The sequence below is a fragment of the Haemaphysalis longicornis genome, unplaced genomic scaffold, assembly GCF_048455015.1.
Source record: "Haemaphysalis longicornis isolate Haplotype H1 unplaced genomic scaffold, Haemaphysalis longicornis Haplotype H1 scaffold_12, whole genome shotgun sequence".
Taxonomy (NCBI): domain Eukaryota; kingdom Metazoa; phylum Arthropoda; class Arachnida; order Ixodida; family Ixodidae; genus Haemaphysalis; species Haemaphysalis longicornis.
In genome coordinates, this window is record NW_027526225.1 from 105,116,919 (window position 1) to 105,261,097 (window position 144,179).

At 47.0% G+C, this 144,179-nt stretch overlaps 2 protein-coding genes across 3 annotated transcripts; both read left to right on the plus strand.

The window, feature by feature from the left end:
* The first annotated feature begins 10,125 nt into the window (after nucleotides 1–10,125).
* LOC144163188 (vitellogenin-6-like) lies at nucleotides 10,126–46,782 on the plus strand. Its single transcript, XM_077694019.1, has 27 exons — nucleotides 10,126–10,253; nucleotides 11,556–11,576; nucleotides 12,923–13,065; nucleotides 13,884–14,018; nucleotides 15,154–15,342; nucleotides 17,954–18,139; nucleotides 18,645–18,787; nucleotides 20,680–20,863; nucleotides 22,442–22,626; nucleotides 23,321–23,489; nucleotides 24,851–25,021; nucleotides 25,991–26,191; nucleotides 26,964–27,184; nucleotides 27,671–27,777; nucleotides 28,864–29,153; nucleotides 30,497–30,617; nucleotides 31,793–32,039; nucleotides 33,651–33,939; nucleotides 35,310–35,522; nucleotides 36,000–36,284; nucleotides 37,223–37,360; nucleotides 38,601–38,828; nucleotides 39,466–39,757; nucleotides 40,774–40,931; nucleotides 42,685–42,939; nucleotides 44,213–44,396; nucleotides 46,229–46,782. Exons 1-27 carry the CDS (start codon nucleotides 10,211–10,213, stop codon nucleotides 46,510–46,512), a joined length of 5,082 nt encoding a protein of 1,693 aa, XP_077550145.1. The 5' UTR covers nucleotides 10,126–10,210; the 3' UTR covers nucleotides 46,513–46,782.
* A 15,252-nt stretch (nucleotides 46,783–62,034) lies between these two features.
* LOC144163189 (vitellogenin-6-like) lies at nucleotides 62,035–119,755 on the plus strand. 2 transcript variants are annotated; one of them, XM_077694021.1, is made up of 25 exons: nucleotides 62,035–62,340; nucleotides 65,572–65,714; nucleotides 67,045–67,179; nucleotides 67,546–67,683; nucleotides 69,271–69,435; nucleotides 71,069–71,208; nucleotides 73,586–73,766; nucleotides 74,422–74,621; nucleotides 77,192–77,360; nucleotides 78,089–78,253; nucleotides 79,389–79,589; nucleotides 84,005–84,222; nucleotides 86,087–86,193; nucleotides 87,657–87,931; nucleotides 89,585–89,705; nucleotides 92,710–92,929; nucleotides 94,309–94,597; nucleotides 96,745–96,954; nucleotides 100,049–100,318; nucleotides 101,943–102,080; nucleotides 104,184–104,420; nucleotides 105,960–106,236; nucleotides 108,210–108,367; nucleotides 116,686–116,916; nucleotides 119,454–119,755. In XM_077694021.1, the coding sequence occupies exons 1-25, from the start codon at nucleotides 62,286–62,288 to the stop codon at nucleotides 119,616–119,618; spliced, it is 4,608 nt and encodes a 1,535-aa protein (XP_077550147.1). In that variant the 5' UTR covers nucleotides 62,035–62,285; the 3' UTR covers nucleotides 119,619–119,755. The 2 variants fall into 2 exon arrangements, with proteins under 2 accessions (XP_077550147.1, XP_077550146.1); XM_077694020.1 differs by having other exon boundaries at nucleotides 62,037–62,340; nucleotides 105,939–106,236.
* Nucleotides 119,756–144,179: the final 24,424 nt, after the last annotated feature.

Here is a 144,179-nt window from a genome sequence, read left to right on the forward strand (position 1 = left end):
GGTGTGACGAAGCACTAGCAGGGCGGGGAATCAGTTTCTGCTTACGTCATTGGTCAAGGGCCTCGCAAGTGCATTCACGTCAAGACTGAAACGGACGCCAATTTGGCGTCCGTTTGAAACGAACAAAGTCATTTTTGAAACGAACAGTGTCAAGATTTCTCCCGAGGACTCGTTTTAAAGCCACGTATCAGCTTTTCAGCACGTGCTCGGGCCTTATGCAATCTCTGCTCGCTGTGTCTTTCGCAAACGCTTCGATCAGGTGACTGTCGCTATTAACCGCCGTGTGTGCTTCAAAGTAACTCTTCGAGTAGCTCCTCTAGAGCCCGCCCTTCACCGTTCGCTGTCACCACCCGAATGCAACTGCAAAAATAGAGATATTTCGACACCAGATACATATACAGTGGAGCGTGGGTAGGTGAAGACGGAAGAAAACAAAATGACAAATGTCCCCCAAGTGAATATTCAGGGACGCCTCAAGCTCGCCGCACAGAGATAGCGGTCGCGTTGTTCTTATCGCACTGGACACTCCAAATATTTATGAGACGACTCCGGCAGCCGGGGATGGCTCTCGAGGTAGACGTGAAGCACTGTCCACTTGACTACAAGTCTCCTGCCGGTGTACACGCTCTGGTGGACGCTCCGGACGCGTGCCCTCAGTGTCTGGTGTTGCTTCGACGGTGTCATACTTTGTGTGTGTTTCTATTGCCCCAGTTTGCTATAGGGCATCAAACGAATGGAAAGCTACATGCTCAAAGTGATATATATATATATATATATATATATATATATATATATATATATATAGATATATATATATATATATATATATATATATATATAGGTCAAAACTTGGGTGCAGACACTTGTAAAATACTGAACAAGGGTTTTATTGTTCCCAACAGTTTCGAAAGGAGAACCTTTCTTCTTCAGGGGTTATTTTAGAATCCTAAATTTTAGAATCCAGAATTTTAGAATCCAGGGGTTATTTTAGAATATTCTAAAATAACCCCTGAAGAAGAAAGGTTCACCTTTCGAAACTGTTGGGAACAATAAAACCCTTGTTCAGTGTTTTCCATTTTGACCTATTGCTACGGTAGTCCAGAACTTCTTACCTGCTATATATATATATATATATATATATATATATATATATATATATATATATATATATATATATATATATATATATATATATATATCAGAATAGGAAATGAGGGGCTCGTTGAAAATAAGACAGAAATAAAGTATGGCAGTCAGGAAAACCTCGGAAAGGAAAGGGGAGGATATGGTAGGTCATTGAAGCAGATAACGAATTTGGAAAGAAAGAAAGTGGAAAAAAAATGCCCGCCAGGTGGGATCCGAACCCACGACCTCCAGCATACCGGTCTGGTGCGATAACCACTACGCTACCGGCGGGGCTATTTTTTCCCTCCACTTTCTGGGGTATTTATGCCATGGCTTCTTTAAATGGGCTTGCCTTTAGGTTCCCCTAGCAAGACCGTAATGCCATGCCAAGCAACCTCAAGCTGCCTGCACGTCAGACTTCGGGTACCTGCTAGCGTGTTAGACCTCACAGCGGAACGTTACTCCCAATGTCAGGAAAAACACACACACACAAAGAGTTGCCCTATTCGTCTCCGTGGTTCTGTGGTTTCTGCGGGTCCGTGACACTGGGGGAGCTTTTGCTCGCATTCTGTTACCAACTCATAGCGTACACCTTTGCGGTAAAAAAAAAAGCATTAGACTCCCCTTTCTACCGGAAGATGGTTTAAACGCGAAGATTTTGTAGCGCTGCACCACGCTACGCTTCCAGACGCCCGGCGAAGACGCGTTCAGGTTTTCGGCGATCCCTTGCTGCCTCGTCTTGCGCACCCCACTTCTCTCTTCGGGTAGACACGTGGCTACGTACTCCACGTCGCGACTCTTCTCCAACATGAGCTGCTCGAGTATGAACCAGGACGCCTACTGTGAGAACATCTCAAGCTAAGGCTGAAAGGTGGGCTAGTTGGTGTTGACTTAGAACCATTTTACCAGCGAAAAACAGACAGGGACCTAAAAAGAAGTAGACGGGACACTATCGACTGTCCCGTCTACTTCTTTCTAGATCCCTGTCCGTTTTTTGCTGGTAAAATGGTTCTAAAACATCTCAAGCGCATTGAGCACGTTCGTGCCAAGGACCCGCAGCATCTGCTCGCAGTTCATGTCCAAGTTCTCGGCGACTACAGCAGCGACCGCGTTGTGCATATTGCATGTACTGCGGTCGGCGTTGGTCCCGCCCATGTTGGAATCCAGTACGGAGAGATCCACAGAGTGGACGGGTTTAATCCCTTGTCCTTCTTGTTTGAACCATCTTTGACTTCACCCACAATCATCATCGTCATCGGAGAAAGTTGGCTTTTCCAGGATTGATTCCGACTACCACTTCTTCCACTATCTACCATAGAAGAACTGCTGGTGGAAAAGGAAACCATCCGTCACGCCACGCGTGCTTTACTTCCACCGCGTGGAACTGACCTCACCAGCGGGCTCGCTGGTTTGGAGGAGGTCGCGCTGCGGAGGATTCGGGTTGGGGTAGCGTTTCCTCAGCAGTTAGCCACGCTTCACCTGCCCGTTACCACGTACCGTTTGCGGACACTTGCCCCTTCTGTGTGCTTCCTGCGTCAGAAGGGGACGCGACCCGCCGCGGTGGCTCACTGGCTAAGGCGTTGCGCTGCATAGCACCAGGTCGCGGGTTCGATTTCCGGCCGCGGCGGCCGCTTTTCTGATGGTGGCGACAAGCTAAAACGGCCGTCTGTACGAGATTTCGGCGGACGTTACAGATCCCCAGGTGTTCAAAATTAATCCGGAGCCCTCCACTACGGCGCGCCTCATCGTATGCGTTGCGTCGGCGCGTTAAAACCTACAAACAATCAACCAGAAGCTGACGTTGAACACTTGCTGTGGACTTGCCCAGGTCTTAGAGACTCCCAAACGCAACACTTCCGAGGCACAGGGCTCCATCCTGGGAGACCCCCAGATCTGAAGCGCTGGGAATGGGGGCCCCAGCAGCGGTCTCTTCTTGGATTTTTGCGCGTTACGGGTGAAGTGTTGTCCATATGAAAACTTTTTCTTATGCCATAGGGCAATATCTAGCAAAAAAAAAATAAACAAAAAAAAACACCACGGCAAACATTCTAAAGGGAAGCTCTAGTTCCCTCATTGTTGCCGTTGTACGCCAATACGCCCTGCAGGAAATCCAACTTCCTCTGACTATAATGATTAATGATCAAGGGTGAAGTGAAAGAAAAATAGTTTGCTTCGGGTTGCCGGGATCGAACTTGTACCTCTCGCTAAGGGTCCCTCTCGTTAATGAGGCGGCGTCTATGTGATTGCTCCATTTCGATATGGTCGAAGCGAACGCCAAGCAGCAGGTACCTATTCGCCCCATACAGTTCAAACTCAAACGTTAGGCCTATGGAGTGCACACCTGAGAGTTGCTGGGGGTATTCTAGAAGTGTGTGCCTACCTCCAGAGTAGCACATACTTGCAGCGTAGGATAGGCCAACCAAAATATCCTCCACGAGAAAGCTTCGCGTTCGACAATCGTCGCCGTTAGAGAGAGGGGTGCAGATTTTTAATGCGGAGCATTTCTTAGGCTCGCGATGTCACTCGTCGATGTTGTCGGCGCCGTCCACACGCTCACTGCGCATGCGCCTCGCGTCGAGGCGCAGGTGCGCGTCTCTCCCCCGTACTCTCCTCGCTCTCAACAGGTGCGGCGGTGCGGGAGGAGCGCGTGTACCCCGTGCGCTTCGTCGCTCTCAACAACAGCTGCGGCGGTGCGGGGGGAGCGCGTCTGTGCGCGCATGCGTCGTAGCTACCCGTGCGCTGCGTCGCGCTCAACAGTAACGGCGGCAGGGCGTGTACACGTGGTAACGGCGTGGTGGGTGCGTGGAAAGTTCGCGCGCTTGTGTACGGAAGTGTGCGCATGCGCGTCTCTCCCCCGTACTCCTCTCCCTCGAACGCGGGCGGTGTGTATATAAGCGGTGGAGCGCGCGTTCGGAATTCAGTCAAGGGCGTCTTTGCTTGGCTTTCGCTTGACTTGACGCTTTGCTTGACGGCACCAAGCAATAAAGACAGACTTTAACTTTACACTCCTTGCCTTCGCTTCTCCTTCATTCAATAAATAAGAATAATAAGGACGAAATAACAATTAAGCATTCCCAAACCATACCCAATTACGCTACATTCACGCGATACCCCCACCTCTCTGCGACGCATTTACTCGAGTTCCCCCGTGGGAAGATGCGGGCGGGTTTTTTTTTCTTGAGGCGCTTGATGTGACCTTGACGTGCTTGATGTGATGTGACTTTTGACTTTAAAAACTTGCTTGGGACGGGAGAAAGCTTCGCGTTTTCAACCATATTTAAATTCACCCACAATCACTATCATCGTCGGAGAAAGTTGGCGTTCCTTCAGTGCGTCCAGGGGCAACATCGTCACCATTAGGAATCGACAGCTTCGCTTTAAACATATTTCATGAATCTTCATGCAGTATGTGTTGAGTAGAATTCCAACCGATAACACAGCGTCCCAAGTTCCATATTGTTTAGTGAGAACTTTCTACTCCATGTTTAATGTGAAAAACCAACCGTCCGATGGTCATTCTACTCCTCGGGGTTGCTGTGGATTATTTTCCGCCCCCTTCAGTCCTAAACCGTCTCTCCGCGCTTGTTCTACTCCTTCCGGCCTGGAGCCTCACGCGGAAGGGGAACGTAGTGACAGAGGCCACATATAAGAATACTTTTTTCTTAGAGGAGGAGAGGGCTATGTGTAGGCGGTTTCGGTGGAAGTTAGTCAGCGGAAGTCTCACCAACCTGCAGAACACCACTGCGACTGCGCTACGACACAACTCATTGTCCATGTGAAGGCTCGCGCCTAAGGACTCAACGCGAGCTTTTGTACTTTTGTTTTAGTAAAAAGTGTCGTCCAAGGATTCCACCCTTCCATAGTTAGCGGCTCCGATACGTTGCTGGCGACAAAACAAGGGCGAGAAAGATATGCTTTTATAATCAGGTATCCTACATCCTTTCTTACCCAGAGAGGCACTGTGGTTCTACCGAGACATCTGAAAACAGCTTATCGCCGACGGACAAGTGTTATGCAACCTGTACTCGTGCCCTAGATGGGCTTCGGCTCCATACGCGCAAGAGTGTTTGCGAAGGAAGCTGTTTTTCCTGTTACGAAAGACTCCTCCAACTCAATTATAGTCAAGAAGAAAGAGTGGATTGAACACGGGCCACTCGCCGCATGTGCTACGAAAAGTTTTCCAAATGGTATAAACGTATAAAATAAGTAAGGGTGGCCTGACAGAAAGTGCAAGGGAGGCTAGCCAAACTATTCATTAGAAGACATTTGACTGGGTTTTGAAGCTTGTGTTTAAAATAAAAAATAATAAATTGTTACCAAATCATTATGTCATTTCGATTGTGGGGGAAAAACTTCGGTATTTAAAGCCAACAGACCCGCTGGTGACCAAGGTTCTGTGACTTGGTCACCAGCCTTGGTGACCAAGGCTGGTGACCAAGGCTGGCCTCAAGGCTGGCCACAAGGCTGCCCACTCCGTGATGGGCGTCAGAACATCGCACGAGTTTCAAGAGCATCGGCACACCGCTGTCGTGCTCATTTCGTGTCGTCGCCTTTAGTTCACCTGTGCAAAGAACAATGCTAGGCTGTAATCACGGCTTTTCCGCTTCTTCAATGGAAGGCTCGCGTTTTTCACGCATTTTTTAATTGTGAAATATATCCTTGAACAAGGGCGAGTTCAGTATCACTGATGCCTAGCATATTGGTTTCGTTTCTGCTTCATTCCCGTGAGCTTTAACTCGAAACCTGCATGCGACAAAAACCTGGACGCAACAAAAAAAAAAAAAAAAGAAGCTAATTCTTGTCAACTTCGTTATATGCAGGTGTAACTGTACATCTCTATGCACCAGAGGCGGACTAAGAGAGGGGGCTACTGTGAGTTGCTACAAAGAGGTTGAATCGGCAATGAATACAGCGAAAGTAAAGCACGGCGTAATAATTGGAGACTTTACGCAAGAGCACGGGAAAAGCAAGAAGGCAAACAATAAGTGGGAAATTTTGAAATAGACTTTGGGAATAGCCGAAAACATGCACTGGTTCGAGCTGTGAAAAGAAATATCCTGAAGATAATGAATGCATTCTTCCGCACGCGAAGGAAAAGGAAATGGACACAGAAAAGCCTCAACAGGGAAAGGGAAAAGGACATAGACTTTATTTCAAGTGCCAATTAAGGCACTGTGGAGAATGTTACTATTCAGTAAGTTTATATTCAGGATATCAGAATTTCTACCCAAAGCAGCCAAACACCCCTCCTCTTCCGCTGTCAATTAAAAAAAACTGGTATATAAACGATGCGTTCTTCCGGTAATGACGTATGGGGCATAAACTTGGGGTTTCACTAAGCTATTTGAAAGGAAACTTACATCAGCCCACCCAGCTATGGAAAGAAGGCTGCTGGGAGTTACGCTTAGAGATAAGAAAACAGCTGCGTGTATTAGGGAACGGACCCGTGTGGAAGACATTGTAGCTCAAATTACGCGAAAAAAATGGACATGGGCGGGTCATGCCATGCGCACGAGATACCACCCTTTTAACTGAGTACACCAATACACCGCAAACACGATAGAGGTCGGAAAAGAGACTCAATGAAGGGTTCAACTATGGAAATTCAGTGACAAAAGGTGGCCTCATCTAGCATTCGATAAACGGGCTGGAGATCTTTGGGAGAGGCCTTCGTCCTGCAGTGGAGACAACCAGGAATATGAAGTTGTTGTTGTTGCTGTGTTTGTTCTTGTTGTTTTTGTTGTTGTTGTTGTTGTTGATGATGATGATGATAATGATGATGATAGTGATGGTGATGACAGGATGGTAAGGCCCCAGGCAAGACCAAAGGCTGTGATCCCAGATTGGTAAGGAGTAGAGTAGGGCTAGATCTGGAAAGGGAAAGGATGAAACTTCTCACATAAAGGATCACGGCGAATTTCGCTTGGTATTAAAGGAGCCATGAAGACAAAATACAAGTAGGGTGTATTAGAAAAACTGCTTAGTCCTGATAACAATGATACCAATATCATCGCAATCTTCGAAAACATAACGGATATATTAAAGAAAACATGTGAAGCAGTCGCGACGCGCTAGCCAATTTCCCGCTGCTTTTCTATGACATCACGGAACCTTGTTTGTGCGATTGGCGGCCACCTAACTGACCTGTCGTGACGACACATGACTGGACGTCTGTAATGGGGCCTCTAGTTCCATTTTACCGCATGACTTGAAGGCTAACGGGCAGTTAACGCACTCAAAATTATGTTTTATTGTTGGCCCGTATGACGTCATTCTTGCTCATAACACGTCACTGTGACGCAAAATTTGAAAGTTTTTAAATACTTCTTGCTTTTTTTTGTTAAAAAACATCTTTTGGGGCTGTAATGGAGCTGAGTGAGGTATTGAATCCTAGTTCTTTGAAATTAAACTAAGTTGTATTTTCTCTTCATGGCTCCTTTAGGGCGGGAAAATGGGTGACGAGTGGATTGGACTAGGCGTCAGCTAGCTCCCTTTGTTGCCATAAACGAATGAAAGCGAATCTGAAGTATAAGAGACAGAGCACACGAGTTTAGAATTACTCTTCAGAGCAAAGTTGCGGTTGTGAGCAGGGAGAGTCATGTGTCACTGAGATACATTCTGAATGACCACCTAACGACGATAATCACAAAGTCGGCAGCAGGTGTTGGGGAAAGACAACCCAGAGAAGAAAGTGGACAACCCAAAGAAAAAACAAAATAAGTGCGATGTGAAACTCTAAAACGGATTAGCAAATAGAATTAGCGGAGCTGCCTAAATTAAATACCAGTAAGGTTGGGGCAACTAGTATCTCCAACAGGGCACAGATTACCGAAACCTTAACAATATTTACCATCCATTTGAAAAGAAAGTTGACAGAAGCGCGGAAGCTAAAAGTGTGTGAAATCGATCTTCAAACTTCCAAACACCTAACTCTCGAACGAAGAACGAACGCATGTAATGATTTTTCGCGAACTAAGTTGAACGCATCTACGAGCGACATCTATCTCATAAACCAATACGTGGTTTATGAGATAACGGTATACTATTGCACCCCTTCTTCACGATTGGTTCGTGTATTGCCTTATCTATAATCGTTTCTGTTTCGCTTTTATTTTGAAGTAACCGTTCTGACACGACGGAAGCCCCGTTTCACGCACGCGTCGTGTGTCCAGAGATCTTATCAGAGATTTACGGTCTACCAGCCAGTCTATGGGGAAATGCAGTAGATTGTTTAACACGACGCCATCGGTCCCACTGATAAAGCTTTCGCTTTAAAAGGAGGTAGCGTAAACTCACATAACAAACGGCTTGGTTATTAGCAAAAAAGGAATGCATGGAAACATGGATGACGTAATGAAAGTAGCAGAAAGGTGCTGTGCTGAAGTCCCTGAGTTGTATGCTACCATTGTTAGGCCAGCAGATGGTACCAAAAGAACTATAGCGTTGTTTTTGTTCGTGATGTTGCAATAGTAACTAAAGAAGGGTTTCAAAACGTCCTAGTTTTGATCAGACGAAATAATGGTTGATTACAAAAAAAGAGGGAACATTGTGCTACAAGGGCTTGCGAAATTATTTTCAGAATGTCTCAGCAAGTTTGAAGGTACATTTATCCATGAAATATGTCAACATGCACGTAATATCACACCGAAGGTGATCTCAATGAGCTTAAGAATTATAGACCCCCCTGCATACGCTTTGTTGTATACAGGTTGTTTACCCAGGTAGTAGCAAACACATACGCGACACCCGAGATTTCCGACTCCCGAAAGAACAGGCTGGATTTTAGAGAGGCTGGACGACAACTGATACTTTCGTATCATTGATCTGGGAATAAGGAAATCCGCGGAGTGCAATAAGCTTTTTACGTGACCTTCATAGATTGCGAAGAGCCTATGATTCCGTAGACACCCCGGCAGTACTGGGAGCATTAAAAGACTGCGGAATACAGGAAACTCTTTGGGAGCCGGGAGGGGGGGGGGGGGGGAACCCAAGCATTGCACGAGCGGGATAATCCTTAGTCCTTAGCCACTTCTAGGTCAGGAATGAAATAAAACAAGAGAACACTACCTCTCAAAAAATGCCTTACAGCCTGTTTGGTGCGAGCATTGAGGGACCTTGAGTCAAGAAAGCCATGAATACAATTACATGGAGAATACTTGATCCACTTGAGATATGCGGATGACATTGCCTTCTTCATTGAGTCTGACGAACACGTAAAAAAATATGCTTCAGGAACTCGACACGCAAATCTTTGGCTCACGGTTAAAGATGAGTATGTTGAAATCGAAAATGATGTAAGACAGACGCACAGCAAGCCTCACATTGGGCCTACGCAGGGAAATGCTTGATAAGGTGGGCGAATATATAAGCATTCTCCCACATATAGGGTTCGCTCACACCCTTTGCCTAACTCCTTTATAACCCATTCCTCCGCCCGGGCTGTCGTCGGACCTGTGTGTTTGAACACTTGACCGTCTTACTAACAGTGTAAGCCTGAACCGCCTGTACCGCCTGAGTTATACGCCGGCCTTCTTCTTAGCTTCGCAACAGCGAAAGCCCGACAAACTGGCCGAGTCACGCAGGTTGCACGCAAGTGTTTCCGGGACTCTCAAGGCTGGCCGCCCGGACGACTACAAGCTCCGTTCCAAAGTGTAGCAGCTATCGCGGCATAGGGTCCGGTGGTTCGATGACCCCTTTAACATCCAGAAGAGCTCCGCCTTTGAATAGCAAATACTGTAAGCGCCGACAGGCTGCATGCGAACAAGAAACATGCCCTTCTTGAGTGGTTCTATCGTACGTGAAACGAGCTGTGTGTCCTTTCCTCCTCCTGCGCTCTCATGAAAGCGACTCTTCAGGAGACAGCCTGGGAGGGGGGTCCCGATAGTTATCGAACCGTCAAAAGTGGGTCCGATACACAAGCAGCCGTTGATACAACTTTATCGCTCGCGCTACCTGCCCGAGTGGCTTCGCGAACACGATTGGCGGGCCGAAATCACGTGGACACCGAAGCGGCTGGTATAAAAAACGCGGGCGGACAGTAAGCGGTTAGCACGGAGTTTGCGCTCCGTACTGAACCCGCCAAATCATGCGGTTACTTCTGGGGCTAGCAGCCCTCGCGGCTGTCGCCGGTGAGTACCCCGTCGAGTTCGTTCAGTTGGATTCTACCACTGTGCTTGGCTATGCTTGGTTGGGGCTACAACCCCGTCCAGAGCGAATGACATTTTTCGGGATGTCCACCTTGTTAGCTTGGAATCAATCGTTTAGCGTGACACTTGGCGGCGCGCTTAACCCTAATTCTCATCGCAGTGTAAGCCGTCGCTAGGATTTCCGCAAAAGAAATCGAACCCAGTCTTCGTGCCTGCGTTTATTTACTGTGACAGTCACTTTTCAAGCTTGCTGTGCTCAGGTGAAAGGTGCACAGTTCGGATTCGGCTCACTGAAGGCAAAGCAAAGCGAAACGCTGGCCTGTGCTAAGACGTCCACATCAAAGTGGACGAAAATATTTTAGATTTAAAGATAATAAAATTATCAAATTAATCTACGAAATATTCTTTGTATCTAATTTGTAAGACAGCCGATGTTTGCGTTGAAATGGGTTAAAGGAGCCATGAAGGGGAAATACAACTTCGTTTAATTTGAAAGAACTAGGATTCAGTATCTCACTCAGCTCCATATACAGCCACAAAAGATATTTTTTAACGAAAAAAAAAAGCAAGAAGTATTTAAAAACTTTCAAATTTTGCGCCACAGTGACGTGTTATGAGCAAGAATGACGTCATACGGGCGCACAATAAAACATAATTTTGAGTGCGTTAACTGCACGTTAGCATTCAAGTGATGCGGTAAAATAGAACTAGAGGCCCCATTACAGACGTCCAGTCATGTGCCGTCGCGACAGGTCAGTTAGGCGGCCGCCAATCGCACAAACAAGGTTCCGTGACGTCATGGAAAAGTTGCGGGAAATTGGCTAGGGGGTCGCGACTGCTTCACACGTTTTCTTTAATATCTCCGTTATTAGTTCGAAGATTGCGATGATATTGGTATCATTGTTATTGGGACTAAGGAGTCTTTCTAATAAACCAAACTTGTATTTTGTCTTCATGGCTCCTTTAAACATACCAAGTAAACTTGTTTCATAGCCCAATCTACTTTGGACCAAACATCAGTACCATCCACTCAATTTTCTGAAGGTCCATGGTACTTAAAATATTAACATGTTCAGAAAATGCGTCCATCACTGGGATCAAAAAAGCGACTTCATAATTTATTAGTATTTTGGACTCTCGAAAGTGATATCGCGAAGTAAGCGCATATTTAAGTGGCCTGGGAGAGCATCCAGGACTCGTTGAGTTGATTCCGCACGCCGTAAAAGTATATCTGGCGTTAACCACCTCATTAACACGCTGCTTTTATGTTCTTCTTATTTCCAGTTTCCTTCACACTCGGAAATGGTGAGCAACCTCTTTTTTACGCTTCTTCGGTGCCTCTAGGATAGGATGCCTCTTCTTCGCGGAGTAACCCGTGGACGTTTACGTTCTAGCATCTGAACGGGAGCTCTAGGCGCGGCTAAAAAAGCCGATCGAAATCATTTTTAATAGAGGACAGTGTATATGAGTTGAAGCATCTAACCAACAAAGCGATACAAATAAGACACTGTGATGTGTGCGCGCAACAAATTCGTTAACCCTGGAGTAAGTCAGCCCGGAGTACATAAATATATCCTGTCATACGGAGGTTAAAAAAAATGTTGCAACAGCGTTTCGATTTGGCGGTACTCCCGCGAAAGTAGCATTGACACAATGCAGGTTTTTAAATAGCTGGGTAATCGCTTGCCGCATAGCACGCGTTTGCGGCTCTAGGTTGCCGCATCACTTTCGGTTGCTGCGTGAAGTCTTTGCCGCGCGAATTTTACGTGATCTGCAATTCAGTAAATGTGAATATTCAAGAACGCATGGATGCAGGAACGTAGGGATGCATGCACGAGTTATATCAATGTTTAAAAAAAAGCGGAGGTGCCTCACGCTTGCAACTATAATGCATTGTTTTTGTTTTAGAACGCTTATTCATCAACGCGACACATTTTTTTGTTGGTTAATATATATCAGTGTTTTCGTGTCGGAACCAGCTCTAAGCTTTACCACATACTACTTAACCTGTGCAAAGAAGCCAACATTTCGACTTCTACGCAAGGGCGCGAGGAATTGAGGCTGTTTGTTGCAGGTGGCGTAGTACACATCTTGAACGGAGTCGTTCATAAAACAGTTATAGGCCACAGCCTGATGATTAATCAACCTAATGGTTGAAAGTAAAGCCACTGAACTGAAGTGGCTGCGCATTGGAACAGCAACGTTCATGCCGAGACACAGCATAATAGAACACATTCTGAAACACGCACTAGAATCATACAAAACTTTGCATTAACAAGTTTTAGCCACCTGGGAGTAAGCTGTCGTAGTTATCAGCACTAGTGTTTAACTAACAGTTGCGCCTCCGCTTCACTTGGTTTGGAGTTGAGTAGTTGAGTTGGACTACTTAAGACGTGTAAACAAAGTTGTTACCCCAAAGTTTCGATGTTTTTCGCCGTGGTACCTGGGTGTGCCGCCATGGCTCAGTGGCACTGTCTGCACATGTTGCCGCGACATCTGCCATCACGTAACTTTACTAACATGCCTCTTATGCACGTGGCGTAGCGTATTACGCAACTTGCGTCCATACCCACAATCATCTTCAATGCTGTGCCTTCTTTAAAATTTCGCGCCAACTGGAGTTTTACCACAAAGTGGCGTGGTTCCCGCAGGCTACGAGATCGGTCGCGAGTACGTCTACACCTACTACGGACACATGCACACCGTAATGCCCGGCATGGACCAGCAGGTGGCCGGAGTCGTCCTCAAGAGCAAGATAGTGGTTCAGGCGAAAAGGGACTACCTCATGTTCAAGGTGAGCTTCGAGTGCGCTGACCAACTTGTGTCATATTGATGCCGCTCTCTTTTCTACGCTTAGACGTCTGGAATCCCATTCACAGATCTTTTTTTCTGCTAAATATTCTATGCTGGAAGGCACTTCACGGCTCGACGTATCAAAAACCACCTTGTGTATTCTGCCAATGAGCCTCACCTGAAAGGACTCGCCTATACCGCCACTGAAAGCCTGGCCACGCTTAGATCAAACGCTAAAAGTCTGTGAGAGTCTCTCGTAACTAAGGTGGAAAAATAATTGATATTAAGAAATATTGATGTCTCCCCCATCTTAAAATAAACTCGCTGTGGCGTTTTTCGTTGGCGTATTCTTTTTGCCGACCTAATCGGGAGCTACGATCACTTACATCAATTTTTATTTTAAGCGAAATTGTTTACAAATAATTTGGCACCAACTTCTCGTTTTTTTTGTTTAGTCTCATAATGAGAAACCTTATTTACCTCGTTCTCAAGTAACCTAGTTGATGTTGCGAGATGGAGCTCCAACAAGACATGAGAACGCATTTAGTAGCGTTATTGCAGAGTAAATTAAAAAAAGGGGCGTTCCGGGAAAAACGAATATTTTTGTTGATTAGGTGAAATAGACAAGCTGTGGTACAAAAACTCCATATCTGCACCGCTAGCCAAAACTGTAGGAAATGCGGCATGCGTTCAAGCTTAGAACCACGGGAAAAAAAATTGTCGGCTGTTTTTTTTCTGTGATTAAAACGCACTAGTGCGGGTGTTCGGGTTGTTTGAAACTCATCCGTTTGTATTATTTTTCTATTTTCTTGTGCCCAGGTGATAGACATGACGTTCGACAAGGTTCACAAGGACGTAGAAAACTTCTACGACCATTCGTTCAACTACAGGACGGTTCACGAGCTCAGCCATTTCATGGACAAGCCGTTCACCGCTCGCTACGACCACGGAAAGGCGAGCATAACTAACTTTGTATACCGCTAGGGTAAGGCAGATAGAAGAATACGTCTAAAACTCATAAAACTAAAACCTTGTGAGCATTGGAATTAAAAGGACGAAGTAGGCAATGGACAACTCACTTTGAATTCTTAATGCTAGGGCAAGGCAGATAGAAAAATGCAGCTAGAACCTACAAAACTAAAACCTAGTGGTCATTGCAACCGAATGGGTGAAGTATATAGAACATGGATGTGGCCTAGTATACGATTTGATTTGAAAAATGTTGCCACGCTGTGACATTCATCTTTTGATGATTGATTCATCTGCTCCCCCTGACGCCACAACGCGATCATGTTAGTGCGTCAACTTACGTGTCATGCGTCTTTTTTGCCATGTCCACTCACTTCCACGTGGAATATTGGGGCGCACTGGGGCAAAGAATCCCCATAACTCCCACCAGAAGACGAAGAAAGGAAAAACGGGATACAGACGAAACACGATGTAGCAGTAAATACGTATTTTATAAGTATCGCCCGCGGAAGACATTATATTTTCGCCTTCAGAGCAAGTCATCATCAACATCATCATCAGCCTATCTACGACCACTGCAGGGCAAAGGCCTCTCACATTAATCTCCAATTATCCCGGCCTTGTGCTAACTGCGACTAATTTATCACTGCAAACTTCTTGATCTCATCTGTCCATCTAACTTTCTGCCGCCCCCTGCAACACTTGTCTTCTCTAGGGATCCACTTTGTTACCCTTAATGACCAACGGTAATCTTGCCTTAGCATTACATGCCCTGCCCACGTCCGTTTCTACTTCTCAATTTCTACTAATATGTCCTTAATGCGCGCTTGTTCCCTGATCCACCTCGCTCTCTTCTCGTCCCTTAATTATGCACCTATCATCTTCTGTTCCATTGCCCGCTGAATCACCCTCAGTTGAAGTTGAACCCTCTTAGTGAGCCTCCAAGTTTCTGCCCCGTACGTGAGTGCCGCTAAGATGCAGCTGTCATACACTTTCTTATTCAGGGAAGACGTCAGCAGACTTAAGGGCTCCAAGAAATTTCAAAGATGCAGAAGCGCCTTTTTTATTTGTTCGGCGTTACAGTAAGTTCTTACGCGTTGGGGCATCGCCTTTACCGCAGGTCCTGAACATCCAAGTGACGCGCGGTGAGCCGCTGTGGTCGATCAACCTGAAGAAGGCCATCGTGAGCATGTTCAACTTGGACTTGGAAGGCAACAACGCCATCCTACCAAGGGATGAGGCCTTCTACGCCGACGTCACACCGAGCGTGCGCTCAACGGAACTGCCCGGCGTGTACCGTATTTACGAGGTTCGATTCTTTAAGCTCTTTCAGTGCTCTTTCAGTTTCATGTGCAGCTTTCCCGCTCATGGCAGTCCTTTCAACAGTGATTACTCTGCAATTTTTTGGCGAAATGAAAAGTTGTTTTGCACAGCTAATATTTGGGGTGAATACTTGCTTTCTTGCTTTGTGCACAGTTTCAAGTCGCGCACTTTGCGCGACTGGGTTCCTGAGCCATGGGAACTATCCCATAGAAATGCATGGGGAGTTAGATTTGACAGCGAATTACACAAACAAATAGTCCGAAACCTGAAATATTCTTTTCGCATTTTAATCTTCACGTTAGCTTCTAGCTTTATGCCAAATATCATTTTCCTACAGTGGTTTTGCTAGGTTCCCGAGAGGTTGTAATTTTGAGCGAGAAAGCTGGGTATGGATCAGGCAAGTGGGGAGGCAGAGAAGGAGGTTATGTAGCACCTAGTGCAAAAAAAAAAAGGCGAATACATTAAAACTCATAACGAATTCCTCTGGACAAGAAATTGAATTTGTTATAAGCGATGCTTCGTAAAAAGCGGAGATGGTTTTCTCTCCGTGAACGGCAGTGGGCACGATGAAACAATTCGAATAAAGTGGTATTTTGGATTTTGGATAAAACTGCTTTGTTGTACCGAGGGCTTACTGAACTTTGCGCTTATCGGGGAGGGGGTCACGGCGGGCTGCTCGTACGGCGGCGCAATAGTTGCTGGAAGGCGCGCGAACAGGAAGCATTCGAGCGCTAATTCGCTGAACAATGGTGGGTATTATTTTTATCTTTCCCGGGAGTTTTGAACGTATCATTTTACTCGATGATGCGCGTACCAATGTTAGGTGTAAAAACCAGTTCTTATGTCAACCTCGGCCGCTGGTTCTCTTTTGTAGACCTCTCTAGAGTCCACCAGTGAGACTACATACATGGACGTTCTTTACAGGATTGTGTGCGTGTAGCCCGGCCTGCGCTAGCTTCAGGTTTTTTCACACCGCTGCTAGAAATTTCTTTAAATGCAGCCTTTTTCACTCTCAATGCAGTCTACTTCACCTTATCCTGCTTCTATCAAGGTTGAAACTTTGGAAACATGAACTCTTCATGGTCTAAAAGCGGAGCACTTAGATAGTACCCATACGGTGTTCGGTTTTGTTGAATGTTACTTCCCACTGGCCTGGATTGAAACCGTAAAGGTTTGGAATTTTCGATGGCGAAGAATTCGCTACCGCGAAACCGGAACGGTAACTAAGAAAGCAAAGCTTGATATGGTTAGGCGAAAGCGGTCCTGTGTACGCCAAAAACTCTTTGCAACGCGATCGGCATGCGTGGAAAACCACGTTGGAGAGAGGTCAAAAGTAAGGGGAGAGAGTGGGGCTGCGTTTGTCTCGCTCGGAGCAGAGCGCGCGCGCAGGGAGCTACTGCTTGACGCAGAGATAACGGCGGGAAGGTGCGGGTCGCGTGTTGCTTCGAAATGGGTAGGCCACTCGTCAGACGTACTTCCGAGGCGATGGCCATAGAGTTTCTTAGTAAGTATACTAGAGAGGAAACTCCGCTTGGTTATCCATGTTGTCGTAGGGGTTTATGGGGGTTTGGCTTGGGCTTCGCATGACAATTGGATTATTAAGCGGTTTTGGGGATTTGCTTTCTTCACTATGCATTCACACGTCTACGAGCTACGAGGACGCCGGAATCCTCCCTGTTCTGTGGTAGCCGTGTTTGGTGAAAGAGAAGGCAGTGCGTGATCGCACCTGACGTTGGCCATGCCGCAGTCGAAGGACCTATGACTGAGAGGGTAATGTGCCCGCGAAATTTGTAGCCGACGAAAAAAAGAAACAAAACATGCTTCGACGATACGACAGATACGGGCGCCTGTATGCGGCCTATGTTGTCATCGTCCACGACTTTTTAGCGCCACGTTTTCTTTTTTCTTGTTAAACTGTAGCTGACGGTCGGTGCACCGGTTCACCACGAAGGCGGCGTTTTCATAGGCACGCTCAAAACACTTTCCCTACTCTTAAAACAACTGATTTTTTTTAAATAATGGCAATATATAATAAAATAAGAGTCTCTAATGAGTTTCCCCGAAATATGTACATTGTTCGTAACTACCACCTTAGCCTGCAGAATAGCAGGCACAACTGTTTCGGAAAAAAATACGTTTTACTTCCTTTTTTCTTAGTTTTAAAAGAGCCTGTTATATTTTCAAATTACATAATTGCACTCCATTCTTCACGTTTTTGTGGCACTTTGTTAAAATTTGCGGTCACTAAAACTTTTCAGTCCAAGTCAATGATGAAACTAAGGCGAGCGCATGATGTAATGGCGGTCCATGACGACACAGACGGCCTTGATGTGAGCCACATCGACGCTAGCGCCAGATTCTTCTCTAGTGTATATTGTAAGAAACTCTATGGCGCGGGCAGCTTACGATCGCGACTCCGCGAGCACGAACGAAAACTAAATAATATACCGCGAAAACGCAAAGAATGATGAAAAAATACTTTAATGAACCATAAGGAGTAGCACACACGTGAACACCGACAGCTGGTTAGAGCTTCGCTGTTTAACCACCTATGAGGAGTACGTGGACGCATTTTTTGTGTGTTGTCTCCTCCTCAGGATGGCATCTACGGCGAATGCGAGACCCTGTACGACATCCAGAAGACCGTGTTCCCGGAAAACCCTTTCGCCAACGTCCTCAACGTCACCAAGATCAAGAACTACAAGAACTGCCGCAACACACCTCACATCTTCTTCGGCGTCAGGCACGGATCCCAGTGCGTCAAATGTGACGGTGACAAGACAGTAAGCATCTTTCAACTCTGCGCGCATTTTCTTCTAAAGTCTAGGGTTAGGTAACCCGACCGCACGTGAACTTGGGTCTTTACCCCATAGGAAACAAGTCCGCAGAGGCTAAGAAATTATAAGCATTCAAAGCATTCAGAAACATGCGTGTTTGCAGCATGTTACTGGTACCTCTGTGACAAGAGCAGATAGCATGCTCTTTGGGAAGCAGAGCATCCATAGAAAGTATCAATGCACGAGTAAACGGAAACTCATTTCTCCTGATTTAATTTATCACGGCTTGGTCGTACACTAGCTGCTCTCTGAGCAAATAAACCGCCATACGTTTTACATGTACTCAGACAAGCTGGCATTGTTGATGGCGAGCGTTTCACATCGTTCGAATAACGAAATCCGCAAGAGTCGTCTTGAAAATACTAATGAAATAACAAAAAATGAGCGAAGTAATTGAAGGTATGCTTAACCCTTGGAGTTTATGCGGTCGTTTCTGCGCCCCGTCTCGTAGCACCCACTGACCTCCAACGCCGCCTACCACTACGACATCCGTGGAACCAGACACAACTTCATCATCGAACGTGCCATTGCCGACGGCGAGATCATGTACAGCCCCTACACACCAGACGGAAACGTGATCAGGATTCTTCTCAAGTACGTTACCTCTTTGGTTCAAGTTGAACTGCCTTCGATACTCGCGGTGGTGGCTCAGCGGCTAAGACGTTGTGCTGCTGAGCCGGGTTGGATCCCGTCCGAAGCTGCCACTTATCGAATAGAGACGAAAAGCAATAACACCCGTGTGCGGAGATTTTGGTGCGTGTTAAACATCCCCAGGTGGTTGAAATTAATCCGGAGCTTTTCCCTACGGCGCGCCTCATAGTACAGGTGCGGTATTCTCGTGTTTGTCTGATTTGAAAGCGTCCGTTTTGCGTCCGCTTTATTGTGATGTACTTCCAGTTGCAGGTGGGCTTTGGGTTGAATTTTCCGTAACTGCTCTTGTAAACACATTTTAAACGACTAAGCCTATTTTAAGCCATTCTTTATGGGTTTATTGTTCCGCCAGCGAACCAATAACAAGGTGACGAAAAATCGTCTGCTCCAAATCGTTCCGCTCCAAGAAGGCGCGGCTCATAGCTCAGCCGTGTTTTCATGGCGTCACATCCGGGTGTTCGCTTTTAGCCAATCAGGGCTTGCTCAAAACTGACATTTTTGAAACGGGCCAAAAACGGACAAAACACGAGAGTACCGTGAAGGTGTAGCGTCGGCGCTTTAACCCCCTCCCTCTGAAAGGAAAAACAAAAAAAAAAGCGAAATACTTGCGATAATCCTGAAAGCTGTCTCCACTCACCTGATTCACTTTGATCTCAGGACCATTTGACAATCAGTGATATTGTTATTAGTACCGGGGTGCGCATGTCACCAGTTCGAGTTGCATGTATGTATGGGTGACCATGTGTTGACCGCATTGGTAGATAACAGGATGGAATCACCGTGAAACAGAAATGCGATTAAAATGAAAATGTATGCAGGGATCACTACATTGTAGGTCACGTCAAAGTGGTAAACTTGCCATTAGAACGTGTCCGATTGAACTATCTTTATTTTTACTTTATGGGCGTCTGACTAAATCTTTTTTTTTACTTTACGTGCTTCACGAGCTTGCCTAACACGGCAAGAAATATTTTTAGGAGTAATGTTGATTCACACGTGAAGGTACATAGAGGTAGACATCACTTACCAGTACAACACGGTTGTAAGTGACAGGTTCTACCAATGCGCACACGAAATTGAGGTTTCGATTACAGTCCCGTCAGTAAGCACGTTTCGCGCCAGAAAAGCGCCCCCTGACAAATTGCAAACATTTCATCGGTGAACGCGTGTGTACATCCCCCTGGTATTTGGCAAGAACGGACAACAGCTTTCTAACTTCTTCAGCCATCCTATCATTGAGATGTGGTAACCCTGATACAAATGGCGCAGTGGACAGGTTGATTAAACAGCGCATGCGCACCACGTCCTAAACATGCCCAGATATAATGCATGTTGAAAGGGACTCTGCAATACTTCCGAAAAGCACGTTCACTCTTTCCTTCGTGTCTGGACGGAATGCGAAAGCTACAGTTATTGCGAGAATGGAGCGGCACTGTGTGATTTGCTCGTCGCCGGAGATATACGCCTTCCGTCGCTGCTTTGCTTTTGTGGCTTTCTTTTTACAGTGGCTATTAAACGCGTTTATTGCTGCAACTGAAGGAAATCCGACCAATAGCCGTGACGCCGCTGCAATGATGCAATTCCAGCGGTCGAAGAACGCCGAGACCGGGGTATAGAGAGAATTTTTTGAGCAAATTTCTAAGTTATCTGATGGGTAAGAGCAGTAATTTCTGAATGAGGTACTTTGCGACTTCCTAATCTAAGTACTGGTTGTGTTGGTTGATTACTTTTTGAAAGCATTTAAGATTTCGAGGAAAAGTTGAAAAAGAGTGTTGCAGGGTCCCTTTAAAAGACGAAGGCGCCTATAACGTGGCTGCCCTCTACGCATGATGCAGCCGCACTTTGGAGCTGGTCGAGACCCGCGACGGCGTAACTGACCCCGTCATCAACGAGGACCTGGTGACCTACACCAAGCTGGCCTTCCTCTTCTCAGAGGACCACGGAACCAAGCGAGTCGTGGACCTGAAGAGCGCCCACCAGCTTGTCGCCACGTACGGACTGCGGGGAGACGTCGACGAGGTCAGCGTCCTATAAAACGTCTACCTTCAATTAAGAGAGAGAGAGAGAGAGAGAGAGAGAGAGAGAGAGAGAGAGAGAGAGAGAGAGAGAGAGAGAGAGAAATCAAGCACCCCTCTGCCAAACGACAACGGTGGTTGAACGCGAAGGTTTCTCGCGACAAATTCTTTGGTTGTCGTCTGAGTTTTCCAAACCGCTTCGATGATGTCAAAATGGAGCAATGGGACAGACGCCATCTTCATAACGCGAGAGACCCAGGTATTATTTGGCCGAGAGAAGCATATATTTCTTTAATTTCGCGTTACAGACGCTGTCAGTGAGAACACAGAAGCTTCGCTTTAAAAGTAATAAACTTTATTTCTCCCATCCGCTGTAGGAAACCTGCAACAAAACAGTCTATTGTGCGAACGCTAACGAACAGAATGGTAAGAGCTTTATTTGTAGAAAGTCCGTAAGTGCAACGTTCAATTTTTGAACATTTTTGAAAGACATTTTTTTTTCTCTCGCGCAACAAAACTAATGAAGGTGAAAAGAACCAAGGGTTGAACCTCCACGGAATCGTAGGCCAGGATGCTGCATTGACCACTGAATTAGACCAGAAATAAAGCTTTGAAGCATGCCTATTACTAAGATTATGTATCCGTGACGCTACTCATGATTTTATGTCTGCAACAAAAATCCTTGATCTATCAGGTCAACCTTCGTTTCTGTGTTGTTCTTAATTAGAAGCTACATAGTTCCTTTTAGGCTGAGGAAGTTTAGCTCGAGCCAACATTCTTTTCTCAAAAATCGCTCAACTTCAGTAGAACATCGTTCTGAAACCCTTGGAGTTACGAGTGGCTTTTTAGAACCCTCCGCATCGCCAAGTGAACGCGGCGACGTCACGTCTAAGCCACAAAACAAGAATATCGTAGAATCAGGCGTGATTTTTACAGGGGCAAGCGAAATCTACCGGAACCAGAAAACACGCTCGGGGTAGCGCTACCGAAAAAATGAAACTGCGTCATAACTTCTAGCTTTGGCTACGCGGAAATAGGCCTTACATCATTTAACGCAGTCCAGAAAATACCGAAACGAGGTCTATAGAGAAACAAGCTCGCGACGGGGACCTTTGGCACGCTTTGATGCACCGAACGCTGTTTTTAGCACATTCGGCATGCCCAGGCATATTTTCACTCCAGTTTTCTACTGGACGTTACATTTTTCTAGGTAGGTTGCTCTATCACATCTACATTGGGATGACACGCCTCCATACCGAGTTTTAGTGTGTCAAAATCACGTCGTCACTGCAGGGTTTGAACACGCACGATGATCGCACAGTTACAAGGACGGCACGAACAATAAGACGAATTCGTACACACACGATGAACAACAGGAATAAATATTATCGTACATATTTCACTTTTGTAAGTATACAAAGAGAAGAAAGCCGCAGTGACAACATGGTAGTAGGGATGTGAAAATTGCTATTTCTGATCACAGATAAGGTTGTTTTTATGCTACGACGGAGGCAGGACACCAACTACTACCTAAAAGGCGCTGAATGCATTCAGAAGGCAAGCTCCTATTTTGTGGGTGCAGGTTGGCCGTCTCTTCAAGAACATCGTAGAGTGGGACTTCAGCGAGGAAGAACTCAAGGAGGCTATCAAGAAGGACACTCTGCCCATCAAGTTCATGGAGGTTATGTACTCCTTCGTCCTGCTAGACTACAACCAGATCGACGACTTCTACCACCGCTTCGTCGAGTCCGGCAGTGATGACCACAAGTAAGGACGGTCTGCGAGTCGTCTTTGTCTTCGTTGTCATTGCGTCTCTTTCAAATGACCGCAACAAAAAAAAATTATCGAAAAGGAGAAGGTGAACATGGGAACCAAATTACTGGAAGCGTGGCTGGTGCGGTTGTAGTCGTCACTAAAAGTTACCGCCGAGAATTAAACGCAAACACGGAAATCTACAAGTCGCGTAAAAAAACGCTTATCTTAACACCTCGGCCAAGGGTGTCTTCGACCCAGACAGAAGTATACATACTCCCAGTAAATGTGCTGAGAGAAAGAGAAAAATCTGATCTTCAAAGAGGGCCAACATCTTGTTGTTTGTAGTAATATGAACAATAACTTTTCATTGCTTCATGCACGGAGGCTGTGCAACCGCACGCGTCATACTAAAAGGCTCTGAAATTCCCTGAAGCCCCACGTTTGTGACTTAACGGTGCTGAGACATATTTCCTAACTTAAAATCTAACCCCGCTAGCTTTAAGCCTTATGTGCCCGCCGCAAAGGCCCGGGGTATAACCGTTGCTTAGACTTTCGGCTGCAACGACTGTCCTTTTGATGAAGGCTCGTGTGCGAGATTTCGCTGCGCCTTAAGGTCAACATTGCACTGGTCAAGTGCTACTCGCAATGCGGGTGCACCTTCGACCGTGGTGTTCACATGTGAACATTTTCTTCTCGCCTCCCGCAGAGAGATCTTCTTGGATGTGCTGACCATGGCCGGGACGAACCCGTCGTTCATGTACGCCAAACACCTGATCCAGAGCAAGAAGATGACGGAGGAAGAGGCCTCCGAAGTGCTCATCAACATGCCCCTGCACCTACGCGAGCCCACCGAGATCCTCTTCGACGAGTTCTACGTGAGTCGGCTGGAGCACGTGTACAGGTCTCGTGTACATTGACGGAGTCCCATAGAGATCTAAATCGGGCTATGGGAAACTTTACGAAGGATATTATACTATGTGTATCTAGAACGCATCACTCGTTCGAGCTCATCACCAATAGCTGAAGCCAAGCTCAAAGCAGTCTCATGAGGCACTTTTCTCTATTGATGGGAAAATATCGAGGGAGCAGAAGTACAGCCACGATAAAAAGTTTACAGACCAGAGAAATGGCAATTTTAGATCATTTCTCTTCCTATAGCAGCGCGACAAACTGTCGAATGCATGCGAGATGTAGTATAAGTACTGAACTAATGATGAAAACTAACGCACATAGTACTCCGGGCTGCCATGGGGCGGAGAAAGAATTCAAAATTGCTGCTTTGGTGGTCCATAAACTTCTGCTCGTGGGTGTAAGTCAAGGTTTTTGTGGCAGATAGACCCCCCCCCCCTCCCCCCTCTCCTCCTGAACTACGTAAGAACACACAAAAAATAGACGGTGGTTAGGTATCCTGATAGACTGCGAAATTATGACAAAGGCTGTGCCTGCCAATCACAGAAACTCGCTTTTTCTCTTTGCCTTACTATTTCACACCGGCAATTGCTAACCCGCGTGCTATGGGTTATATGGAGACGAGATAGGACGCTTAAACATGACCTTAGCTGCGCCTTCGACTTTTAATAGTGATATCATTGAGGATTGTTCGCGCAGAAATCACGGAGTCATCTCCATGTCTTCCCCACCCTACTGTAGTCGCCCTTGTGCCTCGTGTTTACATTGGCATAATCAAGTGACCTCATTCAGATTTCCATTAATTCACCTTGCAAAGATGATTGTGTTTTTAAAAATTGTATTTGAGCCGCTCTTGGTGACTGTTAAATCAAACAGTTTCCCAACATTGTTTGCGCTTACGCCAACATGCGTGAAAAACGTCTAGGACATTGTACAGCCAGATGGCAAAACTACCCGCATGATAAAACATTCCAGAAAAATCGTGCACCCCTGGGCCCTTTTAAAAACGAGAAGCCCAGGTTTGATTCCGGCCTCGGAAGGCGTTTTTTTCTTTCACTTAGACGTTTTCGCGTTACAAACGCCATCAGTGAGAACTTCACAACTTCGCTTCAAAATATCTTAACCTTATTTAGGACAACTAATACGAAGCTTTCAAAAATGCACCAGGAAGGCGCAGCCCTCACACGCTTGGTCCGCGTTCTTATGTCCAAGTGTGCTCGCATGCTGACGCGTGAATTAGAAGCACCTAGCGGGCTTCACTTTGCGCGCTTTTAACATGGCGAACGAGTTCATTTAAATGGTGATTTGACGTTCCTGACCGCCGCAGCGCCTGTGCGAGATAAGCTACGTGAAGGACACGCCTTCCCTCCGTGGGGCGTGTCTCAAGGCCCTGAGCAGCCTGGTGTACGAGACGTGCATCGTCAACTACCACAACACGTGGAACGACGCGAGGGAGGACGTCGTCTGCACCCCTGATGTCGCCACCAAGTACTTCAACGTAAGTGCCCTGTGGGTTACCGCGTCTGTGGGGCGGAAGAGACTATGGAACATGCGCTGTGTCGCTGCCCCGAATACTGTTAGGAGAGGGGCGTGCTTTCCATCGCGCTCAGACGATTGTACAATCGATCAGTTGCAGTAGAGACTATCCTAGGTCATCGGTCTCCACCATCGACTTCACAGTTGGCGACGAAAGCCCTTCTACATTTCCTGAGCGAAACGAATGTGCATGAAAGACTGCAGTGCCCGAAACGGGAGTAGAGAGTGCGCCTCCCCACTCCTATCTCTTCCTCTTCTCCCGCACTTTTATTCCCTGAGCCCCATTCCTCCAGTGCAGGGTAGCAAATCGGGCTCTACACCTGGTTAACCTCCCGGCCTTTCCGTCCTTTCTTTCTCCTCCTTCCTAAACACGGAAGGCGCGCCGAAAAGCCAGTTAGCTGACGCTCAAGGTGTAAAAAGAACTAAAAACAAGAACAAATCAGTGCTGTCTTGTTTGTTTGCACGAAAACAAGTTGGCATGCACCGCGAAGGTGTGTGGCTCACATTTTACGGTGCGCAATAGTCGTAGCAATCTGCGGATCTTCAGGGATCTCACCTGGAATGCGTAATTCATTGGGGACCCCTTGGGGGTCGCAAGGGGACCGCATTGGGTGTCGCAAAGTTGAGCGGATCTTGTCACGTCGCGTAATGTCTCCTAAATCGCCCATGCGCACCTAATGTGCACGCCAATTGTGTGTCTGGCTTCTCCGTAAAGCTGCTGTGTCGTGCAAGAAAGCATACAATCGCTCCGTCGTTTTTTGTTTTATTGTTTCGCCTCTGCGTTTTCTTCCTCTATTCGCTTTTATTTTAACATTAACCCATTTATTTTAACATTTCTACCCACACACCACGCAGTCATTCAAGTCGTTTTCATGGCATCGTACGAGGCGTTCAGTGAACAATGCACCTACTGTTCCAATCTACTTTGCAGTACCTCGTGCCCGCCTACGACCGCGACACCAACATGATGGACAAGATCACCAACATCAAGGTTGCCGGCAACTTCGCCGTCAAGGAGACGCTGCCCTACCTGGCACAATTCGCCAGGGACAAGGTCAACAAGTACCCGGCCTACCTGCGCATGGTTGCCATCTGGTCTATGACCAACTCCGCCTTCCTCTACCCTGAGAAGGTACGTCACTGCCGATCGACGAGCATCTTTCCCAATCGGCGCAAACTCAGCTTGTCCCGACTTCATTAGCGGCAAAGCTACGACATACACTGCTTGGTATATGGTTAATGTGATACTCGCAGGCAGGGGTTTATCCAGAATTTCCATCATGGGAGGGTGTCGAAATCCTCCTAGGGGGGTGTTGGGGGTGGGGGGGGGGTGTACAAATCTCTGGGCAGGGTGCTTACGGTTGTGGAAGCTTTTTAAGGTGTCAAAATCCTTTGGGGGTGTAAGGAGATGTTGGGGGGTGTATAAATCCCTGTTCGAAGGCCTTACAAACAGATTTGGCCTAGTTTGTTCTGGTTGGCTGTTACAATAGATGTAACCAAGAGACAGGGACAAATGACAGATGCGGGGTCTCCTGTCTCTTCGTATATGTTTGTGCTCCAAGTTGTAACGTCTTGGTTCGTCCTTATAGCGTGAAACCAGCGGGAAGAAATTGTATCCATTAGTTAAAACGCTTTGTACATTCCAGGACATTTTCTATGCTTTGGGTTGTCTGCACTGAGCCATATTGTCTTAACTGCAACGGCAGGGCAACGATCCCATATCTTGCTAGAGCAGTGGCAATGGCAGGATTGCAACATTACAGTAGGAGAGGCATCACGCTGGATTTGCTTTTTTAGATCCCGTTAAAAGACATTTAGAAAAGTTGTAGCGCTCATACAAGCGTTGACATTGACCTGTTGTGTCTGAGAGGTTGCTTAGCATATCGTGCGTCTCGCCTTGGCAGGTTCGCGAGATCTTGCTGCCCATCTACCGCAACTGGACGGAGACCCACGAGATCCGTCTGGCCGCCTTCTCGGTTGTCATGAGGACGAACCCAGGGCTGTACTTGCTCAAGTCTATCGCCGCCGACATCGTCAACAACGAGCCCAACACGCAGGTCATCACCTTCGTTTACACGATGTTCCAGAGCTTCGCCAAGTCGGAGTACCCGTGCCACTTCGAACTGTGAGTTGAATTGCGCGCAGTTTTTTTGCAATAGCGGGCTCCCGCGAAGACGGATTTGGGTTGCAGGATTGATAGGATGTAGCGAACAAGCTCTTTTACTTAAGCGAGATTGACTCAATCCAAAAGAACGACCACTTCAAAGTAACTTTGATAAGATGAATAGATACTTTCAGTTCTCTGGAGTTCGCGAGGGTTTCGCTCCATGGTTCTTTCCTATCGTCATAGAGGTGTTTACTCGCTAATTAATAACTTCGTTAATTATTAACTATAATGTTTAACGTTTCAGTTCCCCCACGGATTCTTGGTCTGAATCCCGGTCATAATCCTAGCCATTTATTTTTGAAATTACATTTTAAATAGAGGGGATTTCTTACAACCTTGGCGTCAAACATATAGTTACCCGGGAGAAAGCGGTGTAGCTACATCTGTTTCTGTTTTCGTACTTTCTCCGCTAATGCTCGCATTTTTTCTCCTCACATAACAAAGTTCACAGCACCTCCGTTATGTGATCCCCATCATTGAAGAGAGTGACAAGGTCAAGGACATCAACGAATGGACGTATTCGAGGATTCTCTTGGACAGCGGCTATGAACGTGAGTATAATCGCTCCTTCTCATGCTATACGAAGGCTTCGGAATAAGTCAAATGTTATTGTAGTAATCGTTGCCCAGAACAACAGCGATGTCAGATATGTCAATAACAAAAATCAGACAGCACCTAAGCGCTTCTTTTTAAATGTGAATGCGAAATCGCAAAGGTCCACTTGAACTCCCCTGCATGCGTCTTGGGGTTTTGCGCTCCGAACGCAGTTTTCGAGTTTTCAGGCAGGCTTTGTTCTTACTTTTGATGTTTAAATTGGGTAGGGTTATGTATGGGAGCTTCTACATTAGCGTGTTGGCTGTAGGAAGAAGTCCTTTGGATGGTATAGCTTAAAATTCTACTGCCGCGCCGAGTGCGTGCCTCGCTTGTGACTATTGCGCCGCTGGTCTCGGCCAATGCAGTCATGCGGGATGTGTTGCTGCCGCCGGACGCCAAATGGTAGCAGTAGCTTCTCACTTCGCTGTTGTAGCGAAAGCTACACTACGCTACCTCGGAAGCCGCGGGGTGAACAGTTTTGACCTTGAGAGCTAGAGGTCAAACCACACCCTCTTCAGCAAGCGCCCGGCACGGAGCAGAGGCCCGATAACTGGGAGAGAGAGGCGGCAGGGGAGAGATAGGTGAGAGGGAACGGAGACGTGCTTGGGACCCCTGTCGCCACCTGGCGGAGCGCCCGGCACGGAGCAGCGGCCCGATGGCGGGGAGAGATAGGCGTGGAGAGAACGGAGACGTGCGCAGGACCCGTGTAGTCACCTGGCGGAGGAAGGCGAGGGGGCCGCGGAAAAATTATTTTGGCCTTTATATTGTTGCTTGTGACATCACTGAGTTTAATTTATACCGCCTTCAGGACAGGCGAGAAGATGCGGTGTAGCATGTCACATCTTGATGCTTGATTTTCATTGTTGCAAGTTTTTAAGGCAATCTGTGTTGTTCTCCTTTCATAAGTGCTTTTATAAAATAATAAAAGGGTAATACCACCTACCTTACACAAAGAAACTCGTAACACTTATAGCAGTGGTAGTGATAGAAAATAAATTATGTATAGTCCTAAATTTCTTCGTCTTTTTCTCCCTTTTCTGTAGCCGAGTACGACTACGGCGGCTTCACGGTGTTGTCGTACATCATGGCCAACGACAGCTACCTTCCGCGCACGTTGATGCTGAAGATGAACGACTACAAGAACAACTTCAACTACGACACCTTCTCCCTGACCTTCGACAGCTGGGGTCTGGACCACGTGCTGGACAAGGTGTACGGACCCCACGTGACCGGCGACGTCAGCCCCGACACCAGCCTGTGGAACTTCTTCGGCCGCAAGAGGGCCATCCGGGACATCTCAGTCAACAAGGAGGTCAAGGAGATCGACCAGAACGTAAGTAAAGACTTCGTGTAGCGAGAAAAAAAAAACGGACAAAAACAGCGGTACGGCTACCAACTAGCCCAAACCCAAACTCTGCCAAACAGAACGTAGGTACCGCATGACAACGAGGAATCCGGGAGAACGGTAAACTTCGACTTTTACCGATTGCAGCTACGATGCGAAGGTCGATAGTTTCATTAGGAGGACACACGCACGAACAAGTTCAAAAACCCACGATTCCATTTTTTGAAAGTGATAGTACCAAGGGTTCATCATCAAATATTACTTCAGTGTTGAGCTACGGGTCAATATCTTATCAAGCTGGGAAAGGAGGAGCTTTGCAATAGGAAGGGGATGTTAGAGGCCTATTTGGAAAGATGTAGGGGTGGAAATATGGCTCCGTGGGGGTATGAAGGAACAGGGTGGTATGGGTCTCCTAAAATGACGCGCGCTGGCATGTTTTTGCAGAAGTCAATCTGAGATAGACGCTGTTCAAAGGGAGTGGTTCTCTGCACAGAGCATGGGCTGGTGTGGGGAGCAGTCTCGCGTCTCTACTAGACTGCTCGTGAAAGACGGCTGTTCATCGAAGATAAGACTGTGTGCGAGCTAGAGCAACTCAGAGCTTATACAAGTAATATCCGCGAAACTCCCACAGCACCTTCTGCCCCAGGGAGCTGCTGCATTCTTAAGACAAATTCACCCAAACTCACCCACCCTCCAAACCACTCGGCAGACCTGGTTAATCACCTCTAAGCGTCCGAAAGGGGGCTTACTGATGGGGAAGAACTTAGATGCAATACACCGACTGCTGCTTGAGATATTGTATAACAGACAAAAATAAAACATGCCTATTTGAAATTCAGAGTCATGTCACCGGCCCGGTCGTAAGGAGAGATAAACAAGCCAATTGGTATTAAGTGTATTGAGAGAAATATCGACTGCACAACAAAGCATGAAAGAAACCCTTATGCAAAGGCTGAATCCGTGTGTATGGAATGCTCACGAAAAACGTTTGTCTCAATGGTGCCGTTTAAGGGGCGAAACACCTTAGGGCCTCGCTTTGTCCGTGGCTTGTCCGTTGGCGTCCGTGTACACTGTATTGCGCACGAGCGAGAAGCACTGAATCGGATTAGATTTGGATTTGGATTGGATTAGATCGGATTAAGTTGAATTGTATGGATTTGGATTTCAATGGAATTGTATATACTGTATACACACGCGTTGTCACTCATTTACATGCGCGAGTGGGCAATGCCACTGGTGATTTACGGTAAGAACGATCCCCAGTGCTTCGCCCACTCGTCATGATTCACTTCGTGGAGATGCGTTAATTTTTTCTCTCTATTTTTCAACAGCTTCACATCGTGACTCGGGACTACGAAGAGGCCTACGTTTCCGTGCGCGCAACGATGTTCAACAACGAAATCTCCAGCTTCACCTTCAACCACAGCATGCTCGCCCCACTCTTCAATGAAGGTGAGAAGGACTCTTGTTTGTTCTGGGTAATATTAGGGATGGGGAGCGAACCTGAAACCGATCCAATGTGATGACATAGCAGCTTTAGTCACGCTAGTTTCAAGTTACCGGAAAGCACCGCATCCCACACTGGTAAAAACTGGCGGAAGTTCCAGTTTGCCGGATAATTCCTTGAAAGGAACGACTTACTTCCTGCTATGTAACTAGCACAAGCGAAGAAATCACGATAACAGATAAAGAAAAATTCTCTCAACCTCTCTGTAGAGGGGCAAACATTCAGGCACCTAACTCTAAAAACAAACAAAAAATTGTCGATCTAAGTTAACGTCAGGAATTGATTATTAACACGAATGACTGCCTAGTTGATCACACTTGAAACTGAAACGTCACACCGAGGATTATTTCTGAAAACAAGCAACAAACTGTGTGGAGTTGTTACAGTTGTACTTGTGTCGACATGATGCGAACAGAACAGGGCAATCCCCATGTTGTTTGAATTTTCACTGTTCATTGCCCACGTGATCTACCTTGGGCGGCCCCCATTAAGGTAAAAAAATGAACGCTAAAGCACGCAGCTTATGATCCAGCAGCAAACGTCGTTTTCCTACCGTGCTTTGTGAACCAGATATTGCGAATCCTCCAGTCGTGAACCTTGAGTTAACACGGAGGGTCGTAATTGTGTTGAGACGAAGTAGCGGCGACCGACTTCCTGTCCCCAAGATGGTGGACAACAACAGAGGGAAGCCGCGTGTACGGCCGTGTTCGCCGTGCTTATTTATTTATTTATTTATTTATTTATTTATTTATTTATTTATTTATTTATTTATTTATTTATTTATTTATTTATTTATTTATTTATTTATTTATTTATTTATTAGATTGAAAACGGGCCGGTGTTTCCAAAAGAAAACCCAAACTGGCTAACTCACTGTACAAGAAAAGCTGCATACATTTCTACAGGCATACAAATTTGTACAGGTGTAATTTCGGGAGTAATACACAAACGCAAATAGGTATCACGGGGAAGAAATTTTGTTCGCACGAAACAAAAAAATATTCAAGTATCACTACACAATGCAGAGTGAAACAAACAGATATCATTTTAGTCTGCACAAAGCAGCTCGCCTTTGTGCCTCCGCTTCACCTGATGGCAGTTCCTTTCAAATAACACGCAGGCGGCGACCCGTTTTCGATGATTCAAAACTTCGCGGGCGAAGTGAAGGACCTGAAGGTCCGCACCTACATGATGGGCGAAGACATGTCGATGTTCCTGCCTACCGAACTCGGCCTGCCTTTCTACCTGGAACAGAAGCAGCCCATCTTTGCCCACTTCAAGAACAAGGAGCTCAAGTTCGACGTCAAGGTCGCCGCTGACGGAAAATACATCGAGGAAGTCGGTGCCAAGTTTCTGGGACACCTGCTGTAAGCTGGCTTCCCCTCTTTACGCGTGCGCCTCTGCCACTTAGCAAAAAATAAAAAGGATCAAGGGGTGCCTCATATATTAGAATAAGATAAACTGTAGTCGTATGTCCGCACTCATTATTGGTTCGTGTGGGATCAGAAACCTGGCTTTAAAAAAAGCGTACTGGGAGTAGGCGATCTTTTTAGAGATCGGCACATCATGTCTTTATAGAGCGCTAGAAATCTGAATTGGAAGTTTATCGTAGTTGGGCGTAAAACAATATGTGAACGTTGACCTTAATTGGAAGTCCAATTTTATTAGTCGTTGATTCATTACGTGGACGTGGAGGTTGATCAAATAGGATCTTGGTGGCTTGAAAATTTATGAAACGCCCACCGAGGGGTTAAGACAGAGGTACTCGATATAGACCAGTTGCGTAACTCACCATAGACTCCACGTATCAAAAGCTGATCCACCGTTGGTCCCCCTAAGCTAGGACGGACAGGGGGGCAAGCAAGGGACGAGTTGACGAGCCTGTTGACAGTAATCCAGCGGTTTCGGCTGCTTCCGTAAGTGATAAAAAGAAAAACCAAAGAAATATAAATCAATATTACACAAGTTATGTTCTTTAATTCAGAATTTCTTTTATTAATTTGTCTAATTAAGTAAAGTCAAGAAAAGTCCAGTTTTTGTCCCACAGGTGTTGAGCCGGTTGACTTGTTCCTCAACTTGGACGAAGCAGGAGAGCTCGCGGCGCCCGTATTTAGAAGCGGAGTTTTGCAGTACTGTATATTGAAGAACTATGGTTTTAAATGGGGTTAATAATCCTTTTAAAATTGGGAGCAGCGCGCAGCAAAATGACAAGGACAGAAGCGGAACGCAGCCCAGGGGCTTTATTATGATGAAAGCAGGATTCCATTAGATACGTGCGAAAGAATTTCCTTCATTTCTCTCCTGCAGTCTTCATCAAGCACTTTCACGCTTTCACAACTGCTCCAAGCACAGTTCGACGCTTCAGTGCCACTTGCGTTGCTTAGAGGCAAAAGAGAAATATAATTTCTGGGTTAACCATACAGTGCGGACGTGCGGTTGCAGGCACGCCGCACTTATGTTTTTGCTCCCTCACTCTGTCATACGTTATCATACACGGAAAGCAATAATGTGTCCTGTTATAGCAAGGTTGTTCGGCAGGATCGAACGAGCGGCACTCTATTACGTTTCCTACACTGCTGGTATGACGAACTCATGCTGCATTTAGGGAAGTCAACTTACTTTCGCCTCTGCTATCCCAAAGCAGAGAATTTTGCCTTGGTCTATCGCAAATCCAGCATTGGAGATGAACCATCACTTTAAGTTTAATATAACCACCCGAAGAGAGTTCCGCTTACTTCCAAGGCCACGGAAGGGGTCCGGAATGGCTGGGGAGCAACGCCATGCAGTTGAATACATAAAAGTCGCAGGGAGTCTTACACAGTTCTCTCCCCAAGAATTTAGGATAAAAGTACGCTAAATGTGATTCATCAGCTTCACGAAAAAATAACCTCACAATCTTCCTCTATAAGGCACAAAATGACTGGAATGGCTGAGATACGGTTGTCGTGACGTTCCCTTTTTTTTCTCTTTGACTTCAGGTACGATGCACACATGATCGAAACGGCCAGCATCCTTCTTCCCTTCGAGAAAGTCAGCGTAGGCGTTGGCTACGACAGCCGCAGCGCCCTCTCAGTGCCGTTCAATTTCGAGGCCGGGTTGAGCTTTGTCGACCGCAAGTTCGAGCTCAGCTCGCGACCGCAGACGCCACACGAGGTGTTCCACTACGAGTTCAAGCCTTTCAGCTTCGTCGAAAGCTTCGAGAACGCGCTGCCCGTCGTACACGAAGAGACGCGGGTCGACGTGTTCCGGCCAGAAGACCTCCACAAGGTAGGTGCATATATCATTTATACGGAGCATCGTTCCACCGACTTCCCTCTAACGTCTATTCGCTGATTGGCTGGTTTCGTGCAGCTGAAGGGTCGCGCATGTAGAGCGTCATATAGGACAGGAATATATCACGCGCATATAGCACGTCAAATGAACAAGGGCTCTTTCAATGTTTCCCCAATTGAAGCGGAGTATTTAGGCATCCACTTTGTCGGCTGTCACTGGAGCAGTCCCTAGCTCCCTCGGTAACGCTATCTCGGGCGAGGAGAAAACCTACAGTGGTCCAGAGGTTCTGAAGTGTTCAGAAAACGCAATTTTACGTTAATGAAAAGTGAGGTTCAAACGTAACATGATGTTTACATCTATACAAATACAACAATGTTCGCATTGAAATCTGATGTGCTGACGTAGATATAAGAGCGGAAACGGTACAATAGAGGACGTTATCTATTTATCAAACGCGCGCATCCATTCGTGTATGCCGATTGTGTGTGCTTCGACATGCAGATGAACCTACATGTTCGCCTAGAAAGTAACCCATTTATCCGCTTATTATCGTACGTCGAATACTGGCGGCTTTAATCTCTAAACAACCCTTTAAGTGCTCGGCAATTGGGTTCTGGATGGGCCATTTAGCGTTTAAAGTGCCAACGAGGGTAGATGGAATGCTAGCAAAGGCAAGTTAGCTATTGAAAACTGTTTTTTTTTTGTACTGCTAAGTCATCAATCGGAGGTGATGGCTTCAGCGAAAAATGGTGGCACTAAAAAGAAACACAGTGGTTAAGCATTATTACAAATCGCAAGAATAACGAAAACCCAACACTGCTCAACTAGAAACTAGGCTTGAAGAGAGCGTGGTTGCCACTTGAAGACTTCATTTTGGCTTGCTGTCAGTGCGATGAAGATTAAAAAAACTAAACCCAGTACCTCGAAGTGTGAAATAAGCTGCTGAAAGTGGGGAGCTCTGGTTCTGTTGTGTTGGCTCGAACGAAAACAGGTGCCGCGAAAATTCTGCAGTTCGCGCAAAGAAATCGTCAGTGGCGGGAGGATCCCCCTCTTATCCCTCCACTAGCGGTAGGGATAGGAACAAGCCCCTGCAAGACCACTGCGTCCTCTATCGGTTGGTCTGGGAACCGCTGGTAAGGCGGTTCTCACTTCCATCGATAGAGGTCACCGGTGGGTCTGGGAATCTTCTCCTACCCCCGCGTGACGCACCACCCACAGCAGACGGACAAAACCTATAACAGGTCCGCTGTTAAAAATATACTGACGCTTTTTTATGAGAACCACGTGGTACCAGAGCTTCCCGACAGGCGGAACTACCATCGCGAAATTCCGCCATTCACTCGCCGAACCTGTCTTGTGCGCAGTTCGAGAAGGAATACCTCCACGACATGCTGGGCATGGGCCTGAAGGTGGAGGGTCACTACTTGGAGACCTACGATTTCTGGGGGTCCTGGATGGACTTCTGGTACTTCGGCGACCTCCGTCAGAAGTACTACTACCTCACCGAGAACCCCATGTGGCACCCGAGGAAGTTCAACGTCATGCTTACGCCCGCCAACCGCGACATCACCAACGAGGTGAGAGGAGGGCCAAATATTCCGAGCAACATTTATTGCCGAAAAGGGACTCGAAGCTTCGATTTTGTTTTAAAAAGCATTCCACAACAGTAAAAACCCTGTTCAATGCTTTCGGATCCTGCTGAAAGCCGTTTTGCCTAGTGCTAGAACGAGGTAGGAGGAAGTAGATCTAAACACTTAACAGGTATTCTTTGAAGCTTAGCAATGAAGTTAACCGAATCAATATGTTTCTTTAGAACAGGGCTGTCTTGTTGCTATGCTATGAAAAAAGTTAACTGGCAGGGACAAACGAAATCAAGATATTCGCTTAAATTTTCGCAATGGACGGATACCGTACTTTGATACGTAGCGGGTGGACTAAATGCCTACTTGATACCCGAATGCATAATGAAAGGAATAATAAGGACTGCTCTAACTCGTGACCCCACCCGTTTCTTTTTTGTTGAGCCTAACTCGCTCTTTCTCATACTAATTCAGATCGAGATCAGGTTCGACTGGAACTTCCTGACCCCGGAAACGCGCGGAAACCAACTCTTCACGTCCAAGTACGCCTCTGAGATCGGTGACCCAGCCTTCTCGGTGCGGGACGAGGCGCGCTCGTACACGACAGTCATCAACGGCGAGCTCGTGCTGAGCGGACAGCGCGAGCGCAAGATCGTCACCGAGATGGTCTACACCAGGAGCAGGGACCTACTGCTGCACAACATGAACTTCATCTACGTCCGCACGCCGTTCACCGTTGGCGAGACCGATCCCATGAAGGTGCGTAAGCTCAAGGTCACGCGCCTGTCAAGGTCATAGACATGCCTAGCTTAGAACAAGGACCACGCATGCGTAGGAATTGGATTGGTCACTACATCAGCTACGCTTAAGTGTACCGCCACTTGGTGCACCCGGAAGCGTTTGGGGGCCATTTTGTTTATGGCTTGCAGTGTTGCCATCTCTCCCAACGAAACCGCCGCCGGCTGTGACGGGCAGAGTGTGACCGGCCGCTCTAGCGTCCGCGCAGCAAAGAGAGAGAGAGAGAGAGAGAGAGAGAGAGAGAGAGAGAGAGAGAGAGACGCCCAAAAACAAAATGGCTGCGCCCATATGTAAACGAGTAACACGTGGTGCCGACCGACCAATAAAAATCCTTGCGGCACATAACAATGAGAGAAAATAGTGCCGGTACTCTAAAAGCCTTTATTTAGTGACGCCACTTGGGACTGAACCGATTTTTTGATTCAGCCAGTAATTTGAAAAATAAGTGTAGAAATTGGGACGGTTTATTTCTCATTAGCTGTGCAACTGAGTAGCAAGGCCTATACCAGTTTTATACAATCGACTGTGCCACGTAGTGGCATACGTGGACCACATGGGCCACATGGGCCACATGGTGGTGACATAATGATAAGTGACAATATAGGCCTCTTAATAGGCCATCGGAGCTCTGCCATCACCGAAATAGGTATAGCCATTTTCAAGGGTTCATGCGTATTTAGACTACGGGAAAGCAAAGTCCCTTTATGAAGCTGGTGTCCGTAGGAGCAGTCACACAGCTAACCAGTGCCACGAGTTTGAGATGAACTCACGACGGGGACGTTGCTGGCAACGTCACAAGGTGGATAAGTTGGTCAGGGTGAGAGTATTAGCGCTGCATCAAATGTGGCCGTTGAAGCTCTTTTGACCGACATTCTCGGGTTCTTTGTGGTTTTTGGCAGGTCTGCTTCCACGCTGGCATGAAGTTCCCGGCGCCGGACTATCTGAAGATTGCCAACCTGGACCTCGTGTCTGACGACAACGCCATTAGCACCAACTTCAAGATTAACTTCGGAAAGGACTGCAAGACGGATCAGAAGGTAATGTGTGGGCCACCCTGATAAAAAACAAGTCGCTCAGTATAGGAGTGCGATACACAGCTATAACTGGTAGACACAGGACCAGAGTGTGACAGTAAAACAATGCAGGCTAAAGCGCAGGTACTTCGTGTCCGTATACAGACCACCCTGGTCCAACAAATTGTGCTTCATTCCGAAAGCAGGACATCTGGACGCGGAAAGAAAAGCACGCCCAGAGAAGCAGTGCCCGTTAACCAACTCGTGCCACACCGTACCAGTCAGTTGGAATTTAGAATTTAGCACGCATTGCTACTGTCATTACTGTACCAAGCATTTGCACGCGACAGTTCTATTTGTGCTCGCATCTCAGTTCATAACACTATGGCCACTATATTTACTCCGCCATTGTTTTAAGTGCAGAACACTTCGGGGCCTCGCCTTGTCGTCGTAGCTCGGTCGCTGTACCCGAGTCGAGCCACACGGCGTTCCGCCGTCCTGGCGTATCCCCGAGGCTTCGAAAGTCAAGCGGTTTATATATTCGTAAACGTCAAAACTCGTGAACCACTGGCGCTTGTCATACATCTCCACTTCGTTTAGCGCATAGAAAACTGCGGGTACATTTGAGGCAAAATATACGTAATTAACCGGCAGCGCCCGCTTTTATTTAGTTATGAACGCTCATAGGGTTGGTTTTTACGATAGCAAGCGAAAAAAAAAAAAAGCGGCAGTGCAACGCCGGTAATTGCGGGAGAAAAAGCAAGCACAAAAAGAACAGAACTCCCGCTGGCGCAGTTTTAGGCAAGGGGCCCGCGAGCACTGCGAAAGCGGGAAATTGGAATTGCGTTGGGCGGTAGCAGTGAGCGGATAACGGCGCTACAGCCCATTATGGCGAATCATTGTTCGGCACGTCCGACAGCTTTCAGATTGAGTTGAAGGGGTTTAATTTTTGAACAGGCGCCACCCTCGCATAACACGTTACACTATCCCAATGGCCGCGCCTATTACCGCCTCATAATGGCTTGGAATCCCTTTAAAAACTACGTCAAATCAATGCGCAACAAGAAAACTCGATACGCCACCATTTGAGGCTGAATGATTCCAAGCATGACGGACAACCAAATTTTAGGCTTAGCGGTCCTCGATGCTTGGTTTAGGAATCGATGAGACCGATGAAAGTACGACTCGTTCAAGGATCATTTTAGGCAGACGGGTTTGGCGCTCTCACTTACTTGTTCACGTCAAGCGGGCGGTTTGCTTACAGATCACGATGCGTGCGATCTGGGAGCACTCGGAAGAGCAGAAGCATCTGTTCCAAACCCGCGACCTCGAGGAACCCTCTGGAAAGTTCCTGAAGAACCCGTACAGCGAACTGTGGAAGGACTGCGCATACCACAAGAGCAACGGTATCCTCTGGAGCCACACGTGCGACGAATTGTACTTTGACGCCAGTCTACTGAAGCGGCTCACGGCCGACATCGAATACGAAAACGTGAGTACTGACTTGGCTCCGCTCAGCACACGCCCGCTACTTTGCTCGAACATACTCAAGGCGTGGCAACGAAGCGTATAGTACAGCGCATGCGCCGAAACAAACAGGCGCGTGTTTCTGTCAGTGCAGAACAGCCAGTACTTTTTGACACCAGAAGTAGCCCAAAACCAGCGATTTCTTCAGTCAGGATTCTTCTGCATTCCTTTGCGCTACTTTTATTAACCGTCCACCGTTTTGGACCAGTGGCAAACGTGTTGTGCTGCTGAGCCCAAAGACATGGGTTCAATCCTGGTCGCTGTGGCCGCTTTTCAGAGAGAGGCGAAAAGCGAAAATGCTCATGTGTCGAGGTTGCGGCGCACGTTAGAGATCCCCATTAAGCCTAAATTAATCCAGAACCATACGGCGCGCCTCGTAGCCCATGGGTTTGGCTTCGGAGCGTTAAACACCCAAATTGGAATTTTTCTTAAGGGTACTAGTACAAATAAGCTCAAACTTCAGTTCTCAACATTTTCATAGGGCCTCAGGTACCCTCACAAGGTGTTACGGTAGCAGAAACAAAAGTATAGAAAATAAAACGGCTGAATTTTACGCGCTTCGCTCATGTGTTTCCCTTCCGGATTCCCCCTTGTCTTCGCAGCTGTCGAAGAACTTCGTCCGCTACATGCACGAGATCCGGCGCCACGTGCGCTACAGCTACTTCCCCTGGCTGTACCAGCTGGAGGACTTCGACGTGACCAACCCCGAGGGCAAGGCGAGGATAGTGGCCAACGTGAGCACGTACGACGACATCTGGGACGTGCACGTGGTGCTGCCCAAGGAGGACATCAAGTACAAGCAGGCTCCCGTACCCTGGTGGTTCATCACGCCGCGATTCTACGCCCTCTTCGAGTACACCAACCTTGAGCAGTACAATTCCATGTACAGGCACCGTGAGTACATCAAGTTTGCCTTCTGTTTCGGCAAAGACGTGTCCCCACTCCGCGACGTGAGGATAGCGAGAAGCCGATGCGTAATTCCAGTCTTCACGCGAAGCGGTTGCGGATGGGTAGACGTTATAAGCATGGTCCTTGTTAAGGAGAGGGAGCTCAATATCTTCCTCATAAATAATTTCTGTCTCGTGAGGTGATATGACGAGTAGAGCCCCAGTGCACCTTGTCTAGGGATACAACGGCGTGCAGTCTGCTCCTTCGGTTCCTGAAGACAGGTTGAAGAAGGCATGGGAATGCGGTCGTGTGTATCACTACGCCTATCAGCTGCCATCACACTCTATGTTCTTACCGAATGCTTGGAGGCATAAATTAACCTTGGGTTTATACTTTGCTCGCCTTTTGCTGTGCCGTTAAACCCCGATTGAATTCCAATCTAAACTGCGAAGAAGGCGACCTTTTGCAGTCTACACTGACATCGCAAAAAATGTGGGTGACTCAACGCGGGAGCTGTTCCCTTTACGAATTTCTGGACCTTTTTTAGCTCACTGGTGTATAACGCTACGCGGTGGTGGCGGTTTTGCGTAGACGCTGTTAGTAAATAGCTGACGCTAATAGTTAGTTGGTACTGCAGGTAGGCCACTCGACTGTTTATACTATCACTTCGGCGGTTGAAACTTTGGCGTACCTTTCCAGTATCGGGTTCGTCGCTGTGGTGAGCACGACAACAAGCTGGTTCCTGCTTCGCCACTAAGCCTCGTCAACTGTCAAGCGTGTATGGCTTACTATAAGCTCACATTCCCGTTACGGGGTTTGTGCTAGGTGTCGCAACGGAATCTATTGGTACGGATGCATTGTCCACGCTTGTGAAAATTAGACAGCTTACAGCGGTGTATCTGCATATCTGCAGATAGTAAGTATTCAGCAAATAGTAAGACCTAAAAGTTTGACCGCGGATTGTATTCTTGTCAGCGAGGAGAATGCTGAGTAACCTTTTGCTGTGACGTGTTTATCCCCAGGCATATGCGATGCCCAAGGCGCGTGGATCAGGACCTTCGATGAAGTCACTTACGAGCTGCCCGACACCGACTGCTACAAAGTCCTCGCGAAGGACTGTTCCGAAAACCAACACTTCCTCATCCTTGGAACCAAAACCAAGAACCCCAAGTACGCTAAGGTAAAGAACCCTTGTTCATTATTCATGAACTCCAAAGATGAGTTAGAAAATACTGTGCAAATGGTCAGCACTAATTTTCTACTGGCTGCGTTTGGTATAGCCACATAGGATGGAATAATGCGGTTTGTTGATCATTAGAGAAGATGCGAAGAGTTTGCAGGGTACGTTCAGCAGGCGAAAAGCAAACAACGCCCGTGTGTACGACATTTCAGCGCACGTTAAAGATCCCCAGGTGGTCAAAACTAATCCGGAGCCATCCACTACGGCGTGCCTCATCACCTGCGTTGTGTCGGCGCGTTAAACCCTACAATCAATCAATCAATCAATCAATCAATCAATCAATCAATCAATCAATCAATCAATCAATCAATCAATCAATCAATCAATCAATCAATCAATCAATCAATCAATCAATCAATCAATCAATCAATCAATCAATCAATCGATCGATCAATCAATCAATCAATCAATCAATTAATCAATCAATTAATCAATCAATCAACCAACCAACCAATCAATCAATCAATCAATCAATCAATCAATCAATCAATCAATCAATCAATCAATCAATCAATCAATCAATCTCTGCATTCAGCACAAAATTGCGCCTAAAGGCTTGCAAAGGTTAGTAGTTTATTCAGGATGAATAGGAAGTATAGCGCCACAGTTTTATCCGAGTAAAATGGTATATAATCCGCCAACGAATTCATTGAAACAAAACAGCACGTGATGAGGTAGTATCTGGCTACTTGCATTTATTTTGCATGACTGTGAATTGTGGACTTCCTATCATGTTGAGGAAAGGAGCTCGTGGGGTAAGTTATTCCACAGTGCCTAAATTGTACACTTTAACGCTTGTAACTGCAGCGCGGTCATGTAAACGTCCTGTCAGAGTAATTGGACAAATAACTACTTGTCTTATTCCATAGAAATTTCTTGTGCCAATTTTTCATGTTGTTCAAAGCAGGCCAGCTGCAACAAGCCAGCTTGGATAGTGATCGCAGTGCTCAGGTCCAGAGTTTTGTTACAGAACGAGCGCCTGTCACTTACTGGATTCTCGTTTCGGCCCATGCTTTAACTAGCGTGCATGAAGCCGCAGTATACTCCTGAATGCCTGGGCAGGAGGGTGTTGTAGGTACAGAACACAGTAAACATTCGTTATAAGAAGACAGAAGACATCCGGACAGTAAACTGGCTTTGATATAAGTAACACTATGTTAAAAGCGCATATAACCAGCATTGTACGCTGGCGCGCGTGCTATGCACGGAACACAGTCACCACTAGCTATACCGAATAATCGTAACAGTGACCTGGCTTCGTTATAAGCTATATTCGTTAAAAGCATATGTAACTATCTTTCCACCTAGGAGCGCGTGGTATGCACGGAACACTGTAACCACTCGTTATAACGAATCATCGCAACAGTAAACTGGCTTGGTTAGAAGCGACATTTCGCAAAAAGCGGATGTTACTAAGTTTCTGCGTAGGCTAGCATAGTATGCACGGAGTTCAATAAACCAATAAACTCTCGTTACAACAAAATGATCGGAACCATAAAGTCACTTCGGTGAAAGCGATACTTCGTTAAAAGTGGATGTAACCTGCTTTCTACGCATTGCAGTGTGGACGACGAAGGGGTTAGAATAAAAAGGGTATTTCGAATAAAGTGATTTCGTTATAACGGGTGTTCACTGTATGTGCTTCCTGCGCCGAGAACGGCTGTAAATGGTTGCGCTCGCTCCGGGACCGCAGGCCGTGAAGATGTTCCTGCACACGTTCAAGATCGAGCTTCTGCCGGTGTCCGAAGACACCGTGGCCATCGCCCGAGTGAATGGCAAGAAGGTGCCGGTGACACCCGACGAGCCCTTCCGCCAGTTCATCAACACGGGAGTCCGGGACGTCGAGCTCTTCCGCATCGTCACGTACAACCAGCAGCCCATCTATAGGGTGCACTCGGAGCTCTTCGGCGTCCGCGTGTCTTACGACGGACAAGGAATCTACATACAGGTGGGATACCAACTGGGGGAGTCCGAACAATGACCATTTTTCGCGCTGCGGTGGCTCAGTGGCTAAGTCACTGCGCTGCTGAGCCAAAGGACCTTGACTGCTGTATTCCCGGCCGCTTTTCTGGTGGAGGCGAAAAGCGAAAACGCCCGTGTGTTCGAGATTTTGGCGCGCGGTAAAGACCCCCAGGTGGTCAAAATTAATCCGGAGACCTCCACTACAGCGCGCCTCATCGCCTGCGTTGCGTCGGCGTGTTAAACCTCATTGTCAATCCCCATTTACGGGAAACGCGAATCTCCATCCGGCTTCTTCGCTATCGTAGCAAGGAGTCAGGAACAGAGGTACCGATTGTGTGCATTGAACTAAGAACCACTTGTCTAGCGTTACGACATGGTAGCATTACGACTATTTCGCTCTGAACTTTTAACCGACTCCGAATCATCCATCGCAACGCACATTGTTCTACGTGAATGTAGTGAGCATCCCCTTGCTGTAATAATTATAATATGATTGTGTTATTACCAATACCAATGTCCCTCAGGAGGGTCTGCGTAAAGGGTACACGCTTTCTGTTATCTCAGTGAAGGGATCGTTCACGGCAAGTTTTCTTTTGAAATTCCCGGGGAAAATAGTGTGTTTCCGTATCAGGAGTTTATGCTCGAAGATAGTTTTAATCTCCGTTTCTCCTACGTGAGGCCCGCTCATATTATTTGCAGTGATATTAAATTAAGAACAAACACGCTTGACTCGACCAAGAAATGTATACTAGTTCGAGGTGCACCTAAAAAATTGTAATTCCTGCTTAACGAAAGCTCAAAGAAGCTCAAAAGCTAGAAGTGCGTCCAATATTCGCTGAAAGTGCGGCCAATCGACCGTCAAACCTCCAAAGACCCCAATCGAAAGGAAAAACGAACGCATGAGACGATTTTTCCCGCATTAATTAAACGCACCTAATAACGATCTAAATGTACAGCGATACGCGGTTTAAGATATAAAAGCATACTATCGTTCTCCTTCTTCATAATCTATGCGTGCACTGTCTTACCTAGAACCGGTCCTTTCTCGCGATTATCAAGTCACCATTCTTACACAAGCAGGGAAGCCCGGTTTCACCCACGCGCCGTGTGTCGAGAGATCTTATCAGAGCTTCTCGGTCGACCGACCGGTCTATTGGTAAATGCATTAGCGTTTTGACAAAACGCCACAGGTGCCACTTAGAAAGCTTTCGCCTTAAAGTAATTGCATTATCCGTTTTTTTTTTTTTCTGCAACGCCAGCTGGCTCCGTTCTACCGCGGCAAGGTGTGCGGCCTGTGCGGTGACTACAACTTCAACCAGTTCCGCGAGTTCATCGGGCCCGACAAGTGCCTGCACCACAACTCGACCACGTTCGGCAACAGCTACGTCATCCCCTCAGACAACTGCAGGGCTCCCGAGTACCGGAACCCGTGCGCCTACAACGGTGAGTGGGAAGAGCGGCATCACTATGCTTTGCCATTCATAGTGCATGTTAAAATTGTGCGGGAGTTGCTGCTCCGTTTATAGTAGTAATAGCTACGCAATGACAGGTGTGTTTTGTTTATACAAAGTAAGGAGGAAGGCCAACAAAAGCGAGTAATTGGGCGAGTTGGTCGGTGCTGATGAATGAACTCATACTTCTAGCGAACTAAAGCACAGGACGAAGAAGTGTTTCGTCTTTTCTTTCTTTCTTCGTCCTGTGCTTTAGTTCGCCAGAAGTATGAGTTCATTTGTAAGGAGGAAGGCGTAGAGGAGGAGGAGGAAGGGTGGGGAATGAGCATAAACAACAATAGTTCTAGCAAAAGTTGTGTTTGATCCCTCTTTCATAGGAGCCGGTAAAACACGAAAGTGAAAGGTGCCTTCACAAGAGCAATTGAATGTTAAAGGAACCTCCTCCATGTGCGAAGGCTTCGCGAGCGTGACCACGCCAGACGAAATGACTCCGACACGCAAGAAACAAAAAATAACCGGTTCATTCTGGGACAACAAAACCAAAAATGACGTGCACGAAAAGAGCAGCTTGAAACTCATAGCGGTCATGTGAACAACGCGAAGCCGTGGGTGCGTCAATTTAGGAGCGTCCCCCTTACCCGAAGGCGCTGGCATCGAGGCGCCAACTGTCGGCGCTCATTAGCGTCATGATGCGCTACTTCGCTTCGCCTCTCCTAGACGGCAGCGCGAACTGAATGAGTCATAGGGAAGGACATACGGCGCGTTCGTGGAGCTGTTTACGTCTCTGTTCATAGTGCAGTTGGCAGAGCGCCTCGCACCTCCCGTTGCGGCGAGAGGCGAGAAAAATCGTGGGCTCGAATCCGGGTGACACCGCGCCAGTGGCCCTTTTTCTGGTGACGTCACTTCCGTGACGGATATGACGTCAGTGAGATCTTGGTGTACCCGGGCATAAAACACTTTCGTGTCACAATAACAGAGAAAAAAATGTTTTTTGGATTAAATTGAGAAACCTACCCGAGAAAGGATTTCCACTTGCATGCAAGGCAAATTTGTTAGCGAGGACAAACAAACCAGTGAAGCAATGTACTCTAACTAGTTGCAGGGCTAAAGTTCTGCTCTGACTATACTGGCTGAGCAGCAAACTTGAAGCGTTTCTGAGACGACTCAGACGTGAAAAACAAAAGGCACTCAGAAGGAAAAAAAAGGAGTGGCCGTGTTGCGAAGACACGACACGGCAGACGCGCTTTCGTCCGCATATCTCCGGGCTCTCATCGAAGGACTTTGAGGCATTAACAATTGGCGTAGGCTCTGTAAAATATAGTTCCAACATGGGTGGTCGCCACTTGAATTGGCTTCTTTAATCATCCTACCAAAGTGCTCAATATTTTATAAAAATGAGATTCCTTGTCCTTCTATTAGTCAAATAAGTTTCCCTTACAAAAACGTTTCTTAATATAGAAAAAAATGCAATGCGGTTATAAAGTTCGCTCTTGCTAAGCCCGACGGCCAGCGTCGTTCACAGAAAAAAAAAAAAAAAAAAACGTCATTTCGCGGTTCCTTTCGGGAGTGCGACAAAAATTAAAACTGACAACGACCATGCAAGTTTATAAAACAAAGACGTTTTGGCTCCCGTACGGGAGCCTTGTTCACCATGAAATAAGGCTAAAAGTAATGCGATCTATGTTGGCGACAAGATGTAACGTGGTCGGTGTGAGTTTTAACTTTGTCATATGTGCTGCCGACCACACGGGCTTCCGCCCAACTCTTGATTTCTTTTGTGAGTGTATTGCAACAGTTTCGTGACTCCTTTCTGTCCACACGCAGCCGGCGAAGGCTGCACCGTGATGCGCACCGTGACCCGTGACCGCGGCGAGGGCAAGCAGAGGGAGGTGTGCTTCTCGCTCACGCCCCTGCCAAAGTGCTCCGACTCGTGCGTCGAGACACGCCTCATGAGCGTCGACATGGGCTTCCACTGCCTGCCGGCCAACGACGCCACCACCAAGCACCTTCTCCAGCAGGCCACCATACGGCCTCTCACGGAGTTCCGCCGAAAGCGGCAGTACATGAAGGCCACCATCTACTTCCCGGAGAGCTGCTACAGGCCTTGAGAAACCCGTCGTAGGCGGCCGACCGGCCGATTCACCGTAGACCCCATTAGAACAAAGAGTTCGACGATGATCACGTAGTTTATTCTTTTTTTAAATTTCGCGCGATCTTGCGACGAGAGTCGTGAGGCCTTACGTGTTCTCCACCGTGTGTTCACTCCACCGAGCTTCCCCTGCCCTTAGCGGGAAGTCATGAAGGAATCATTGATAGTGTCTCATCTGTGCTATGCTTAGGAGCTGGGAATTTTATGAAATAAAGGTATTGCGATTTTATACAGTGCTGTCAGTGGTTGTCTCAGTTTTTATGTCGGCAACCACGCAGACATTATGGCAGCCCTGCTGAGAGTCTTATGTGTTCTTCATGACCTGTCGGCTGCATCAAACTTCACTCTCTTGTGACAACAAGCAAGACGAAAGCATTAACATGCGCTCTTCTTCTGTTTGCGCAGTAGCTGAACGTCCGACAAAATAAAGGTATAGCAATACCCTACACGGTATTCGCATGTCACCATTTCACCACGGCGTACGTATAGAAAGCATGACAGGCTTGCTGTTAGGGGTACAAACAACTTTATACTAACATGTACTGTAGGGAAGGGCATCGGCTGTGGCACCTAATGCGCTAAGTTAGTGCGAACGGTGTCTCGGAGTATTTTACGTCTCAGTTTTATTTTTTGCAAACCGGAGAAAGTCCGACGTGTGGTGTGCGTTCCTCCTTCTGTTTGTTTTATCGTTTGTGGAAATGATTTCTAAATACGTCAGAAGAACTAGAACCACCTGATTGTTTAAGCGAACCATAGAGGAAAGAAATTACATAGTTATATAGTACAACCATAGTACCTTAATTACATGGTACCACCATACAAAGTACCACCATAGTATCACCATAGTACCATAATTACATTGTACCACCATACATAGTATCACCATATTGTCACCGTAGTACCTTAATTACATGGTACCACCATACATAGCGCCACCATACTATCCCAATAGTACCTTAATTACATTGTGCCACCATACATAGTACCACCATAGTATCACCATAGTACCTTAATCACATGGTACCACTATACATAGTTCCACAATAGTATCTCCATAGCACCTTAATTACATTGTACCACCATACATAGTACCACCATAGTATCACCATAGTAACTTAATTACATGGCACCATCATGCATAGTACCACCATAGTATCACCGTAGTACCTTAATTACATTGTACCACCATACATAGTACCACCATAGTATCACCGTAGTGCCTTAATCACATGGTACTACCATACATAGTTCCACCATAGTATCACAATAGCACCTTAATTACATTGTACCACCATACATAGTACCACCATAGTATCACCATACTACCTTAAAAAATGGCATCATCATGCATAGTACCACCATAGTATCACCATAGTACCTAAATTACACTGTACAACCAGTGCAACTAGTAAGACCATGCTTGGCATTATATCTAACGTTTCCATCCCCGCCATAATACCCACTGTGTTGTGGTACACCTTCACAGGCGAGTCAGTGATAAATGCCTGGGTGCGAGGCTTAACAGACTCATATCCAGCCAGGCAAAAGTGGGCGAAATAGCCAATCATGAATAAAAGCATTAATTATCTACGACGAGGTAAAGATGCAGTAGACAATTCATAGTAGAATTATTACGCAGTGGCCAAACATGCTTTCGAATTGTTCAGATATTTCCAAACTTACACTAAGACAAATCGCTAGGGAGACAGGACGCATACGACGTATTTATAAACACTTTTAACAATGAAGTTAATAGTCAGGAAATAAGAAAAAAAAAACTCTACAGCGTACCCTGCCCTCGAAGGGTGCAATTCAGGTGCAGATAATTTCTTCGAAAACAAAACAAAAAGAATATTTTATTCAATAGGCTATCTTTATTTTTTTTAATTGGGTTACGCTTGTTGTACTCAGTGCAGCTGGCAGAGGTGTGTTGATGCTCGCGCCCACGCTCGCGCCTCATTATATTCAAAGCACTAACGCCCACTTCCTTGCTTTGGACAATAAATTTGCTGCACGTGCACTGTGTCGCCGCTCGGACGCGTTTCTTAAACTTAACTAAATGCAACGAAGTTTCTTCTCAATCTTAAACTATCACTGGGGCATTTCTAGCGGCAGTTAGTTTCACGCTGTGTGGTCATTGTCCGAAGCATTGGCACGCCCATGCATGATGTTCGGGCCGCCATTCGTACGAAAGCTTCTAGGACGCCTGCTTTTACATCCTAAGAACGTGTTACAAATGTTGCCAGCAGATGAGCAGAGCTACCTAAATGCCAGCGCCGTTGCCATGAGCGCTTGCTGTTTGCGTTCGCTTCAAGCGCAATTCAAGAGTTCAGATTTAAGTATTCTTTGAAAGAAATTTGTTCGAACACGCAAATGGGTGACTGTCATAATTTCCTTTCTTTCTGCAATGAGTGTACTAGCTGCAATACCAGAACGCGTGAGAAACTTGAAGTAGTGAAAGAGCTTAACATTAGTCTGTTGTGCGTTTTGGCCAGCGGCGCAAAGCCGCCGCGAAAGGTATACCGAGCGGAAAAAACTGGTATAGCGATTTTGTGACAGAAGTAAGGACCTATTTTCGCTTGCTCCCAGGCATGCATCCCATTAATGGATAAAGCTACAGTAAATCGTCATTATAATGAAGTACTTGGGGGAGCACTGACTTCGTCAAAAATGGTATTTCGTTAAACTAGAAGATAGCTTGCTTCCCTTGCACTGCAGTTGGCACCGCGAAAAAGTGCAAAGAAGGCGGAATTACGTATAAAGGGAATTTATTATAACGAGGGTTCTCTGAACTGCCCTGTGCGGCGTTGTAGATAAAACGGACTGTTTTTGCGTAAATGATGAAATCTAGAACCTTAAGTTATTAGTAAAAACGAACACACCCTAAAAGTCGACCCTTAGACACAAGAGTCGTGGAGTGCACAGAACACGGAAATGAAAGGAGTGTTCCCGCTGGAACCAGCGCCAAACCGAGGAAGCCAGCAGACAAGGAAACAAGCCAGTATTCACAAGCCAATTCCCTACGCAAGTTCGTGCCAAATAGATGTTTGAGTGCTTCAGGCTAACGGCAGACGTAAATGTCGACGAGCATTACTGTAATACTACTTAGTAGTATAAGCAATTGATTAATTGGAATGAGAATGCCCTTCCCTGCACACGTCCCCAAATCAACTTTAAGCCACTCTGTCTGAAAGAAACAGAAAACAGTCTGATCTTGTCACAAAAGCTTGATGTGGGCGAGTTGGTACATTATGCTAAAAAATTACTAGGCGCTTAAACAGGGACGAAGAAGAAACACGTAACACACAACACAGTGCAGAACTTCCAACTAGATTTTATTGATGAAAGACGCTGCTTATCTACACAAAAACTAAAATACTGAAAGCATTGCAACGTCAAAGTGCATCACGTTTCTAAAAAAGGCTACTTCTTTATCTGAAAGCGATATGAATGAAGTACTAACACAGCTATCCCCTGCCTGTCTGATAAAATGAGCTTGAAGAATATCGCGCTCAAGCTTTCCTCTTGCTCTCCTCAAAAAACTTTGTTCTATTTTGCAGGGGGCTACACTTGCATCTTTTCGAGTGCTCAGAAAGGTGTCCACCAGCATTATTTGCAACTGTCCAGGGAGCACAGTTGCAAATAATGTTGGTGGCCGAGTAATTTTTTTAGCATGATTTCGTCATTAACCTCGCTTTGCGGCGGGCACGTGATCATCACAAATCGAAGTTTTCACACTATCCTACGAACGGAAGTCGCAAGGAAAGCTCAGGAAAACACTTCACGGAAACAGGGGGAAAACCAAGGGGAAGCTTGGAGGTAAAGATTAGGAGATATCTCGTTGTTCTTACAAGAAACACACGTGTGTGATTGTGCTATCTTTTTTCTCGTGTGCTACTTCTTGTGTGTGCGCTCCTCTAAGCTCTCCACGAACGATGTCCTCGGAGAGGTCACTGCAAGTTACACAACAACCACGACCGGCGGAAGGGCGGCCTTGTTTGGACTCAACGACCTCCCGATGTCTATTCTGCCGGAGAAGAACGGCGAAGAGCAGGTCGAGATTTTCCCAACCTCTCAATCTTATCCCACCGCCGTTCGCAGCGTACATATCAGTGGGACATTGAACTTAGACGCTATCGAAGCCTGGCAGCCAGGAAAGACGCTCCGCAAATAGAGCGGCCGGGAGTCGTTTACCGTAGGAGTATCCACGTGGAAGCTTCCTGGCCTTCAGCGGCCACTCTACCCCACATTGTGATGATCTTACCATTACCTATCCATGGGAATGACCCTAATGGATTCTTAAAGGAGCCATGAAGACAGGACTTGCTTTCACCAAAGGTTATTGCTTGTATTCACTGGCGAGGCGCGCATGCAGGCAACCATGTGAGTGTGCTGTCACGGGTTGCGTTGGGCTCCGCGGGATGGCGGTACTTGTCCGTGCTAAGCGCATGATTTGTGTTGGACGTTCCAATCTCTACCCCACAGAACGCAAAGCAATGCCTCGAGTCCAATGTTAGTGCGATTAATACCATCTCTGTTGACACCACCGTTGAGAATCGGGTTTAAACGAGCAGACGACGCACGCCGGTGTTTTTTTCTTCTTCGGTGTGCGGGCGCCGTGGCACAAGCCGTGCCATGTCCGTGGCGCATCGGCCATGTCCGTGGCCGTTTTCAGTGTTGCCAAGCGAAGGAATGGGCAGGTAAACTTTTCAATGAATACCGCCTATACCCCTGTCTCACGGCAGATCTAATGACATCTAGTGCCAATATTATTTGCTCTAAATGCCATTAATTTGGCGCTACACGAGAATACCGAATGACACTTGAGGCGAAGGACATTTAGCGGCTAAATGGGGTCCCGGACCCAAGTCAGCAGCCAAATGAGTAGCCTCGACAGAAGTGGCGCGTCACTCGACAAGAATATTCTGTAATAAACCAAAGAATACTGTTTCTAAAAACTGTCAGTAAACTTACATTTTCCTTTTCGTGTTGTTGTTCAAACAAAGAAAGACAAACAAGTACTAACAAAAAAGAAAATCTCGTCCCTAGTGCGCGCGGTACCCTAATATGGATTTTTCGCGAACTTCTCTCGGCTTGTGATGTCTACTGATGTCACCTAAACCGGTGATTTTCTTATTGTTATTTAAAAAGTATGCTTGTGTTATGCTTTTAAAAAACATTCTAGTGAAAACATTCTAGATGCGCTTGAAATATAATTTTGCGCTTTTGCAAGCTCACTAATCGTCCTCGCTATCCCAATTAAATTACATTTGTTTCACCGTGTAGACCTACGCGGCCGATCATAATGACAATAACAGCTAATGTCATTCACTTTGAATTACATTGCATTTGCCGTGTAACAAGTGCATTACTCCTTCACTATCAACATGGCTGACATCCCGGCTTGTGACGTGTGTGCGACTGACGAAACAGTAGAACAGCTCTTTTGTCACTGTGCCCCGTTTGCAACGCAGAGACTGCACCTGTCAACCGCACTCCGGAAACTCGACAACCAGCCATTAACTGCGCAGACTGTTTTGCGTCACACGCGTTGGCCGTCACAGCCACAAAAGGCCCCAAAGCATTACTGTACTTCGGTTTTTAAAGGGCACAGGCTTGTCTGAACGATTGTAGAGACACCATGTACCATTGTTCATTCGTCGTATGGTTAGTTTATATGTGCAGTATAGGCTTTCAGTATAGGCCCATTGTTTTGTTTTTGTAGTTACCTTTAATTTTTTTGCTCCTTAAGCTCTATTCCGTCTTTTCAATACGCTTTCTTTCTCCTTAAATCCCGCCTTTCCCACTTTCCATGCGTAGATTAGCCAACCAGACTGTAACCTGACTAACCTCCCTGCCTCTCATGCACTGTATTATCCTTCCTTCTCTGCTTCCACGAATGCAAAAAAAAAAACTTTGTTTAATTTGAAATAACTAGCCTTTAGCAGCTGACTGATCTACATTCTAGCCACAAAATACGTTTTATAACCCCCCAAGAAACGCAAGGAATATTTTAAAAGTTTAAGATCTAAACTACAGCGTCATATTATGGGCAGCAGTGACCTCATACGGGTACTACAAAAAACACAACTGTTTCTAGTAGAGTTTGATTGTCAGTGATTTACCTATTGTCAGTGTGGCCTATTGTCGCTGCCCAATTGTCAGTGGCTCTCTGACAGTGGCCCATTGCGGTGGCAACTTTGTCAGTGTACTAACCGCAGGCTAGCATCCAAGTGGAACGATCAAATACATACCTAGGAAAAACTGGGCGCCACTTACTCACACTCACAAAGAAAAAGATATTTATACTCGCGCACCCACTCGCGCTCACGCTCACCGCTCGCCGTCACCACTCACATCACTCACGCTCACAATTCGCCGTCACCACTCGCACTCGCTTTCCCCACTCGTCGTCTCCCATTGCAGGCGAGTGTGTGCAGCAGACCCTCCGGGACTCATGAAACCGAATAGTATTAGTGCATTAAGGCGTCAGAAAGCCATCAAAATCATAATGCTAAATCAAAGCGCCACGAAATCTATTTTTCCGGGGTGCCCCATGGCAGGAAATCAGTGATGACATATTTACGAAGCCATAAGAAATCCCGCCATTAACATCCATCACAGCGAGCGGCTCCTGCGACGAATAGCCAACATCGAGTACAAGCGCAATAGTGGCGCTCACTGCAGTGCGCCCCGCAAATGGCGCCAGTAGCGCGAGTGCACTCGCGAGTGGTGAGCGGGGCTCCCCGCGAGTTGCTTTCGCACTCCCGAGTGGTGAGTGGGGGTCGCCTCGAGTGGCGCTCGCACTCGCGAGTGGTGAGCGAGGTTCACTGCTCGTGGGACTCGCACTCACTCGAACTCACACTCGCCACTCCAAAACGATGGCGAGGCTCACTCACCACAGACTCATGAATGGCTTGAGTTGTGTGTGAGTGCACTCGTGAGTGAGCCTACCGATCTATGCTAACTAGAACTGAAGGCCCCACTACCATCTCCCAGGCATGTTTCTTGGCCGTGCCTTTGGTCGGTGGCCGCCAATCGCACAAAGAAGATTCTGTTACGTCACACAGAAGTTGCCGGAAAGGGGTTGTGGATTCTCCAGTGTTTGATATGTTTCCTTTAATACCTTGCAAATTTGTTTGAAGTGTGCGATAATATTGGTATCATTGTTATCGGGACAAAGGAGTCCTTCTGATGAGTCAAACTTGCCTTTTGTCTTCATGGCCCCGTTAAGAGGGGCAGCAAACTCATTCTGAACTTCGGTCCCTGTATTCCTGCTCTTTGTCCTTGGGAAGAGGCGTTCCCTCACCCTAGAGACATACGTTCCAAGGGCTCTATTTTAAATGCGCAAGCATTGTATCGTGACTCAATGACGACTCCCGTCTGCCGCCTGTAACGCTTTCGTAGCATACGGAAACAGGATTTATGGAAGGCACTAGAACCGCTTTACTTTTATAAGTGCTTCTTATACTGCCTGCAAGAATATACTATCAACAATACAAGCGCGTAAAGTAATCAAGCCGACCTAAAGAGGGCTCAGTCAATAGCGCTTGATTGGGATACGTGCGGTCGTATGAAGGTGTTTAGTAAAGGTCCCTAGACCCTTTATATTTTACCTATTACCGCCTATATTAGTATAGAAAACGGCTTCCCAGCAATGTGTTTGTGTATAAACTGATGTTGACTTTACAAAGCCTTGGAATATAGTGTATTGTGTAGATACATGGTGTCATATGACAGTATTTTTAAAAGGTCCTAGGGCATTTATATTTTGATGCGTCTGCTTAAATTGCCCTCTAAAAATGTCTTACCAGCAAAGTATGCAGCGGCCCGTTAGAGTGTTCTGTGCATGTCGCTTTATATGAATACATTTGTGTTACACAGGTATTTACAAGGCCGTTTACCTTGCCCGACTGCGCTCACGGCGTCGTTCCGAGCAAAACTCTTGTGCAAAGTAATGGAGCCAAGTTTAAAAAGGCTCGGCACGCAGCGTTTCCTGGCTCGGATTCGTGGGGTGTTATAGAGGTATTCAACAAAAGTCACAACGGGCTCATAGATTTGGTGTCATGCTGCTTATATGACGTCCATACAAATGTCTTTCTTGACAATGCATTTGTGTATGGGAGAGAAGCCGACTTTGGAGCGGATTACACTTTTTCTGACTATTCTTACATCAAGTTTCTGTAAATCTTTAGAAGGAAAGCTATATTACTCCAGGCGCAAATCTAGAAACGGCTCGCTCCTCGTAGCGTTAATCTGACCTTCAACTTAAGTCTAGGTCAAGTCAGCGACTCGTCAGGTTACGTAGTGAAAGCGTCAAATCAATCGTTCATTCCAAGGGAGGGGAGTGGGAGGGGGATATCGGCAAAGAGTTAGAGAGCATACCATCAAGGAGGCGCTGTATGTTTGTTCACTGCGTAACGCCGGCGCGAAAATTTAACCACCGCTCTACGAACGTGGTTTTCCGTTAAACAACGGCGCATTTTTTTCACCCATGTTCCTCCTGGTATGTAAGTTGCAGCAATCTCCAACTCTCCCCCTAGCGCCAATACTACCCATGAGTGACGGGTGGAGCTGTTGACACACTCTGTACTCTCAGACCAGCGACGACTGGGAGAGAAGGCATGGCTGGCCAGCAAAATCCGAGGTATCCTGAACTGAGGACGCCGCCCAACCAGACGGATGCCCGAATGCCGCACCTCGAGTCAAATCATTGGAGTTCAGCCATCATTATATTCATCATCTCTTCCTCCCTCGTAACGATTGTGTGCGTGATTGCGTGTATGTTGTAGGTGTCAAATGAAGGATTAAATAATATTATTGCCCGTAGAAAAAAGGTAGAGAACAACATGCGTCCAGAGTGGGGACCGAACCCACACCTTCCGATTACATGTCGGATGTTTTATGGATTCGATCTGTTCCCTTCTACTTTCTCGTGTATTTATATTTAGCCCGACTGTATTTGACCACTGACTGTGGTCCACTTATATATATATATAGCGTGTGTGTGTGTGCGTGCGTGCGTGCGTTGACAAACGATGCGGGGAGAGAGAGAGAGAGAGATGAAACGTTTATTAGCAGGAAAAAAGGAGGTGGCGCGATTGTCTTAGGGGTGGTGCCCTCCTTCCAGGGCCCCAGACTCTTCTGCTCCTCTCCGGGCTCGAAGAATTAAGTCCTTCTGAATCCCGAAGTCGGAGCTGGCCAGAGCTGCCTCCCATAGCGCGACCGTATTTGTGGGGTTCTTTCCTGAAGGCCAGATGATAGGGCACGCCCATGTTGCGTGAAATAAGTTGGAAGGGTTTCCGCATTTATTGCATGCGTCTGTGTGTGTTTGAGGGAACATTTTGGCGGAATTTGTTAGGATAAGTGTTCGTCTGGATTTGCCTCAACGTTTGAGCTTCTGCGCCAGAGAGGTTCTTGTCCGGGTTGGGGAAAAGGGCTCGTTCACCTCTTCGGACAGTGAGGCGTTCGCCGATGCGGGGAAAAACACATTAAATTGGAGGACGAGGATAAAAGGAGAATTCGAGCGCACAAATTATCTCTTATTCTGGCTTGAATCCTGACCCGAGGCGTGAATTCCGCAGCGGGTAAAACCCGCTCAACGCCTCTTCGCTCCGTCCTTAAACTTGGCCTTCAAGAGAGCGAAAGAGAAAACGCCGCTGGGTACTGCAGACGGAAAGCCTTATCGCCAGCTGGAGACAAGGGCCTCCGCATCCAGGCCCAACGTTCTTTTCGCTTTCGTTAATCCGCGGAATACAGAGAAGGGCAGGGTTTATCAGTAAACTGGTGGTCGGGCCGCCTCCGTATCACATTCCCCGTACGGGATACATGGCCCGTGTAACTTAAGCACCGGCTTCCAGGCGACACGTGGCCACGGTTTCCGCCGACGAAGCATATGTGATGTGCGAAGTCGGCGGAAAACGGGACATGCGGATGCAACGCAAGGCGGCCCACTAGGCTAGAAATTTGCCACTCCTTCCTAACGACAGTTTAGAGGAGCGCCAAAGCTAAAAGAGCGTCGAATCGACCGTCCATCCTTCAAGGACACAAATCGCAAACGAAGAAGGAACCCAAGTGACGATTTTTCGCGCACTAAGTGAACGCATCTACGAACTATCTAGATGTATACCAATACGTAGTTCCTTAAATAAATGCATACTATTGTACTCTTTCTTCATGATCTATCCATTTATTATCTTATCTTGAACCGCTCCTTTTTTTGAGATATTTATGTAACCGTTTTGACACAATAGAGGCCTGGTTGCACGCACGCCTTTGTGTATCAAGAGGTCTTATCAGAGCATTTCGGCCGACCTACCGGTCAATGGGGAAAGGCAGCAGTTTTTAGGTGCGAAGCACCTTAGGACCTCGCAATATCAGTAATCCTTGCGTTGTCCGGCGTGCACGTGCGTGCTGCGCATGCGCGATAACCACTGGATTGAATTGGATTTGGATTGGATTGAATGTGATTGAAATGGATTGGATTGGATTGGAAATCGTTTTCGCAGCAGTAAGCCCTCTCACGGGTGATTTACGGTAAGAACGACACCCAGTGCTTCGCCTACTCATCATGATTCACTTCGTACACATACGTGAATTTTTTACGTAACGTCATGACTACCGCAAAGAAAGCTTTGGCTTCATAAACCTGCTTTCTTTTTTCCGTGCTGCAAAACTGGCCCTTGCGGAAGGGGTTCCGCTGGTTCTCCGGGAGGGAATCCGGACTTTCTCCTTCTAACCAGTTTTTTTGGGGAGCACGGCACCCTACGCATGTCGTCCGTATTTCCGAACGGGGAAAGGAAAAACAGAGCTGAGTGGGAGTGGGCCCTTAATGCAGAGATGTTGCGGAAAGTATACGAAGGGAGCTTCAGGTGCTCGCACTTTTGCACAGAGGGAATAGGAGCCGTCGGTCTGCTCAAACCTAATTCGATAAAATAGGCCTAATATTTTGAACTGAGGCAACTCCGAAGGTTGGGCTTGGAAAGTTTGGTTGGAAAGGTTGGAAAGTTGGAAAGTTGGTATCTATTGGACGATTAAAAAAATTAACGAAATCCTTTCCTCCAGGAGCAGGGGTGGGGTGCATGCGACGCTCGAACGGAGTGAATACGAAAACGGCCAAAATGTAAACGCAATGACAGCAAAACGAAAACCAAAACACGTCTGTGGAAATCAAAAGGCTATGACCGAAATGAAAACCCAAAACCACTGATTTACCAAAGCGAAACCCCTTTTATTTCGCTGAGCTTTACACGAACGCGAATGTTTGTTATGCGTTACTGTAGATCGCCCTTCTGCGATTACCATGAACATTTACATTTTTGAATTACGGCCGTCCCGCACTGAGTCGCTCTGTTATAACTATTTTATTGCGGTTTGACTCCATGTGAGGGTCCCTTTCAATTTTGCATTGTTGTTGTGGTGGTGGTGGTGGTTGTTGTGTGGGATCAGGCGGGGTTAGTCTGGCTGGATATGGCGGTAACTGATCCTCCCAAGCTCCTCCTAATTAGTAAATGATTCGATAAGTGGCCTGAATGGGGAGTTGTATGCGCTAGGCTCTTGATGTCAGAAGGGGCGCTATAAATGTTGCACCTGAGGCTGTACGACGTGATTGGTGGCCCTGGAGCACACGTAATCAGTATGAGTATTCCAACGCAGGTAGGGCGAAAACCATATCCCAAGATATCTAGTTTTGTAGTCTAGTATCGCTAATCTGGAAGTTGTATTCTAGATGTTATTTCTTCGTAGTTATAGAGATAAGAACTTTTTCTGCGTTTAAATTTATTTACCATTCTTTGCACTCATCCTTTATCTTTTAAGGTTGTATTTTAAGTTAAGTTGATCATGGTCAGTCTAGATTGCACTATAAAGGACCCAGTCGTCGGCAAACAACCTTATCGAAATCGTGACGCAACTTCGTAGATCATTTATAAATATAGTGGACTGGCGATAATTCAAACTCAGAGGGACCCTAGAATTTTGTTTGAATTATCAGAAGTTTCAATGATGAGAAGTTCCTTGATTGTCTGATTACGAGATTAAACGCGCCGACGCTACACAGAAGATGAAGCGCGCCGTCGTAGATCTTTAACGTGCGGCTGAATCTTGAACACACGGGCATTTTAGGGAAAAGTCCATCAGGAGCTGGGACTGCTGGCGTCTCCTGTCGTCGTCGTTGTCGTCGTAATCGTCACCGTAATCGTCGTTTTATGTAGTCACGGTACTAAAACATCGGGAACCTCGTTTACGCCTCGCACTAGAATGTAACCCTTACTTAAAAAAAAAAAAAATAACACCGGAACACTCGCTTCCGCCTCACGCTGGAGTGCTTCGTAACGCGTTCTAAAAAAACACCGGGACACTCGTTTACGCCTCGCGAAAGAGAGCTTCATGCTTCAAAGACAATAGACTTTTACAGCAAAGCTGTATACCTCTACCTCCCAACGGTTTCATCTCCGTTGGCACAAACGCCAAGGCTTATACACTGCACACTTATACACTGCATGCTTCGCCTCTCCCCAAATTTCTCGTTAGGGGAGATGGCCCGGGAGTTCTTCGCCTTGAGCACGGTCGACAAAGGAACAGTTCCCAAGTAGCATATAAAGCACAGAATGTTGCTCTCCTATAGCAAAAGGTTGCTTCAACGGGAGCACGCAAGCGGACGCGAGAAGTGCAGCCGGCTCAGCTGACACCACAGGCCAAGCACCTCCTTGAAAACGAGTGGAAATGTGTTGTTATATTTTCGCAAACTAAATGATTTTTTTCTTTTCGAATCCATCAGAAAAGCGGCCGCCACGGGATGGAATCGAACCAGCGTCTTTGGGCACAGCAGCACAACGTCTCAGCCACTGCGCCATCGCGGCGGGCTAGAAGTTCTCACAAATATGACTCGGGGCAACATACAGAGTTGTGTTGTAATGAAATATTCATATATATTTATTAATACAACACTCAGCATGCACTCAGCACAAATAATACAGCACGCACGCACGCACACACAGACAGACAGACAGGCAGACACACACGCACGCACGCACGCACGCACGCACGCACACACACTCACACACACACATACACACACGCGCACGCACAGACGCACACACACACACACGCACGCGCACACGCACGCGCACACACTGAACAAATGTAACAATTGGGTGACTTTCTATGCCAGTAAGGGCAGCCAGATTAGTTCGAGAGTTTTCCGCACCGGTCAATAACTTGCGGATCCCAGCAACAGGCCGTGTGCAGCTGCCCCGGGAGTTTCTTCAGATGCAAATGTCCAGCTAGAAGCGGCAAATGCAGCTGATATTTCGCAGCAAGGACAAGCAAAAAGCAAGACTTAGCGGAATTTACGCAACGGAGCAGTTTGGATTTATTAATCGGATTTAAGAGAAGAGAGAGAAAAGGTGTAGGAAAGGCAGGAATGCTAACCAGGCTACGGCGTAGTATGCTATCCGACACTTGGGAAAGGGAAACACAATGCATTGAAAACATAGCGGGCCAACCAAACTTTGCAAGTTCGCTTTAATTCACCGACAGTATCAATTATTCTATTCTGAATTATTCTATTCTGAATTGTCGTGAGCCCACAGCAATAAAAATTAACACCTTTCACATTCCATTAACTTACCAAAAATGTTGGGAGAAATCAGAATCCGGAAGGCCGGTTCGCGCTTCCAGTGGACTCATAGGTCTGGTCTAACTCCGCGATGAATGGTCGTTTAATGGGCAGGTTGTTAACGTTTTTACGGGGGAAGACTCCGTAATCGCGGGAGGTGGACGTTGATCGCGGGCGGCCGAATTTCGGCTTGAGCAGTGCCGTTAGCTCTGACTCCTGATGAGTTATCTTATTTCCTATTGCGTAAATATGTCCAGCGACCTCTCCTACAAGCCGCAGCTTACAGAACTTAATTGTTGGGACGTGTCTGCTGCAGCTATACCGGTAGGCATGCAACCACAACTGAAGTGGCGTTGTTGGCGAAGTCATTTCGAATGACTTCGCAAAAGACGCAACTTGTGAACAAGACACAACTTACCACTCACACTGCTTCAATCAAGCGTCCTCGTGTGAATGGAGCATTGTGGACGGCGAAAAATAAATTCAACCTTTGCGGAAAGACTTCATCGTCATCGTCCTGTTTGTGTTCATTGCAGGAGGAAGAACTTTCCCGAAGCTTTCCAGGCACTTTATTAAGAGTTTGCCGAGTCTATCATTTGCCCCCCAGATTTCGTTCGTCAATCTCTTCATCGAGTCCTTGGTCTGTCCGTATTTTGTTTGTGTTCTTTTAGTAGCAATTCCGTTAAAAGGATGGTCCACCTGTTCTCAGTAATCCGTGAACACCTTCAGTGTGGCGACAAACACAAGGACGAAAGCAAGGCATCCAGGACGAATGATACGTTCGTCCTGTATGTCTTTTTATCGTCCCTGTGTGTTTTTGCAGATTACCAAACTCGCCCAAACCTTGCACTACCAATCCGCATTACATTACCTGCCCAATCACACTTCTATCACTGAACGTGAACAAGTATGCCTTCCTTCTGGGTTTCTTTCCTAATCCGCGCTGCTGTTGACTTATCTCTAAGCGTTAACCACAACATTCGTGTTTCTATGCATCGTTGTGACGACGTAAGTATTGTTTCAAGGTGCGTAGTGGAACCGTAAGTAAACCGCCCTTACAAGGTAGTTAACAAAGTTTTAAGACACGTAGATGATCATAACTCATAGAAATCATGAGAGGAAGAGAATGAGGATTAACTTCATTTTACGCTGGTTAAGAAAGGGTGCATGTAGTTTGTAAGATAAGTGCCCCTGTAGCTCTCTAGCTCTTGCTGCTCTGGCTGCACTCGTGGGCCGTATTACCATCTGTCGCTGATCATCCGGGTCAGAGCTGTGCAACCCAGTTGTGTACTGCTCAAGAGTTGGGTTTGGTATTCAGGGAATGTTCGGATTGTCGGGGCAGACCCGGGCAATGAGGTAAAGGGAGGCATACTCAATTGTGGAGGAAGGGCGTTTGTTTGAACAGAGAAGTGAGGCGGACGAGATTGAGAGGCCCGTACGGGTAGAAAAGGGTGACAGCTGATTGGTCTACTTATACACAAACAAACCCAGACACGTTCGTCTGGACTCTGTTCCTGGTGTTAGTGAGACCATGATAATGAATCTTACGATGGGAACTGCATGACGAACGTATGGTTGATATCTTGTTTGGGTCCTGACGTACGTCATGTCCGGTGATAACAGAGATGAGCGCGCAATTGAGGCGGTGCACATCAAAGGAAAATTTTTAGCGTACCAGACAAAACAAATCCGACGAAAAGGGCGGGAGATACAGACGGAGTCACGAGCACAGACGCTGACGCATTTGGAAGATAGTTGACACCCAAAACAAGCGACGCTAGCTTTCAGCATCCCCAGAAATATTGCGCGAAGAAGCGTCACCCCCGGCGAGAGATTTCCAGGGGCTCCGTGGAGATGGTGGCCTCTCAAGGTTCGGATGGCGCCGGAATACGGGAGCACCACGGGACTGACTCGGGGAATTACGACACGACCGCTTCCGAGGCGACGACACACCACTGGCCTGAGGAGTGTCCGCTCCTATCAGGATCGTCGTCCCATTCGTTCTCCCAGGGCGCGCAGCAGCATTAGCCGAGGCTACTTAAGGCGCCACAGACAGTTGGACGCCGCTTGTTGCGTGGTGCTAGTGGATTAGACGAGTGTACGGCCGGCCCGCCATGAAGCTGGTCGTTGCCGTAGGAGCGCTCCTGCTGAGCGCGTGGACTGTCACAGGTGAGTACCGACACCGCAACTATCAGCTTCACTAATCAGCGCTAACCGGCCTCGTATTGCCATAGCGATTTTCAGTGATAGCGGTTGATGTCTGGCTCACGCGCGAAGATGCGACCTCCCCCGTATCTCCTGTGAGCGATAAGGTTTCTTGTCGCGGGTCTGTACAGGGTTGAATAATATCCGCAAACCTGTAGCAATTTCCGCTATGAAAATTAGGATTTGAGGGTTTAACGTACCGAAGCTACGCCAGGGGCTACGAGCCGCGCTGTAGTGGTTGGATCCGAAAATTATTTCGACCAAGAGAGGATCTTTAAGGTTCAAGAAGATGTCGATGCACGGGCGTTTCTTTTTTGCCTCCGTCCGATGGATTGTCCCCGCTGCCGAAATCGAACCCGCGTTCCTGGGGTCAGGAGCTCGAGAGGCCGTGCGAATAGGCGGTATTTGGACCACCGCAGTGGCAACTAAATATACACAGAGTGTGTAAGTGAATATGTAATGGGCAGACTAATGGGATTGCCTTGGCGTGCCAACGTGGAAGGATCTTTACTCAGATGGCACAGCAAAGTTTGTCGCCAGGGCGTAGGTATTTATGCGACCAAAAAAATCTTCAGAGAGAGAGAGAGAGGGAAAGAGAAGGGAAAGAACTTTTATTAGAAAAGGATGACCACTGGTCACATCTTAAACGAAGAACGAACGCATGAGAAAATTTTTCGCGCACCAAGTAAAGGCATCTACGTACGATCTAAATGTATACGTGGTTTATGAGATAAGGGTATACTAGTACACCTTCTTCATGATCGATGTGTGCACTGTCTTGTCTGACGCCCTTCTTCGCGATTTTCAAGTGACCGCTTTGACACAATGTAAGCCAGGTTTCACTCCCGCGCCGGGAGTCTGGATATTGTCAGACCTTTCGGTGGACCAACCGGTCTATCGGGAAATGATTCAGTGTTTTGACAGGAAGCCATCGTTTCCACAAGGAAAGCTTTCGCTTTATTAAATCAACCATGAGAAAAGAAGGCAGCTGAGAACAGGTCTATACTACGCCCGTCTGAGAGGGAGACAGACAGAGAGAGAGGGAGAGGGAAATAAATTCAATAAAAAATGGCGATGTTAGTCGAGGCGTGGCTCTGGCTTGCTACGCCAGATAATGAGGGATAAAAAAAGCAATTAAAATAGAAAAAAATTATAAAAAAAAATGTCGCATTATGCGCGCAAAATTCTCAGTTCGCGACTACATGTAGGGCAGTGGAACTAGGAAATGGTCGGTCGGCGGCAGGAGGTGTGGTGTGCTCCACCACCTACATAGGCAAAAATTCGGGCGCCACGGCTAATGATCTTCGTTACGTTTGTTTCGTATTCTCTTTCCGACCCCTCTTTCCGCAAGTATTTGTAATCCTGACACGTCGAGCTCTTCGGCTCCGAAAAGTTTCACACCATTCCCTTCCATCCGCAATACGTAAAATGATCGGAACAATGAGCCTTCGGTAAATGGAGGGGGGGGGGGGGGGATTGCCGGAGGCTCTCTCAGGCTTTTGCGAGGTTAAGGACTACACATCGTTTCCTGGTATACTTCGTGCGGTGTTTCATCATTCAAAATTTTGGTGAATGCCGCCAGGTATTTGAAGTTCAGTGTTCAAGTGCTTCGTTGTCTTTCTTTTTTTGGCACCGCTTTTCTTGCGGCGCTTTATTTTAAGCCGACTAGATTGTTTCGCAGCGCTCCTGGAAGAACATTTCCTGCCAATTACCTGAGTATACTGCCCACAGAGTCTCTTGCTAGCGACATGGCGTAAACTGCTCAGACATTTCAATAGCGTTTAGCGCAGAGAAGGCATCACACATTTCGTGGCAAAGAACGGGTGTATAAAATGGGTTTGAAGTGTTTTTTTATTAAGAGGACACGTTGAACTCCAAAGACCCTGTTTTATTAGAACCGTTGACTACTGACCCCTCTGCATTGGTCTTTGGCCTTATCCCACGCTTATCAAATGGATCTTTGGAGTTTTTTTTTAAACTTTAACTGCAACCATGCTTGAAACTATTCTGGGAAGTATCATAATACCCGCAGCTAAACGTTCATTTGGTGCACCATGTAGTAAAGGCGACAACTTGCAGATTAAAAATTATTTTTTATCCTAGTGAATAGCAACGTTGTCCGGACATGGTACTAGAGAACCCGGGGGTGCCACAGAAAATATACTATGCTTGTTGTACAACTCGAACACACGGGGCGGCGGAAACCAAATTAGAGGCCTCTGATGATGGTTCAATGTTTATAGCATACATAGTATCACGTTACGAAAGGTACTGCTCTTCGGGAAAGTTTAAACCTCGCGCGAAATTGTTGAGGTGTACAGTTCACGGTACGGTGAATGTAATGGGGTAAAATTCAATTACTCTCTTGCCCCTAGAGAATTCGTTCGAAATCTCTGTTTTGCATTAAACAAGGCTGCGATTTTCGTACAATGTGTTCGGAGGATTGCAGAGAAACGCCGCAGGTATTGTTACATCACAGCATCAATCACAAGTCACGTGACCACCCGGATGGTTCTTCTGGAAGTAGCGGGAAAATCTAAACGCTGCAAGAAAAGTATTAATCCTAAATCTTTAGAGCTTTCATCAACAGCGAGGTTTCAACTTTACCAACGTGACGCGGGGAGAAGCCTATTCGTTGTGACCGGCACCGCCACAAAATCGCTTTAAGATAGCCAACAGCCCGCCCCCGGTGCCCGGTTAAAATAGCAAGGTTTTACTTTACAAATGTCGCTTAACGTGAGAAAAACACCAGGCGAAACGCGAAAACCGATGGGAGAACCCTACATCTAAAGCGTTGGATATAGCGGCCCCAGCACCGGCTGGGTTTTTTAGAGAGACGGATGCAATGTTGCAACTTTTAAAACCTTCTCTTATGCCGTAGAGCAATCTCTCGCAAAAAAAAAGGAAACATGCGGTGACGGATAGCATATCAACCGCGGCCGCCTGCCATATCAACTGTGGTGTGAGAGTTCATGAATGTAGATATTGCCTACGCTATGTGACATTCTTGGTTCTGCTCCAAATTTCTTCAAGTATAATCCGACGGAATGAAGACGTGGACATACAACCTTAAATTCCGAATAAGTATCCTCGTGGAGGTGCAAGTGTCCAAAAATAAGAGAAATCGGACTTTTCTTGGAGTTTTGAAACTTTTATGAAGGACACCTGATGATTTTGATAACTATCATCACATAGGCTTCGACAATGGAAAGGAATACGTGTACAGCTACGAGGGAAGGATACAGACGATCAACCCCGAACAGCCGCTGCATTCCAATGGCTTTGCCTTCCGCAGTAAGCTAGCCATGCAACCAAAGGGGGACCTGACATTCTTCAAGGTAAGGGCTCTTTTCTCAGGTGATCTGAATATTTCTTTAAAATAAAATGGCCCTTTAAAAACTGCCTCAAAAGTTCTTTTTCCAAATGTTGAGATAACCTAAGATTCACAGCAAAAAACTTCTGCCGCAGCAAACACCTCCCGCGTGGAATGTTCTTTTAAATTAAATGCTGCTTATTTGCCGGAGGAGTTTGCGGGGATACATTGGCCACAGTTAGCACAGGACCGGGATAACTGGAGATCTATGGGAGAGACCTTTGGCCTGCTGTGGGCGCATGCATAATGATGATGCTGATGATGCTGATGCTGATGATGACGATGATGATTATTATCATTATGATGATGATGATGACGATTGTTTGCCGGATGGTATATCGAGCAGGATCAAATGGGGTGCGGGCTTTGGGAACACACAAGTACGGACAAATCTTCTCTGTAACCGCGTATTTATCTCATCTTGTGGAGAAGCATTCTCCGAGAAAAGTACTGTTAGAAGCACTGGTGTAATTTAACGCGAAGTGTTATTTTAGTGCCTGTAGCAAAACAGCGTTATATCACTTGGAAAAGTTTGAAAGCTCGGTTGGTTCACGGAAGCTGACAATGTTGTATTTCATCAGAAGTAATTAGCCGTGTTATAGAGGCATACGACTCTCTTAAAAATGTTTTTATTCAGTTTAAGAAGCCGTTCTTCTTGTCAGCATGCAGTTATGAAATCTAGGTAGTGCTATTCCAAGAGCATCACTCTTGATGAATGAGCTAATTAATCAGCTAGCCTGAGGCAAGGTGGGAACGAAGTAAACGACGGAAGGAATGGAGGAATGGGGTGTTAGTAAAATATTGTTGAGAAGCCTGCTACGTCTGGGGAAGCAACGGAAGCGAGTACTCGTCATAGGGCCGGATGCTCCACCCGACTACGAGAAATAAGATGGGCAACTGTTCCCGACAGTTTTAAAGCGCTGAGAAGAGAGGATGAAAGATAATAAACAGTGAGAGCAGCGGAGTGTGAACGAGAGTCATAGTGAAGACAGACAGACAGACAGACAGACAGACAGACAGACAGACAGACAGACAGACAGACAGACAGACAGACAGCAAAATTTTTACGTTTAGGTAGCCCGATAAGGACGATCGTTACTAAACATTTTGGTCAAGGACTAGATTCCGATGAGGCAGCCTCGGGCCCGTTGGAGTAGCTAAAGGGCTTCGTCCTTAATTGAATATCACCAGGCTGATGATAATAGGCATAACAACTTACCATGAAGACAATACCCGCAATGGCTCCAAGTAGTCAGAAATAACTCGTGCTTTGTTGTTTCTCATCATTCCATTAGATATCAGATTTGGAAGTGGACATGTTTCACGGTCAAACCATTGACCTGAAGACGCACACCTTCAACTTTCGCCCACATGAGGAGCTTTCCAACCAGCTCGAACGCCCCTTCGCCGGCGAATACAAGGAAGGCAAGGTACGTTCGGCGGGAGAAGGCACTTTACGTCTTTCTTTCTTTCTTTCTTTCTTTATTTTCCCCTCTACTCCTCCTTCTCTATCTATCTATCTATCTATCTATCTATCTATCTATCTATCTATCTATCTATCTATCTATCTATCTATCTATCTATCTATCTATCTATCTATCTATCTATCTATCTATCTATCTATCTATTCTGTGTGTCTGTGTGTCTGTCTGTCTGTCTGTCTGTCTGTCTGTCCAACGTAGTCTAATCCAAGTGAATACGAATGTTTGTAACCCGATTTACTTTTATGGACGTTCTATATTAATGGAAAGCGGGTGGTTCTCCAATCGCTCGCTTTGATTCCCATCTCACTGCAGTTCGAGCACGCCGAGTTGGGCAAGGGTGAGCCCATGTGGTCGCATAACATCAAGAGGGCCATCCTCAGCCTCTTCCAGCTGGATTTATCCAAGAGGAGCCAAATCAATCCACAAGGCAGCGAGTTCAGCGTGGCCGAGGTACGTTCGGGACAAGCATCAACGTTCACTTTTTACTTAATTACAGCGACAGCTGTAAGTGGGCGAGAATGTGGGTTTTGTGCCGTCCGGCGTGCGTGCTGAAAACGAAAAAACGCTTGAGGGATCCCCTAGCGGTGTTTCTGAGCATTCATTTGCCCCAGCGAGCTACTGTTCGCCGTCGCTGGTATAAAATAGCACCTTTCAGGATCGAATGCTTTGCCTTTTCCGGTCGAACTTAAACGCAGTGTCTAGAGTGCCGTCCGACGGCACTCTAGCTGATCGTTGCAGGCATGGCTAGTGTGCCGTCCGACGACATTCTAATATTTAACACTAAGCTAGCACCAACCGAATAGTGTGTCGTTGTCGTGTAGAGGATCCGTCTTAGCTTATTGATCCCTGAGTCGGTGGTTCGACACCGGCTCTTGCCTCGGTTTTTTTATTATTTATTTTAAGCGTAATTTTTGTGCCTTAGGTTAGTTTTGGTGTCTTAAATGATTTCTTTGTGTGCGTTAGGTTAGCTTATGATATGTTTAGGTTAGGTTGCCTAGCTTTATGTTATCTAGAGCGATGTACTGCCAAACGCGGCAATTTTGTCATAAAACGCCGGTGGACGTCGGTATAGCGGAGTGCTTATAAAACCGTCGGATGGCACTCTAGACACAGCCTTTTTTTTGTGGCTTCTTGGCGTATGTATTTCAGGCGAGCTGAACTCTTCTGAGCGTTTGTTTCCGACGAGGATTGGATTCGGTTAGGAAAGAACCTAAAAAGTTCCTGTTCTCTATTCAGCCATACTGTTACTACTTCTTCCCAAGGAATCATCCGCAGACGAATTATTGCGGATAAAAATAGCTCCCCTTCTAAAAACACAACCTATTTAGTGGGTGGCATGTTGAACCACATACCAGGTTTTGGCGCTATTCGCGCTTCGTTACACTGTTGCACGCTTACCTCCCAAAGTGGGCCCGCTTCGTTAAAATACTGCAATAGTGACAACTGCGCAACAATAGTTGGTCGGTTGAAGGTCTACTTGCTGGTATTCTGTAGTTGAAAAGGACAGTGCTTTATCGACATGTTAACCAGAATAAAAAAAATAAAACTACGATTCCCACCTTTCTCAGCAAGTAATATTTTATTTGTTGCTGACGAATTCCTCTTTTCCTATTATTTAGTTAGGTTATCATAAACACACTGTATATGCATGCCTTTGATGCCACGCCCACCTCTCTGCTACTCAGTGTTGCCAAGCGAAGAAATCACCCGCTAAACTTTTCTGTGTATGCCAGGTACTCACAGAAATGTTCACAGATTTTCGGTTCACGGATTCACAGACTCACATATTCTCGGTGATGGCATCAAATATTATATTATTCATCGCCGGTATTCACAGAGAAGTTGAGCGGGCGAATTCTTCGCTAGGAAACACTGCTGCTACTTCTTGGCCGTGTGTACGACCAAGATGCCATTCTAAGAGTATGCACTTGATTTTTCGCAACTGAGCGTTCTAAAAGTGGTTTGCTCTACAACGGGTAAAAAGTGAGCATGTCTTCCGTAATTGTTCATTGACTGCTGATAAACGAAACCAAACAGGACGGTATCCACGGCTTCTGTGAGACGACGTACGTGGTGACAGAGCATGAGGACCGGCTGGAAGTGACCAAGATGAAGAACCTAGAGAAGTGCGACAACCAGCCCTTCCACGTCACGGGTACGCTCAAGGGAAGACCGTGCGTCGGATGCAAGTCTCAGCGATGGGTGAGCACATAAACAAAGTGCCGCACTAACCCCACCCTACGGTGGCTTGAGCCGAACTGCGAATTTTCGCCTCAACTGTATAATTGTAAGGTTGATCCCGAATGACCGCGGCGTCGACGCGAAGAATGCCAAAGCCCAAGTAAACCAAGGAAGGCCAGAAGTGTGCCGAAGCATGCCAGCCGTGTAAGGGAAAGTTAATTTATGATTACTAAGGTTATTAATGATAGAATATGGATTTATAGTAACCATTAGTAAGGCGGTACTAAGGTAGAATAGGGTTGATTAGTGTGGACTAAGTTAAATTAGGATGAATTAAGGGGAATCACAGTGAATTTGGATGGAATAATGATTGAATAATTTTTGATAGTAAGGATTAATAAAGCAGGATTAAAGTGGAATATTGTGATATAATTTTGAATAAGATAAATTAGGACAGAATAAGGTGGACCAAGGTGTATTAAGATGAATTCAGGTATATTAGGGTAGGAATCGAGGTGCATTAATATAGAACAAAGTGGATTGGGTAAATTTATGTGTATTAAGGTTTATTAGGGCAGATGGGACTAAGGTGGATCAAAATTAAGATTAAGATAGGTTCAGACGGTATAAGGTGGATTTAAATAGATCGAGGTTGATTATGATAAATTAATGTGGAGGACGGTAAAATCGCGTGGCTGCGGTCTCAACGTGTACATCAAAGAGGACGTGTTTTGAAAAAGGTACCGGTCGCAATAGTACAGCAGGCGGTTGCCTTCAAACATGTTGAGGCAACATAAGAGCTTAAAGGCCATCGGCGCTGGAATTTTCCTCAATGTAAAAATAATGTGATCCAATAGTACACACAAAAAGATAAAAAATACAAAAGATAAAATATAGTACACATAACAAGCAGGGTCGCGGGCAACGCAAACGGCTCCCGACGATCGATGTTTTCGGAACATAAACTGAAAAAAGGCGGCCATTACCGGCAGCCGGATGTGACCGGATGTGACACTCTGACAGAGAGCTCCAGTATGAACGCTACTCCATTACGTCTCCGTCACGGTTTTTTGACGTGACGGTGCCGTGACGGAGAAGGTGACGGCAGTGTGTATGAGGGCTCAGAGTACAGGGTTATCTGACTAGTGATCAGTTTAGCCTAGAATTGAGCGTGCTTAATCTGAAAAGTAACGAAAATGACTTAGATTTTTACGTGTGCTCACTTTTCGCTAAATTTAGCCGTAAAAATTTGTTTTATGATTGGCTGGTTTACCGCGGAACGTGGTCTGGTCGTGTTGACGGAACAGAAACGTAGAGCTCCGCTTCGCGTCTCCGTCGCACCGTTTTCGGTGAGAAATCGCCCGAGAAACCGTCGCCCATGACGGAAGACGGTGACGTGACGGTGACGTGACGGGGTGAAAAACGGCTGTGTGAACGAGGGCTTAAACGATCTCCCTGTCTCAGCCGTTAGCCCGGATTTCTTGTATCCTTTCAGTGGCTTTGACCATCCAGACTGCTGTGAGGTGTGACTCCAGTTTGGAGCAGAGCATAACAGTACCCTATTGTCCCACGCAAGTTTTTCGCAAGCGGTGTCAATGAACTTCGTTAACACTTTAACCAACTCCTTATCACCTCGCGTAACAATTCTACGCAGGTCCCGCTTACAATGACGTCGGAGGTTAAGTACAAGCTGAAAGGAAACCGGCAGAATTACGTCATAAGCTGCGCCTGTGGAACATCCGACCAATTGTTTGCCCCGTACGGAGATGGCAAAGTTTTCAACGTACAGATCAAGTAAGTCTTGGGCCCCTTTTCCTTCACGGGAACGTACACGATAAGCAATGGCTTATGAGCAGAATTGTTGTATAGACAAAGGAATAATATCAAGATACATGGCAATGAGAAGGAAAAAAAGATAAGCGTTATCATTAAAGGAGGAGGAGGAGAAAAACGAACGGAAAGACGGAGAGGTTATCCAGGCTTAGAGCCAGGATTGCTACTCGACACTGGGGAAGGGGTGTTCAGAGGATGAAAGAGAGGGCGGGCGAAAAAGAGGGGATAGGAGCGGGGATTCCCCAGATTCTTGCCAGGTAGCTGGTTACTATGGCAACTCTCCCAAATTGTCGCTGCTGAGTTCCCCGGTGCACATATCGCACAAGCCTTGCGTTAAATTTGTGGTCACGTCTACAGGGGCAAGTGCGTTACAAACTCGTGACATTTTTGTGCGCAGAGTCAATCACGTGAAGCCCCATAGTAATTCGGTCTTGAAGGACCCCGTGCGGCGATTGCACGCATGTGCCCTAATTGTCAATATCTGACACTGCAACAGCTTCCCGTTCAAAGAAGAGAAAACATTCAGATATGCTTGCACTCACGCCTAAGACTTCAAGGGCGCAGCTATTGTAGGTGAGCGTTTCCGGACACACAGTGAAGTTTCAGTATCAGTGTTTATTTGCAGGGTTGCGGTGCTAGTGATCGTCGTCATATGCATCGAAAAGGTCATCGTCTTCTTCACGGCGGGTGGTGGATGCAAAGCCTTTCTCAGCATTGTTAACGTCCGCCAGCTCAACTGGCGAAGCTTGTACTAAGTCGCGCAAGGCTTGAACCATGGCAAAGCTGCAGGATTTCTTTATACCTTAGCACTGAAGGACACATCACCACGCATTTGTACAACTTTGGAATTGTTTATTTACATGCGCCGTCGTTGCTTTGCACTTAGCTAGTGGTAGGCATCGTCATACACTCTTTAAAAAAATCGTGGCACTTGCTAACACAACACTAACCAGTTAGTTGCCACAGTATCCACTAGATACTTATTGCTTTTACTAACTGGTCATAGATAACCTAGTAAAAAGCTATGCGTGACAGTGTGGATCGGCTGAGCGCGCAGCACGACGCAGCCCCCTAAACACGCACATATCTCGCTTAGACAACAAAGAAATTCAGCAAGAAAACCAGCGGGATGCACGAGGAGAGCGAGTATAACTTGGTTACCTTAGAAACACATCTGCTCTTCCTGCTTGTATAACCAGCAGCGGAAAGCCCTCTGATAGAGTCAGTGGGTTTGTCACAAATATCCGTTATCTTAGCGATAATTTTAGAATTATGCATTTTAATGTGTGCACATACAAGTCCGCAAGTGGACCTGCAAAAATTTTCTAATCGTGATTTGGAGGGGGAAAAGTGTTGCACTGATTATCTTCAATAATTGCTAGAGTTTTGTTACTATCAGTGAATGTTAGTGTCAAACAAGCAGCAGTTGCTAAGTGAACAGTCTAGACTAGTAACGATAGCATTTAGGTTCAATACTTAGTGGCAGTACTTACGTACATTCATGGGGCGTAGTAAAGTTCGGAAGGAGTTAGTAAATATGCCCCATTACAACCTGTTCTATACTCGGTTACAACTCAAGAACGGCACCACCTCATGTAGTGTATCACGCCGCCAAAGCGCCGGACCCGTGACGTCAGTGCGCGCGCGTTTTGAAAGGGGTTTGCTATGAATGCGTGATATCGTCTGCCTTGTCTCACGCAGTTTGTTTGTCGTCACTGGAGTCGTTTATAAGCATAGTAAGTCCAAAAAATAACCGGAACGGCTCACTCCATGTTTGAAATATTCCCAATAACGCCCTACTTGCACCGCGCGTGGAAACATACGGCTATGGTGATAAGGTGCTTAAGTTGTCACCGAGTATAGTATTTTTTTAAGAGTGCATGAATGGATATCGTCGCGTTCTTCATGCCAAGCATTACATGCACGCTAGCGCTCGACGACAGCGCTGATTGTTTTTTTTTTTTTTTTTTTTTTTGCTAAAGCGACTGCGCGAGCCGAGGACTCCGCGGTCACCGGGAGGACGCGCTCAAGAGCGCTCCGCATTTGCTTGGCATTTTTTCCTGCAATGGCGAACTTATGGCTTGTACAACAGCTGCGCTGTTAAAAATAAAGCACGGGTCGAGAAAGAAGTTTGTATCCAGCTTCGCTACAACGCCGGGCTCGAATACATCTCTGCCCTTAATAAAATATCACCCATTACAACGCTCAAGGGGCAGCTACTCCAGTAACGGGCACAACACCTAGCGCAGCAGAATAGTTAGCGAATGCAGGAATGTGACCACGCAGGCAGTTGCGGCCAGCAAAAAGCGACCCCCAAATTTATTTTTTTCCTTCGCAGCCAAACCGCGACACTCCTGGAGACGCATGACAGCGGCGCGGAAATAACGCTTCCAGATTCAGACAGCTACCGAAGATTGGCGCACAAGTTTCCCGAAACCGACGGCCCCGTGACGGGCCAAGACCTGCACGGCAGCAACAACTACGTGCACGAGTTCGGCCTCACAGGAAGCACAGAAACAGTAAGGTTTGCTTTTGTGACTGTACTTGAAGGCCTGCATACGAGGCCGTCAAAGTAAAAAAATGGTGGATCCCACGCAGACGTGGGAATGGACGTAACGCGAAGCATTCATCGTGACATACTTGGGTTGAAATGAACTGGCGTGTGGCATCAAGTGTTATTGGGCTTGGCGTAGTCGCCGATCATCCAGAACGGTGAGCAGTGGTGAGTGCGCTGAGAAAGACAACACTTCAGGAAAAAACGTTCAATGTCTCATCTCTCCGGCGAAGAAGCCAGCAGCTCCAAGCTCAGAGAAAGTGATACATGCGGAAACTAGAGCTTCCCAGGTTCCCCCATCAAACGCTGCCCCAGCCAAACCTTCGGTAGCGGTCCGTGGAAGTGAGCATTAGCTCCTCAGCCTCCAGCCCCCTCGAGTAACTTACTTAGCCCGCGAGGCGGTAAGCTGAGGCCAGCTAGCGTCGTCGGTTGTAAGATAAAACGCATCGGGGCACGATGCCAGAAAGCTGCAGCAGCCCCTCACAAACCTGCCTGAAGAGCCGCAGAGAGCTTCCCTTTAAAAAAGAGAGAATTGGGTCTGCTGTCATCTTGTTAGATTACATTAGCTTAGTATATGAGTACAGCGCTAGTATACCTGTGCTTTTTGTCCCCTGCAACAGTTCATCGAAGGGCTGAAGCGGCTGGCCGGCATCGAGTACAGCGACGAGGACTTTAAGAACATGCGCGACAAGCTGCCGAGCCCGAGCATGCTGTTTCTGCAGCTTTTCTCCAACATGCTGACCTTCACGTACGGCGAGATCTCGGAAATCTACAACCAGCACGTGCTCAACGCACCCAACGGCGCCAAGCAGCACATCAGGTGCGACACGGCGGCACGCGTAACAAGCTACAGGGAACTCTACTAACAAAATCACTTTATTCCACATGTCGCTTTATTCGGGGTATTTCGCGGTCCCAACTTGGGTGCAAAGAGAGCAAATGCAAATCATCTCCGCTGTTAACGAAACACACCGCTGATAACAAAGTCAGCTTCCTGTTAAGCTTAGCAGGACTCTGGTGCGGGTTAGTTGGTTCATGATCATAAAAAAACGCAACAGCGCGAACGAAATAGGACCGAGGAATAGAAACACGTAGAACACAAACGGTCGCTGACTACCAACTGTTTTTTTTTAGCGTACAAGCAAATTTACACAAGAAAACAGAACACGTTTCTAAGATAAGGAGATAGTGGATAGCAAAAGAAAAACATGCTCAACAAGTTTTTGATTACAAGAACCCGTCTAAGAATTGGATCTCTTTATCAAACAGTGAGAACGATGGTGTGCATATGCATTTGTCATTCGCTTTTTTGATGTAATAATCTTCTATTATCTCTCTCCCGGTTTTATCTGAAGCTCTCTTAATTAACGGACCTTGTTTCTCAGAGTAGTGGCTGACATCCGCATCTTTTACAATGGTCACTCATGTGACCGCCTGAATTGCTGCGTACTTGAGCCACAGCGCAAATAACAAGACGACAGGACGACAGCAAGAGGAAAATCGAGTGCACACAAGTAGGTACTCTTGCTAATGAACTCATACGTCTAGCGAACTTTAACACTGGACTGAGAACGAAAAGACGGAACACACGCTCGTCAGTAACCAAATCGCCCAACTCTCCGCTTTAATTACCCTCTCACTGTCGTCCTGTCGTCTGTTGTTTGCGCTATGGTTCAACATTCATCCCCAACTCGCCCAAACTTTCACGTTGCTCAGCTTCCACTTTTGGGGGCTTCCGATAACGAGGATTTGCTGCATCTTTATTTTTTACCTAGCGCCTGGGCGAACAAGTAGATAGTGAAGAAGCAGTGACCTCCCGCTCCTACCCATTTATTTATTTATTTATTTTTTCAACGTACCCCTAAATGCTCTCACGCAGGAGGGTATTACACAAGGGGTGGTCAATGCAGCAAAAAACAAACATACGGTCAAAGATATGCACTGGGTACATATAACTTCAAAAGAACCGCGCATGCGTGAACACCACTATGACAAAGTACTATTAGCTCGAAATAACGCGTAAAAATAAACACAGAAGACGCAACAACAAACACATCTCTGTATAGTCATACAATAAAAACCGATAGTATTGTTTTCAATTCACAACTGCCGTTAGTATTAGTTGATTAAATTTAACAGCGTGTTGCCAATGTGTGATGGCAATGCGTTCCAGTCAACGATTCTACGCGGAACGAATGAACGTCAATATTCAAAGTATTGCATGCTAAACGCTTCACTTTGAAAGTATGGTCGTGTCTATGAAGAATGGAAGCTGGTGAAGAAAAGGAGTCGTCATGAAGCAATGGGTGATCATAAGGTTTATGAAAAAGTGATAGCCTTGAAGCTGTGCGTCGTTGCGACAAGTCGAGCAGTCCTGCACGAATTTTCAAGACTGTGAAGTGGTGCGGCTTGTGAAGTAGTGCGGTTAATCTATACAGCGGGCGCCATTTCCGCGGTTGTGACCACACCCCTAAACCTCCCGACCCTCGCCCATGCCCGCCTCCCTTTCGACAAAGTCCGTATGGATCCGCATACTGCAAACACATTGGAGTGATAAGTCTTAATGATCTCATGTTTGCAGGGATTGCCGTATATAACGTTGAAATGCTTCGTTATGTACCATTCAATCTGATTAGAAATGCAAGTATGCCTATACCAGAGGTATTGCAAACGTTTGTGTCGATACTGGGACTTGAGCTTTCAGTGCTCGTTTCACAACAAAAATCAAGGCAGTTACTATCGCAAAAAGGCCGACCGGAAAGTCTGGACGGGAAACCATGTAGCAATTTCGGCAGCAGGTTACCACATGAACGTAGTAGCGCCCAAGCAGACCGCGAGCATCAGTCAATATAAATGTTTGTTAAGGAGCCGGACGTTACACACAAAAAAACTCTGGTTGATTTCTCTGTCATAGGAATCAGCAAAACACTAAAGTGAAGTGTGCAGTGAAATCTGCAGCTGAGCATGATTTGCGGTTCGGCGGCTGTCTTGTGGGCGTGCTTGGCAAGCGACGTCCTTCTGGCGGGTCGCTTCGGCAAAGGTGTACTGGCGTCCTTTTCGTGACGGATATGACGTCAGTGAAATCTTGGTCTTTTGCGGGATAAAACACATTCGTGTTAAAATATAACACCCGAAAACGTACAGCCCGAAGTATAACGTAGTTTTTAGTCCTAAAGGTTGCTTCCCCGCAAGGAAGACCTTGTGTGCAGGGGTGCACCCTTTACAGGCCGCTTATTTTGTTGTACTGGCGTCACTTCGTGTCTGATATGACGTAAGAGAAATCTTCGTTAATCCCGGTATAAAACACTTCCGTGTTAAAAACACTCAACAACTTCGACTGACTGTGCTGGGAGCCTGATGACAAGCGCGGATATTTGACTTCCCCCACAGGAACGCGTTCTTAGACCTGCTGGCGGCAGCGGGAAACAACCCACACGTCGCCTTCGCACTACAGCTCATCAAGGCCGGGCAACTGAGTACAGATGAAGCTGACCGGCTTTTGCTCAAGCTTCCTGGAAACCTCAAGGAGCACAGCGTTGGCGTTGTTACCGAACTCGCGGTAAGGTCTTCATCTTGAAGTGCGCGCAGTTTTGCGGGTTCGCAGACTATTAAGAGCGTTTCAAAAGCCATAACGGCATGTTTTTATCGTCCTCCGTCATGTAAAACGAGTCCCAGTGGAAGGGGCTCCGTCAATAGTAGCTACTGGAGGAAATTAGGCCTCTCTTACGGATAAGTGGTATTGGGGAGAACGGAACCATTTCCGTAAAAATCGCCTTTATGCTCGGGCACAACTTATAAGAACGGCAACGGAAGTTGCTCCTTACTGCGATTATTTTGAACGTGACACGAGTTATTTCCGTGATTCGTCGCACTAAATATGCCTATAAATCCCTGCAGCGACTGCAATAAAACTATGTGAAAACCAAGATGTCGCACATTAAGCACAACCTCGTTTCAACACGCGCGCCCGCGTTGACATCCGGGTCCGTCGCTACGACTGAGTGATGCACTACATCAACTATTGCCGTTCTTAACTTGCACCCCAGTACAGAGGCGATTCGGCCTATCTTCCGTATAACCGGTATTGGAGAGAACCTAACCCTATCTGTTAAAATTCGTTTCTGTCGCACGGAGAAAGAAGAAAGTAGGCCTAAGCAATAGCCGGGCCGAAGTGACCCCGACCGGGTGGTTGTGCCTTTATAGCAACCACATAAATTAATCGGTCGATGTTCCAGCAATGTTTTTCTGTCACTTAGGAAATTCATTTCCCGGACGATATCTTTCCAGAGCGTGTGCCACTCGGAGTTCGTGACTGCCAACGAGCCGCTGCGCTCGACGTGCATGCTGACGCTCAGCGGCCTGGTGGGCGGGGCGAAGTGCAAGCGTTCGACGAATCTACTCGAGGCTGACTCGGGACTCTGCTCCCCGCACATCGTCGAGCTCTTCTTCAACGTAAGCACTATATTTTGTATTAAAGGGACGCAGCAACCCTTCTTCAACTTGTTTTAAAATCTTTCATGCTTGTATAACGTAGTCCCCCAACACACGTAGTACTTAGATTAGGCGGTTGCAAAGTACCTCAGCCAAAGATTACTGCTCTATCCCAATCAGATCACCTGTAAACTCTCTACAAAGATTTTTCTTTCTTTCCAAGTCTTGATATTATTCGACTGCTCGAATTACGTCACTAAGGCCCTGTAGCAACTGTTGGCCGGTTTTCATTCAGTTGCAGCAATGAACGCTTTTCGATAGCAACTTTGAAAATAAAGCCACAGAAACAAAGCAGAAATGGAAGGCGGATCTGCTGCGACGAGCAAATCACGCAGTGCCGCTCCGTGCTGGCGATAACTGTTGCTTTCGCAGTGGTTCCAGACGCGAAGGCAAGAATGAAAGCGCTTATCGAAAGTGTTGCATGGTCCCTTTAAGACTTTCGATAGCGTCGTATCATGTTCCACCACCGAGTAAAGAGACAACCCGCCTTTCAAGTACGACAGAGTTTGAATAGGAAGACCATTTCTGCCACGACGAACCGGGGACTTAACGAGACGACTACGCAGGGGTGAGAGTGGTAAAGCCACACGAGTGTCAACAGGAATTACGGACAGACTGAGTTTAATTGAATTTACCTCTTTAATTAGTCTTTTTGTCAGCCCATCGCAAAATCTTATTTGTGAGTAATACCTACCTCACGCCACGACTAAACAAAGATGCTGTGAGGCTGGTGTTGATAGCGACTGCGCTAATTGAGCGAAAGGCAAAAAAAAAAAAGAACTGAAACACAAGCACGCACTATAAACATAACCTAGCGAAGAAACGCGCAAAGAAAGAACAGATATGACGACACACACATTACGGTAGTTGACCACAACTTCAAATGCGGCACCTTATCAACTGTTTGGATTCTGGAGACGTATGTCCACAGTTTGTCCAATTTGATTGCAGACATAAAACAGGTTTAATACACCTAACTTACGTCGATAAACCTACCTAACACGAAGCATGTCCCAAGACCTAGTAGTAGTAACTCGTCAAGACAAGGTGTAAAACGGTTTCTGAAACGGTCCACTTTGTTGGTGTTGTCGCCCAGTACTCGGTGACGCCCGCGGACGTGAAGGGCAAGGCGGAGCAGCGGGTCGTGTACTACATCAACGTGGCCGGCAACCTGGCGACGGCCGGTGCGGTGCGCTACCTGCAGCGCTTCGTCGACCCCCAGCAGCACCAGTCGACGCGCCGCAGAGCCGCCGCCTTCTGGGCCCTCACGCAGGCCGCGCCGAGAAACCCCAGCCTCGTGAGTACCGCTCTCTGGCTTCTCCAGCCCCGAAAGATGGCTGCCTAAACCGGAAAATGTCTGTCACTCGATTCAACCACCCAACAAAAGAAAAAAAAAAAAAAAGAAATGCGCGAAAGAGCGCTTGAACATGAAGTATTTAAATATTAGCAGGACTCCACCGGACTGAAACACTGCCGCCATGGCTCATACACTTGCACACTATTCCGCGTATAGGAGACCTAAGCCATATTCGAAGCAAAATATAGACCAGTCTACAAACAGGACTAACCGATTAACCGCGTACTGTTAATCAGGAATCCACGTTGAATGAGCAAAAATACTACGCGCTGAAAAACGGCGTCAAAGAGAAGCAAGATAAAAGCAAACAATAAAACAAAACATGCCGACTCGAGCTGATCCGAGCACAACAGAAACACAAGATGCCAGCAGATGGCGCCCCAGTGATGTGAACACTAGGGTGCCTCGATGCCAGCGCCGCCGTACAGGGTGGAGACACCCTTTGAACTGTCCCGTGCCGCCGCTATTGGGTCAAAGGGCTCAGCGTGCCGTTGCTTTCGTTTCCCACGAGACCCAGAGACGCGAAACAGATAAGATGATTCATTCTTCGCCTGTAAACTGCGCTGCGGCGATAATTTTACCGCGGTTTTGCTACAATGGCGGCGGCGAGCGAGTGACACAAAATGCCGGCGCCAACGAATACCTGTATCCACCCTGTACGGCGGGCGCGTGAATCGAGGCAGCCTGCCTAGTGAACACGGCAAGCTTGGTTTTAAGTGAGCAAACCTCTATTGCATTAATTGTGAGCGGAGTGGAACGGGAACCACATGAGGTGTGGAAGTGGGAGATAGGGGAGGTAGGGATGGCAGAAGATTGTCGTCTTTGAACGACATTTGCATCGAGGTGGGCACATACGCTTCCAATTTATGCTCACGAGCTTTATTAGCTCTCTTAGACCACGACCCGAAACGTCTGAGACCGCAGATGTAAAGCCCCCACTCTTGTGGTTTCGCGTCGCCGTCGGCCTCGCTGTAACCACGCGAACGAAGGGTGCACCGAAGATGACGAGATAGAGCAAGCAGAAAAGCCGAAGAGGAAAGTATGGCAAAATTGTGAGGGGGAGGGCGGTATGCAGAAGTGGCGCGAGATATGCCGCCCGGCGGGTGCACGCTCTACGAGTAGTAGTAGTAGAGCCACTTTATTTTGCATAGGGTTCAGGGTAGGCGGGTGGCGGAGGCCCAAAGGGCCCCCGCGACGTCCAGGGCTCTGTCCGTAACGGCTTCTTGCGTTGCGAGGTTAGAGCTCCGAAGAGCCTGCTCCCAGAGAACGCCAGAGTGTAGCACGCGCCGTCTTGTGCGTTCACTGATGAGGCGATCACTTCCTGAGACGCTTAAGGCATGCGCCGTCAGCGAGAAGACTTCGGTTCGCGCAGCGCTCAAATTTCGCATTAGGGAGTATCGTAATTGCCAGTCAATTTTTTACACGCGAAAACATCAAGAGCCAGACTCAAGAATTCTGAGCCGCGAGCTGACGCAGGAGCTCTAGTACTAGCGGGGATTAGACAGGTACAGAGAGGGCTGACTAACCCCGGTATTACCACCGCGTTCCGGTGTGACTAGAATCACATCGCTAAACAGTACTTCGCACTACATTGCAAACTTTGATGGAGAATCGAGGTACTGCATCGAATAGGTTTCCTTTCTCTTCCTTATCTGGCTATTGTCGTGGCTTACTATGTTGACCTTGGCCGCATCATTTTAAATCGGACACTAACATTAGTTATAATGATACTCTATATTCACGTCGACTTCGGGGCTTACGTTGCTAAGCAGAAAGCGCTTTACGTCTACCCTAACATGTCTTGGCCGAACATCGTCTCAACTGCGGTGTGCACGCTCTGGAAAGTGTCCTGGAGATATTAAGAAAATTCTGAAATCGTCGCATACTCGGATGCTGCAGTCGGGGCCCCCGTTAAGTAATCCGCACCATTTAACTTGTTTTTGTTTAAAGGAGTATAGACGCGAAGGTTTCGAGTTACGTTTTTTCCGCTGCTATGGGTGCCTATTAGCCCACTAATCATAGAATGGCACATTAGACGGTTGATCGCAGAGTGAACAATCATTTACGGCGTCGCTTATTCGTGTCAGTTTTGGTTTCGACAAAACGAACGCCGAGCGGCCGCCATGACAGGAGGTAGCACCTGACGTCACCATTCTTGTTGCACCGCTGCCGGTCTGGACGCTCGCGCGAGTGAGCGCACGCGCTCGCCCAGGCCGGCCGAGGTCCTCACCATCCCCGCGCGCCCGGGCAGAATAATGTCAGTCCTAAAATCGTGACATGTACACAAGGTAGAGCAGCGCGCGCCAACCGCAGCCAGCGGGTCGGGCACGTCACGGGAGCCCCGACGTCGCCAATTTGGGGCAAGTAGCAGATGATATCATGCTGGCCGGCTCTGGGCTTTTTCGTGTGGGAAGAGATTAAAATGCGTTTAAAATATGTTATACTTAACGGCTACTGTTGAAACTTGCTGGGAGATATCTCGTGATAAAAAGAAAGCATTTTACATAGTTATCTCAGCTTTAAAATTTCGTTTCACTACTCTTTTAAAACACCACAGCGAATACCTCGCTATACAGTCAAACCCAGTTATAGCGAACTGCAATATGCCTCATGATTAGTTGGATATATCCAGTAGTTCGAAATAACCGAACCCGCCAATAACGAGTTTTTGTTACCAGCTCGCAGTACGCATGACCCCCCTACCACCACCCCCCTCCTCCTGCCATCCCCGCAGGCAGAAACGAACATAATAAAGTAGCCCATTGCCATACAGAAAACTATCTTTATTGCAAGCAATAAAGCTATTTTCCGCTGTAACTACCTACTTTCCCAAAAAGCGGTGATTCTTGTTTTCACTTTCGCTTTGTCGGCGTCAACTAGCAGAGCATTCTCTACATGAGACATCATTTGCATCAGTTGCAGTCTGTGTCCTTCAATATTTAAGCAATATTGGTGGAGCACATTGACTGACGAAAGCGCTTCATTAAGCATCGGACGGCTTCCGCTCGCGACATCCCCCGCATCCCCCGTGGTTCCAGCAGCGTTAGCAGCCATGACATCGGCGACGGTGTCGGCGTCCGAGGGGCTCACAGTGAGGGCAACGTCGTCGTCGACACTCAGGCAATCCTCGAAGGGCACTGCTTTAAGCACAACATCGGGAACGTTGGCGGGCTCTACCCACAGTTCGCCGATGCTTCCATCTTGGTCCGGACTCGCTGACTTGGAGGGTTTAATCGTGAGTCAGTCCCGTCGTTAACATTAACGGAAAGTGCCGGGAGTCACGTCGCTCCATGGGAGGCTCAAAATCTCCATCTCAGCCAATGAACATCTCGATCGCCGCTCTGAGACCTTGTCTTTTGGAGGCAATTCTAGGCGTGCCGAGTTCGATCTATCAGATGTGAACTTCGTTATAAGGAATATGTTTCGCGTGTATTTTCATAACCTATCTTTCTTTGTTCGATATATAGCATAATTCGCTCGATCCGGGTTCGTTATAATCGGGTTTGACTGTATACGCATCGCAGCCTTCCTACAGTGGTGTAAATTGTCAACAACATTGCGCATAAATCACACTTTCACAGCCATTAAAATCCACCTGATGTAACCGCGACTATAGATGCAGATTGCCTTTATTCGATTCCGTCGAATGATGTAGTTCATCCGGTACCAGGCCTCCACTTTGCCTGTCATTCACAATACCCGGTTACGCTAGAGTTGTCACTCCAAATCCCGATCACAGTAAACAATTTCGTTTTCTCGAAATGACTGCTTCCTCCCAACGTCGAAAGTATTCGCCTGACCCTACGTGTGTTACCGCAGGGCTGCCTAAATTGTGGGGCGATTACAGGCGGCGTTAGCGTTCGGCAGAACAAAAAAAAAAAAAAACACTGACGATTACTGTACTCCCTATTACGAAATTTGTGCGCAGCGCGAACTGCAGTCTTCTCGGTCACGGTGCATAGCTGCTGCGACTCAGAAAGTGATCGCGTGATCAGCGAACGCACGGCGGCGCGCGCTGCTCCACCGTTATTTCGCAGTGCGTCGCCGCCGCCGAGCATGTTGTTGTAAATCTGGTTTGAACCTCCCGTGCAAATATCACGTCGTTCGAATGAGCCACAAACGAAGGCGGAGCTTCTGGCGCAAGTGTGAGGGGAGGTAGTGAGAGAGATGACGCCATAGCCGCGCGTGCCGCCCTCCCCCTCACACTTCCGCCGCGTCCTCCACTGTTTTCTTTCTGCCTGTGTCTCTCGTTCGCTCGCTCGGTTACGCGGACATCGCCCTCACCGCCGCGAAGGCCGTGTGCCGGGCCCCAAAGTACTGCGCAGTAAGAAGACAACGGCTGTACATTACCGCAGGTGCGCTCTATCGTGCTGCCCATCTACGAGAACACGAGCGAGCCGCTCATCGTGAGAATCGGGGCGTTCGTCAACATACTGCTGAGCGACCCGGACTTGTTCGTCCTGAGACACATCGCCCGAAGCCTCATCGACGAGCCCAGCGACCAGCTCGTCTCCTACGTCAGCAGCTTCTTCCGAGGAATCCTCAGCTCGGACTTCCCCTGCGACCGGGAACTGTGAGAACATTCGCTTTTTAACATCGAAGCTGCTCAGCAATTTATTGATTCCGGAATTTCACAAAACCCAGTATAACAGTATAAAAAAAATTCCCCCGCATTTCCCCGAGGGGGAGAATGTGAAAGTGCGAATGCACGGTTGTCGGCCCGCTTGCGGCGCTTGCGCTCGGCCCCCGCAGCCCACCGACTCGCCGCCTTCTCTTCCATCTCTTCCATCGGGTTTGTAGTATCACGTGTACACCACGCAGTTATCAAGCCGCTATAACGCCGCTGAGTCGCCAACGCACGCCGCTGACGACGTAGTTTGAATGCGTTAAAGATATAAGGCGCGTCTAACACTGATATCACCGTCGCGTCTGTGGCTTGGTCGGTAGCGCGTCGCGCTGCGGCCCGCAAAGTCCTCGGATCGAAACCTGGCGCCGGATGCTGTTTTTTCTTTAAAGAGCACTGCGGACGCCGCCGCCGCCGCCGACGCCGGCGGTGGATGGTTTGGGGTCGCTTATAAAGAGCATTCGCTCTTAAAATAATAAATCGGCGGCACCGGCAGCATTACAACGTGTGTCTGGTAGATCAACGGAGTTTGAGATAATCGTCTTACCCACTCGGCTACGAGCATGAGTTAGCATCTGAGAGTCAAGCCGCTTACTCACTCGGCTGTGACTGTGGGCAGAGGAATCACACCCCCTGCTCGACACAGAACACGTGATGGGGCACACGTTGCACTTGCGGGCGCCTAGTTTAAGTGTGCGCGTTCAGTTCGTTCGTTCTGCTGCTTCGGTTTGCGTCTTTTTTGGCGTTATAACAACAAATATATAGTAAAGGTCGTCGCGGCAGCAAAGAAGAAGCAAATCCACCACAATCGTGGACCTAAACTATCGGGATGATCGTGAAGGTTGCGTACAGCTTCGCGACCTTCAAGTCTTACGCTTCCTTCATTTCTTTTTAGCTTCCTTCATTTCGTTTTAGCTAGAGCATGGGGGATGTACGGAAACGGTCGGGCGAGCTCGCATGTGTCATCTATAGCAGTGCCCTCCATCAGAGTAATGTAGTGATGATAATGATAATGATAAATAACGTGCATAAAATCTACGAGGAATTGCGAAGTAGAGCGTTTAATACGTGAATGATATGTGAAATTTACCGAATACGAATTCTGGCTTTTGGTTACGACGTGCTGTCGTCCCACATTTAGATGCGAACGGAGCACGTGGCTCTCGAATGCGTGCTCTGTGACCTCCTGGGCACTGAAAAATAACAAAACTGCCGAGCACGAAAGGCTGCTTTGAAAGCATGCGCCTATACTCCCAAGTTCCTGAACCATCTGAGGTTGCCATGTTTCGTCAGAATAACGCTGAAAACAGCAATTTTTAGAAACCAAACGTATGTTGCCCGTGCTACACCAAGTTAGCCGGGTCCCCCTGTTCGCATTGAAATTAGGCGCGATAGCACGTAACAAAAGAACAGTGGCAATTATTGCATTAGACGTGTCCCGGAGTCACTAACTGTGTTTCAAAACTTAAGCAAAGAAGCCCTTGTAAAAGCTGTGATCTATCACGGCGAAATTGCAACATACGTATCAGCGAAGACGGTATTTATGGCCATGCGCAACCGGCATCACATGCTGTTCGAAGGACGGTTGGATGAAAATCGTCGCTCCAAATTTGCGGACATTTTGCGAATAAAACAGAGTGGGTACCTAAAGGCGGATCTAGAAGAAGGGGAAGGCCAATTACTCGATGGAAAACTCGGGGGCAGACGATGGACTCGAGCAGCGCATGACAGGAGCGGTTGGAGGTCAATGGGGGAGGACTGAGTAGGGTGATGATGATGACAACGATGATGATGATGATTGTGCATTTTGTAGGGCGGAGAAGCTTCGCTACGTCGTACCTTTGTGGGAGAACCGGGTTCGGCTGTCGAGACCAGCGGACATCACACAGTCAGCTGTGTACATGTCTTCGGTGTATACTCGTAAGTTTATTCACGTGTGATTTTTTTTGCTCGTCGAGCTTGAGAGTTTGTCAGTCAAGATATTGCCCAGTGGTGCAAGAAACAGCTTTCGCTGCACCATTCAAAATGCCCCAAAATGATTTATGCAAGCATGCCGCCGGATAGCGCTGAAAAGTTTGTATTTAAATTGGAGAAAGTAAAGGCGTAGAACTTTTTGGAAGTCGTAATTTAGGAAGAATAAGCAGTCCGAAATTGAAGCCGGTATGACATCGAGTGCCTTACGGTTTGGAAACAAACGAGAGTTTCCCACTACTCGACATCTTTCTCAAAGCATTTTGAAGACTGAAATTGGAATTCATAATAAAAAGTAAAAAGCTCCAAATTTGTGTATTCTAGCTGAATCGTAGTGGAGGGCTAGGAAATAATTTGTACGACTGGGCATGTGTGAGATGCCCCAAGTTTCGCAAAAGAGGACGTGTCTTGTTTCTCCTACTCCTTCTCCTCCTTCTCCTCTCCAAAAAAATGGGGAACCAAATTGTGACCCCGCACTCAGGGACAGCGCGTCATAACTGGTGAGCCTTCACAAGGTTACCGAGCGCAGTGGTTGTATCTGTAATGCAGACGAAATGTATTAACATTGGCGTGCCGGGATTTCAACGCCTGTCAAAGGACCCCGATTAATCCGTAACTCTCCACTACGGTGGGCCTCACGGCCAAATTCCGTAAATAGAACTTTACTGGCTCATGCTGAGGAAAGAAACACGCGAGGTGCTGGCATAAAGACATTGTGGGCGAAAACCTCATTTGACATCTGTCCTCTGTTTACATATGCGCACTGTATAGCTCTTTATATACATGTGCAAGTGCATTTCTTTGCTGTGGTGTTTTGTCGCAGCCAAAGCGATTACCGGTTACTGACAGTGGCCAAGTACTGATAAGTTCCAGAACTCTTTTAAGCATTGGCACATCAAGACAAAGATACCAAAGATTTATGTAGGTATTTCGGTTACCGCGTGGTCATTGCTCGAGCACGCAGAACCCAGGATTCTGACCCAAAGTTTCTTCTGGTCGTATTTCCTAAATCAGCCATTATATTTCAGTACTGGATAAATTTTATTGCTTCAGCAGGCTCGCTGTATTTAAATCTTGGCAACACTGCAAAAAAAAATGAGGAGGGGGGATAAACAAAAGAACAAGACGACCGCTTTAGCCAAGATGTCAAAGTACCAACTGGACCAGCTTACTACACTCTTACCTTATGTAATATACTGGCGCCATGTCATTTTCTTGAAGATAGCATTTTCTTCAAAGTTTCAACCCCTCTATTCCTTTTTCTTCATCGTGACCTCTCAATAAGAAGTTATACCATTATACCACATACCACCTTACCCCTATACTACAATACCACTACACCATACTACCATACTACAGTATTGGTCTATACTGATGCTGCTTAAAAAGCTGTGATCTGGACCATATCGCAGCCAAGTTCGACGCGGGAAGCCAGACCTTCGTGTCCGTCGTCCGTTCCGAAGACAGCTTTCTGCCCAATGCCGTCTACATCAGCAACCACGCATACGGCGCCGGCAACGTGTACAACGTGTTCGCCCTCGCCTTCGAAGGATGGGGTCTCGATCGGCTCGTCAACGCCTTCCTAGGCCCACAGCCGGGTTCCACGAGGAACCTTTGGAACGTACTCGGCAGACGTCGCTTCACCCGGGACGCCTCGGAGACGAACCGAAAACACATCGAACAGGCGGTGAGCGACTGTGGGGCGGGAAAAAGAAATTGCGACCCTGTTAGTACACGCTCACGCTAACAAGATTCCTATTTCCGCTAACTGAGGCCTACGTGCAGCGCTGTCGAAGCTGCCAGGCGTACACAAAAATTAGCAGTGGCTTAACTCGGCCATGCCAGGATATACGAAGCGTGAGTTAAGGTTCAGCTGGTTATTCTTAGCTTTCCTGGTTGTCTAAGATTAGCTGATTATCATGCTTACTGCTACTAAAACGATTTCCAATTCAATCCAGTCCCGTTGAGTCCAGTCACTGCTCCTCGCGCATGCGCAGCACGGCTCTCCAGGAGCCACGCGAAACAGCTATCAAGCGTCTCCGGCGCACCATCAAACTTGGCTACTGCGCAAGAAGGCGCACAGCTGGGCACCCGTCAGCGCCAGTGCGTCTGCTGCGGCTATGACGTCACTCCTCTGGAATGTGCAGACCGGCGGATGTGGAGACCCAATTCTCTACACCCCCGTACTCCAATTGGATTGGATTTCCAATCCAATCCAATACAATCCATTTTAATCCAATCAAAATCCAATCCAAGCCAATGCAATGCTCCTCGCGCTTGCGCAGCACGGCCCTTCAAGGTCCACGCGAAACTGCTCAACCTCGGCCAGTGTGGCTTACCCTACAAAAGCTAGACATTGCGCGGAGAAAACTAATCCCACGGTCAGTCGAGTGCTTCCTCCTTATAGCCGCAGCAGACAACGCGTGTGCAGTGGGGGAACGTGACGTGTCATAGGTAAGAACTAAAAAGACAGCGCGGAAGAAAGTAGTCCTAAGCTCATAGTTCGTTTCCTTCTTCTGGGAGCTGGCAACGCCGACGTGCACGCCTCGGAGGAACATGGTGTACCGACCGAAGCGCCCAAATGCCCTATTGGATTGTCGTGCCCCGTCCACTATCTCCTCATTGGCACATACGACACGCAGCTTTCGTGAAACGGACAGTACGAGCATTGGCTGAGTGTTTGGCATCTTGAAGTGTGACACAGTGGCTTGCTGTGAGCCACATATGGGCGACGAAAACAAAGTCTAAGGTCAAGAAAACGGCAGTAAACGTGCACCTTAGTGGTACAGCAAAAGGTTCTAAACTCGAAAGAACGCTGGCATATAGCCCATAGGCGCACAAACACTGTTTCGTCTGATACGGAATTGAGAACATGATGCAGTGCAGCTACTATTCTAGGCTGTGGCACGGCATGCCAAAATGTGCCGACTTAACTTGCGTGCGTAAAATATAGAAAGCAAATTTTTGACGTTTACACCACCCCCTCATCTGTACTTAACAGTACAACTTCAGCACATTTTGATATCAATGCAATTTTGTGGAATACAGTTTGGATCACTTCTTTTTTTATGTTTCCATTCCCCTTTTTTTATGTGTGAGGAGAAACTTAGTCTCGGAAGCTGCGCTTAGACTTATACCACAGACTTTAAATTGGAAGTTTCCGCGGATGTACAGAATTTTTCTTGCAATTATTGCAAGAAAAAATGCTGTACATGCTCCGAAACAGCATTTTTTTGCAACAATTGCGAGAAAAAATGCCGTAAAAGAGCAAAAACTTCGAAGTGGAGAAATTACAAGGGGTGGCTGCTGTTGATGCGTATGTATTCAAAATCCTTTGCAGCTACCTATCGCCGACCGGGAATACGAGCCGCTCTACGGACGACTGTCATTTTGGCTGTTTGGGAATTCGGTCAAGCTACTGCAGTTCGACGAGTCCCTGCTCGCAGGAATTCAATCTGATGGTAAGGACTAGGTTTCCCTGCATGCATCGCGCCCACACAACATGTATCCAATATTGGATACACTACATGTAGCCAACATGTAGCCAATAGCCAATATGTAGCCAATAGCCAACTCGATTTACCTTGGCGTCTCATGTGCAAAACTTGATACGCTAAGAATAAAGATGGACGATTATTCATTTGTAGCAACATGCTGTCGCAGGAAAGCTGGCATTCTAAAACAACTAGCATCGGAGGTTCCACCTGCGGTTCGCAAACCTTGGGACCTCCTTCTGTAAATTTCCCCCAATGTTAATACACTCGCATACTTTTCTGAATAAATTTGAATTTGTATTTGAATTTGAATTTCCATGGAGTGATACCCAATGCGTTTACAGCGCTTCAACTGCGTCGCGTGGCAAATCATCAGCCTTTGAAAGCGTGAAAACCTGTATCCCTCATTCCCGGTTACAAATATGACAGTGGGTAATTGCAGTGTGTTTTGAAGGACCTAAATTCTCGTAAATTGCCGCCGGTATTTGACTTTTTGAAAAATCTGTGTTGGCACACTGTAGCACTAGAACGTATTTGCCTCACTTCTTTTAGGTTGTAATGTTTCGCCCTACATTTCAATAAGAACGCGCTCTAAGTGTGCGTAAAATTAGATTGGTTGCACCTATAGTTCCTAACTTATTCTTGTGTACCAGTCACATCTTCGCCTGGTCTTGTTCAGAATGTGCTTTCGTTTGGCACTGCTGAACGACCCCATGCTTTGCAGCAGCTACTTCCTTTTTGGGCTTACGATTCGCAGCTCTGTATACTGCCTATTGGCGCGAGAATAATACTTTAGGTCGATGTAAAAATCTGTTCTTGCTGCCTTTCTTCTATTCATTCAAACTACTATCCTTAGCCAGAAAATAATGACTATAGTCACGTATAGCCTTATGCCTGCTACGAAAGCAGGTACCCCGCTTCTCAAACTTGGCCTACCACGCATAAAACAGAAAGAAAATAAATTCCTTCTGTTTCTTCAAATTACAGACATCGTTTAAAGCTCTTCAACTAAAAAAGGCCGCATGGCGCTTCTAATGTCAATTTCGCCGCAAATTACCTTTACTGAGCAACACAGAAGTCAAACTAGGTGAGATCTAGCTAGTTTAGAACGCTGCAAACAGACTTTTTTTCAGAAACTCTCCAAATAGGAATTGTCTAACCCAACCCGCCATAAACCCTTTAAAGTCCTCTTCATTGCTGTACACATGTGTGTTGCTACGAAGGAATTAGTGGCAATATAGGTACGCAGCCTGATATCAAAGTGGGAAGGCACCCGACGATCCCACGTGCCTTTCATGAAATACCTTCCAAGAACACCGTGCGTCCCTATGAAATGATACACAAAGCGCCCCTTTAATGTCGTCTTCGCTATAACACACCGCTACATTGCTACTAAGGCAATTTTACGGACAATTCAAGCATTTTTATATGAAAATATGGAAGCCCAGGAGCCCTTATCAATAGAGTTTTAGTATGGGGAGAATGTTTCGCGCATCAAGGAATAAAGATGGACTTTCATTGAGTGCATAAGGAATTATTAACTTTGATGCCCAGTGTTGCTCAGGACAAACAACTCAAACTACTTTTTTTCCCGCACTCTCCGTTTTTTTTTTTTTTTTTCCGCGATTGAACTCCATCTATCGACAGACAAAGGGTCCCGGACCTTCAAACATTAAAGGAGAGAGGGCAGCACGTACTTCCGAGTGCTAAAAAAATAATTGTTTACGCGTGTCAACTCTCATCGATCCCGGGTGTCTCAACGGGCTAGCGACAGGTAACCGAAATTGTGCAATTTCATTGCTATTAGAAATAATAGCAACACAAACTTTACTCTATTGTATTCAATTGAACTATAAATCATGGTGATCGAGGTAGCCCTCTTGTTCAAGTGGTATATGGGCAATCAGTGCCCAGTATTTCCCCGTGCCTAGTGCATCCTAGTGCCCGTCCTAATCAACCAATTTTTAGATGCAGAGCATCTGATTCACTCGCCTTGTCCCTCCGGCGTCGTCGTCGTTGTCGTCGGCGTTGTCCACCCCTCCCCCATTCTCCTCGCCGCGCCAGCTGCGCTCTCCGCCGCTCACCCCCTCTCCTCTCCGATAGCGAACGCTCTCTCGCGAGGGGCATTGGATTGGATTGGATTGGATTGGATTGGCTTGGCTTGGCTTGGATTAGATTGGATTTGGATTGGATTGGATTAAAGTGGATTGTGTTGGATTGTGTTGCGTCATAGCCGCGGCACGTTGCGTCATAGCCGCGGCAGACGCGCTGGGGCCGGCGCATGTGCAGTACTTTCTCTTCCGCGGTTTCCTCTCCTTCGGGCGCGCTGCGCATATAACCGGTGTGCCGTTCTCCGGCGAAGCAACATCCACGCTTGGCTCAAACACCTAGAGTCCACGCCGCTTTACAAGTACGCCAACGTCGCCATCGACTGGGACCGGCTTACGCAGTCCTCTCAACGTTATGCGCGCTATAAAACGCGGTCCCTTCGCCGCTCCGTCTATGCGTCGCATCTACACAGGGGTTCCCGCGAGGGGAGGTGGGAGTTTTTGTTCTGAATTCCTATTGTGATGTCGGAAGTCCTGTTAGATAATATAAAAAACTTCTCGCACGCTTAAGTAAAAAACAATTCACGCATCTCCACAAAATGAATCATGACGAGTGGGCGAAACACTAGGGGTAGTTCTTACCGTAAATCACCCGTAGAATTGCCCACTCACGCATGTAAATGAGTGACAACGCGTGTTTACAGTAAAAACAATTCCAAACCAATCCAATCCAATCCAATCCGATTCAATTTAATCCAATCCAATTCAATACAATACAATGCTCCTCGAGCATGCGCAACACTGTGTACACGAACGCCATGCCCCGGACAAAGCGAGGTCCTAAGGTGCTTCGCCCCTAAAATAAAGTTTTGGGCATCAGAGGGTTAAAACTTTTAATAAAGCGCTATCATCTGGCCTTGCAGCGCCCCCGGCGGCCGCGTTTCTTCAAGCACTCGGAGAAGAGGTGCACTCTAAGCAATTCCGTCTCAGCGAGGACCTGATCGTGCTCGTGCCGACAGAACTCGGCTTCCCCACTTACTTCGACGTCAAGACGGCGGAATTCACGTACGGAAACAGGCCCAGGCTGGACTTTGACCACACCGAGGACGGCAAGTTTGTGGTCGACTTCAAGCGCCACTACGTGTAAGAAGTCCCCGTACATTCTAATCTCGCGACCATCGGTCGGATAAGCGCGACACCCTCCTGTAGCTACCTATTACTAGCTGTAGACGCTGTAGTAAAGGCCCGGAAATTGATCAGACGGTCTGGTTCCCCTCCAAGCGGCCGGAGTGCTGCTGGCTACCACCTCCAGAGCGTGGAATAGACGCACATTCACATAAATGCACCAGAAAGTGGTGAACACAGCCTCCTTGTTAGATGAATTGTTAAAGCAGCAGACACGCAATCCGGGTTGCCATGTTCGATGCATGGGGCACGCAACCTGAACGCGCGAAGCATCGGATACGTACGCATTGCAATGCTATTGACATTCCTGGGCTCTTGACCCAGTTTGTTAGTTCTTCCGTATATGTGTACCAATTGGACATTCAATTTGACATTCAATTTGACATCAATTTGACATTCAAAGAAAGGAGGTGAAGGGGGTGGGTGAGGGAGATAGCGGTGGACGGGAAAGTGTGTTACTGAAGAGGCGATGGCAATGACGAATACAGGAGAGGGTTAGAGCAGGAAACACGCAGTTTAAGTTTGCTCATCAATCCGAGGAATGTGGAAGGACGGACAGGATGAATGAAAGGGGAAGGGGCAGTCGCTCCTTCAAACTTAGGAGTGTTTGGTCGCCCGGATCCGTCTAACCATCTCCTGCGGTACGACATCGTTTTGGCCATCAAACCTTGAAGGGTGGAGGGAATGGAGGGGTGGTGGAAGGAACCAGAGGGAGGCGAAGAGGAAGGAAAGGAGGAAGGGCACTTTCATCTTCACAGAAAGAGGGGGAAAGGGATGCAGAAAATGGCGGACGAAGGAGGCAGTTCATCAACAAAAATCTGTCGAAGTAATGCTAACGGCATCGCAGTGAGTCGATGACAGGAATCGGCGATTGGTTGTTCAGAATTTTTTAGGGGCGAAGCCCCGTGGGGGTTTAGGCTGTCGGCGTCTTATGTCGTCGCCCCACGTCGTCGTCGTCGTCTCATGCCGTCGTAATATCATGCAGTCACGGTGGTAAAACCTCGGAACACTCGTTTTCCAACGCCTCGCGCTAGAGCTATTCGTGCTTCAAAGACACGAGTCGTACAGCAAAGCTGAGTACCTCTACACCCCCCCCCCTCCCCCCAACGGTTTCATCTCCGGTGGCAAAAAGGCTAGTGCACCAAAAAAAAACACTTATATACTGCATGCTACGCGCTCCCCAGGTTTTACGTTAGTGGAGATGCCCCGGGATTTTTCAATAAATTGGCTTCAGTGGTTTTACTTCAAACGTCTTTTCTCCCGTGTCGGCGAATTAGCTCTCCCCCAAAATGGAGTTGACAAACCCTACAAACTTGTGTTGTACGACGTCGGTGCAGGCACGAGTCCCGATCGTACAAGATGCTGGGTCTCGCGCTGACGTTCGACCGCACGGGACTGGGCACGGGCTACGACTCGCGGCAACTGACCTCGGTGCCGCTCGAGCTGACGCTGACGCTGGACCCGGCGCGGCGGAAACTCAGCGTCAGACGGCCGCTGTCGCTTCCCATCGACCTCTTCAGCTACCACTTCGTCCCCTACAGCTTCCAGCTGCCGTACGACCGGAGCTCGATTGAGCCTCCTAAGCTCCCTGGCTACCCCCTCTATGGCAACGAAGAACTCTACCACGTGAGTGTGCGCACTGCTGGACTCTCACAGAACGGGGTCTTGTTTTCTGCTATGTATGAGCAGGGAATTCATCAGGCACGGGAAAATGCAGAATGCAGATACAGCAAACTCCCTTTATAAAGAAGTCATCGGGACAATAAACTGACATTATTATAAGCGATACTTTGTGAAAAGCACGAATGATTTGATCTGCCTTCACTCTAGTAGGGACAGTGGAAAACTTCGAAATAAGTGAAAATTCGAATAAAGCGATATCGTTATAACGAGAATTTACTAGTATTCATAAAGTTTTGTTGATTAGAATACGCATTCAAAATTTGAAGAAATTTAAGCAGAGGAAAGAAAGATTTTGACCCATATTTACAGTTAAAGTGGTGGTCTGTATATACTGTTTTTGCCCTGGGGCATGCAGTGGCCAGGAAAAAGTCGGCGCTGAGAGAAAAAAAAAGAAATTTTGGTAAACAAAAGTGTGTCATCCCACAAGAAATGCTATTTTACAAGCAAAGAAAATGTAAAATCGCATGTGTGTTGAAACATTCTTGAGGTGTTTCGAAATCGCCAGCGTGGGAAGGCATTAAAAATACTCCACAGATATTTTCAGGGGCATGCGGTTACCTGTGGACTCATAATTTATGCCAACAATGCCACGAGTACCCCTCTAAAGGAGCGAGTTTATCCTCGTGCTGGCAATAACACTACTAGGCATGAATCTTGCTCGTACCAATGCACCTTAAAAGTGCGCGATTGTGGCGGTCATTATGATTATTGTTATTAATAGCAGTAGCAGTAGTAGTTGTGGTAGTATCAGTGCATTACGGTTCTGTCCCCCACTTCAAAAATATAGTACGCACAGTCACCCAATGAGAACAAACATTTGGGGATAACGCTTTCACATTGAGAACACTACCATCGGTATGGCCGGGAATTCAATCGTTCCACCCGTGGTATGATCTATTGCAGAAAACTCCGCGTCTGGATGGGGTGAAGAGAACTTGTGTCCAAGTATCAACGTTTCAAAGGGGGCTGCCGAGTGGAATTGGTGGTCCACTCGGCGTAGAAAACGATTCCATCGACTCCACAGGTCCCCACTGGCGAGGGAGTGGCCGTGTGATACGACGCTTTAGCCACCAGTAGGGAAGAGAACGAAACAAAGCTTTCACTCCTAGGACAAACAGGGAGAGAAGGTTATGTTTCAAAAGGCGGAGTATTTTGCAAGCAGCAGAACATGAACATTAAATGTGAGAGGTAGCCAAAAGTAGGACGAATTAGAGTGAAGTGAAGGTTACAGAAATAGCACAAGCAATAAGAGTTTACAAAACACGTATTACGAAGCAGAAAAAAAATTAAGAAGTAGAAAAAGGTTCACCTTACTCGCCAGCCACCTACTGATGACTCAGAGGCACGCCTGAAACCACAATGTTTTAGAGGCCTCTAGGAGAATAGAACGGAATGCCGGAATAAATCGAGCGACTGTACAAAAATAATAGGACGCTGTACGCGTTAGTTTGTGACAGGAACTCTCCTCAGCCTTTTATAGAGAACTAGCCCCGAATAGTCCCACGATTCTTTTTTGTTTCATTCTTTATTTCAAGATGCAGTACAAAGCAAAGGCCCTGCGCTTCCCGTAAGCAACACTCATGATTCTTCCGTAATGCCCGACTCACAGAACGGGCTCAAATTTGTCACTTCTTGCTTTCACGTTGGCTAAATTCGAACCACAGCTTCGATATCACCCTCCGCAGCAGAAACAGGATTTGTGTGGCATTGGAACAACCAGTCAGAAAATACATAACTGGGTGGCTATGAAAGTGCCACTTGAAATTTTGTAATCAAAGAAAGGAACCTGAGCATACCACAGCTGTGGCTGAGCCTTTGCTTTAAAACTCGTTGAGACGTCGAGGCGAGTATTGATTGATTGTAGGGTTTAACGCGCCGACACAACGCAGGCGAGGAGGTGCCGTAGTGGAGGGCTCCAGATTAATTTTGACCACCTGGGGATCTTTAACGCGTCGAGGCGAGTAACATGCAAAATACATTTTATGCGGTTGTCAAAGTCCGCGTCCCCAATCCTACGGCATCGTAACACTGCCACTAAAATGAACTGCAGGCGGCGATTCATAACGGACACGGTTCTGTTTCTTCTTCAGTTTGACAGGACGTATTTCAACGACACTCTGGGGTTCGGACTCAACTTTCAAGGACACGTACTCAAGAGGGATCTTGAGGCCAACCTACACGAGTTTTTGCACGAGATGAGCTTCAACGAGCAGCTGCAGTACCTCATCATCAACCCGCGTTGGAGTCCACGCAGCTTCCGCATGCAAGCGCTCCCGGCCCACCACGATGCCACAAATGTTGTGAGTAAACATGTTGTTAATGATTGACGGGTCCAGATGGCACGCGGGCCCTTTGTATGATTAGAGCACTTTTAAAGGCGAAATGAAATGCAGTACGGATTAAGCAATAGTTCATTATTAGGTGCGAAGCACCTTAGGACCTCGCTTTGTCCGTGCCCTGGCGTCGATGTACACAGTGTTATAAACCGAATATGTAAATGTCAACCCACCTAAAAGGTTGCAGAATTGGATTGAATTGAATTTGGATTGGAATGGATTGGATTGGATCGGATCGGATCGGATAGGATAGGATAGGATAGGATAGGATAGGATAGGATTGGATTGAAATGGATTGGATTAGATTTGGATGGGATTGGACTAAATTGAATTGTATCGGATTGGATTGGATTGGAGTTGTAAATACTGTACACACGCGCTCTCACTCAATTACATGCGCGAGTGGGCCATGGGTGATTTACGGTAACCACGGGTGATTTACGGTAAGACCGATCACCAGTGCTTCGCCCACTCGTCATGATTCACTTCGTGGAGATGCGTGAATTTTTGTCTGTAGTCAGCCAGACTTCCAGAAAACAGTCAAAGCAAGTCTTGAATACGAAATCTAAGCTAAACTTTGAGAGGCTTGAAGGATTTGTAAGTGCGAGCTAAGAGGACCTGTAGGCAAGAAGGACCCAGAGAGAAAAAAACCACCGCGAATTTCACGAAAGTGAGCCGATAAGAAGCAAGATAAATATCTAATTGCGAATTAGTTGGAGTATTTGTACAAAACTGGCGACTAGTAAACTAGGCAAACTTAGCAACACTAATTACAAGATGATTTCGTGCAAACCATTTTTTTACTCCTGCGTTTGTTGTGGAATTGATATCACCTCACAATTTTATAAGGGCTGAATCTTCTCCAGGTGCCATATCAGAAAAGCGTTCAGCATTGAAAAGAAAAGTAACTTCATCTGGTTATAGCGAAAATTTCAGAATCAGCGCGGCAACATTGAACCTGAAAATGTTTAATGAAATATAGAAAACAAACTGTTTAAAACAAATATCGCGATGGAAATATATCTAATGACCTCTGAAATAATACACCAAAGCCTCGAAATAGTGCGTTTTTTTTTCGTTTTCACTCGTTACTATACGAACATGGTTTAAAATTATGCGGTTCGAATTTTCCTTGCCCTTTTGTGAGTCCGTAAACAGGTTCCTAATCAGAAGGCTGGTTTAGAAGATAAGTGTGTACATAAATTTCAATGTTAACCACTCAACCAACGCAAAGTACCGTTTGACGGCTCTATGTACAGATGGTTACGCCAACGCATTACTTCAGAATATTACATATAGAGAGCGGTATGAACCTGCCAGAAACAAAATGCGCATGCTGGACAGGGAAAATTAAGGTAAAATTTATACCTCACCGTCTTATTCATAATTGTGAACTATATTTTCCCGCAACATTATAGTCGTGGCATTGAGTTCATGGCTGCAATGTCTTTACTTTTTTCTTTTACTGCAGGCCCAAATTTTACCATGTTAATAAAGCTCAGTAAGGTTTCGGACATCGTCAGCATAATGTACTGAATCAAAAACAAATTCATTCCTGGATAAATTATGACAAGTACCACGAGGTGGTTCAACGAATCCACACTGTGTGCTAGGAACGATTCTGTTAGCGACACGCGTTCCTATGCAGTTACAAGTCTGCCACGTACAGCGCAATGCAGAACGCTAATTAAACGTAGTGAAAGGTGGCCCCCCGTACATACGTCAACCTAAAAGATACCAAATCACTGTTATTAGCGAAAAAATTGCGCACACTTGATCCGAGAAAACATTTGTGCAGTAAAAAGTCACGACGCTTGGTAAAATGTTCAGAATTGCTTGGTCTTAAACCTCAACCGTTACAGTTAGAACTCGCACTTTAAACCGAGACTTCCTTCAGTGATCGCTCATAAGAATAGCGGCAGTATTTGAAACGACCCAATAGATGGTGCAACATGTATACAAGAAGTGGCGGGCGTGCACTGACTTGGGATCGGAATGTCGCATCTAGGTACAGTCAGGATTCTGCTGCTGGGGAACTATCTCTGCCTTTTGCAGCAACCATCAGCTTACAAGCGATGCTGTGTGCCCTGTTGTACGGACTACTAACACCCCTCTGCTGTGACGGTTCTTTCGGCGAGCTTAAATACGATACCCGAAATGTTTGTCGATAGGATGAACATCCTTGACAGCGACAGATGAGACAGGCGCTTTACGCTAAGCTTCCCATTATATACAGGGTGGTGTGACGATAACTGGAACACTTCAAATTTTTTACCTGAAGAAACCGCAGCTCTGTTCGCGCTTAAACTTCACCAAAAGGTCGCATTTTATGGTCTATTTTGTTTGACACAGGGAACAACCACGGTACTTACATGTTTATTCTGAAATAAATAAAACCGAGTTTTGCCTATAGGAAAATGGCGGCTGATTTGGGCGTGCAAGCCAGCGTAAGTTGATCTTGGAACGACGATGCCACCTGGGGTATGCAGAGCGAAACGCACGTTTGAGATTCACGGTAGGAAGGGACCAAATGGTGTAGCAGACGATCAGAAAATGTGAAATCGGGTTTTCTGATCGTCTGCTAGCTCATTTGGCTCCTTCCTAGGTGCATGTTTTGATCGTCTGCTGAATCTCAAACGTGCGTTTCACTCTGCATACCCCAGGTGGGGCCGTCGTTCCAAGATCAACTTGCGCTGGCTCGCACGTCCAAATCAGCCGCCATTTGCGCATAGGCGGAAATCTTTTTTATTTATTTACAGAAAGAATAAACAGGTAAGTACCGCCATTGTTCCCGGTGTCAAACAAAATAGACCACAAAATGCGACCTTCATGTGAAGTTTGAGCGCGAACTGAGCTGCGGTTCGCTCAGGAAACATTTTAAAGTGTTGCAATTACCGTCGCACCACCCTGTATGCACCAGCTCGCTCAACAACAAACATGTTTTAAGGATAAACATCGGATGGTCACCATCTGTTCAAAAGCCTGCCGAGACTGAAACCGATGTGCCACTTCGCCTGTTTATGGTCCTGCTCTAACCCCTCATCTGCTTCTTTTGCAGGTGGAATTGGACCTTTCGCACCACTTGTACAAGCCGGAAGACGAGAACAGGGAGACACAATTCGCTTTGGAAGATGCTCCTACGGAAGGGTCCCAGCGGCCGTACACGCATGCTGTTCTGTTCAACTTCGCTTACAAAGGCGACAACTCCCGCGAGAGGAAGATATCGGGCGAGCTGCGCTACTCTTTCAGCAAGGATCTCTTGCGCCACAAGCTACTGTTCTTCTACGACAGAGCACCCTTCTCCGCCTCAGAGCAGAACCACACCAAGGTACGCCCGTGGTTTTGCGGGCATTACGCCATCTTTACCTGTTCAGTCGACTGAGAAGTGTTTCGCAACAATAGGTTGCTTAGATTTAGCTTTTAATTTTGAACTTTTTATGCCTCACTGATTGTGATATTACGCAAAAACGCACTACAGGAAAGCTAACTTTACACAATTGGGGACGCATGATGATGATGACGATGGTGAAACGCGAGCTTTCTCTGATAGTAATGATAAGTTCACAATCTAATCAGCCGAAATCCAAATCATCGACAACGCTGAGCTAACCGAATCAGCATATTCAGATAACCCAATCACAAAATAATAGAAAATGAGGCTATTCTCCGGTACAAGTTAAGAACGGCAACGGAAGTTGCCGCTGTGCCTGATCACCGCAGCCGGATGTTACTCCGCGCGGTACAAGTTGTGCGTTACTGGGAATATTTTGAACATGGTACGAGCCGTTTCCGTGATTTTTTGGACTTAATGTGCTTATAAACGACCGCAGCGACGACAAACAACGCGATGAAACCCAGACGAAATAGCACGTTCACAGCAATCTCCTTTCAAAACGCGCGCTCCCGTTGACATCCGGGTCCGTCGCTTAGGCGGAGTGATACCCTACGTGAGCTATTGCCGTTCTTACCTTGTTCCGGAGTATTATACCACATTCGCTTTGCTCGGCGTTGCTGTGTATTTGGGCTTTAGCTGATTGGGTTATAGACTTACATTTGTATCAGAGAAAGTTTCGCGTTTCGACCACCTTTCTTCCAGGAAGGGGCGTTAGGTATTTATAGCACTAGGTACTCGCAGGCTTCCAAGTACGCCGGACGTCTGCAGGTTTAAGACGATGAAGCCACCGATAGATGTACTGGCGTCACAGGGGCGCTAGCAATGGGTGCCTGTCGCTCTCAACTAGCACTCGCATCAAAGGCGGTGATACCGCCTCTTCGAAAGTTGCGTGCGGCATTGAAAGTTATTGCTAGTAGTGACATGTACATCTTCATTTATACAGGCATTTCACAACTTTTGCGGAACGAAGAGCTTAGTATAAACCTTTTCAACCATTAATCTTTAATAAGATCAGGATATGTGCTGGGCTGCATTGCGCATGCGCAGTTACATTTTCCTATCGACTGTGCCAATCATAGAGCCGCTAGCACAGCGAATTGATAAAATGGCAGTTCCCAGGAGGAATAAGTTAAAAATGTGTATAAGATTGTTCGCGGTTTAGTGGTGATGCTCAAAATTACCATACAGGAGCGAATGCACTAACGGGAAGCTGTCTATGTTACAAGCGGTACTTCGTTAAATAAAATCGGTGGCGATTTGCTCCCTCTTATCTGCAGTCGCCGTAAAGAAGTTCAAATAAAGTGAGACTTGGAATAAAGCAACTTCGTCGTAACGAGGGTTGATAAGCACTAACCTCCAGCGTTTGTTCACCGCGGTGGCATTCTTCAGCTGCAGACTTTTTTCCTGCAGAAGTGACGCGGTAGTGCTCCCGAGTCCCTGCTGTATTCCGTGGCATGGTGAACACTGTCTTCAATAAATGGAATGACAACTACCGGTGCCGTAAATTGAATCGCAACCTTTGCCCCGGCTTAGCTGTGCTCTATTATTTGGTTTGCAGATATGCCTCGAAGCGTCTTCCAAGTTCCCCAAGCCGGATCCTTCGAAGCTGGCTCAAGTGGCGACGATGCACCGCGGAAAAGAAGTTCAGGCATTTATGAAGCTTTACTACGGGAGCAACTGCCACGACGACTCTGTGGTGAGACTTCAAAATTCCGCAGAAAATAAGAATACAATCTAGTCACCCGGTCTTCAAGAAACATTAATGTACAGTGGAACCTCGTTATAACGAAATAGTACAAGGAAAGCAAATTAGTTCGTTATAGCCGATATTTGTTATAACAGTAAGGTGAAAATCGGCTATAACAAATCGACAATCTGGCTTCCCCAAAAATACTTGATATAAAAGCGCATTTTTTGAGGCTTCGAACTCACTATACACAAGGTAACCCTTATCTTTCTTCTTGTTGAATTTCGAGCTCAATGAATCGGAACATGCGTACGTGAAATAACAACAGAACAGAGTTCACTTGACAAAGCAGGACTGCGTGCTTATTTATTTGTGATCTTCGTCTGGTGGCTATTCATAGCATCGAGCAGGATGAAGTTATCCACAGTGTCTACGAACAAAAGGGCTTTCATATTTCTGCAGATTAGGACTACGGGAGGTTTTCCCAAGTAGCTTCACAGCCTCCGGGTGGAATATTTCTTCGTTATATCCCATAGAGCGGCCCTCACGTTTTCAGTTTCGTTATAAAAGAATAAGTGTCATTGAAATAAGGCGTGACCAACTAAAGTCGGCATTTAGCTCGCTGTATCCGATAATTTGCTATATCAGTGTTGTTATAGCGATGTTCAACTGTAACAGTAATTTCTGTCGGCTGGCTGACCACATGCAAGTGAGCCATTCATTCTTTAGGACAATTAACGCGTGGGAGTCCCCATTATTTCGTGTAGTTGTTGGCATTTCCTTTGGCGTAAACAAACGTAATCGAGAGGCTGCCTAAAGGGTTGACTCCGCCGAACACGTAATATACTGTAAGTGCACAGTTTCTGCACTAATCTTTTAAAGAGACGCTTTGTACGCCGTACTGATGGCGTCGTTCGTCACGCAAAACGCCCTGAAGGAAAGCCAATGTTCACAATGGGTTTTCCCAAAGGTACATCAAGCGCCTAAAGAAAAAAAAACTGTTCCCGTGGTCGGAATCGAGCTAAGTTGTTCGTAGTACGAAGCCATCGTCTATCCATCCGCGCCATGCGACAACGTCAAAGCAGTGAGGATTTTAGACTTGGACTGTGACTCAGGTTGTATGTGAGAAAGCTCCGTGTTTTAACCCGATTTTTTTTGTTCAAGTCAAGATCGAAGTGTTAATTTTGAGAGATTTCAAATTTCCCGCTCACGCCCTAGCGCGCACCAGGGGCGGCAGCATGTGCAGCTATGCGGCCTGTGCAGACATCCGTGTTCAACACTTTGCTCATAGAGGAAACTTCGCCTGTGTGGCATAGTCTCTATGACATCGCATTCGTAGCCAATAGGACCCATGTTAGACGCCAACTCTGGTGGCATTTTGTTTTGTTTTTGTTTTTATTGAGGGGGGGAAGGGGGGAGGGGGGGGGGGGGGGGGGGCTTGCAAAGAAGAGACTTCACAGGGAGGCGAAATTCAGGTTCTTCGGATGGTAGTACTTTTAAACTAAAAAATAAAACTATTGTGGTGCGCTTAGATGAATTGAGTCTAGACTCTGCGGGACAGATTAGGACAGAGTGGTGCTTGAACTTAAGTCTGATGAGGGAAAAAGCGAAACATGTGAATGTTACTGAGTGCTTTCCGGATAGAACAAGTGATGCATGAGCAAGAAAACTTTAGATTGTTAGGGTGGAGTGACCCTTTTTTTAGTACTGCGGAGCTGCTGTGTGAGGTCTCACGAAATAAAAAAAAAGGTTATGGAGCTACCTTTTTAGGCTATTTATGGCGTCAGATAGCAAAGTGATAATGATTGTACACTTTCTTTTTACACAGTGATGGGATTAACAGATGTGGAAGGCAGTGGTAAGCGCCATACCTCGCCCAGTAGGAAGAACAGCCACTAAGATGTCATCAGGTGTCCCTAATCAATGTTTGTATGCGTGGTTTGCCGTCTTTTTTGAGAAGTTGCTGGTATTTATTCAGGTGACAGAAGAGGATACACTATTGCTTGATTCAACTCTTCCTTCATTCAAATGAAGTTCCACGCCAACGATAAGAAATGGAGTAATACCTTTGCTGCTTCCCCCTCAACGCTACTGCGTGGTCTCGTTTTCCAGATCTATTTCAATGGAAAGTACACTCACACTGATGAAGACGCCAAGGAGATCGAAGCCGTAGCCTCGGGCGCGTACGAATCCTCGAAGCGGCCCAGCAGGTTGGGAGCGCTGTACAAGAAGTGCATGGATGGCAAGGCCAAGGGAGTGCACTTAGGCTACGGCTGCGTTTGGTACCTCTACTTTACCAGCAGACTGGGAAAGCTTTCCCTTGATGTCCAGTACAAGAACCCAAGATCGGTAAGACTACAGGTGCCGTAATTGCAGCGAGATATTCGACAGTATCTATAAAAAGTACCGTAAAAGTACCGACAGTATGTATGAAAGTACCGTAAAAGTATCGTAAATCCTTTGTAAAGGTCAAAGTCCTTTGCTATGCACAAAATCTTTATGCTCTATGCTGTAGCCTTCGGCACGGCGCACTCTAGTACGGCGTCAGGCATTATAAAAGCGTAAATTATGTTCACTTGGAGTTGACAAACGGCGCGCCAGGCAAAGCAGAAAAAGCTTTTTTCTTTGCGGAGATGAAACATACGTTTAAAGTTTAAGGGTCAAAGTAAAAGTCATTTTCAGTCGCTTATTTTGCTGGGACGTAGCTACGGTTTACTCGCTGTAACGTATTCTTTGCCATGTAGTTCTGTGCCTGGAAGTATTATCATGTGTTTTATGGTATTTATGTTTTCGGTCAAATCAGATATCGTAGGCAAACCTTTGCAGCTCCGTATCTTATATTGTCTATCTTCAATGCGCGCACAAATCATGCCCAGGCAATTGCTGCCCATCTCTCTTGCTACGCAAAGAACATTGCTCCCCACAGTCAAAAGCGCAATGCACGAAAGAATGTTGTTGAGGATAGATCACACGCACGGATGATAGGGTGAGGTGGCAACAGTGGCTTGTACATGATATGAACCATCGGTATCTTATTATTCACTGAAGACCTCCGGTGAGGGTGACAGCCGTGGCAGCACATCGATATGGTAACTAATCCTGTTATACTACGCGTAGTTTACGCTGGGGGCTGAACCACGGCTAGTGGATGTTGACGATGGCGCTGATAGGATCATGTCGATGATAATGGTGATAGTTCCCGTTTCAGAGTGCACTCTTAAGAAAAAAGCTCGTAAAAGGGTAGTAACGGCTGTATTTAGTAACTCCTTACGCAGTTTACTACCCCCCAGAACGGTACGTAGGCCCTGCCACTAAGTGTGGAACCGTTACTAGACCGTGCACTTAGTAACTGCTGCTGGTTTGATACTAACAATTACTGAAGTAACAAATTCTGTGAATTATCGAACATAATAACTACAGCTCATTTTCCACACCAAATCACGATTAAAAAGTTTGTGCAAATTGACAGGCTGTCTTGCATTGCTCACATTAAAATGCGTAATTCTAAAATTATCGTTAAAATATTTAATTTTTATGACAAGCCCACCGACTCACTCAGGGGACTTTCCGCTGATGGCTATAAAAGCAAGAAGAGCAGATATATTTCCAACGTAACTGAGTGATACTCGCTGGTTGACCACGCCAAAAATTTTGTGCAGTGTGTAGAATGGCCTTGTTACATGCTAACTGATTGGATAATTTTCTGTTCTTAGGGCAGCGCTGTTATCACTAGTCGCTGCGCCCTGATACGTTGGTTTTAATAAATTCACTTTACCCTCCCCTCCCTATCTTCCCATGGGAAGGTAGTCGCAAAGGTAGCAACAAGGTTCGCCCTTGTTCACACCCCCTCTTCGTCTCCCGTCACAGCTTCTTCCCGCCCCCGCACAGTGGCTCCACGAGCCCACCAGGCAGCACGACAGTCCAGACGACTTCCTGGACGCCATCGCCGCCCACATGACGAACTCGTCGGGCGAACTGCACGTGGAGTCGCAGGTGGCGGCGTTCCAGAAGACGCCCTTCGCCGACGTCGTGGTCTCCGACGGGGCCGGCAATCTTCTTCGCCGTTATCACCGCGTGCCCACGCACACGCACCTGCTGGAACCACGCGTGTTCGCTGGCTTCGGCTACTCGAACATGGAGGAGTACTCGTCCTACTACATACACCGTGAGTGCCGAAGGATGTTACACCCCGTCACAACTTCCTGTTGACGCAGCTTGGATCAAAGGGAACCAAATACAGTAAACTCTCGCTATAACAAATTTCTGCGAACAACAAACTGGCTTCGTTATAAGCGATAATTTGTTAAAAGGGGGGTTTTACGTGCTGTTGATAAACTGCAGTGGGGATCATTTAACACTTCGAAGTAAGCGATATTTAGGAGAGAGCGATTGCGTTGTAACGAATTTTTACTGCCTTTTGCTTCTGCCTACAACAAAATACAGACAAAGAAGGTGACCAAAAAACTGCCCTTGACAGCTTGACGAGGCCACGGCCCCCTTTTTGTGGGCCGCAGCTAAACAACACAATTAAAAACGAAAGGGCGGAACAAACTACAGTACAACAAAGCGTAAATTGCGCAAGTATGGAAGCACAAAGCAACTATGCCTATGGGATAATTACGCCCGCGCTGGGCGAGTTTTCCGTGAATGAATGAACCACTAATAATAAAATTTGTTTCCCCCGTGTGTGCTTTCTGGTTATTTGGTAATCTATCCAATCGCCAGAAGCATTTCGAATACGCCATCACTGAAAACGCGGCTGGAGCGTAGCGATCAGCAGCCGCATCACCGACACAACCCTCAGACGACTTAACCGGTGTGTGGCCTCAGGTGGTCTTAAAAGGGCTTCAACTGGCCATGAATTTAGGACAACAATTTGCAGAAACTACCGCGTGAGGATGATCTGATTATTCGTACGCGTTCTTTCCAGCTGCTCTGTTCCTTTAAAACGTGCTCACTGCCATGCACGGGTGCATTGCTAAAAAGAAATTGTTAGGGGCAATATTGGCAGAATTGTACTAATTTGCAACTTCCCGGCGTTCCAACTTCCAGGCAGTAAATATAGGCAGTGACACTAACTAACATCGTCTCTAAGGCCCTTTACTAAATACCCAAATACCCCATACGACCAAAGGTATAAATATGGCGCGCATCATGCCACGGTTTGCACGGACCACCATATTTTTGGTCTGATCCAGATGTTACCGTATGGGTCCACAAATAACTTCATGGCCAACATATAACCTTGTACGAGGGTTGCTATGTGTGAATTCATATGAGGATAGTTCCCTTATGGGTTCATATCATATTCGCTCATAAGTGTTCATGTGGGGATATCATACAAGCCCGTACCCGCCGCGGTGACTTAGTTCTGCTGTTGAGCACGAGGAAGCGGGTTCGATCCCCGACCGCGGCGGCCGCTTTTCTGGTGGAGGCGGAAAGCAAAAACGCCCTGTGTACGAGGTTTCGGCGCACGTTAAAGATCCCCAGGTGGTCAAAATTAATCCGGAGCCCTCCACTACGGCACGCCTCATCGCCTGCGTTGCGTCGGCGCGTTAAACCCTACAATCAATCAACACGTTTAACCGCTCCGGTTTTCGAAATGTTTTTCTCCTATCGAAACCCGCCGCGGTGGCTCAGTGGCTAAGGCGTTGTGTTGCTGAGCACGAGCACGCGGATTGGATTCCCAACCGCGGCGGCTGCTTTTCTGATGGAGTCGAAAAGCAAAAACGCCGGTGTGTACGATATTTCGGCGCACGTTAAAGATCCCCAGGTGGTCAAAATTAACCCGGAGCGATCCACTACGGCACGTCTCATCGTCTGTGAAGCGCCAGCGCGTGGAACCCCCCAATAAAGCAATCATATGAGCCTGTAAGGATTCATATGTGAGTAGACCACTTATGGGTCCGTATCATATGGCCCCTTACGAATTTATATAATTCTGTGAATGAATAAAAATTTGAATGGTCCCATAAGAATTCTAACAGGCCCATATGAAGTGTACGGGCCCCATATAAAAATCGTATGGGTTTTTCCGATTGGGGACGACTGCTTACGCAACAATTAGATCTCGTAGCAGTTTGGTGAGGCGCCACATGTATATATATATATATCTACGCATGCGTCTCTCTTTCCCAGCGTATTGCGACGTGCAAGGAAACACGGCAAGGACGTTTGACGGAGTGATTGTCGACTTGCCGCAAACAGACTGCTTCAAGGTGGTCGCCCGTGACTGTTCTGTTAACAGGAGGTTCATTGTGCTGGCAAAGGCGCTACCCAACTCGGAGTTCCGGAAGGTAAACTATCTCGTGCTCTGTTTATAATAAATATCATGTAGCTTAAACGTACAGGTGCCGTCAGAAGTAATTGGAGCACAAGAGCTGTGGCCGAACCGCATAGGAGCGCCGTGTAGCTGCCCCGGCTATAAACTAAAGGAGCAGAACACGCATGCGTGCCTGCCGACGCCGATGCACACTCTATGCTTTTCAACCCACCTCTTTTAACGCGGCTTCGACATAGAGTTTCTTAGTAAGTATACTAGAGAGGAAACTGCACCTTGTAAGCCATGTCGTCGTGGGGATTCATGGGAAGGCCCCCTTTTTTGTCTTGGGCTTGGCATGACAATTGGTTTCTTAAGCGGTTTTGGGGATTTGCTTTCTTCACTGTGCATTAACACGTTTACGAGCTACAAGGCAGCCGAAATCCTCCATGTTCTGTGGTAGCCATGTTCGGTGAAACAGCAGGCAGACCCGCCGCGCTGGCTTAGTGGCTAAGTCATTGCGCTGCTGATCACGAGGTCGCGGGTTCGATTCCCGGCCACGGCGGCCGCTTTTCTGATGGAGGCGAAAAGTAAAAACGCCAGTGTGCACGAGATTTCGGCGCACGTTAAAGATCCCCAGGTGGTCAAAATTAATCCGGAGCCCTCCACTACGGCGCGCCTCATCGCCTGCGTTGCGTCGGCGCGTTAAACCCAACAATCAATCAGAAACAGCAGGCAGTGCGTGATCGTACCTGACGTTGCTCATGCCGCGGTCGAAGGATGCATGACTGAGCGAGAAATATGCCCCCGCGAAGTTTGTAGCCGAGGAAGAGAAGAAGCAAAACGTACTTCGACGAAGACAAGATACGATCACGGGGATACGACAGATACGGGCGCATGTATGCGTCCTATCTTGTCATTACGCACGACTGTTTAACCCCACGTTTTTTTTTTCTTGTTAAACTAGTTGGCGGTCGGTGCACCGGTTCACCACGAAGGCAACGTTTTATTAGGCACGCTCAAAAAACTTTCCAAACTCTTCAAACAACTTGTTGTTTGAAATATTGGTAAAATGAATAAAATCAGTCTCTAATGAGTTTCCCCCTAAATATTAACCTTGTTCGTAACTGCAACATTGGCTTGCAGAATAGCATCACAACCGTTCTGGCAAAAATACGCTTTACTTTCTTTTTCCTTAGTGGTAAAACAGCCTGTTTTTATTTTCCACTTACATAATAACACACTATTCTTCGCATTTTTGTGGCACTTTGTTTAAATTTGCGGTCACTAAAACGTTTCAATCCAAGCCAATGATGAAACTCAGACGAGCGCGATGTATAATGGCGGCCCATGACGACACAGACGGCCTTGACGTGAGCCGCATAGATGTTAGCGCCAGATTTTTCTCTAGTGTGTATTGTCAGAAACTCTATGGGCTTCGAGCGTTGTTTGCAGCATACTGGTCTCGGCGATGGCGCTGATAGCAGACCCACCTAAAAATATTGTAAAATAAAAGTTGTCACTTCGGATCCCTGCGATTGCGACGCTTCTCTATCAGCTCGCATGCGCTGAAAGTGTGTGAGCAACACTGCCAAATACCGCCTCTGCTATCAGCGCCATCGCTGAGACAAGCTAGCTGCGAATAATTTTCGAAGCCGTGTTAAAAGAAGTGCGTTGAGAAGCATAGAGGGTCTATCGGCGTCGGCAGGCGCGCATGCGTGTTCTGCTCCTTTCGTTTACCGTCGGTGCAGCTTAACGGCGCTCCTATGTAGTTCGGCCAGAGCTCCCGTGCTCCAATTACTCCTGACGGCACCTGTACAATACGCGGCAAATGAACCGCGAACGCGAGAAGATCAGCAGAACACGCAAATAGCGCGATTTCTTTTCATGCAAGCCCAAATGAAGCGTGGCGTAGTTACAAAAACAAAGTTTGGAAATGTGCATTTACAAGCATACCAAGAGCGTGCCATTATACGAACTCTGCGAACAGTATTTTTCAATTTTGCACGTTCTGGTTTATATTTTCATGTTCACGTTTCATTTGACGCCGATAGTACAGTCGGGGACTTAATTTTGCAGACCACGCGAGCGCGTGGCAAAAGCCACCGATGCGCGCTCTGGAGGCCCGCCGCCTGTTGTCGAGACCAGCGCGGCGCGCATGCGCGTCCTGTTTCACTCGCAGGCACGCCGATTTTCGGGCTTCCTGCAGCGGTGCTGCAGTGGTCACTCAAGCACCGCATAGCGACGCCTTTGTAGCATTCCTTTCTACCCGATGGCATATTTGGGGCCTCATGTGACGATTGCGCGGAATTTGGCGCAAGTGCTCCTCGCGTCCTGATAAACACTTGCGCGTAATGTTTTGTTTGTTTGTTTTGCACTTTATCGAGGATGAGACTAGCGGCTTGCGAAAGGCGTCCCCGAATGAAGCGAGTACGAAGAACAGTCTCATGGTACCACGCTACCGACGACGAAATGCCAGCTATTTGAATAGCGAACCTGTATTCCCCTTGTTTATTGTTTAATTTGGCCACTGAACATATATTCCAGCTCGCTCTCCGTTGCCCATAAAGTAGGCGATTTGCAAGTTATATAAAAGAAATCCTCTGTTTTATTTCTAATGTCTACTTCGTTACTTAAAAATGATTGAAAGACATACCCATACGAATTGTCTGTCCGTTCTGCGCGTCGGCATTATTAAGAACGCCACCTCGGGTTCCCATCGAAGAACGCCATAATATTATTCGCTACTTTTCGCGGTAATATTAATCGCTACTTAGGGCCTTCCGAATGTTTTTGTCACTAATGAACGGGCGTTTAACCACTGAAAAACAATCAGCTTATCCTCCTGTTTCGTTGTTTAACTTGTCCTTCCGCTCCGCTGGGCATCTGCAAGGTGGCCCTTTTGTGATGGAGGCGAAAAGCAAAAATGCTCAAGTGTGTTGGGGATTTTGGCGCATGTTACACATTCCCAGGTAATCAAAATTAATCCGGAGCTTTCAACTACGCCACGCCTTATCGGCTGTGTAGCATAGGCGCGTTAAAACCTCATAATCAATCGATGCAAGCCGACCTTGAATAATTGCTCCGGCCTTGTAGCAATTCATCCCCGTAGGCATGAATTTATCGGCTAACAGCATCTCTTGGCCTATTAGTAAGCCGGCAAATGTCTCTTTGAAAAACAGCTTTTCAAAAGTAGCGAATAATTTTATGGCATTCAATGGGAGCCCGATGTGCCATTTTTACGAATGCGATGGGCAGAGCGAACAGACAATTTATGTGAGTACGTATTTCTATCATTTTTAAGTACTGAAGTAGGCAGCAAAAACGCCGAAATAACTTCTTTTATATAACTTGCAAATCGCCTACTTTATGGGCAGCGGAGAGCGAGCTGAAATATATCTTCAGTGGATAAATTACACAATAAAAAAGGGGAATAAAGGTTCGCTATTCATATAGCTGGCATTTCGTCGTCGGTAGCGCGGTACCGTGAGACTGTTCTTCGTACGCGCTTCATTCCCGGACGCCGTTCGCAAGCCGCTAGTCTCATCCTCTATAAACGATAAAGCACAAAACAAACAAACAACGCATTGCGCGCAAGTGTTTATCAGGACGCGAGGAGCACTTGCGCTAAAGCCCGCGCAATCGTCACATCCGGCCCCAGATGTGCCATCGGGAAGAAAGAAATGCTACAAAGGCGTCGCATGCGGTGCTTGAGTGGCCATTGCAGCACCGCTGCAGGAAGCGAGAAAATCGGCGTGCCTGCGAGTGAAACAGGACGCGCACGCGCGCCGCGTCGGTCTCGAAAATAGGCGCCGCGCCTCCAGAGCGCGCATCGGTGGCTTTTGCCACGCGCTCGCGTGGTCTGCGAAAATAGACCTTTCCAGAAACTGCAGCGCCGCTCCTTCCCCTGGCGGGCCCGCGCAAGGCGCCATGGGAACTGCGTGCGCGCGCGGTGCGAGCGGCGACTAAGGTGACCTTAGCGGCGTAGCGGCGACGGGGTGGTCGCGCCGCGTGCGCGGAGCGAGCCCGTCAAAGGACAAAGTTTAAGTAGAGTGAAATGCTGTGCTTTCAAAGTTATGGTCCGCATCAATGAAAGCATCTTCACACAGCCCAAAAAAAGAAATAAACTCCACATCCTTCTGAAACTGCCTGCACCGCATGATAACCTTTTGTCGTCTGCTAGCACCGTCGTCTGCTAGCTTGCAGAGTGGAACCGGCTGCTGCCAGTTGAAAAGCGTCTTGGCGCTTCTGGCGGCCCGCGAAAAAGCGAAATTCCTCAACTCGAGGAAATAGAAAACAAATGTGACACTTGAGCTCCACGAGAAAAATACAAATAACCAGCCCTTGCTTCCGGCAGCCCGAGGGGAGTTGGGGGGGGGGGGGAGAGTGCCGAGTGGGAAAACGAAGAAGCCCATATCGTGTGCACACGTTATTTGTGATGCATTTCCGCGTGTATAAAGCTACACTCGTTTACGACATGCCTTGGCGATTGTAGTTCACGCTATACTGACGATATGGCGCCAAGGAAGCTGCAGGAGGCGAACAAACGTGCTGTGTGCTCGGTTGGGACAACAATACGCTACGAGACCGGCATGTTTCATTGCACAAGTTTCCGAAGGACAACAAAATTAAATAGGATTAATGTGTTCGCCAGATAAATCGCCACGGTCATGATGGCCGATTCGCTTTGTGGGAGCCGTCCGAGCATCACAGGATATGTAGAGCCCATTTCAACGCGAGCAGACGCAAATGTTACATGAACCGCATGCGACCATTTTTCCACATCGGGTCTTCACCGAGAGGTGTCCTCCGGTAAAGACAGCTAAGCCCAGCATTATAACGTAAATTATGCTTTTTATGTTTTTTTTTTTTGTTGCCTCGCTGCCGCGAAGTGAACGACGCCGCCCTAAGCGCCCGTACCGCTTCCGGGCACCCAAGACGAACTAGTGATATGCAGCACTGTCGAGATACTCCTGTCATCTCAGAGTAATCAACGCCCGTTTTGTAATGAATTTTAGCACAAAGGGCGTAACAAGGCGATAAAGCAATGCTTTCGCTCCAGCAGACAACGATGAGGTTTCTCCAGCGACTGCCTGCGGCCCATTTCCTGCGGCATTGAAGGAACGGGGTTTCTGCTGTTGTGAGTTCAGCATTACGACTATTTCTTTTCGGTCGCTCATTGCGGAAATATTTCCCACTTTTAAGGTGTGGTGTGCTTCCTGTGTGAAAACAAAGGAAGGCAGCTCGCCATAGCTGACCCAGGATTCTTGATCGAAGATGAGCTCCGCGAACCTGGCGTTAAATACGCACACGGCAGATCGCCAACCTGAGGAGACACGTTGAGCGAGTTATTCGAGAAGTGAAGAACTTGGGAATACTACATGTGGTATGATTTACCAAATGCGATGGCTGACAAGCCAAACCAGATATGGAAAATTTGTTGCTACCTGAACAACTTCCTATATAAACCACTTCTCAATCGATAAGTTAGCAAAATGTCAACTATGCGTGTTTTGTATTAGCGCCCTCTGAAAAGCTTTACCTTTTAGTCGGTATTGGTTAGTTTTGCTAACGGAATAAAAGTGTACGTGTCTTTTATTGCAATGATACCATACCAGCTGCCTCGTCTTTTTTTCGACTGAAACAAACATTTCTATTTTCATATTTACACTCAGCCGAAAACAGAAAAAGAGCTCAGGATTGCACGATGAGACTTGTCACCTCTTGGCCACCTTAGTACTTGAAACAAATACAGACATAGTGTAGCGTGAATCCGTAGGATACACACTGCAACTCCCCAAAATGCAGCAGTTTGTTGAAGAAATGCGGGCTGTGCTAAGAATGCTGAAGTTTGAAAAAGAAGCCAGTTAATAAAACAGCTGTCCAGGATAGCAGACGTTCTGCATGCATCACACAATGTTAAACGTCGAAGCTGCACCGTCAAAAAATGCTGCCTCCACAGGCGCTGTCGCGCACAGCATGGTTTGGCACGGCAGAGCTACATGAAGAGCGGCCCGTGCGGCAGCGGCGGCGGCTGCTGCGGCGCTCACAGTTCCCAGGCTGCTTTGCGGCCGCCGTTTGGGGCCGCGCGCAACTTTCCGGAAAGGTCTATTAAGTCCCCGACTGTACATGTAGCTCGCCCAACTCTCCTCTTTAACTGTTCTGTAATGTGCCCGCATATTGTTTGTTTCATTGTAAACAGTGATAAGAGCGAGTGATAAGATAACAGTGATAAATGTTTTTGTTTTGTTTTTCTATTCATGTATATGTATATGCATGTTTTCTTGTTCCCTGAAAAGAAACTAATCTTAAGTTTAGCGTCTGTTTTCTCTTTTCCGGCTTTGTCCAGTGTTAAATTTTGCTAGCAGTATGAGTTCACTACCTTAAATGTAGAACCACGAGTCACCCGCAGCGAACGCACATTTGTCCTTAGCTGGTAATGATTGCTTCGAACTTCTATCGGTGGAGTAAAGGCACAAACTGCCGCATAGTAGCGGATATAGTAGCGTACCAACCTGCATCGCCTTGCTTTTCCGCCCTTAGCCGTTAGTGAATGGAATTCCCTCCCAGAGCGGATTGCCGCCGTAGCTAATCACGAAACATTTACCGAGGAACATGCTAAACTGTTTTAGTGTGTGGATAAAACAGATTATTCCTGTTTGTTGCCTAGGTCCTATTTTGGACCGGACCTACCCCGTGTACTTTGTTTGGCATTTGGTCTGTTAATGAGTTGTAACACTTCCGCTTATTTTTGTACTTCCACATGTTCTTGTATGCGGTTTTACCTCTTTATAATAATTTCTTGCGTAGTTTCTTTTAAACAAACTTAGTGAATGTACTTTCTGCTGTCTCCCTATTAATGCCTACAAGGGCCTTTAGGGTAACAACAAATGAAAGAAATAGAGAAACATATCGCTGCGAATAGGCGTTTCTTGAGGAACGCCGAGTATTACGCAACATATGTTTTCTCTCCCTGACAGGGACGATTTTAAGGCGTGGAAGATCCTGATTGGTTTACTTTCTGAACAACATGCCTCTGTTAAGTATCCCTAGTTGCAATGGGGAATTCGAAGAGCGATTGGGACAAGAAATTATACATTACCAACATATCTACAGTGTCACTCGGTTGTTTTAATGGAAGGAAAACAGCATTTTTGTTCCAGTAATTATTTCAGGGCATAGAAAGAAGTGTGGATCGGTCAATCGAATCTTCAAGCCAATAGGTTCCTAAAGTATGCCGGAGTCTATATGTGCTCATCCATTCATGTAACTGCTTTAACACGCTCATCGTGAGTGGTGCTTTGTCTTGTTTCATTAAAACAGACTTTACCATGCACGCGCATCCAGCAGGGAAGTGGGCGTACAGCTCAGGGCAATATGGTTTGAAAATAAAAGATATGTACGCAACGGGCCAATCAGTGGAACGGGAGTCGGGTGTGGAGGGAAACAGCATACAGACAACAAATCAAGATCGCAATTTGTGTGCGCCCTTCTTGGCGGATGGAAAAAAAAAATTTAAAGCCGTTCCACTCAATGTGAAAGCTGTCGGATGTGCAGAGCAGTGATTCGCCTTAATAGACCGTAGCGCCGTTCTCCGCTCACTGTTACTACCAAACGCAATTCCAATTTCCCGCCTTCGCAGTGCTCGCGCGCTCCCTGCCTGAAACTTCGCTAGCGGGAGTTCTGTTGTGTTTGTGCTTTTCTCCCCGCACGTGCCGGCGTTGCACTGCCACATTTCGCGTCTACTATCGTAAAAACCAACCCAACGGGCGTCCTTAACTAAAGGAACGCGGGCGCTGCCGGTTAATTACGTATATTTTCCTTCAAATGTACCAAAACTTTTCTTTGCGGTAAACAACGGGAAGATGTATGACAAGCGCCAGATTTTCACGAGTTTCGAACACTTATGACTATATAAACCACTTGGCTTTTGAAGCCTCTAGGGTACGCCGCGAACAACAGCGTTACCCGGGACGCTGCCTTGGTGCTCTATATTGCCGCGAACCATATACGGGTTTGTTTATTTATTGTTTGTCGTCCCTGCGTCGTCCCTGGCTTCATGACAATATACTTGAGTCGAGCGAGCGAGCTAGGAACCAAGGCGAGCGCCTAAAGTGCTCTGCCCTTAAAATAAACAGGGTGCACAAATCATAATGGGTTAAACGTTGCAAAGTACTGGTGGGAACGCGGCATCCTTCCCAAGGAGAAATTCCATTGTCGAGCCGGATTAGGCTAATAAAGCTGCTGGACTTGGTGAGAACGCCCATTCGGGCGTTGTCACCCTGTGCCGGCCTTCTGCTTGTTCATATTCTGTGCTGCAGCCTAATCAAGCTTCCCGTCACTTCCCCCTGACAGGCCCTGAAGGTCTTCATCCACCACACGGAGATTGAAGTGTTGCCTGAAGGGGACCACGCCGTGGTGAAAGTTGACGGAGCGCCCGTCAGCGTTCCCGACGACGTAGGCTACTCCCACGTCGTCCAAGGCGCTGAGCTGTTCACGGTCCAGCGAACGTTCGGCCAGTACCAAATATTGTCCAAGTCGTACGGCATCGACATTTTCTTCGACAAGAAGGGTGTCTTTATCCAGGTATGTGCACAAATACTTGATCTCTCAACAACTTAGTACACTAAAAACCGAAATATTTGTGGTGAAGTGGCTTGGGCGAGTGGGTTCGTTGTTAACCAGGAAAACGGCCGGAGAAACGAGCGCTTTGTCCTGCTTCTTGCACCATTTTTCGCAGTTGTTTGGAAGCTCTAAAATGTACCACGACAGTTGATTCCGTCTACATCTGCACCTCAAAAGGTTTGCTTAAAATTAAGATACTCCGGCGCGTTCGTTTTGCAAACAAACTACAAACCTCTCTAGCCAAACGTTTTACATTGAGTCCCCTATCTGCAACTCCCCTTCGTTTTATTCCTTGACAATTCCCGTAGCTGGCCCAGGGACGGATCCAGGTGCCTACGTTGGGAGAGGGGGGGGGGGAGGGGGTGTATGGCAGTTCCATAATGATGATAAGTGGGGGAGGGCACAGCCAACCAAAATGTCATGATTTGTTCTCAATTGCACACCGAATACTTTTTCAATAACATATTGCAGACAATTAATTGACCATTAGACCAGTTTAAAAAAACCTCCCTCCTCGCTGCCTTTGAAGAGGGATAAAATGGCGGTGGGGAGAAAGCGATTAGCATGTTCCTAAAAAGCGGGTGTTGCGTTAGCCAGTATCACGCGCAACATAAAGTTATAAGTGAGGGGTGCTTTGCTCGCAACGGACAGCGATGGTTCCCCCTCCCCGCGTGGTCTAAAAAATTACACGTGCCAAAAAATCAGTGTTGAGGGGTGTGGAACGGGAATAGATCTAAGGTAAGTGTCTCTGGGGGGCGGGTGTGGTGGCCCAACAGCCCCCCCTCCCTACCTCTTGTATCCGCCACTGAGCGAGTCAGGAAGTGTCCCATTCGTGTAATAAAGACTTTTCGACTGCAACTAGTTCAGGTAGGCGTCTTACTTAGAAGTGCTGGGGTGTAGCTTTCTTTCTGGTGGAGGGAAAATTAAGATGGAGTGTTTTTAAAGCGGTCTCCCATCTGCATTTCAGGCAGCGCTGGCCGCGAGTACAGGTGGCCCAAAAAGTAAACGGAGCACGTGTTGGAGATTTTGAGGGGATTTCTCCGCGACGTGCCTAGCCAGCAAGCTCTAAGTGACTGTTCAAGAAAGTCATGCTAGAATAAAATACGGCCGAACTGATTATATTTATACTGGCAGGCGCTTAAAATAGAAACTATTCTAATTTAGCGAAACCATGCTGCGTTTACCTTTTGGGGCACCTGTACAGAGCTTTGTGCTTTTGCGTAAAATGCCTATTGGGTTTTAAGCGTTTCAGCAATTCTCTGGCTGTGGCGCCGCTACACTGGGCAGTTACGGATTAATTTAGACTGCACAGGGCTCTTTGACGTGCGTCGAATTCTCGAACCCCGCAGTCTGATGTCGGAGGGAAGCTATGAATGCCGAGTATCCGACGGCACCTCAACTCGCCAGAACTCGGCATCACCGTGCGTGCTACGTGTCGAACTCCTTCACAGACGCGCAGGTGGCGTTTTATAATTACGTAATTGGATGTCTTCTTAAAATTTTCACCGATATATGTCTCGCGCGCAGCGGCGTTATTGCGTTTTATATTGCACAAAATGGCATGATCCAGTTTCAACCACCCCCAATCTTTACGACCGCGCTGGTTATGCCGACATTTTCCGTCATTTACGTGATAGGCGAAGTCATTTTTCTTATCCCTATTTTTAACAGCGGAAGTGTTTTAGTTCGAGCTTTTTCGTCCGTCTGCTGTGGGTCGGGCGTCACGCAGCGCTGGGAGCACGTTCCCAGACCCACCTGCGCCATTGCAGAACCCGCTTCCCAGACCCACCAATAGATGGCGCACTGGTCTCGCTGGGGCTGTATCCTCTCCCTCCCGCTAGGAGTGAGAGAAAGGAGGGAGCCTCGCGCCACTGACGCTGAGCTACCGATTTGTTTGCGCGAACCGTAGGATTTGCGTGGCGACAGTGCTATCGTTCCCGGGCTAGCTAGCGCACGCTGACGTTCGAGTCGACACAGAAAAACCACAACTCAGCTGTTTCAAAAGATTCCCCACTGGGTGGAACTGGGTTGATTTTAACACGAAAGTGTTTTATTACCGGATAAACAAAGATTTTCCCGACGTCATATTCGTCACGGAAATGACGTCAGCAAAACGGAGCAAGCGGCCTGCGAAGGCTGCTCCCCTGCACACCGGGTCTTCTTGCGGGGAAGCAATCTTTAGTACTCAAGTGGAAGTTGTACTTAGGGTTGTTCATTTTAGGGTTTTGTATTTCTACACGAAAGTTTTTTTACGCCGGGATTCTGCAAGATTTTGCTGACGTCATATCCATCACGGAAATGACGCCAGCACACCTTTGCCGAAGCTACCCGCCAGCAGTACGTCGTTCGCCAAGCACACCCACAAGACAGTCACCGACCCGCTAATCATGCTCAGCTTCAGATTTCGCTGCACATTTCACTTTCCAGTTTTAACAACTCCTATGACAGAGAAATCAACTAAGGTTTTTTTCCTTCCGTGGCTTCATATTCTCCCCCAGGTGGCGCACTTCTACCGCGGGAAGGTGTGCGGTCTGTGCGGCGACTACAATTACGACCGACACCACGAGCTCGTCGGGTCCAACCTCCACTTGTTCGACAATACGCTCAGCTTCGCCAAGAGCTACGTGGTTCCATCGTCAGACTGCACGCCGCCGACACATTGAGACACGATGGACCGCGGCGTTACGTGCAGTCCAGTCTTCGCCTGGAGTCTGTTCCGTTACTGAGCAGAAAAGCTGTCACTAATTAAATCTAGTGCTCATTCTCATCATCACCTATTAAAAGTTATTCAACGTTCCTAGGTTGTTGGTGCCCTGTTGGTCACTTTACGTACACGCAGAATTTTACTGTTTTATTTACTCTTGTACCAACAGCGCCATTCAGGCATTACAATGGGGGGTTATACAATGCAGTTTGATCAACCTGGTAATCCACAATAACAATGTATTTTTATGACAGTAATGAAAAATACTTCATTCATTACAACAAACAGCGGTACAAAATCATAAGCAGGAACAAAGAAAAAAGTGGGAATGTACATCAACATAAACCTTCTAGTCAGCGGCACTGTAAAAATAGAAAAAAAAGATAAGCTATGCAATACGAAGTAAACTTTGCATGAAATCAAAGTACAGCCGAGACAACGAGATTTCAAAGGGCAGCTACAAAAGCTTCGTTATCTAGTATGCTAACTGTGGCAGCAGGCAGTCGATTCCACTCTGAAACTGCTTTGGGGAGAAAAATGCTTTTAAAAAGATTAGTTCGGCAACTATATTCTCTAACCTTGAGTTCATGGTCTTTTGGTCTGGATATACAATGCGGCTGAAAAATACACTGATTGTGGTCTCACCCAGTGTGGCCATAAAAGATATTGTGAAAGAGCTTCAAGCGCAAAGTTTGCCTTCTTTTTTCCAAAGCGCAAAGTTTGACTTCTTTTTTCGAAAGGCTACCATTTCATTGTTTCTTTTGTAGCAGCAATGCTAAGGTTTCTGTCATAGTTATCGATAACGTACTTTGCTGCTATGTTCTGTACTCTCTAAAGTTTGTCGCGATCGGTACTCGTGCCAGGGTTCCATACAGTGCATCCGTACTCTCACGTAGCTCTTGTAGAGAATATCGTTGGCTGGCTAAGGAAACAGCTTCGTGTTACGCCGTAAGAATCCCAACACCTTGCAAGGCTTTGCTGTAATGAAATCAACGTGCCTGTGCCAGCACATGGATGGTGTGAGGAATATCCCCAAGTACTTATATTCGGAAACCCTTTGCAACGGAGAACCAGATACACGCAGAAGAGCTGCACTTCGCATCATTTGAAGATCTCCGAGGGTACGTCTGGACATAGGCCATTTGGATGACAAATCAGTTTGATTTTCAAGAAAAATACGACAAATAATGATTCTTCTCACGCAACGACATGAGGTAGGTATGTGGTGGGGCAATAATCATTTCAGCATCCATGTGCCTCGCTTGTGGCTTGAATGTACAACGAGACGGAAAATCCACAGGGTCTAAAAACCTATCGGTCAAGTGATCAACGAAATGAAAGTTCCACAGAGACGAAAGCTCCAATAGAGCCTGAATGTCCACCGAGACGAAAGATCCATCTAGTCAAAAGATCCCATCGAGCCTGAATGTCCATGGAGCTTAAAGGTTTACGGGGACGAAAGGTCCAACAATAAGGAAGTTCTAGTGTGCTCATTCGGATAAAGCAGATAGGGATGGGTTTTTCTACGTTGTGTCAGATTTCCCACCACCAAGCCTAAACGGGCGTTTTGATAATTTTTGTTGGTCTTATGCATGCAGCACTCAGTTCTGCGTCAAGGTAACTTGTTACACGTGCGCCACTTGTACCGCAATGTTTTGGTCAATTTCAGCAATATCGCTTGTCATTAAAAGAAGCAATGAAGTTGGGTTTTGAGCGTTGCTATTTGTGGGGGGTCGAATTTGTTGAGTCCCTCACACACAGTGTGGTCGCATCACACTACCACTTGGAAATGGGAATAAGCTTGACGGGAATCAATATGCAGTCAAAACCAGCTCCACAGCTAGCGATATAAATAATTGAATTTGTGAAGCATCGTATTTCGCTCCGTCGTTTTAAAGGCCAACTGCCCTGAATTCGTTCTTTTTCCAAATTTGGTATAAATCAGTAGCTTATGCTCTTCAAATCACCATGGCGAAATCCTAAGCTTCTTAAGCACACAGCACACTAGGTACCGTCGTTCAAAGTAACTCCGTGCAGCTAGGCGACGTTTGCACCTGGCAGAGAGACGCCGTAACAAGTTCCGAGCGGCCTGTGACGGCGGTAACCTGTCCCGTGGAGCACGCGCTTCTCCGGCGACTTGCACGGCGTTCCGCCGGGTGCAAGGACGCGTTGGCACGGAGTTTCTCTGCTACACCATCGCGCGGTACCGCCGTCGCCATCCCATGTTTCAAAATAACCGCATAGGTAGGAATATCCGCTTTTTTTATTCGGTGCAATAAAAGAGACTAGAACCTTCCAAACTATTTGCGCGCTTGAGCACGCTCTGGAGCTATCAAAACTATTTTTACCTGAAAATAATGTTCCAAAAAAAAAAAAAGTAGCGCTCCACGCACAATTGCCTTACGTTTGTCATTCCTATTGTATCTATCACAGAAAAAAAAATAATTTTTTTATAAATTCTTGACACTTCCGCGTCCAATGATTGCCATACTTTGGCTGGCCCAACGACACCTACATCCGTTAGACTTTTTTAAAACTTTGACTACGTAGTTGTTGCCCACGCGGGTATAAACAGTTGTGCGACTTTTCCCTCACTCGCTAAGTGAACCAAAATCAGCCTTGTTCGTGGTAACAAATACATCCGCAAAAATATCGGCCGTCGTCTTCGCGAAGTGCGAAAGATAACAAAACTGCTCCTCTCATAAACCATAAACTTGATTTTTTTTAATTCCCAAATGAAGTATTTACTTCTGTAGATCGCTAGAGTTACTTTACTTGAAAGTAAAATGTTTCCAACAGCACACCCTTCTCGTGAAAGTAGAAAACAGCGGTAGATAGGTAATTTTGTTTCGTATTTTAGTGCATCATTTAGCTGTGGAAGCTGGCTTATAGTTTTATATCCCTTTTAAAATTGGATTCTCGGTGTGCAGCAAGGCGAAAAATACAGGGCTGATGTCCACGGAGCTGTTTGCACGCAATGCATATAGTAAAATTAGTGATTGATCTCCGCCCGCGTGCGGTTTATTCCCTTCAAAGAGAGCGATGTGGCAGCCGAGGCGCCGGCTAACGAAAGCTGATTTTCTATATCGGACGAGCAACTAGCTTTGTACATCGGGACCCGCTTCTTTACTCGCAATATCAAGGATTGCTAGAATGGCAGTTATTCTGATGGAAAAAATAACTGTGGTACGGTCTACTTCATTTCGATTGATAGCAACTCAATGTTGGAATTGTGCGTAACTTTAGTATCCTGGGCAAGCATTTGTCGGAGTTCTGTGGAAATAACAGTGCGAAACGTGACGCTACCACACGCATTTCAAGGTGGCGCTGAGCTATAGTGCCTAGTATATTCTAGGCACTATAGCTGAGCGGAGGCCGCTTCCGTTTCATAACGTACGTCACGTCCGGCCGCCGGTAATGGCCGCCTTTTCTATTCAGCATGGAGGATGCGATTCAGTATCGGTTCCGAAAACGACAACGTCGTGCGCCGTTTCCGTCGCTGGCGTTCATCTTTGAAACGTAGTATTTTGCATTTCGCGCTCTTTTTATGTGTACTATTAGGCGACATTATTTTTACGTTGTCGAAAATTTGACTGCAGTTGGCGTTTAAGTAAACTTGTTCATCACACCACAGTCGTCGTGTATTATGCGGGCAAAAAGCCCGCCACCTCCGCGGCCGGTGGTTGTGGTGGCCGCGTGGTTCTCTCGCTCGTGACCCTCGTGGATCGTGGTATGGCATCCTCAAGCGGCCATGGTGACTCACGCCATGAGCAAGATACTTACAAAAGGGACTGCCAATGGTCGGGTTTGTAATGCGCTGTACTGCATACCACTAAGACCCAGCGGACAGATCTCACACATAAAGAGGCTCCATAAAATAAAAGGATGACAATATACGAACTCGTGGGTAGATTTTGTTTCCCAGCTCATGGCCAGTCCCCCAAGTTCTTCTTTAAGAGACAAAACATCCTGCACCTTCCTTCTAACGATGCCGATGGTTGAAAGCTTTGAGGGGAAGAAGAAGAAGAAAAAGAAGAACGCGAGGCTTTCGCGTGAGGTATTCCTTGGTTGGTCAAAGAGTAGCCTCAATGATTGTGGGGCCCTCAGTAAAGCTCGCCAATTGCGGACGCTATCAGCCGCTGCTGGTATAGGGGGACAGTGCTGGACCAGAAATCTTTTCACCACCACTATACCTCGGTTGGCCAATCCAACACTCCGAGTGTTTGCACCTGTGGAGCCATATACACCATTTTTTAAACTATATATAACTACAAAAACTCTGGGGTATCCACTCCGTAGGCCTAACGTTTGTGTTTGGAGTGTGCGGCGCAAATCGGTACCTCCTGCTTGGTATGCACTTTTTAAGTGCAGAGCACTTTAGGGCCGCGCCTCATTGTCGTATAGCTCGCTCGCTGGACCCAAGTAGAGCCACGTGCACGGCGTTTCGTCCTAGCGGCTGTCATCGCACCGTAACCCAGAGGCTTCGAAAGCCAAGCGGTTTATACAGCCATAAGCGTTCGAAACTCGTGAACCACCGGCGCTTGTCCTATATCTCTCCGCTGTTAAGCGCAAAGGAAACTGCAGGCACATTTGAGGCAAAATATACGTAATTAACCGGCAGCGCCTGCGTTCGATTAGTTAGAAACGCTCATTGGGTTGGTTTTATGATAGTAAGCGGAGAAAGCGGCAGCGCAACGTCGGCACGTGCGGGAGGAAAAGCGAGCACAAAAAGAACAAAACTCCTGCTGGCGCAGTCTCAGACAGGGGGCGCGAGAGCACTGCGAAGGCGGGAAAGTCGAATTGCATTGGGTGGTAGCAGCGAGAAGATAACGGCGCTACAGCCCATTATGGCGAATCAGTGCTCTGCACTTCCGACAGCTGTCACATTGAGTGAAACAACTTTGATTTTTGGGTGGGTGCCGGTGCAAGGCGTTAATACTCAAATGTGTGACGTTAGGCCTAACGACCTAAACCTCAAAACGTGACGCCATGCCTAAATTTCTGCTAGCAACAGCCTTACATCGTGCAGAGAAGCGTCATTCTCATCGTACATTTAGCCGTGGGCAACGGCGGTCGACTTTCGCCTAAGAACTTGACGCTAGGGCTGTGAACGTCGAACCGACACCCGCCTGTTCCAACTCCTGTGGCAGTTCGGAACGGGGGCTCTTGTCTCGATTCTCTTCGCCCGATCGGGCTTAAAATTTTGTGCCGCCGTAGCTACGCATCAGCCTTTAGTGGAGGAAGCAAACAGAGCTGTCGCCTACCTTCGCAAGGTGCGAGATTCCGTTCCCTTGTGAGTGAAAGCGCAGCTACTTTATCCCATAAGACGGTGCAGTCGAATCTCGTTATACCGAAGTAGTGTCGGGACAGCATATTAGTTCGTTATATCCGATATTCGTTGTAACAGTAGATTTAAAAATAGGCTCTAACCAATCGACAATCAGGCTCGCGCAAAAATGCTTGATACAAAAATGCATTTTTAAGGCTTCGAACCCACTACAAACAAGGTAACCCTTCACTTTCTCCTTGAGGCATTTTAAACTCAATGAACCACAACGTCAGTACGTGAAATAAAAACAGAACAAAGTTCCCTTGACAACAGAGGCCTCGGTTCTTATTTGGTGCAGAATGTGATCTTGGTCTGGTGGGTACTGGCAGCACTGAGCAGGATGGAGTTTTCGATTGATTGATTCTAGGGTTTAACGCGCCGACGTAACGCAGGCGATGAGGCGTGCCGTAGTGGAGTCCTGCGGATTAATTTTGACCACCTGGGAATCTTTAACGTGCTCCGAAATCTCGTACACAGCGGCGTTTTCGCTTTTAGCCTCCATCAGAAAAGTGGCCGCCACGGCCGGAAATCGAACCCGCGACCTGATGGTCAGCAGCACAACGCCTTAGCCACTGAGCCACCACTGCGGGCAGGATGAAGTTTTCCATAGTGTCCACGCACAAAAGGTCCTTTACACTTCTGGAGTTTCCGACTACGGGAGGTTTTTCCAAGTAGCTTCTCAGCCTCCTGGTCAAATATTTCCTCGTTATATCCGATATCACGGGGCTCTCACGGTTTCAATTTCGTTATAAAAGAATAAGTGTCCTTGAAATAAAGCGTGACCCGTGCGTACGAGCCCGCTGTGCGCCCAGACTCGCAAGCGGCACTTGCTCTATCGGCCCGTCTTCGTCCGGGGGGCCGCGAAGCCCGAAGGCAACGCGGTAGCCGCAACCCCGGCTTGGACGAGCGCTGTGCGCCCGGACTCGCAAGTGGCACTTGCTCTATCGGCCCGTCTTCGTCCGGGGGGCCGCGAAGCCCGAAGGCAGCGCGGTAGCCGCAACCCCGGCTTGGACGAGCGCTGTGCGCCCGGACTCGCAAGTGGCACCTGCTCAATCGACTCGTCTTCCTCCTTGGACGAGTGCTGTGCGCCCAGACTCGCAAGCGGCACTTGCTCTTTTGGCTCGTCTTTGTCCGGGGGGCCGTGAAGCCCGAAGGCAACGCGGTAGCCGCAACCCCGGCTTGGACGAGCGCTGTGCGCCCGAACTCGCAAGCGGCACTTGCTCTATCGGCCCGTCTTCGTCCGGGGGGCCGTGAAGCCCGAAGGCAACGCGGTAGCCGCAACCCCGGCTTCGACGAGCGCTGTGCGCCCAGACTCGCAAGCGGCACTTGCTCTAACGGCCCGTCTTCGTCCGGGGGGCCGCGAAGCCCGAAGGCAGCGCGGTAGCCGCAACCCCGGCTTGGACGAGCGCTGTGCGCCCGGACTCGCAAGCGGCACTTGCTCTATCGGCTCGTCTTCGTCTTTGGACGGTTCGTCTTCATCCGGAGGGGGGCCGCGAAGCCCGAAGGCAGCGCGGTAGCCGCAACACCGGATTGTATTTGAGGACTCGCAAGAAGCACAAGCGTCTCGGACTTGTCGAGCTTGGTGTCTGCTGGTGTAGCTGTTTCCACTAGCTGTTTACAAGCAGACACTTACTATACATGTTAAGACGCCTTTAAATCGTCATATTATCGCAGGATGCTGTGGGGGAGAGTCGCAAAGGTATATAGCCTGATTAATTGAGAACCCGAAATTGAGGTTTGTAGGTCCGTGGCTCAATATACGATCCGTGGTTTGAAAGAATAGTTGTCAAAATCGTTTGACTGTGGACCCGGTTGGTACACAGTCTTCACCGTAGTGTCATCCAACCATTGTGCCTGCAGAGGTTCCGTAGCCGGTCCAACTCGCACATGGGAGCGCTGCTCACTATCTTCGAGGAGGGCATCGAGGTTCCGAACCGACCCTGCCTGGCGCCAGCACCACCAGACACCGGGGAGGCCCCGAAGATCACCATGACCCTCCGTGGGCTCCGCAACAAGCGGACCACACCACTCCAGGCCATCCGCCACGAGGGGGCCACCCTACTGCAGGATGAGCTGAGCATCTCTTCCCGGACGGCTCCGTCAAGCACAGCACGTGCGAGGGGGTGGCTGCGCGCGTGGTGCCTGAGCTGGGAGCCAGCCGGAGCTGCCGCCTGCCCTTTCTCCACTTCCTCCACACGGGCACGCATCAGCCGGGACGCCCGTTGCTTGCTTCTCCGCATGCAGCTCAACTCCTGCAATGTGGCGGAGCGTCTGCTCCGGCACGGGTGCAAGGACTCCCCAACCTCTGCAGACTGTTCCGAACTGAAGACGCTGGAGCACCTGCTCTGCTTCCGCCCCCCCTCCCCCCCCCCCCTCTCTCGGGGCCGAGAGAAGAGCTCCAACGAGCGCTCCAGCATCGAGGCCTTCCCAGCGCCGGAATGGAGGACCTTCTGTTCCCGAAGGAGCCTGCGGCAACCCAACGGGAATTCTTCGCCCATCTCCTCCATTACATGGCGACGACCGGCCTTACGCACCGGCTGTAGCCCGTAGTGCTGTGATTGACTGATGTGCCCGGACTGACAGCTTACTAGGACTGACAGCTCTGTTTAAGCCTTTCTCTCTCTCTCTCTACTTCATCTTATCACTCCCCCTCTACTTCCCTTCCCCTGCACTGTGTTTTATGCAGGTGAGCTCCCCACAGAGCTCAAAATATCTCTAGTGAATTTCCTTTCCTTTTTCTGTTGCAAACCACAACCACCACAGTCTTCGGTTGTCGTTGTTCGGGTGTACTTCAGCCACTTCTATGTCAGCTAGCGTCATTCAAGCTGGCTAATCCTTAAGAATGTCTTACCTTTGTCGCTAGTATAATGGACAATGTCCTCGATTGCCTGCAGCATGCTTTAGCCTTTCCTCCTTGGTCTTACAGTCATGCTGCTCATGAGGTGCCAGTGGAAATGCTGATCTTGCCTCTATGGCATGAGTTACTTCCGAAGAGTTGCACGAATGTAACGCCATGCCACTCGGTGTCCCTAATGTGCAAGTGTTGGAGGCGACATTCCGATGTATGAAGGAGAAGAAAAGGGAGGGGGAGTAATTGTATTAAATAAAAAGAAAAACACAAAGAATTGGTCTTGATCTTATAAGCCTCCCGCCAGTGCCAATGCCGATCTTCCCCAAAGGAGTGAGTTACTTCCGAAGAGTTGCAGGAATGTAACGCCATTCCACTCGGTGTTCCTAATGCGCCCGTGTTAGTCGCGACATTCCAATGTATGAAGAAGAGAAGGAAGAGGGAGTAATTTTATTAAGTGCAAAGAAAAACACCGGGAATTGGTCCTGATCCTATAAGCCTGTGGCGTTCTTCTCTGTGATCGAAGGGAACGGGGGAAAGAGAATAGATAGAGGGTGGCCGGTATCATGACTGAGATTGAGATGGGGGTATAAGTATACACAAAGAATGCTTGAACCATTACAGTATATGTTAAATAGTTCACCACAACAGGGCCTGGGCCACTATCTAGCTGCCAAACCACTGCTTTACAATGCCGGCAGCACTGCTTTGAATGCCCTCGTTGTACTCTGAAGGTCTGGCCAGGGTCCCACCGGGTATTGCACCGAGAGATCACTGTAGATCCCAACCTCGACAGTAAATTACAAAACTTCACCATGAATACAACAACCAATTGGGTACAATATACACTTCTATTTCCTTGTTTACCCCACGGATATACCGAGTGGAGCACTTATGAAGGAACTGCTCTTTTCCCAGTGTGGCGAGCTCAGCCTCCAGATGATCGAACAGACGAGAGCGCATTTTTCGTAGCGTGGGAAACATGAACTTTTGCGGGCGCGCTCCGAGCGCCACAAAGCCGCGCCTTTTCCAGATGATCTGGGCACCAAAGCACACAAAAACAGAACAAACGCGTCACGAGACTTCGTGCGTACGCCCAGTTTGTGTCCAAACAACCGTGCTAACAATTTTTAGTAGGTCTTTGCAACCAGCCAAATCGAAGATCGCATGCTGCAGGGTTTCTCGCAGCCCGCGCTCTGGGCACCTGTTGGAGGGTGCCACACCCCATGCTGCGATGCGGTCTGCCGTGGGCAGGGCCCCACAGCCGCGTTGCCAGCTGAAATCTCTGACTTCGCCCGGTAAAGATGAGGCCGTCAGCTGCTTCCACCGTACCTCCTTGCTCTTTAGGAACTTGTCCTCAGTGAGCTGCGTCACTGCTAGGGTGTCGCATATTTTACTCGGTGGTGTGTTGAGGACGTCCATGTCAGGGAGTCGCGTTCTGAAATTTCTGAACGACTTCTGATTGACTCCATTCAGCCCCCCGGCCAAACTGAAACAGAATCTGCGCAATATTCTTATATACCGACAGCCAAATCTAAGCTTCTAAGCCCGGTGGCAATCTTCATGCTTGTCAACATTGTTGAACAAGAACAAAACATTACGCAAATGTGAGGCAGAAAATCAATACAGGATATGTGCAGTGTTCCTTTATTAAAAAACTTCAAGGATGATCTTGGTTTTTGCTATATAAACTTAAATACTATATCAACTGGAGAAAATCGTCGCCTGGTGTTGCCCGCACCACCGTAGCTTCAGGCGGAATTTTGAGAAATCAAACGGCAACAGTAACGGAAGGTTCCACTAGATACGTTCCACGTTCTGTTTGGAATGCACGTGGAGAAGGGCAACGTGGTTCTATAAAGATTGTAGTAGGGTGCCTGGATTCACGCGCGTCTCCGCCGTACGGCAGCGCTGATAGTTTAACGCGGTAAATTTAAATTGACTTCAGCAAACTTCTAGCGTGTTATCTTGGCAGGAACGAGACGGGAGAGGAGAGCGGGAAGGAGACGGGAGGCGTTTACATGGCAAGGGCGCCAGTCGACTTTCGTATTTCGTCGACATTTGACGACGAGAGAGGAGAGAGGATAAGTTCAGAGTTTCTTTATTTGACCACAAAGCAGCGCGTGCTCATACAAAGGAAATTACAAACAGAAATGCCAACAGCGCAATGTGGTGTGGAAAATGAGGAGAAAGCTGCGCACATGCAGCTTGACAAAGCCCCACCTTCCAGAAAAAACAACAACAACAACAACAACAAAAAACAAGAAAACACAAAAAAACTAAAAGAAAACAAGAAGGAAGACAGCAGGCAAACTATGCAATAATTTCTTAGCAAATAAGGCTTCCGCGATTTGTATCAAATGCATATATTTTTGCATATAACAACACATTCAAAGCACTACTTTCTTATGACCGCAGACTAAATTTGTAGAACAATTTTTCTAACGTAATACACTTATTTTACAAAAACAAATGTCAGATAAATATGTCAGATAAACAAATAAATATTTATTTATCGAACACAGGCTGACAGGAGCAGATACGCGGTCATTTTTTTTCTCCACCACGTCCTGCCCTTTCAGCGTGGTCGCTAGCCTGTGCCTACGCGTTCACTACGTTACGCCGTCTCCTGACATGCCACCATTGTTTAGGCATATCGGTCGCATGGCTCCGACGGAAATGCCCCATGATGCCAGCTAACGTGGTTTAGGGAGCAGTTCTGACGCAGAGAAAAACCACGAATCGATTAGTACGTGACCGCTTACGCCAGCGGCATGACTACGAAAGCGGAGACTGTTTCCACTCGCATAGGCCATCCGCTTATAGTAGCGATAACAAGGACGATTGGCCAAACCTCTCTGACATAGAAACTGACAAAAAAAGGAAAAGATCAGAGACAATACTCTAGCAGGTATAAATTCGAATTATCCTACCTACATCGAGGGACTAACGCGATCTGTGCTGGACTTCACTAATTCGTCACGTGGCGGTTCAGTATCTTCCTGGTCGAGGGATTACGGTGGTTCGAGTAGTTACCATGTTGCGAGCCAGTCGAAATGACGGCAAGAAAACATTCTGTAGTTTGTCGCATTTTCGCGTGTGGTACTTCGTCTTGTCGTATTCTTGTCGTGTCATGATTCTGATGTTCTTTCGTGTGTCGTATTGCTGCCCTGATTTCGATGTTCCGTCGTGCCGAATTGCTGTCTTGTCGCGATCCTGATGTTCCACCAGTAGTTGCACATGGTTTGAATTTATTGCCCATTGTAAAGAGCAGCGTAAAGGGCAGTTCTACTGTGACTACAGGAATCTTTGTCGTCGAGAAAATTGACCTTGCCGTTATGGCAGAAATGTGCGTTCTAACAGCAGATGGCTTTGTCGTACCAACGAGACTGCTGTTGTCACAACAAAGTTTTTTGTCGCACGACAGGAACTCTTGTGAGGTTTCTGCGGTATTCCTGTTGTGTGTTTAGACTGGGAATAGTTTTTGATTTTGATTTTCGGTTCGAAAAATAAACCCATACCTCAAATATCAAACTACAGATTTACGTTGACAAGTACTTGTCGGTTCATTGGGGTTTGTTTCAAATCTAACCTAAAATGGTCGTTCCATGCCAATCATGTCTCTTTGAAGATCTAGCTCAACCGGTTTGATGTACCGACTCAGAAAAATCTCACCAATGTGGCTGAACAAACCAATGTATTCATCACTCATTCATTCTCATCTTTTGTATTGCCATTTGGTATGGGGATTAGGTAACAAAACTGACTCAGATCGGATCCAGTACCTTTAAAGGAAAGCTTTACGACTGGTATGCCCGATATCTCAAACAGAAAGGTCCATTTTTTTCAAATTCTGGAAATTCTACCCTTTGCTGAACTTTACAGTTTATTAGCAATTTTTATTTATTACCAAATTTAAAATAGCTTTGCACTCTTCTTTGAAAATATTTTAAACGAGAGGTAGTATATAATTTACGTACGAACTACCTACTTGGACCTAGACCCCGGACAAACTATGGTAGCCAAACCATACATAATCAAATTGTATCTCTCGGTAATAGCCATCCTTCCGTAATTGATGAAGTTCATAACCCTAAAACTTTCTGGCAATTCAAGAGTAACTTAAAGCTCCTTCTGCAAAATACACCAGGTTTTAACTGCCTCCCCTGCGTGTTGAACATTGTATGTAAAAATCAGTTTATTCTGGTATGCGTCACGTATGTCAACTATTTATCTTGTATAAAAACATATAATTGTGACAATGTATTGTCACATGTGATAAGCATTTATTGCGCATGTAATCAACACCTTATTTGCATACGATACCAAGTGTGCTTGCTTGTTCTGCCTTTATCATAAATTTGAAGTGTTCGTTTTTTGTTCTGGTGCATTGTTTTGGCACTGCTCTGTTTCCCTTGATAGCATCCACTGCTTTCCGATGTGTACTCCCAGGGCGGTGGCGTCATCAGGAGACGTACGATTCTTCTGTGATATCCTCCTTTTTTGATTCTCCTTTTATGGATGTGGCAAAAGAAGACGTATATATGTACGACTCGTATATATGAAAAGGAGACCATGCATGTATTTATGTCCAAAATAAATTGAAATATATCTATTCTTAGGTATCTTTCTCTATAGGTATCTTTGTCTAAATCAGACAAACCCAACAAATGCATCACATTACCTCGACCCTATTTTAAGAGTCGTAATCGAGATTTTTTTAGCACTACGAGGATATCGGGTGCATCGAAACTACTACAGAAGCTGGCATGTGCATGAGCACTTTTATATAGACGCGTCGGACCGACGTAAACAAGTGTGCGTAAACGGAACTACTGTCGCCGTCGAGGTCGTGTTACAAACATCGCGAGCGGTTGTTTTGAGTCTTTCTCGAATCTCTGCCACGAAGGATATGAACAAGTGCCAAACTGAAAACGTATACACCCCGCCGGGATGCGACAAAAATAGGACACCAAGCATTCTCGCACCAACTGCTTCCCGAAAGCTGCACAGAACTCTAGAAAAATGTTACGCCTGATCTCTGCCTTCGTGATTTTTATCTGCGCCTGTCCTATTCTCAAGCTGTGCATATTGCTCTAGCTGCTGAGGCATTCTGTTCCGCGAGTTCAAGGCCTCTTACAGTGCTCACATTTTTTTAACGACAGACGTAGATCTGTAGCGTTTGTAGTACTACAGAAGGTCGACTCACCACACCTTTATACGGCCTGATGAGCACTTAATGGTAGCATACCGATAATGCAAAAGGGGTTAAAAAATCAATGCCCATTTCTTTTGATTGTAGGGTTTAACGCGCCGACGCAAAGCTGGGGATGAGGCGTGGCGTAGTGGAGGGCTCCAGATTAATTTTGACGACCGGATTATCTCTAACGTGCGCCGAAATCTCGTACACATGGGCGTTTTCGCTCTTCGCCAAACAGAAAAGCGGCCGCAGCCGCCGGGAATCGAACCTGTGACCTCGAGCTCAGCAGCACAACTCCCTAACCACTGAGAAACCGCGGCGGATAAGGCCTGTTTCTTAAGCGAAAAATGGCGTCCCCGATCAGTGTCGCCTTCCGCACGGTGAGGAACCACACCGTCAGCTCTCCTGGCCGTCGAATAAGGGTTATGCATCCAATGGCATGTGAGCGATTCCACGCATAAATCCATGTGAGCTTCCCAATACTTGTGCCACGCGACCATCACGGATGGCATTCCATCCCCTGTCCACACTAGTCTGACCACAAACATGCACGCTCATCCCCACCTACACGCTTTCCTCGAACGGATCCCTGGTCACCAAGGCATAGAGGAAATTAACGAGCTCACGCTCTGGACCGCGACACTCATTTCCCGGGCAGCCCTCAGCCGTGGCCTGACGAATACAATCCAAAAGAGGATAGAGCAATGCATCACAAAAGGCGCCGCGAAAATCTCGGCAACCTCCCCACGGAAAGAATGGTACTTCCCTCCCCAACTAAATTCATGTCACGAAGACACGCTACATATATTAGACAGGCGCTGACATTGTCCCTCCCCTGTGATCTGTTCCGCCACTACATACTGAAGTCACCAGGCCGTCCGCACTGTCAGGTGTGTGGTTGCTATCCGGACAGTGAACATACATGTTGGCGCTGTGTACTGGCGACCTCGTCTTCCACATTTCTTTCCTCCAACCCCTCCCCCCCCCCCCCCCCCCCCCCCCCCCCTTAAAATTCCGTACCTGTGGTCTAGCTGGGCCGCTCCCCCGAAAACCTACACGCAGCTGTTCTCTTGGCTTCCCACTTTGAAACTCTTTCTGCACCTCCGCCAAGCCCGCCACCGTCGGAGGACCGTGGGGCACCCTTTTCCTCCGAGGACTGATAACTCCGTGGCTCGGACTTGAGCTGGAAAATAATGTTTGATCTCTGTCGAGAGAGAGCCACGCCGGGAAGCGGCTCGTACCTATTTAACCAGTAGGTGGCTGGCGCCACCAAGGCACACGAACGCACGTGGGCCTTAAATCAAAGGCTTCAGCGCTATTTTTGAGGCACTTACGAGAAGCAGCAACAATGTTAAGCGGCTGCGCAAAAAAGATTTCCTGTTCGAATAACAGAGCTTCTATACTTAAATGTGAAACTTAATAAGCCGATAATAAATATGGTCGATTAATACCTGTCCATTACTTCGAGTTGTTGATGAATTCGCTCTCACGCCACAGACGGCTAGCATTCTGGTTAGCTCAGTTGGTACAGTGAGTGCTCTGATAGGTTGTGACCCCGGGTTCGAATCCTGGACCAGAACGAATTTTTCTTCAACTGCGGAGTTTCTGAGAAAGATGTATAGCTATTCTGTGTAGCCGTGAGGCTGCATTGAGGTGGATGTCAAACTTTACTTTTCAGAGACTTACTCAACTTTAGAGATTACCCCTAAATCTGGTCGGTCCGTTACGATTGCTGACATTGCGCATCGTAAAATTTCGTCTCCGCAATGTGTTTTTGGCACGCAAGTAAAGCCGACTTCGAAGCCGACTTTTACTTTGTGTTCATGATAGTGGACTAATAGATTGCCCATACATTAGTAGATAATTCTCAGAACTTTTGTACCCATTGTCCATTTTTTTTCTTTTTCCAAGAGTGGCAAAATCTACAACATGACTTTTTGTAACACCTTTGGCCCTACAAGTGGCTAATCAACTTGTATAGACCACCGAAAAATAAAGCCCAACCTTTTTTTTCATAAATAATAGTGGCCGAACGGGCACGATTGCCGATATTAAGGGACTTTTCGTCGAGTGCGCTTCGTAACTTACCAATTGTGAAATTAACTTCATTTTTATGATCCGTGCAAGAAATGTCCACGCACGCAGGTACCCACATCATGAAAGACGTTGTAGATAAGTTGACTGCCGTTAATCGCATTTCATGAGTGAAACAAGATGAAACCACTTGGATACAGTGCGACAAATGGACGTAGAGGACGTTACTAGGTCATTCCGGGACGCCACGGGCACTCAGCGGCAGTACTTGGAAAAGCTAGAATATAGCATCCCCCTTTTCTGCCGCTGTTTCTCGTTTTTCACCGAGAAAGAAAAGATAACAGCCGGAGAGATAAAAAAAGCCCCGTCTTTAATACGATAATACACGACCGCCAGACGCTTTTTCAGAATTATCTCTTGTCTACGTTGTTTTTCAAAGGGACCTTGCGAATGCGTGGAATATGTCGCTTAAATTTCCCCTGCGTTTTATATTCCATATGACGACCAAGTCAGCTGTGTAACCCCATCAGCGACAGCATGCAGACAAGGCCTTTTTTAAAGCTTCGCACCACACAAACACAAAGTTAAGCACAAACTGAAAGTTTCCGTCTAATTGAGGCCGTTTTCATGGAACGATCGCGCTGCTAAGCGGACTTTAGTCGAGGAAATCAATTTAGCGACAATATATACGTTAAATGTTGCTAACTAAGCCTTCTAAACACCTTTTCCTATAGCTTGCCCTAGACAAAGAAATGAAAGCCGCCTGACATCCTGACGAGTCGTCTGAGTTCGGTTGGCAAAAGACAAGTTTGAAATCCATTTTTGTTCTTCTGATTTCAGTCTATAATTTAGGCTGCAATTGAGAAGCCTTACCTTCATCCCAGATCCCTGTCGCTAGGCCATTTATTACGTTACCATTCCTTTACAGGAGACAATAAATTTTTCCGGTTCTCCAAAATCGCCGCGGTTACAGTGCAACAGACTTGTAATAATAATTCACTTTGAAATTAACGGCCAAGGCGCATGGGTATACCAGGAAAACTATTTCGTCTTAGTGACGGCTCAGCCGCAACCGTTTGATTAAATTTGTAAACGCTTAGCCTATCTTATTCCACATACACACCTCCAGGATAAGTGATTTTAGCTACAAAGCGGCCTTGAAAAAGACAAGTCTCCTTGTCGAAACGTTGGCAGAGGTCTGAGGCCGCTACCTTCTCCAATGTATTATTTCTATCTGGTGACCATCTTCAAAGCCCTCTCGTTCCCTACATACATACATACATACATACATACATACATACATACATACATACATACATACATACATACATACATACATACATACATACATACATACATACATACATACATACATACATACATACATACATACATACATACATACATACATACATACATACATACATACATACATACATACATACATACATACATACATACATACATACATACATACATACATACATACATACATACATACATACATACATACATACATACATACATACATACATACATACATACATACATACATACATACATACATACATACATACATACATACATACATACATACATACATACATACATACATACATACATACATACATACATACATACATACATACATACATACATACATACATACATACATACATACATACATACATACATACATACATACATACATACATACATACATACATACATACATACATACATACATACATACATACATACATACATACATACATACATACATACATACATACATACATACATACATACATACATACATACATACATACATACATACATACATACATACATACATACATACATACATACACATACATACATACATACATACATACATACATACATACATACATACATACATACATACATACATACATACATACATACATACATACATACATACATACATACATACATACATACATACATACATACATACATACATACATACATACATACATACATACATACATACATACATACATACATACATACATACATACATACATACATACATACATACATACATACATACACTGCGCACATCTACTTAATCATACATGCATAAATTTATCCATGTGCGCATGAAATTGCACATGAATATGCTAGTATCTGTATACACGCACGCATATTCTCCGTATGAGCAAACGCATCAAATACTGGATAAATGGTCCCCATGTACAGTGGCTGTGCCGGGTTCGGTTGCAGCTTCTGTAGTTACTTCTCGCCTACCGCGGGCACTATCTCCGTCATTGCTTTTTCAACTTTGTTTGCACACCACTGCGATAACGAGTTTTTCAGCCAATTCTGTCACCTGGCCACTCAGCTCCTTATCGGTCGTGGCGGTTCTCACAGCTTAAATGACACATGCCGAAATAACCTTTGCTCCCTGCGCTAAGCACACATGTGCACGCAACAGATCTGTTCGATGATGCCAAGAACGGTTCAGAGCAGTTCGGGGACAGTCCAGGACAGCTCGCGCAATACAAAATGCTTTGCGTTAAAAATAAAGAGCTGCTGCGGAACAGTTCTCAATGTGACGAGTAAAAGAGACTTGCAGAGAAGACACAGAACACTTCCAAGCTAAACACTATGCAGTGTCATCGAAGTCCTTGACATTTTTTTGAAAGACACCCAAAAAAAAGCCCGGCATCCTTACAGTTAATAAAACGGTGTTCAAGTGTTTTAAAGGTTACATAGAAAAATTACCGACAAAACCACCGAAATTTACCGAAGACACAAAAATATTTCTTTTGCGCAGCCCCGTCATAATGGGCGAATATTCTGTGCGAAGTTTTGAAAAGAAAGTTTTTGTAAATGAAGAAAACGGTCTTTTTCGGACAAGCAAGAACGTATCTTCAATGCTCGTCATTGTTACACCACGTCAAGTTAACAGGGGCGTGTGTTACTGGACCACTTTAGCCATGTTCATTTTGCACTACTTAATGACATTTCGCCTCCTACGCTTCGATGTATTCATTACCGAATACCGCCGCGTTTTCGCCTGAATTAACATGGTCGCTTGGGGGTGATACCGTATGATGGCAGCAACAGGCAGATTGCTAGGGCAATGACTATCACACTATTGTGCTTGGCATTCCACGAGCTCGACGTGTCGCCTTCAGCGTAGCTGCACGGTGGTGAATTGGGGTGACTTTCGGTGTAATTGGGATGACTTTCGGGATGAATTTTGGTGTAACCTCACGGCACTCAGCCCAGACCCCATAAGTCTTATTAGGCAAGCTCTGCATGGCGCCTCTCAGAAAACTTGAGTATATGAGTAGCGGCCAAAGCCTGACCTCCGACTTTTGCAGCTATGGGCCCAAGGCAAGTTGCCTGAAATGCCCTCTTCACGAGATCCCACGTCTGCAACGGCCGAAACACGTTTCCAATGCCTGATAGCTGCAGCCAGATGACGTAAGGAACGCCTGTCAAGGCAGCGATGGCTTAGCTGGTGTGCGTATCTCGTCCCATCGTCCACCACAGCACCCATCTGGCTCACATATCGGGCGTTGGAAACTGGTGGACGCACTTCATATGCGGCAGCCAGTGCTTGTTTGGCATCAAGCAAGAATCCCGACCAATTTGTCACCGATGTTTCCCGTGCCTTGCACCCTGCCTTTGCCATCCTTCCCGCCAGTAGCCCAGGCCCATTTTCTCTGTCACACCAGCTTGGCTCACCACCCTCTGACGACGTGGCTCATGGAATCCAATCATCTTTCACCATGCCTGAGTTCCTAGCTGCGATTGACCAGGCAAAACTTCGGACGGATCCGGGACCGGAAGGCGGTACGTATGAGGTGTACAAAAACCTGGGTGATTTGGCGCTGAACCATTTTTATGACTACATCAACAAGGTTTGGCTCTCTGCCCAAATACCAGAGTCATGGCTACATGCTGATATAGTGCCAATACCGAAGCCAGGGAGGCCACCCGACCATCTTCCCAATTTGCGTACAATTGCCTTGACGTCCACGCTTTGCAAACTTTTGGGGTGCATGCTGGGAGCCCACCTTCAATGGTGGCTGGACACCTTTCTATGGTACCACACGGCCCAGATTGGGCTTAGACGTCGTCTGGGTACAGTGGGTGGACTTGGAAATTTGTAGTCAACGGTGTTACTAGGCGGTCTTCCACAGAAAGTACGCACAGTCCTTGCCATAGACATCCACAATGAATACGGTAACGTCAGCCACTGGCATATATCCTGGAAACTCTCCGAAGCTATTTCTTCCAGACAAGCTGTACTCCTTAATCCAGACGTTCCTTACAAAAAATATTTTGCTATACTTTTGGGGAGCGACCTACGGCCATTTCACACCAGTTTACGGAGCACCTCAGGGGTCGGTTATTTCGCCCTTCCTTTTTAACATTATGATGTTACCGCTTTCCTGGAGTCTAGCTTGATATCGGACCTGCAGTTCCTCGTCTACGCGGACGACATTACGGTATGGACCGTTCACCCAGACCTGCATCGGCAAGGCATATGCCTTCAACAAGCTTTGACAGACACACAGAAATGGGGTCAATAAGCCGGTCTGACACTTTCAGTGAAAAAAAACAGCCATTTGGCTTTTAGCCAGTGCTTGGGGCTGTCGTAAACTGGGTATTTCTCCAATCATACTTCCATTCTCCGGCCAACCCGTTCGCACTGCCACCTCTCTTCGCTGGCTTGGGTTGGAAATTTCTGAGTCTGGGTCAACTGCCATGCAGCTTCGGTGAGCCCAACGAAACGTAGACCACGTCTATTCCTCGGCCGTTGCCAAGGCTGACAGCTGGTCCACCAGAAAACTTTCTCCAGCGGAAGGAAGATCTGTGTCGCGCCACATGATTCCTCCTCTTACCGTGTGGAAGGGACCTCCCCGATAGACTTGCTCGCTGAGGAGAGGTTTTGCTGCGCAGACTTCGCATAGGAGTGGCCCTTTCGCCTGATGTTACCACGCTACCATGCCCTGTTGGATGACACCTGTCCCTTCTGCACAGCTCCTGCCAAACAAGCTGAGGCGGAACATCTATCATGGACGTGTTCTACACTGGACTCAGCCAGAAGTCGACACCTTAGAGGCACAGGCCCTATCCATGAAGATCCCCTGGCCTCCAGCGGTGGCTCTGGGGACCCCACCACCACTCCCTTCTTGCCTTCGTCCAAGAGAGGGTTGCCTATCTGTACTTGTAAATATGATAGTTTTATTCCAAACGGAATATTATCGCAATAAAGAAAGAACGTATCTTGTCAGGTTAGTCCGAATAGATAGCTCTGTATAGTGTTACTACTAGGAAAAATATGTGCAAAGTTTACCAAAACACTCGTTGAACATATAATTAGGGACAACAGATTGACTACCACAGAAATTGTTGACGTGTACACTACATACATAAACCTCCCAAACAAGGTAGCGAAGTAAATGACGATGACAAGCAAAATAGACCCCACAAAAGTCTGCAGAACGCTGCCTTGTTTTCCCGCTGCCCCTGGAAAACGCTTTCTCTTATTTTCTCTTTCTGTGCCTGTTTGCGTTCTCCCCCGCCTCCTCTTTGCCCAGTGCGCGGGCGCTAACAGAGCTTCTCGTCAAGCACTGGCATGTCCGCGATTGCGGAAACCGCCAAGGGTGTCCTATCGGCTATCTTCTCGGCCAAGTGTAAGCTTACAGAATGTGGCGTGTCGTGCACTCCAGGGTGACCGCTTCCCTGCGCGTGGCCTTGGCTCTCTGACGGAGTACCCCAGTGCAGCCTCGTCGCCTGTGGCGCAATCTCCGAGACAGACGCTGGCTCGGCAGGTCAAGCGTACACACGGCTGAGACAAGGAGATACCAGCGGATCGTTACGCTGGTTCCGAAGGTGGCCCACACGAGCCGAAGTCTTCAGGGATCAAGTTCAAGGGTCGATTTAGGCCTTTATTGGCCATACACGCATCGAATTGCGCTGATGCCCCCACTGTAGTCGTTAAGCCACACCGAATCTTTCCCACTTAATTTGGCTTTGTCCATTATTCGACCGTAATCGCCACCAGCTTTTAACTCTAGGTCCCGCCCTTGCGACTGAACAGGATCATGTTAGTCGGGTCCGCGACAATCCCAACATCACAGGCCGGCGGACTCACTCATGAGCCCACTCACTCAGACTCACTTGGACTCAAACTCACGAGTGAGTTTGAGTTTAAGTGAGCGCGAGGCTAGTGTGACATGGTGAGTTTGAGCTTGAGTGAGTTTGAGCCTGACTGAGTTTGAGTACGCCTGCGCCCGAGCGAGTTCGGTGTTCATTTTGAGTTGGAGAACATTTTGAGTTCTGACTGCATTTTCAGGTTGAGTACATTTTAAGTTTTGAGTACATTTTAAGTTTGTGTAGATTTTGAGTTTTGAGTCGCTTTCGAGTTTGAGTACATTTTGAGTTTTGAGTACATTTTGAGTTTTGAGGGCGAGTGAGTTCTGAGTTTTGAGCTCACTGTGAGTTTCAGTTTGAGTGAGCACAGATGTGCCGCTCAGCAATGAGTCACCTTAACAAACATGGTCTGGGATTGTACTAAGGATCTGCACGGTGCTAACTCCGGAACCCTCCCGCCGCGGCTGTCCTCTGCCTTGTGCAGCCCCAGCCTCGACAATCAACTCTGGGCCGTCCAGCAGGCCTGTGAGGAGGTGAAGCGGCAGGACTTCGACGCCTCCAAACGGGCGAAGAGGACCAGCGGCGACGCCCCCAAGCGGGTGACTTATGCCCGGTCAGCGAAAGCTCCGCAGGCAGTAAATAAAGTTTTTACCAACCAATGTCCGAGCTGTGGCTTTTCCATTTTTTCCTCAAACTTGCTCCCCCCAGGGCGTCATGGCATCTCATTTAATAAATTGTTTTACTCACTCACTCACACTGTCGACATGAAAATAAGAAAATACGAAAAGTTTCAGCGTCCTGAGTTGGTACTCCACCGCAGGATCTTGATCAAACCTTCGCTTTAGAGCAGGATTCAATGCCGCTGATAAAGACAAGTATAGCTACCTCACTCGATGGTTGAGCGGCTCTCAAAAAGGGAGAAAAGCGAACTGACGCTGAATTCAGCAATGTTTATATCTCTTATAACATCTAGACGTGCATGTCTAAGGAGTAAAAAAGAGCTATGCTAAGTTACAAATACGGCGAAAGTGAAATTTAAATTGTGGTGTCAATTATGGCTAAACACCGAATCCAGAAGTCGCAGTCCGATAATCTGTACAGGAAGCACTCGGCGGTATTACTGGTATTATTCTGCAGAGTATGGGCATACTATCGGTGATATTTATGCACCCGCTGTGCTGGCGTAACTCAGGTACGGTGGCATTGGTTGGTTTCCAGTGTCCATCATACACTTGAGCGTGTGCACATAGATTTCCATCAATAGCGACTCTTTGATTCGGCAGTCCAGAATGACTTTCTTTCAAATTTCTGAAAACAAACAGCTTTTTCCCCATGTAAGGTATGAATATATTTTATTTATATTCGGTTAGGTGTTCATGCAAACGTTATGTCAGCCCCGGAGAAGGACCCTCGCAAGTTATGAAGGCACGTTTTCTGCGCTCTAAACTGTATAAAAATACTATATTTTCCTCTAACTTTGTAGCTGCGTAATTCGCGAGTCGCCCCGCTGTGAATACTTGTTCTTCCCCGCTTTTTTTTTTGCCTCGCATTCCGAATTTCAGTTTTTATTTATAAAGATTGCCAGGACTTCCTACAAATGGGACTAGCATTTACTGGATTTTATCGTTTTATAAAAACATATTAAGGCTATTCTATTTATGTTGAGGTTCACCGAAAACTGTTTTTTTATGCTCAAATGTGCCAGTATGTGGACAGGGCTGCAACTAGCGCTAAAGCTTGTCGTCAGTGCTAGCCCTTTATTTACTAAAATGTCGACCAGGCTCTCTTTTGCAATGTCGTTCTTAATTTTTTTTTTGCAAAAAATTGCAATGGAGCATTTATTAATTTTAGATCAGTGCCTTGACAGAGATCGTCCTGGTCAGAAAATTCCCTCGATAAAAATTCGTCCTGGTCTGGAACCGATCCATGACGAGAACAACTGTACCTCAGGTATGAGCTTCCCTTAAAGCTGCGTCGCTTTCCTCTGTAGCGGAATAAAAGCGGCTTTTAGATGGATATTGTTCTCTTTTTTCCAGAAGGTTGCCTCCCTTCAGGACTTAATTCAACTAAAACATTTTACCGACACTGCCACTGATGTTCCCGGTGCGCTGTTAATTGAACTAAGTGGGCGCAACTACTTCCGTAGTGCTGCAGGGGTCTCAGAATCGAACCCTTGGCCTTGCCGAGGTTTTTTTTTGCCCGATGGTTTTGATAAGGTTGTTTCCTTTCTAACAAACCGCCTGCACTATCGCGGAAAAGATCGTTTCTGTGGCGAGTAACTCACTCAGCCATTGGCTCTTGCCCTAAAATATTCAACTGATAACTGCGTATTCAAATAATAACCATGACATTTGCTTTTGGGCAATGACGCTAACGCAAGTCTGGCCAGTCGTACTTTTGGCCTTTCTCGAAGGGGTATCAGAAAACCGCCAAACAGTTCATACCGCTTCTTCTTTTGTAGTAAACAACAGACATTAACATAGCAAACACATTTCGCAAACTTCTCCCCTCTAATGTTCGGCTAATTCAATCCCCGGCCAAGATGAAAGCTGGTTGTGCATGATAGACTCCTCGCGATGCGATAGCCCCGACCTCTGCTTCACAAGGCGAACACTAGCAGTTGGCTGGCTTATTTCACTTGCAGCATCGTCAAAAACGAAATCAGAGGCCGTTAAAACGTCAAGACAGTCAGCGAAAGAAAAGGACGCGTCAAAACAGCAAAGCGATGGAATATTCCAGCAACAGAACAGCACGGCTCAAAAAGCCATGCGTCTAGACACAGTGGCTGCAAAAGGTCACATCGTCAAAACAGCAGACGCTGGCGCAGCGTCCATAGCCTCACCAATGTTCATTTTAGGCGCTTGCCAACTTTTTTGTGCGTTTTCTTCAAGCGTTTCTTCTCGTTTTTGCAAAAAACAAATGTTCTGATTCTGTAACTTCCAAAAATGCC

Bases quoted from the DNA above. Each gene is read 5' to 3' on its own strand.
- LOC144163188 (XM_077694019.1), top strand. From the start codon at position 10,211: ATGCGGTTACTTCTGGGGCTAGCAGCCCTCGCGGCTGTCGCCG. The intron at 40,932-42,684 runs GTAAAGAACCCT...CCGGGACCGCAG, and splicing joins AGAACCCCAAGTACGCTAAG to GCCGTGAAGATGTTCCTGCA. The intron at 42,940-44,212 runs GTGGGATACCAA...CTGCAACGCCAG, and splicing joins GACAAGGAATCTACATACAG to CTGGCTCCGTTCTACCGCGG.
- LOC144163189 (XM_077694020.1), top strand. From the start codon at position 62,286: ATGAAGCTGGTCGTTGCCGTAGGAGCGCTCCTGCTGAGCGCGTGGACT. The intron at 65,715-67,044 runs GTAAGGGCTCTT...TCATTCCATTAG, and splicing joins GGGACCTGACATTCTTCAAG to ATATCAGATTTGGAAGTGGA. The intron at 89,706-92,709 runs GTAAGGACTAGG...CTGGCCTTGCAG, and splicing joins CGCAGGAATTCAATCTGATG to CGCCCCCGGCGGCCGCGTTT.